This window comes from Varroa destructor, unplaced genomic scaffold (assembly GCF_002443255.2).
Source record: "Varroa destructor unplaced genomic scaffold, Vdes_3.0 BEIS01000001.1, whole genome shotgun sequence".
Lineage (NCBI taxonomy): Eukaryota > Metazoa > Arthropoda > Arachnida > Mesostigmata > Varroidae > Varroa > Varroa destructor.
The window spans coordinates 28,686,605-28,830,783 of NW_019211454.1; the positions used below are offsets into that span (position 1 = coordinate 28,686,605).

General features: G+C 41.4%; 1 protein-coding gene and 2 long non-coding RNA genes across 14 annotated transcripts in view; 2 read left to right on the forward strand and 1 right to left on the reverse strand.

The window, feature by feature from the left end:
* Positions 1-606: 606 nt before the first annotated feature.
* On the reverse strand, positions 607-76,572 carry LOC111243157 (uncharacterized). 3 transcript variants are annotated; one of them, XR_015329148.1, is made up of 7 exons: positions 76,337-76,572; positions 72,668-75,773; positions 67,470-67,547; positions 65,414-65,552; positions 61,967-62,139; positions 12,599-13,578; positions 607-6,025 (listed from the first exon to the last, which is right to left on the reverse strand). It is a non-coding gene; the product is annotated as an uncharacterized LOC111243157 (long non-coding RNA). The 3 variants fall into 3 exon arrangements; XR_015329149.1 differs by lacking the exon at positions 607-6,025 and having other exon boundaries at positions 6,701-13,578; positions 65,838-67,547; XR_002670339.2 differs by lacking the exons at positions 607-6,025; positions 12,599-13,578; positions 61,967-62,139 and adding an exon at positions 62,909-65,099.
* Positions 76,573-118,127: 41,555 nt separating this feature from the next.
* Positions 118,128-127,922, forward strand: LOC147758476 (uncharacterized). Of its 2 annotated transcripts, none has more exons than XR_015318901.1 (5): positions 118,128-118,217; positions 124,025-124,291; positions 124,945-125,125; positions 125,630-125,682; positions 126,240-127,922. It is a non-coding gene; the product is annotated as an uncharacterized LOC147758476 (long non-coding RNA). The 2 variants fall into 2 exon arrangements; XR_015318902.1 differs by having other exon boundaries at positions 124,963-125,125.
* A 9,934-nt stretch (positions 127,923-137,856) lies between these two features.
* The window catches only part of LOC147758477 (uncharacterized), a 12,734-nt gene continuing 6,411 nt past the window's right edge, over positions 137,857-144,179 (forward strand). For 5 of the 9 annotated variants that reach the window (XR_015318480.1, XR_015318478.1, XR_015318479.1 and 2 more), the window contains exon 1: positions 137,863-138,258. Coding sequence is in view for 2 of the 9 variants with exons in the window: in XM_086976672.1 (XP_086832798.1) it covers positions 137,911-137,973; positions 138,154-138,258; positions 142,689-142,886 (366 nt within the window). In the remaining 7 variants the exon portion in view is untranslated. Of the gene's footprint in view, positions 138,259-138,529; positions 142,188-142,688 lie in introns of those variants that run through there. The other 4 variants (XR_015318483.1, XR_015318482.1, XM_086976672.1 and 1 more) reach the window with 3 other exon arrangements.

A 144,179-nucleotide genomic window follows, 5' to 3' on the forward strand; every position in this document is an offset into this window, starting at 1 on the left:
GGACGATGGTGGCTGGACCATCTGGATACGTTATGACAAGCGTTTCCCTGAAATGTACATCTAAAGAAGAAATGTTTATCTAATGGCTTCCGTAACAATAGACCTCATCTCCAACAGCCTGTAATTTATGCTTAAGAATCACAAGGGTGGACCTAAACAAAGTCCTGTATCTGAGGCCACTATGTCGTTGCCAAACAATATTCGGTTGTTGCATGTCGTAGTCCTATGCAGTGTTGATCTTCTCCAACCACTAGACACTTTCGACGGCCATTGAAGAACAATCTGCATCTGAATTTGTCTTCACTCGTGTTTCTCAAGTGACAATAGAGCAAGCTGCATCGTGCTATCGACTGACGTTGATAAATAATAAGGACAATAACAAAGAACTGTTTTTATATTTATAAAACGTTATGTATGCCAGCCGTACTGTTCTTAAATTGAGAAAAACAAAAAAGTTTATTAATCAGCTGCTGCAATCTGCTGGTGGATTGCAGTTAAGCGGTATTTGAAATTGGTATACGTTGATGGACATGTATTACGACGTTCAGCCAACGCCACCAGTATAGCTATATAGAACTAGTTCTGCATAAAGTGAACATTAATGGCTTTAGTTTTAGCAGGTTCTACGCGGGCACGCTATCTACTGTGTATACGGAGGTAAGTATTTTTCTTTTGCCACCCGTGTTTCCGCTGGGTTGGCAAGTAATAAAGATCACTGATACGTAATTACACGTTCATACATTAACAGATACGTGTTTGAAATGATGAATCAATTCGTTCTTTCGATAAACTTCTCAGACCAGCACCCGTACTGCTTATATTTATTACACATAGATACCTTCCATATAAGCAGTTCACGACCTGATTCATCCAATTTCGGTTAATTAAGCATAACAACTCATCTATTATATGAATGTATATTGAATACTTTTTCAATAGATATAGGCTCTACCAATACATTCTCAGATCATATAGAACGGCAATTAAATACATTTCAGGTAATTTCTTAATATGGAAATGTTTAGATAATGACTCACAAGCATACATAGTTGCCTAGGCTCCCCTTATGCTGAACTGTGTGCGATACGCGGCTCGATCAATTCCCGAAACACCATAGGCGACAACGTTTACTGCACGCCGCTTAACCGAAGGGATCATAAAAATATACGCAAAATTTCAATTCCCACAGCCCCTGTCTTTTATTTCACGGTTCTCTATGTTAAAATAATGAGAAAAATTAATGTCATACGCATACCTTATATCAAGCGGCTTTCTCGTAATTGACAACCTTATTTGCTTCTCCTTCAGACCATGCGGCCCAACGTGATGCTTAGATCTTCGGCCCGATCCAACAGTAAAATCTAGCTTCTTGGCGCTCATTCAGCGTCTATGAGTGTACTATAATGGTTTCGCACTCACTACAACGGGCGTAGAGGACAGACGTTTAGGGTAATTAATGACATTATAATTAGGCCATAAATGTGGCAGTACAGGAACTGGGTGGAATGTGCCAAAACCAAAGAAGGATTGGATAAATCTATAGAAAGGAAAGGACGAAACTGGGTAACCCGAATCATCTGTGTGCGAGTGTAGGTAGCGCGAAATAATTACGTTCTATAAGCTAAATTCCCGAATCGAAATGATTAGCGAGAACGTTTCGATAAGGCATGATGCAGGAAGAGAGAATGCGATGCTAGATAGAGTGCTTTGACGACTGCGTGTGGGCTCGGTATACACTGTTGTAAAATAAGCATCTATACGCAAGGAGTGTGGAAGACGCGGGTTGTTGGAAAGACGATTCGTCAGTTGAACCCGTAGAGCGTCTTGTTCCTGTTGTGTATTACAAGGACCCTGCTTTGACCATACACGCTAGTTGTCATAAGCCCAAATTCACCACACACATTCATAGACCAGTATTACTTGAAACGAACTATGAGAACAACGGTTTCCGTTGATTATTTATTTGAAAAATCGCGATGAATAAAACGATTATGAAAATAAAATGAATCCTGTTTCCCCATCCAGTCGAATAGCTGGATGTAGCAATATGTATGCTGTGCGGAATTCACTGCCAAAATAGCCTTAGCTTCATAGATTTATTCAGTACTACAACTGCAGCGCTTGATAGTAAACTTTAGGGCTCGTTAAGCGAGCGTCGAGGAAAATAATCGTTGTAAAAATCTCTCATGAAGCGCACTTTACCTTAACTTGTACGAATGGATTTTCCCGAATTAGTCGGACGTCGGTTTGTTTCCAGTTCTCAGTATTTGATCGGACGTACGCAGACGATTTTGGTAGCATTCAGCGCTCTTCGGTTACATGAAGCGCTGTAAGTATAAGTCAATTGCCACTCTTAAGTTCGAATGAGAAGTAGGGATGAAAAGTAATTGTACATGTACAACAGCACAGCCAAATCAGCTCAGCGTCTTAAACGTCAAATTATCGCTGATATCTTTGTAAGGTCCCAATCTGGCGATAATGCACCAACATACCTCTCATACCAGGTGTCATTTATTTACTTTGCTGCCATCCATGCTACTTAAACCTTTACATGATAAAAAAAAAAAGTGTTCCAGTGATTCTTCTCGCCCGCTCGTTGCGTACGCACGACGGGATCTAAGAACGGTCTCAGATTCTAGGGAATGCTCACTCCACGTGTGTGCTTCCACATATCGTGCATCGAATCTTAGCATGTCGATGACACGAACCTTGACGGCAGCATTGCACATGGCTTTAATGGGGTATGATTCAAAGAAATACTTTGTTCGACGATATACACTCGATATCATAAGGTCCTATCAATAGTATCAAGGTGAATATATCCCATATAGTTGTGGTAGCATTGCGGCAAAATTACTACTTGCGCATGGTTACGTCATATGTGGGCTTCCGGAGTGCCGGAAGGATGCTTAATGAAAGGAAGCTTTTTCAACATAAAGTTTGCTGCGAAAAGGCCCAAGATCGGGTTATAAGAACAAGAAAGGCTAATGGTGTACAAATTTCACACAGATAGGTCGTCGGTGTAATTAAGGAAACAGATTGAATACACCGAGACTTGTGCCAACGGGTCATTTCCGATCAGGTGTGATATTATACAGTGTCAGTATATATATTTGAGTAGACGAATCGATGCTGTCCTATTGAACTTGTTGGTTTTTGCCCGTTCATGCTCCATGCGTGATAATTCAGCGAATTTAAGTTTGGTCAGTACGACGGCCATACGTACTCGTTTCAGAATGTGTTCATGTGTTCAAGCAGTTAGTCCCGTATTAGCTGACTGAGTCACTTTACCAGCTTGCTAGAGGGCTTATGCTTTCCCCGTTAGACACTTTAGCTAACATAACGATTTGTGGGATATACAAAGTAAGTTTTCTGTTGATACGTTTCCCTTTTGAAAGAAGTGGAAATGCTGGAATGATGTCTTTTTCACTAGAACCCACACTCAGACCGCGGAAATCGGCCGAAATATATTCATTCTCTAGATTATGAGCGAGGCAGCGATCATTTTTGTAGATGACTTACAGCCCATTTCCGTATCGATTAGGTATTTATTTATCATAGAGAAATCAAAGACAGGCTGCTTTTTCATGCTTGAGAGAACTGAGGAGCAAAATACATCGAACGAATGTCTTTCTTAGTTCTAAAATCCTCGGTAAGCATCCGCCTGACCGTTAGAACATACGATGCGTGCCTTGAGGTCTTCGTGAACCAAGCATGATAAAAAATGTTGCTACATACATCGAACTTTCTCTCTAACAACTTAATAAAAGCAGCATGATCGTCAAAAATGCACGTTTCGAGAACGTCGATTAACCTTCAGATCCACATTGTTATTCCTCTGTCAGTTTGGATTTGTCGCCATTCCGTGCTGGAACCTGCTTCCACTCCTTCTGCAATTGTATGCTAATTTACAACACTGCAAACAATTGAGTAGAAATAATCTAAAGAGTTGATTATCTTAGTAAAGATTGGTCTGGCACGAACAGTTAGGTAATAGCTGGTTTTCGCTCAAATTGCAAAAATAAGGAGCTGCCTTCTGCCGTTGTGAGTTTGCAGTTCCGTTACACAACTCGTAATCCCCTAGTGCCAGCAGTAACAGGTGTCAGCTATGATAAACGGCACCATTCGAGCAGGCCTTAAATCCCTAGGATCACCCTGTATTTCTGTGGTATTTTATTTTAGGAAAGTAGCTTTCTCGATTATACAGTAGTTTTCTTGCTTACATAAAATACACCGATTGATAACACTGTTTTTGCTTTGATTCCTACGAAGTTCGATAGCTGTGATGGCATTAACAACATCTACTGTCAATTTTAAATCGCTTATGTATGCATTTGCACAGTAAGTGAAATAGGCATATGGTACCCGTAAAATAGGTCCCAAGGGAACACCTATCAGACAGTAACATGATGGGCGTGGACGTTTTTTCTGTGTTCTAGTAATCTCAATTAGCAGGATACTAGATCCACAGATTATACGAGCTTGATAAATTTGGCCAAGTAACGCCCAATTTCTACATACTAGTTTATCTAAACGTCCTGTCGCCGACTTGGGCAACGAGCGGTCATCATTGTTGCAATTTTTATTGTCACGGCTCCGTACGTGTTGACCACGTCGCCTAGTTCTCTATTGAGGGTCGTCGGACGAGGGACAAGAAACCTGTACCTCGTGTGCATATTTCGTTAGACGTATTAGAAAACGGTACAGGGAATGCCACATTAAATAAGAGCCTTTCGTTGTAAAGATAATAGCATGTACAACGTATATCTAATCTTTAGCTATCTATATATTTAACAATAGACTAATGCAATTCTTTAATCAGGCCAGTAACCTATGCAGTGTTCTTGAGGTTGGTAGTTAACTAAGGTGTATAGAACAATTACTAAATATTATATATGCAAATGGTGTGTACATCACTTAAATTTCAAATAACTAACGAACCGGAATTACCGGATACTGTGGAAGAAGCTGAACTTCTTAAATGAACCAGCCAATGCCTTATCTGACAAATACCGGCATAATTGCATAGCAACCCTGATCATTTCACATTACTTCTCTCCGCAGGGCTATCAATTTCAAGCCCTGATACTTAATATATAATCGCGCTCTATTTAAATAATTTTAACTTAGAATTCTCATATACTACTTAAGTTCGTTACAACGGTTGTATTCGATTTAGTACTCTCAGATGCGCCACGTAACAAGCACAAACAGAAATGTACTATATAGAAACAATCAGAGTGAGCACCTATATACTGTAGTGGGGGGGCATAATATCATTCACGTGAATTGATGCCACTGCCATTCTGGCGTAACATGCTTTCCTTGAAAGTTTCCATAAAAGTCGTTCGGCATGAGAGCACTTACGCGGTATCTGATGGCTCTATTCTTGTAATGTTATCGATTCCAAATCAAGATTGTAGGATATAACGCTGGCCTATTTGCCTGATTGTCGCTCTGACTGCTTTTGCCGTCACGCACAATGGTCCTACTCTCGACTTATGACTTTTAGCTCATCGTAATTGATGTAGCCGGTAGCAGTAGTCTTCTCGTCTTTTTTGTCTCGTTAATGTAGCAGGGGGTGTTCCTTTCCTTAAAGCCTCTATGCTTTTCGACAAGATAAGGAAAGGATCGTCAGTTCTACCGTGGCCTTGTACATTTCTAGACTAGTGCCTTCGTTCGTCATTCTGCTGCTTTTGTCTCGCGCTTTCTCGTTTCGTCAGTCTCAGCCTCCACTCAGGCGGAATCCGTTGAATTTTGTATCTTCCTGCTGTTGTAGCGAGGGACGACATTAAATTTTTAAACGTCAACTTCAATAAAGCTTGACATTTTTTGAGGGCCGGAACGGGCAAGGAATCCTTCAGCGATACAAGCACAAGACAGGAAGGAATACAAGTCGCAAAGACGCCCATGCTCTTGCTACAACCAATACACATGTGCCTTGCTCACGCATCCCTGAAAGATTTCGGTATTGCCTTTTTCTTAAGTGCACCACTTCTTCGGACAAGCAGATTGATAAATTGTCCTGTAAAGGCAGTGTACGAAATTAGTAGTAGTTTGTCGAGTGCCAATCAACGGTTCAGTTTAAGCTTAAATCTTCATTTTGCAGTAGACACTCTACCCAACGGATATATCATGAAATCTTTTTTTCTATTGCAGTACCTCAGTTTGGCAATTCGAAATTGTCAAAGCTGTGTAGCAATATACAGCAAATTAAAGTTTTCTCTAATATAGGTATACTAAGATCATTTCTAGTTCTAAAAATCGGGAGTACCAATAACGATTCTCTACAGAAGGATTAATAGGTGCATATTCCTGCATCGAATAGACATACAGTAGCCGGATGTATATACATAAATAGCGAATTTCCTGTAATATTATGTTATGCACACCGTGCAGCGTATAAAATCAATACGGTGTATTTAGAAAATGCAATTAACAACTGTTTAACCATCTCATCGAAGGTATCCCACAACCACGCTTTACAATCAAAGAATATAATTAAGTAAGTTGATAGTAATTTTCCGAAATGGACAACTAGTCTAATTGAAACTTACGCTCTGTAGGTAAGAGAAAGTTACCGCCGGAAAAATCATCCAATTACTTCCATCTCAAACGCAGGGTAAAAGCAGTTGTAGCAAGTTAAAAAATCAGTTTACGAGGCAATTACAGACAAAAGTCTCTTTTTATTAATATATATATATATATATATGACAAATTGGTAATGGGCTGCTTCGGTAACAAAGGTAACTTATGTACTTCCTGCTACATTGAAAAATCTAAAATCACAACCCCTAACTGTGAAGAGACTCTCTTCATAAATCTCACAAATATATCATTTTACCTCTTGTATCACGATTCGATTGTTGACCTTATTCTCCTGGCTATAACGTTTTGCAGCGCAGTAGCACTAGCATTTATGCCGATGCCGGTGTCGACAATAACAGCAGCACCGTATGCAATGGTCCTTTCCTCTTCTTTTGCTAAACTCCTTTGACTATAGACCTGCCTGATAATATACTGTCGGCTGCCCTGGTAATAATTTATCAATCACGCGTATTCTACTGCTATAGCGATTCCCAATACTGTTTCATTCGATCGTTACCCTTCTCCCCCTTGCTCATCAAACACACGTATGAAATTAACGCTAGGCCAAGCCAGACAACTTTCATATCGACATGATGTAATTCTTTCTCGCTTGCATCTGGCGGATTAACTTTGGGAACGAGAACAGGGAGGAAAAGCAACTAGAAATAGTACAGGCAGGCCAACCAGGCCAGATACAAAGTTGTCGAGTTGCACTCTGAACGTTAACTTTGCTTAACAACGTTAACACTCACATGCACACACACAGACACACAGATGAAGAATCACAGACATGAATTAGGCCTTGTAGAAAGACACGTACACACAGATGACTCCCTTTTTTTTGTACAACTACGTACATAGGTACCGTGAGAATAGAAACCCGCAGTACTACAAGGCCTTAAAATGATGCAGCGTTGGCCTTTACAATGTGCACACGCACAACAATGTGGCCAAACCCACGTTTGTATAAAAATCCACCGTTTATTTTAGTTTTCGGTAGGCTGAAGCCAGTAACAGATGTCCCTCAATAGGCTGAGTTAGACAGAAGAAAGTTAGCAACAAATTTACCTGACGCAGTATCTGGAATTATTAAGAGTCGTCACTTGCAGAGGATAGCGTTAGCTATTTCGTGTGCAGTTTCTTTATTTCTTTCCTGTTTAGTGTGAGGACTACTTCGTCTTTTCATATCAGAAAGGGAACTCATAGTGGATCTGGATTTTCTCATATAAAATACGCACTTTCGGTATTAATAGCCATTAGGAAGAGATTTTTAAGTCATATTTTACGCTTATGAAGTTTGTCCTGCCGTAGGAAATACATAATCTTTTAGGATTGAATCAATCAATGTCTTCCCTCAACTTACCCAACACTCGTGCGAGCAGATGGATCGTGGAGTTAAAAACTGAGAAATCTATCAGTGTAATATGTAGCCTATTTCGGACTTGTTTGTTTTGAGCTTCCACTGCCAACAGAGAAACAAGTTCTACTCGCTTGTAACGTAAGGTCTTACTCCTTAAGCATTTGCCAGCGCACATTGGGTAAAGCAATATCTATAACGTATGGAAGTTGCTTACTTCCACATGATATCTTTCCGGCTTTCCACTTAAAAACGTCGAAATTACATGTCTTCTAAGATTGCGATAACATTATGGTAAAGCACCCATTACTAGCGTGATTACGTTCACTTCGTTAACATATAAAGGTCGTCTGTGCGGAGAATCTATAAATCAGTTATAAAAGATTATGGTCAAGAATCTACATGTGTAAACACTCATTTAGCTATCAACTAATGTTATGAGTAAACATGTCCGATAACATGTATCTGTTATTATTAAAGCGGTAGAATTTCGAAATATTTTGTTCATAGAAGATTATATCGAAGTTTCTTTACTGTTATAGTTCACCTAGCGGTTGTTTTCGCTTGGTCAGCTTAGAATATGACAAAATGCTTTTTTTCGAGCTATTAAACCACTGTACTTCTTGGCTTGAATAATATTTTAATTGTTGCCTTTAAAAGGGTTAGCTCAGGGCGGTAAGGCCTAACTAAATAGGACTAGTCCTACGAAAAAAAGCAGAGCATGTCACGCTTGCTTAGAGGGAAACAGACAAACAGCAAACATTGAACTATGGACGATCGGGCGAAAGAGAACACAGAAGTTGTTAGAGACTGGTAAGTCTAGGACGTGATACGCGATATGCAACGCTCACTATTTTTCCTAAGTTTTGATAGATTGGTGATAGCCAAACTGACTCATAAGGTTTAAGGACTTGTGTCATTGCTACTGTCGTACCGTAACCAAATTATAGACCATAGCTGGCTGTCACGGTCGGTGCTACCCTACGATAGCATTATATCAGCCATGAAAAGCCAAGCAAGCTTATCATTTCAGCATTCGTGTATTTTGAATGTATGTTTCTAACTCAAAATGGCATTTGCTTGGTAATTCGTCGCCCTTCCTATGCTATAGAGCTACTCTTATCTATTCACGAATTTAACTGTTCTCTCGGGCATATGCTTGCTGGCTTTCTTTTTCTTGTTGGTCGTCGTATTGCAAGACGACTGCGCCAAAAAAAAAAGAAGGGACCACAAACATCTGTTCATGGTAGGTGGTAAGACACAGAAGTGCCGGTAGTGGTGAACCATAGGGGCAAATTTGGACAGTTGCGAGAAGGAATGGTAGTCTATGGAGCCGACGTAACGCCAAAGCGCGACTTGGCTTGTTTAAGCGTGAGTTATGGTGACGACGTGACTTCGCGCAAGTTGCTGTCATAACCGTCGGGTCCGTGGGCGCCAACGGAGGCTGTAGTCGACATCAACCTCAGATCCCGAAATTGCTGCTATGTGTCTGTGTTCCTATATGTGTTCTGTCGTACGGATGTGGAACACGCCACAATTTTCAGAACTGGCGCTGATATGCCACAAAACCCCGGTCGGATTTGTACCCGTCCTTTAAACCTTGAAGCATTGAACAAGTAAAAGGCTAAATGTCCGTAACTACGAGACATTAACGACACAGCTGATATTTGCTGCTCGGAGACGAAAACCGTTTCGACTGGGCATTTCAGTTAAGTCACGTGCCGTCATCATGCGTGATGTCGGGTATCATCCGAGACGACTTCCCGCACTTCATGTCACTTTAATCCATCGTCTAATCGTTTTGTGGCCGCCCAGGTGGAAGAGATGATGGCTAGTTTCTATCTGTGTGGTCTGAAAGCAAACATTTAATTATTTAAAAAAAATGCATTGTGCCAAGAGAACATCTCAGTCCCTTTGCTTCATCCTGCCAGCTGAATGGGTATCAGAGCACAATTGAAACCCGTCCCATCGGTGCATATGTCTGCTTGAGTGACTGAGTGGCACTATATACAGACGTACATATCCGGCAACGGAACGTACTAGGTACGTCTTCATAACGATATACAGTTGCCCAATTGAATTGGATCGATATCAGTGATGCAAATTGGTACAATTAGATCAACGGCTCACTAGGTATAGTTAGATATGTTGTAGAGTATGGCTTAATGGCGATAGTTGAGTTTACTCGAAGGGTCTGTAGACTGTTAAATAGAGTGAACAAAAGTGTGATGGCTTTGCTAGACTCCCTATGGTTAGTGTGAAGCAAAGATTTGATTTTTCCTTTTATGTGAAAATTGCGTGAAGGCCCACCAAAATGGAGAATATGAAAGATGTTGAAAGACGGCTGCACTTACAAGATTAATGATAAAACTTTACCCTGGAAAACTCGATTATCTCATAATGAGAAAAGCTCACGCTTTGCATGTTTAATATACATGCATTTTAAGCAGCCTATAATAATGCTAGTGAAATTCTGAGATCATTGAGAAATATCTGACCATATTCTTAATTATTACAAAAGCAAATATTTTTTGAGAGATTGACAAATGACTCTTCAAATAGTAAACTATTCGCCGTAATTAATGAGCCATTATTTCTTTGAACTTCCTATATATTTTTTTACTTCAAACGGATAACTGAGAATGATGCTCTGCTTTGCTTCAAGTTTCCCATTGTTGCCTTCCGAAGCCATTACCAAATTTGAGCGTTCGCGCGCGTGAATCGCCAAAGACGCATTTTATCTTTTTTGCCGACACAATCGCCCCCTCAATGGAATCTCGCAGGCCCCCTCACTTTCTCCTGCTCCGTGTGTATGCATGTGTGTGTGTGAAACTGTCTCCCTCATTCACTCGTCTATCTTCTTGCTTTTTCCATGCTTTTCACTCGTATCAAAATTGGTATCGTTCGGTCTACCCCATCTTTCCATTTTTATCTCTTTATATGGTAGAGTAGAACATCGAGAGCGGGCAAATTTCCCTGTTCTCACCGCCATCGCCGCTAGCGTGATTATCGTCGCCCAACATTCGCCCTCTGATAGCAAGCTCTCTCTTCTTTCCCGAGTTCCCTTTCCTCCTTTTCCCTTTCTTTCCTCTGTTGATTCAAATTGTCGCGCAACTTCGACATTCCCCTCGTCGACGTGTCAAGCCCTGTCTTCAAGTATTTTTTTTTCTTTCGTTGCTCTTTTTTCGGCTTTCACCGGGCAGTCCTGTACTGCCGTTGCTGCAATGAGGGCCACACAACTAGCTCTCTGGCGACACGTGGTAAACCTAGAAGAAGAAGGCGAGTTCGTACGAAAAGACCACGTAGAAAGGAAATGGCGAGAGTAAAGCCAGCAACCGCAAAGAGTGGTTGGGTGAACGGCGATCTCACGGGGGGTGAAGCGCAGCGTTTAAGAAGCCATCGTAGTATCATTAAGTCGGATGTCGGCGTGGGCTCCGTCGTTGTAAACCGCTTTGAATCCACGGACCACTGTCACCACTACTACGAACCTAAGGCCGGACGTAACCCGCCGAATAAGGCGGCTCTAGCTACTATTGGCAGTATCGAGCAAGCGTAAGAGCTCCCTGTCGGAAAAAACTTTTAGACTTGAAAAGGAGACGCTTACCAGGCCGGCCGCAGATACTGCCAATCAGTCGGCTAGATCCAGCGCACTTAGAGTCTACTTGCCTAGTCAAATGAAGCTATCGTATACTGCGCCCGCCGCCAACCAGTCTTCGTGTTTTCTCGAAATTCGTATTCATCGGCGCTCTTCGCTAGACAAATCGGATAGGCTCACAAAAAGGCACACAGTTAAGTTGCAGTACGATTGAAATTAGGGTTCGGCTGGCTTCGGTGACGTTACCTTCAGCTGGCTTCTAGTTGACTGCCGTATATAGAGTGAACGTATATATAGGAACGATATATAAACGATAAAGGGAAGCTCAGCTGGAGTCAGCCAAGTAGAGAATATGGTATTATCTGATATATGGTCCCAATTGTAAAAAAGAATATTGCTTCAACATTGCTTTAGCTTGAGGGTCCGCTTATTCATAATAACATCCTACTCCTGCGTACAATGTGGTACGCTTATGTGTTAGCACATGAGTCCGTATTGTTATTCCGCATAATTTGCTTAAATCGTTAGTGTCGCCATTTTCAGGGACTACTGGATAGCATGTCAACGTATAGAGCTCGTGGTACTGTGACTAGTTATAAGCTAATTATTAATACAGGCTATACTTATGACTGTCTTTATTATATCCAGGTTTTATTTTAATGAAAGCTGTTCATGTGTGGGTTCTTCTACAGCTTATGCCTACACTCCAGAGTAGAAATTTGCAAATTTCTCAGTTTTAAACATACCTTCTAAATTAATTCTTTAAGGGCTTTCTAAGAAAAAAGTTCAGCTTAGCTAAACTATTCTAGGTTCAGTTAAATTTTGATTTTTAAAATATTTTTTCTTGCCTCAAAGTATTACTCATACACTTCATTTATTTTAAATCCGTCCGAACCGAACGATTAACGGTCTGCAACTTGTGTTGTCCGCAACCAAGGTGCTTCTTTCTGTCTGTGTTGTGGCTGCCATTGGCTTTTATATATTAATAGGAAAATAAAAAAGGAAGCAAAATGTTAACTGCATTCTCGTTACTACGTCCCCGCTGATTTCTTCCTTACCTCATTCGACAACGACGTAATCATCTTGTTCCGGGCTCTGCATATGAATGACGTTTTACGGCGCGAGCTTCGCATGAGCTAAACTGCTCATAAGTTTGTCCATGCTTGTTAGGTCCTGATGTGGTTCCTTCCTTTCCGGTCCTTCCTAGTTTGCTCTATATCTTCTGGCCTGTGCGACTCGCTTGCGGCTCCTCATTTTCACCGATCACGCCATACCGCTGTCCTAAATGGTTGCTCTTTCCCCTAAACTCCCACCGCCTGCGTAGGGGAACGGTGGCAGTTGGAACTGGCTCGTGGAATGCGGTGCTACTTTCCATTAATACACAACAAGACACGCTGCGTTGGCCCAGAGTGGCGACGCCTCTGCTTTCGTAGCTATTAGCATTGGTGCTGCTGCGGTATTTGCGGAGGTTAATTCGGCCGTGTGGTAGTGGGTTAGAATCGTTGTCGTTGCCGTTAGCAACAGACGGTGCACTGACGAAACCGATAAACGGAGACCCATAGTCACCAATTGACCGCGACATCTATTCACTGCATTACAATCGTAGCTCGCTTCTATTGACTGATTCTATTCGTCGTTTAGTTTGTCGACTGCTTAATCAGTGTCCATGCTGATGACTAGGGCCGATTTGGCCTGTGAGAAGTATAAGCTGCACTGAGAGCGACCTGTTGAAAGTGAGTCGATTTTCTTTGTCCAGTTGCGTCTAAGATGACACCGTTGCTGTATATGTGTAACCACCGTCTCAGCCATAACAAACACCGGCGATGCAACAGTAACGTCACTTGTGTACCCTATATTTCTGCGTCTTTCCACGTCATAAGCCCCCATAACTACCCTTCTAGAGCTGAGGTCATGGCACTATTTCCCCAGAGCTAGCTGCAATATCTGTCGTACGCGGCGCAGACATTTTACACTCACAGAGCCTATTCGAAACAGTTTTTCTTCCCCAATTTCGTTTCTTATTCTCCTCGTTATAACTCTGTATACACACAAACAACAACAACAACGACAAAAAGATTATTACAGATATAGGGGGTTTTGCGCTAGAAACTTATTTGTGTGAAGAATCATTTTGTGTATTTGTATATGTCACCTTCAATGTAGGACGAGAAAGCCTGAGAGAAATCAGCTAGCTCCGACTTGATTTGATCTTTTTGCTGGAGACTGCAAGGTCGCTTTAATTACTTAGCATTTTTTTGCGTACATATGTAAATAAATGTATACATTCGTGATTTAATGATCTTCAATTGTATAATCTTCGTAATAAAACGCAAATAGATTCTATTTTTGCAGATGTGTATATTTGAAACGTAAGTGCATAACCTTAAAGGATTTTACACAGAATGTTATTATGTTGGGAAGTGTTATTTTTTTTTATCAAATTGGGAAACAAACGGTGAGCGGTATCCTTACTCTAGGATTGATATCTGGATAGATAAACACATGTAAAAAAAAATGAAATCCTAATTAACTTATAAGTAGCCAGGTAACGGTAAAGTGTATGAACCATTTTAAGTAACACTGCAGGCCTAATGTAAGGAAATTTTCTATCAACAAGGTATGTTTGAAAATACATTAACATAAAAAACACAAATACGTATTCAGTATTTTCATGTTTGATTCAATTGTTTGATGCTATGAAGCGACAAACCATGTCTACCAACTCTTTTGGCAATTTTGATCGATTTTGAAGATAATCTTGAATCACTCTAGATAGACAAGGCAGTAAAGTAGTCGCTTATAGCTCATTGCTTGCCCGTGATACAGACTTCTAGACCTGTCAAGCCTCGGATTAATTATAAATAGAAGCAAAAAACAGACCCAGCATAAAATATCGATGAACGCAGGGTACGGGTGCATCGAGTGGAAAGCGACGAAATAAGCTGATCCATTAAGTGAAGCCAAAATAATATTAAACTCAAGAAAATAACAACAACAGCGTCAGTTACAAGTGGATTGAATCGATTATAAGGTTCTATATGGTAGCTATAGTGGTTTACATCTCTGCTCGGAGAGCGCCTTCGCCACATTTTGCGTTTTCCATTGCTTCAGTCGGTTAAAGTTCATTAATAGTCACAGCATTATATATAACATATATTTTCCTAGTGTGAAATAAGACACATGTATATGGTAATGTCCCGCTGGTGTACGTATGGGGTTTCCAATACGTGCGGGGGGGGGGGGGGGATTATCTGTATAAGTGCTGCGCTGTCGATCGATTCATTAGCTTTATATTTAGCCACGTAGATCCACGAGAATCATCTCACTGCATACGATCTTTGACATGAGTTTCAAGAGTCAAGAGTTAACAACCTTGTTTCAAAATTTGTCTTCTCTCTGAAGTGTGCTAAGTCGTATAGACTCGATTGCCATACCACATGGAGGACATCGAGAGAAATAAAAAAGGTGTATTGAGCTACTAAGACGTAAAAAGACTAGATGAAAATCATGTAGTTGTCATGCTGCACCCCTAAGTATGGCCTCTCTGCTTTTCGACTTCCTGTCCTTCGTGTTTTGCAGAGTTCTTGACTGTCCCTAGCCTCGCTTTTGGTTCTAAAACGCCAGGGGACAAGATGCAAACTGGTTTTTTGCTTGTCCCAGGACTACGCCTTTACAGTACGCAGAACTACAATGGCAACAGTAGCAGCAAAAGTGGTCATGGCAGCAGCGCAGGAAATGCTAGTTCGTGACTGTGAGTGGAGGTTTGCCTTTTCGTTTTCGTTGCATCGGTCTCCTTCTCTGTCTTTGCTTTCTTTTTGTCCCAATGCCTCGAATTGGAGAATCGACCAGGTCACCCATCTAGGCCTCGTCCATCCACTTTTCCTGTCAGCCGCCAGTGAAGCAGGCAGACGCGCCTTTTATCCGTCCCAACTACGACAGCACAAGCAGAACGAGACCTGCTATTGCTGCTGCCCTCGAGAATAGGAAAGTTGGGACAAGCTTGCTCTGTTTGGTTCTCCGCCAGCAGCACCACTGTCGACGGTGGAAAGGAGCACTGGGAAGGACTATGACAAAACGCGAAGGCTACTGTCTAACGGTACGGGAATGGACGGGACAGGGAATGGCAACAAGCAGGCAGCTAGCAGCAAAAAGTTCGCGGGTTCGCGACGCGAACTCGATGAAGCGGGGCTGTGCTTCGACGCTATGCGTGACTTAGTGAGAAAATAAACGACTACCGTCACGACACACGGGCAAAGAAACATTTTGGATAATTTACATTGGCTTTTCAATGGAGCTGGCCGCTACCAATGGGTTTCAAAACCGAAGAAAAAATGAGGACGGGTGAGGCGGCGGGGGAAATGGACGAATAGAAAAGGAAGTATAACCACCTTGACCTGTTCGCGCTCTATACATACATTCTGATGGCCACAGGGCAGTGTGGCCGAGCAGGGCAAGAATATTGTAGAAAGGTAGACAATACTGTCATCACTGCCGACGACAAGATCAGCTACATAATATAAAAAGCAGCAACATAACGACATCCACATAGACACACACTTAACGGCAGGAACTGGCGTACCATGTAAAAATGAATGAAAGCTATCACAGATGCAACATAGAAATAATTTGCAATAATTTTTGCCTCTACGCCAATAGCCTGTTATGGCGATTCTATTTTCACCAATGCGGCTTTTCATATACACAACGGCGACGAGCAATAACATCGGCTCATCCTGACGGGCAAACTGCTCCTTTTACATATAAATTACGTAGATAGAGAGCATAGGGATGATGGAAGACTATGCATATCACGCAGTGGATACAAGACGTGCTCAATATGTTCACACTGGATAACTGAAGTCAAGTTCTCGTTCGTTTCTAATTGTCTATTGTTTTTACTCTTGAGAAGATTAATATGATATATTATACTACTAATCTAATCTGGTTGAGCACGTGCCAATTGATGTAGTACTTTACCTTCAAACCTGTAAATAAAACAAATTATTACATATCTTTGTACAAACGTTATTATAATATTACAATGCATAGGGTTGGATCAGTATACTAGTATATACAACATTATTATTTTTATTATTATACGCCTACACGTGCATATGTGCGCTACTAATGCACGTCCTGCCGAGGCAAAAATAGCTTTGACTTTGCCTCACTATTGGAAAACAAAGATAACCTCCAACACGAAAATTCCATGCACGCAGACCAAAGATCTATTGTAGCTATGAAAAACGAACGTCATTTGTTTTCCTATAAAATACAGTTTTACGAAGCTACTAGTCATAATATAGTTCCCCAGACATTGGAAAAGATGTTCCGTTGCTCTCTGCTCCGTAGCCCCGCGGCGGTCCTCGCTGCCGAAATCTAATTTGAGATCTTTTCTCAGCTCTTTCTTTCTCTCCTTTTTCATTGTAGCGATATTACCTTGACTTTGCTTGCCATTCGACTATCCGGTGGATTCTGCCCGTATGCTGAGCTGATGCAGTGGGCTTTTCAGAAGGCAATAACTACAGCACAGACGATGGATGTGCTTGCCGGTTTTTGATGTTGTGGGCACATCGCCTTGTAACGGCTGCTGCAAAGTACACTGTAAGCCTTGTGGCGTGAAACAGGGAGGTACAACGCCACAATTGAAGAACACAACAGACGACACTCGAGAAAATTCGTAACCGAGGCGGTGGCCATCCGCGGCTACCCATATACGCCCGATGTGGTCGAGTCCCTTGACTTTCTTCCTTCTGCTTCATTTCACGGCTTTTTCAGCAGCTCAAGAAACGCTATTTGAGAGTAGTTGCGTACCGAAGACCACCGCTAACAGCGGATTGGAAGCTACGTTTAGGAAGATAAGAGAGGACATTATCATGTCGTTAGCCAATTAAGCACAGGACAGGCAAATGGCCGGCGGGTCTTTCATTTCTATGTGTCAAAATTTTAAAAGAAGCCGGACAAACACCGAAGACTAGAAATTCTTCATCTGAAGATAAGCACGAGACTCCATCTAGGGGTCTTAAACATAAGGGTTGCGGCATGATGAAACCATGTACATTCATATGATATAGAACCATATAAATGTACACATTCTGAAACGCGAAGAGATAATTTTGTATAAGAAATATCGGCGGATAATTGCATGCGGTATCAAGCTAAGATGTTAGCATAGTGTAATATGTAAGCCTATCAGAAGGTAGAGAACCCGTTTAACGCGGTGACCTGCATCTCCGTGACCCAGATCTCTGATACTACGCGGGCTTTTATCAAATATGACTGCTTTCAAGTCAGCCATGTATTTTCTCATTTTTTTTTTCTTCTAGATAACACTGCGATGTAAATGTTTAAGAACGTATACTGCTCCACATGACTACATACCACTGCACTGCTGCGTAGATTTATCAAACGTTTGATTTCGTCCAACCACTGAAAAGTTTATTGTGCCACCTCTTCTACATTCTCGTTTGATTGCCGGTCTACAAATTGAGGTCAAAAGTGTTCCATCTATCTGGCGTAGAGAGTACGATAAATATAACGAATTGTCTGAACGATTAAAAAGACCTTTCAGAGGAACAATATATCGTGCATCCAATTCCATTGTCCCCTAGGTCGCAACCAACGTTGTTCTGGGGGTAGCTGTTGTAACGATCATCCAGGGAAGAGACGACTGTCTTGTATCCTAGAGCTCCACGGCCGCCAATTCAAATGACAATCGTATCCTACTTCCGGCCCAGCCTTTTAATGACGGAAATTGCAACACCATGACCCATTCCCCTTTATGAGGCACCCGGCCATCATTCTTCTCCTCCTCAACCGCCCATACCTAAATCAGCAGATGCATTTATCATGAATCGTGTAAACTCGTGCTTGGTGGGTCAGGTCATACGTCGTTAGTCACAGTAATGGTCGCAGCACCCACATTATGACAATGCTAGTTCTTAAATCTTTTTGTTTTATAAACGCATCTAACAGCAACATCTAGAACAACAAAGCTTACACGTGACATTACACTGTCGCAATTAGACTTTGTCTCTTGTTTACAACAATCGAGATGAATGAACACTCGTGGTGAAAGGATGTGTGCAATGAGTCCAAGCGATAGTGCTACCAAAAATGAGAAGCACGCGACAGCGGGACTTCTATACGGACTTTAGTGAAGTTTTAGGTACATGCAAAACTAAATACGGGCTGAATGAAGCCAGAAAACATTTGTTCAGAGATCGAATATACAATAGTAGATATTCAAACGTATATAATATTTTATTATATATTAATTCTGCATGTTGCCTGGATCGCAATCGTTGTCCCTTATTACCAGTCATAAATTAGTGATCGTTGTAGCGGCCTGCTGCTAAGAAAGCTACCGAATCATTGACGTAAAAATAAGTACGGCCAAACAACAGGCCGAGGATTTCCCATGTAATGGTAAATTTTTTAAACTAACCACCCGTCTTTTCTAAAATGTGAGTCGTCTGAGCCCTCTCATAAACTCGAATCAACCAATTCCTTCCTTTTAAATCCTTGCTAGCTTTTCCTGGCTTACAGTCTTTTTCTCTACCATTAAAAGAGGACTAAGCATTGTTGAGTAAACTAAAAACTTAACAGAATTAACCTTATCCAGAACCCATAAGATCACAGTCGAAACAGGAAGCTTTCTAATTAAAAGCATTGGATTTACTACCAGACGGGCAGGACCTTACCTGAATGTCTCAAGGATCCACATTCAGAGCTAGTATCGTTCTTAGGATTCTGCGTTGCTGTTTACCATTCCATAATAATTGACCGAATATTTAAGTCAATTTTCCTTAAGTCGTTTTAATACTTATGGCGCCGCTCACTTTCGATAAAATATTGAACGTAGTATAATTTACCCTTCTGACACAAGAAAACTGGTTGCCTATAAAACCTCTTTTCAAAACTTTTTTCCTAGTAGTAGCTTAACACTCTAATTAGTTCAACTAATTCAGTGACATGACTACTGCGATAGAAATATCTTGCCTGTAGTGCTCTTGAGGGGTTTACTTGTGTATATACATTAAGTGATGGCTAATTATAATGGATTGTTGCTCTTTTCGTCCCGAGTATGGCAACCGAACGGTTTTCCTCAGTTGCCATACTCGGCAATTGAGGAAATACCCGAGCGATCAGACAGAGTGCGGTATTTTCTCTTGGATGGTGACAGCGCGTTCTCACTGTGTGAGAACTCACTCAGTGAGAGTAGCACTTCGGTTTTGCTCGGCTGCCTTCGTTTGCGCAACCGACCTAAGCAAGCTTAGAAACGTTAGCAATGGTAGTTATGCTAATAAGAACGACAGCAGTGAAGAAAGAAGACCGATCGCTACGTTTGACAAGGGCTCGCTACCGAAGTCGCGTAGGTCCAACAGTTCCTCGCTGCATGGCCACCTTGTCTTAGTCCTCTCAAATTTTCTGGAACTGGCACAACGCTTATTAACTTCCTTCCGTAAAGGACAACCTTCGTTCCACTGAAGGCAGCGTAGGAGGAGAAGACGCGAAGAATAGATCAAAATAAAACAAGGTTGTGAAATGGTGAACGCGGACAAAATGATAAGGGAGGGGGGTAATGACAATACTGTTGAGGGGAAGGGCAATGTAAGCAAAAGAATCACTGGATCTTGGCTGACCCTCGATGTCTTGTCGACGATCATCAGAATTAACCATGAAGTATGTTAAGATAGCCACTCACAGCTTGTGCATTCCACTTAGTTGTATAGGTAGACCTTCTTGGGTTTCAAATAATAGGCTCCAGGTCAAAACGTAGAGGATTAATATATTTTGCATTTTTCAATATTTTTATTGCAGGGTGGCAACCGTATACACAAAGGTCTTACTGTACAATTTTCTCAAAGCTTCTGAGTTCCTTCGCAGCATTCAGACATAATGAATATTGTAATTATCATAGATAAGTATCCTTGTATGTAAATTATTGCTTTGATTCTGTTGCTATAGTGAAAAGTTCATACCGATTCCTTCGCTATCCTTTTTCGGCGCTTATTTACCCTAAAAATTATACCTCAAATAACACATATAGTTATCGATCGGTCTGAGGTAACTCCTTTAACGTACTTTTATCTTCTCAGCTTTTTATCCACGCTCATTGTCGTCGTCATCACATCAGAAGAATACATCATTTTTTCCGGGAATTATTTGCGTTCGCCCTATTCAAGCATCCATTTCTGCGTCTTTTCGCAAGCTACTCTTTGTCCTTCTCGATAAGTCGCAGCCGGCCATTTTCAACTACCCCAGTTACCAGTGGAAGAAATTTCCCATACACCACAATGTATCACTATCCGTCCGTATGGAGAATGCCTAGCGGTTTTCGTGCTGGAATAGCTCAAGGTGGCAGGGTGAATGCCAGCCCTCTTGGCTGAATGTAGGTGTAGCTGGAGCAGCAGCATTCATTGATTTCAATGAACGACGTCCGACAATCCCCATTTTTCCATAGTCCCGTCGCCTGCTGGCTTTCGGCCATCATCAAAAGGACAGTGACGATACTCTCCGCGAATAGCGGAAGAAAGCGAGAGGAAAACCGAGCTTGATGGCTCCGTTCGTCTCCAAGGCTATGAGCAGTTTTGTGACCTTAAGCTGCTGGTAGTGTCAGATTCTACAGCTCCTGCTTCCGTTCTTACCATGTTACTGACGTGATGGTCCGTGCCGAAGGACTCAAAGAAGAACCGAGCCTTTGATATTATCGCTGGTACACCAAGCGGGTCTGTTAGCGTACCGGTTCTGACGCTTCTGCTTGCGACAGCAGCTAAAGACTTACACTTCGGCGTTCTACTGAGGGTCCGACAACTGTTAAGCCAATTAATTATCGGAGAATCAATTAATCCTATACTTGCCTTTTGCCTTGTCGCGTTTACTGCTGCCTGCTGCTACTGCCATTAGTCAGTCAAGACGGCTGCTACGGCTACTACTGCTGCTACCGGGGTGAACAAAAACGCGCACTCGAACGAAGTAGCAGAGGCACCGCTACATTGACACTGGTGGTTCGATAGCCCCATTGTCCGGTATTGATATCTTTCGATGAAGCCCTCTAATAATTATGTTCTTCAACTAGCAACATTGCTGAACGGAGACGTAGCAAAGGACTTCAACAGGACGAGGGCGAATATTCGAAAATAGCGAAGGAAAGGTGGTTAATAGGACGCCGTATGTACTGTAGAGGAGAGACGAAAAGGAAGCAATACGACTCAAGCGTCGTTTTTTACCCGTCCAAAACCGCAAATGCTAAGCACCGTATCCTAAAATGTATATAATGTTAGTATGACAATCTCTGGCCATTGTCCACCAGCCTTTGATTTAAAGTCTTCCATTTTCTAAACCTCACCTGTGTCAATTTCGCGCTTCGCTCGTTTTGCTATTTCATTTTGATTTCTAAACTGCCGATTGCTATTTTTTTTTAAATTTAAGTCGAAGTTCGTTTTCAAGTGCTCAAAAATAAGCGATTTTCACGCTTAACCTGATATAGTTCATAGGTACGTGAATCGTAAGTGACTAACGTTGTTCTGAGTCGAACCATTAGAACAGCTATAACAGTGATAATTTGCTTAACATAGAGGCTCGTTATAGTAAATAATACTTGCAAACCCGCTGTTTTACAATTATTGCAATAAAAACTTACAAAAAAACTTAAAAAAAGAGGTTACCTCTTCAAGTTAGCCAGTAAAGGTAGTTTAGCGATATAACCATGAGCTGGCTTCTCAATTATAACTATAGCAGGGTAGCGTTGAAACGCAATAGAAAAAATCAAGTGCAATTATCTATATGGATTCCAACTGTCTGAAACACCGCACGTTACGTTGAAAGAGATTTTTCACTCTACTGCAAGAAGTATATTTTTCGCTGGGCCATTTACAGTAAAACCTGGGTAAAATTTGGAAGGCCGGCATCGTTCATCAGACCGGGAAGGTAAGGTTTATGACCCTTTAATTGTAGTCGTTTTTTTCCATAAAAGTCTCAGCAGGAAACCCGGAAATAAGTACTTATGGCAGACGTTATTTATTATTTGCTCTCTGAGAAAGCGTCAGAGGTCAGAAAAACACGAAAGATTATTAGAGAAGAAGAGCAAAAGAAAACCAAGTATACAATATTCAAGCTTGTTAAGCACGTGGCCCAACGGCGACTCACAATAGAGGATAGCGATAATCATAAGGAATGGGGATATATTGGAGCATTAATACTGCATAAGTTCTTAAATGTATTATAAAATGACCACCTGCTTGACGCCTGACGCAAGATCTACTTGTGTACTGGTTCCAACACTTACAAACAGACTGATAAAAGCATGGTTAAGTAATATTTCTTTCTCGCTTTCTAATTTACTCTTTCTGTCTTTCTTTTTTTACAGAAGAAAGCCACAACCACGTTTCTACTAAAGTTTGGATTCGGGACGACGGATTTCCTCAATTTGGAAGAATTCTACCATTCTAAGGGGATTATCGCCATCACTGCTCCGATCGGTTGTTTCGGTTGAAACGGTAACTCTGCTTCAGTTTGTTCGCTTGACGCCAGCCGGCATCTATTGAAGAGGCATAGCTACTACAGACTAAGAAATGACCTGCCGCTAACGCCCCAAGCCATTCTTTCTAACCAATAGTTGGCACGAAAGGTGGAGAGCGCGTAAACCTTTAGCCCTGGGTAGGAGTCGTAGCAGCCGGACAGGTGTTGAGAGTCTTGCAGAGGGGGACCAACAGTAGCACATGGCGGCCGTTTCGAAGACTCAAAACGTATTGGCGACATCGCCACCTCAGTAGCAGGAGGAGAAACGTCAAATAGCGTTTTGGGATCTCGACGGCCTTTGCAACGGCTAAAGAGCTATCTGCTTTTTCGCTGCCTTTCTTAATAGATGCTTGCAGTATCGCTTTCTTTTGCGCTGGCTCCATCTCTTTCTTTGCGCCTATCAAGGAAGGTGCACAGGGAAGATTGGAAAAGTAAAAGAGGCCAATCCAATAAACGCGCTCCGGAATAAGCACTGTTTTCCAAATCGTCGCTTGCCAATTCAGTCCAATAAATATACCAATTCACATATGCGTGTCCTGCGTCAAAAAGCCGGCTTTTCCTGCATGAAAGGCAAACGGCTTCGTCTCGTAGGTAGGATGTGTTGGATAATACAATTCAGTTTTTTGTACGCTCATTTGTGGTTGGTGCCTGTTCTCCTGTTATCACTGACCGTCTCGCAAATAAAAGGGTAAAAGCCGACTGAGGAAAACCGAAATTAAGGGAGGTAGCGCTGCGAAGGAACATACATATACATGTATACTTTAGATAGACACATATGTAGACGAAAACAAAGTGGTATAGGAGCCATGAGGAATCCAGGGCAAGGAAATCGAAGATAAACGGCGGGTAGGATGGGATAAGGAAAAAGAAGAAGCCGAGAAGAGCTACTCGCCTTTTCTGTTACGATGAACAAAGATAGAGTAACAAAGACAGCAGCAGCAGCAGCGGAGTTACCAGCATGGTGAGTAGTCAGCAAAGAAATGGACGACGATTTACCCGACAAGAAAGAAGAACGAAGAGAAGTGGGAGAAGCTGTTGGTGAAGAAGCCACTGAGTGGTTTCGATTTGCTACTGGGCGCCCTTACCGCCACAGTCGCTGCTCCTGTGTCTCCGTGGTGGCGGTAGTGCCACAGGCCAGCCGTGGGCGACGGGCCCAGTCGAGGCGTCGCTCCGTCGATTTGGGATGGCAGAAACGAGCGCCAGCCAAACTTCCCAACGATGGCTTCAGTGGCGGTGAACGCTACGACAGCCCAATGCCCAAGGGCTGTAGTGTCCATCGCTACTTGTCTGCTATCGATGCTGCTATTGACGATGACGCTGATGGGGCGGGCGCCGAGAAAGCCAAATGCTAAAGAAAAGAAAAAGGCATTGCTGCTCAGGCGTCGTCTTTAGCAGTCTGAAGGATTCCCACAGGACACTATCTATGTATCTATGTTTCGTCCTGGAAAGCAGAAAGAAGCTCTGCTACAAAAAGGGAAGTGACTAAAGGGGACGAAAGAACGGAGCGGATAGATAGTAGTGAGTGGAATTGTTCTGCAAAGCGCCAGGCCCTGCCGCAGAATGTCTCCCTTCTGAAGGCATAGAACCTCTTAGAGCAGTCGGACAAGAACAAGATGGCAATTGAAGCAATTGATAGCACTCACGCACTTCGCTTCATTTCCATCCATACCGTTTGTGCCATTACATCCCTAAGGAACTTTTGACCACTCTATTACCCTGTTGTATCCACACATTGTTTATTTGTATTTATAGTCTGGACAGCAGCAGCCATATGGGTCTTTGAATACTGATGCGGACTTTTGCTTTCTGCTGCCTATTAGCTACCTTAGCCGTAACGCAATGGTCAAATCAGATGCATTTAGTGGGATGTACATGTATTCGTAAAATGCGATAATAATTACAATAGTATTAACAGCAGAAAAATTATGGGCCGAAATCGGCTGATGTACTTCATTCTTTCTAATGCCTAAGTGTTTATACGTGTGTATGTATGTATATGCCGATCACCTTGGAAACGGCTCTAATGATCTTCGTCTTTTTTGGTATAATTAAAAATCATTTAATCAAAAAACGAGACGTTTAGAAAAAATAACTATTTTCTCTATTCTAGTTGACCCCGACAAACACTTTCAAATGTTGGCATTTTCACACTTAATATTTCATTGAGTAATATTTTTAAAGCATTTTGCTGATATTGAGATATGGTATCAAAGTATCTGTATCAGGTGTTACACATGCGCGCTGCTGCTCGCTACTACACAAATAGCTAGGAGACGACATCGACTCGATTCCGAACATAATCAGATGCTTTCTTCCAAGATTCACGAGTATGGAACAAGATAATATGAGACACAGACGTGTAAAAAGAACACAAAGAACCAAAGTAAGTACCACTACTTTGTCGTAAATATAAAAATCTATCGAAAACAAGAAAAAACAACATTATTTATGCCTCTAAACCGGCTAATCATTGCTTACGTGAACATATAGTTGATTCAATCACTTGCCATAAACTCAACTATTCGGATTAAACATTCGCTTTCAGGCTACTGTTTTTCATCAATTTTAACGTATTCAATTTCTTCTAAATCTGAAGTCCTACGATACAGAGTGCATTACTAAGTGCCTATATAATAGCGTAGTGCGATTCCGCGTAAGGATATTTAAATCTGTTCCGACAGTTTCAACATGTTTCCGTAAACGCGGCCACCGCATTGGCCAATAATAAAGATAAAACAATACCTTGATAAACTTTTCTAAACGTTTGGCTATGACGTTAGTAAGTGGAGTGTCGAACAGTAAGATAGCGGTCTTTGCGATGCGGATTTTAAAAAATGCGGTTACAGGTCGTAGCCAGTCTAATATCGCAGGTTGATTAAGCGATCTAAATTTCTTTGTTTTTATAAGTATCAATAAGAAACATTATCAACTTACTGGGGAGCCAAATAATAAACACGGTCGATCACACAAATGGAAAGGACCGAAGGAATAACGAAAATAAAATACATGCAAAAAGTATTCTACGGGTTCCTCTTTGAAATTTGGTATAACTGAATCTCCAATCAATGCGTCCCCACGAATAGGAAGATATGATTACTCGTGCACGTTTACTTCTTCATTCAAATACTATCTGATTTCACGTTTTTCGGCTAAACATCGACTGCTCAGATTATCATGAGCTATGCCGTGCTTATGATACAACTTAAGGTTCAACTTATTTAACATATTTTCAAAAACGCACTATTATAAGGGAAAATGCCTGACCTGTGCGAAATATATTTAGACACCGGGAATACTCTATTTATGAGATAAAGTACTATTGTTTGAGGTATGTATCTGCTAGATATCATCCCCATGTGCCTCTATGGTGCACAAAATAAAATTGAGTTTTCTAAAAAATGTTAATGGTGAATTATACTCCATGTTACATCCGTATCTTGTCCGTATGAAAGAAACGGGTAAAAAAAGGAGATTGGAAAGAAGCCTGTTTCTGCGGCCGAATATTTGAACGTTAGACTTATTTAAATAGGCTCCTTCGCAGGCTTTACGCGCAGAGAAGACTAGCCCTGTGGAGTGTTAGCGGTTTCTAAAATCCTGCCCGACGATACAAGCACAAGCGGAGGAGGAGTATCATGGATAGCCGAGGCCGCTGTGAGATTGATCACACGGACCACTAGGCAACGCCCGGAATTCTCACCAAATGTATATATTAGTCCTTAATAAAACCTCGCTCAGATCCGAAACCACCTCGCCAATCATTTTTCAGGGGATTAAGCAAGAATTTGCCTAAAGTTTCTTTTCAACTGGCCGGACAGTCGAGACGTGGGTTAGACGTTCCGACTTTTAGAGCGATTGATACCGAAAATTAAAAAGATATGGAGATGAGGGGGCGGAGAAACAGGATATTTTGTAAATTTTAAAAAATGAAATGAGATGCGTCACATACCAGATAAAACACGGGGCCATTCGTGATTATGATGGGTGTATATGATGAATGTATGAAGGGTATAGACTGATATAGTGCCGAGTGACGGACGTATATCGCGAAACGTTTCGTATTTAGTAATAAGAATGGCACATCTAGAGCAAAAGTAACCGCATGATCTCCGAGCACAGGAACGTATTTTCGTAAATTCATTTATTTATAGATTCTGATTTACTTGCCCATGTATGTCTGAAGCCGTTCTATTGAATTGAGATTTTCCGTTAGTCTGTAATAATTTATACAACAAATTAATGTTTTTTTTTCTCCTCAGTCAGTCCAGGCGCGCAATCTTTGGTTGGCAAACCGGGCTTGAGAATGGATAAAGATATTTTTGTCTCGTAATGATCGTGCTATTAACATACAAAAGTAAGCTTCGCCAATGTATTTCCTCAGCTTGCATACATTATTTACTTGGCCGGATATAATTTTAGAATACAATTAAAAAAATCTAACTCACTGACGAGTTATAAGGTCTGTGCCTCAGAGTTCTGTTCGAGACCGCTTATATTCCTGTTGTACATACATCATGTCCAATCATATCTTGCTTCTAGTTTCCTCTTGCGAGCATTCTGTTCAGCTAATGATCTGAAGTTCAATATTGTTTCGTTCTCTGTGCTAAAAGGGGTTAAAATCATAGGTTACCTAGCATAACTATATAATCTGGTCCATCTGGCGAAACATCCACAATCACTAGAAAAAGTTACGTATCACATAAGCATTTGTATGGGCGAAATCGCTTACTTAGGGTATATGTATGATACTAAATACAACAAAAAATTAGTTGCATAAATTTAAGGGCCAGATCCTCGCGTGCACACGTCCATTACTAACGTAAACTCGCCCAGCCCTCGTATCTGCTGTGCCATAGTATGTCATTCAGGTGATGCCGGTTGAACAAATAGATTGCGAATACGTCGTGACATTCCTGAAAGGTGAGATCGCAACTAAAACCAGGCCCAGGTGTTGCGTAGGATTCACCTTACTTTCCATAACCATGAGTAGTAGCGTCTAGACAGCGTTGGGGAAGATTGCCCTGAAAGGGGTTTTGCGCACAGGCAGCCGACGCCGGTTTTCAGGCCCAAACGCGGTTGATGGAAGTAGTGATGTCAACAGCAACGCCAGCCACAGTAATAACGGCAATAACAGCCACAAAGCAAACAACAAAAAATAATTTATTTTTCACTGCTGCGGAATTGTTTCATGATGCGGCACAAACAGCGGATCCTACTCGTCTGCCGCTGTGATCGCACCCTAGATGTTCGCGTCCGGTCACGGTATTCTAACAGTGACTGCCCTGGTTGCCTGGATGGCTGGTGGAGCAACACGTCTTCGCATCGCCCATGGTGATCCAGTGCGAGATGGGCTAACGCGAAAACGGAACAGAAGCGGTCGAAACAGCGCTGGAGTTTTCAGAGCTCTGTGCATGTCTACCTCCAGACCGACGAAAAGAATCTGTGGCTGCGGCATTCGCAACCACCAGTCGCTAGGCAAACCACCAGCTAATCGGTCGGCCATGCCGTGCTCCCTTGCACACTTCGCTACGAGTAACAGCAATCAACATCAACAACAAAAGCAGCTACAACGATAGTGGCGGAGGCCAAAGCTTTAGCTATGCTCACAGTTACGGCGGCAACCGCAACAATAGCAATACTAAGCACAAAGGGCAGCGAGAGGAGATTAATAAATCAACAAAGAATGGCCCGGCTAGCGGGCAAGAGGGCGGCTTCGGCCCCCCAGGCCAGAGGCCTCGCAAGACTTTACGCGGAGAGAGCAAAAGCATGTGAGCAAAAGCCGTGACGTGTCAAAAGCACCACATACGCAGTAGCGGGCACTGGTGCATCTATACACAACAGAGACACATATAACGCACTTCTTTCCTTCTGGAATGGTAGCAGAAAAGCGTAGATAGGAAAAGAACGAAGCGAGCAGGACGGGCAAGAATGAACATTGGAGTGATCCGGCCAGAATAGCAGCTGTTACAAGCGTTATTCCTTGCCGATGTTGCTTGTGTTTGCCGCTTGCTTCTCTTGGATAACGTTATGTAGCAGGAAACGGACGACACGTTAGAGAAAACGAGCGATTCACTCAGTCACGCTTTGTTTCGGATTCTATTCATGCTATGTAGAAACAAACATTTCAAACGGCTCTGTGTTCTATGGTAGCGCGAGCCGCATATCAGGAGAAAGACTAGAAAGGAAAACAGAAAGCCTTAGCCGGCAGGCAAAAGCAGGTTAATGCGGAACAGCTGGGCGATGTGGGAAACGGTTTCCGGAACGAAGGACAAAACAAAAGAAAGGATCCGATCTGGATGAGTCTCGCCGAATTCAAACTTCACGCCTTATGTCTCCATGTCTTGCCTCGGTACGTGGAATGAGAAAAAAGGAGGGCAAGCCGTGCGGGAGAAGCGACGCATGGAAATCTATATATACCAACTACAGCAATACAACTTACAAAGTTCAACTCCAATCATCATATTGTTGCCAGTTGATATGATATGATATGACTAGGATTTAGCGACTTTCACGGCCAGCGGAAACTGCGCAGCGTGCCCCAGCGGAATAAAAAATATGTAGGGACTTTTTGATGTTAAAAGTTGGATGTATGACGGAAACAGGCCAAGGTAATCGTAAGAAAGCTCGTAAAAAAGAGACGAAGGCTAAAGCATGACACTTTGCAGTCTAACATATCTGGAAAAATACGTGGACATTCGTAGTGAATGAACATAGTGACCGGTCAGTCTTGAGAAACTGCCATTGCTGCGCGCCTATTCAAAGGTCTCTGCGGCTTTCTTTCAATCCTATATAATATTTTGTTAGTCTGCTTCATTGCACCTCAACAGCGAATAATATTATACTTAGTATAAATCATACCTTCATTAAGTACATGGACATCGCGATTCGCTGTTGAATTTAAGCTCGAGAACGGCTTTTGCACTTGACCGCTAACCCTAAAGTCGCACAAGTAGATAGCAACGATACACATTCTAAAGAAATGTATTTGAACAGTCACGAGACGACAAAAGTTGGCTGAAGGAGCTTGCTTCGATTTGATCTAGTGCTGGGATTTATGTTTCCAAGAAAACCTAACCGTTGCGTTTTCTTTATATCGTGAGTCAGCGACCAACAGCAGTAACTTTTCATAGAAACACAAATGATCCTCCTTTAATTACTTTCATTACACTATCGACTATCATGTCTGGACAAAAAAAAACGAGGAACCTAATACCTGGAGTAGGTCTTATATTATCAAGCAGCTATACAGGATAATCTAAAACTTATCATCTTATTGCACATAGACGCCGTACGATACCGCAATAATGCGAGAATCATTGTTTAGTTACATCTTCTGCTACTTTGGTCATACCTATAAGTACATAGTGAATCTCTGCACGCTATAACCGGGCTGAAAAAGTAGACAGGGATCTCGCCCTTAACCAGCTTGGCACGAGTTCTTCAAGGTAAATAATCCCGTCATGGACAGCTCAGACAGGACGTTGTACAGGAGATTACATCGCGTTAAAATTTCATTCATTTATTGTCATGCACGACACAGAAAAGCAGCTTCTCGCTTGTCCTTTCCACAAGAGCTCTGGTTTGAGCCTCATCCTTCAAGCGGTCCTCAAGAGATTCGGATACAATTAATTCCTTTGGCTGCCAGTGCCATGATCAAGACGGTGTGGTTCGAGTTGTATTCCGGCGTTTTTACGAAAAAAAAATCTATTCGTACTGCTTTTGCTCCCCGTCGTTCATTGTGCGGCAGAAAAATGGAGCACGCCTGAAACTCTGCCACGACTAGAGAGTGTACATATACGCTGTTATATTCAGACCAATGTTATTCTCATTTAACGTTTGGAATTGGCGATGCAATAACAATATTTGACACGTTGTTTAACAAAAGGATACGATACCTACCAGACAAAACCGGCTCTGCAACATCACGCTACACTTTGTTGTTACACACGCAAACACCGTTGTTTCGAATGATTCGAACTTTCAGCAGAATCAACGTTCACCTAACAGTTCCTCATCTCCGCACGCAAGACGTTTAACAATGACAAAGGCCAATTTGAGCTCATAACGCACTTTACGCATGAACAATTAGATCCATCCAGACACGCATAGGGCATACAAGTTCTGCCAGCAAATTATAGAAGCCGTCACCGATAAGCACTTGAATCACTGGCATTTTTTTCCAATTTATAGCTTTGGGTATGAAAATTAAAGTTCTGCAAGGGTTTTTGTATCCATATATATTTTCAGGATGTTTAGTTTAAAGGCAGAATACGAGGTCGTTGTGAGGCTCACGTAGGTGGGTTCATACACAACATAACAAAATAATCTTAGATATGCTTCTTGCGCTCCGGCACGACAAAAAAGAACTAGTGCAGCCAAATGAAATGCTGCTACCTTCTTCCACTTATCAGCTTCTTTGTACAGCAATGAGCAGTAGATAAGACCCTTCATTACTGAGCACCAGCAAGAATGCATAAATAATGCAAACTGACAATCGCACAGAGGACATTGACTTAACTGTGTTTCACGCTAACATTTTAAATATGAGCCACCTATAACAGTAACTGTGCATAAAAGGGCTTTTTGCGGCTTGATCTTCAATCATGTATATTTCTTCTGTCTATTCATGTATTTTATCTTGGACTTAAACGCGATCGTTAGGTGGTCGATCTATCTAAATCAACTAACAGGCCTAATTCGGACTATTTTTACGGGGTAGGCTAACGATTACATGATAGCATAGAATTATGTAATGTAGAGGCTGAATACAAAGCACGTATCATCGTACAGAATGTATTCCTTGAAAGAACTATTTTTCACAAAAAGCTTGTGGCGCGATCTACAATTCGTCATCTTCGTAGACGTGAGTTGTTCTACTGTTAGATAACTGACTAACTAACTTTACCAGACCAGTATAGCAGGTTTTATCCGACGCTAGTATCAGAAAGCGCTACTTTGAGCTGATTAACGCACTGCCTATATAAATACGTTAATTTCACAAAATTTCATATGATTTCCTAGGAATCATTCCACTCAGGGTAAAAACCAGACGGCAAATACTGCTGATCTAGCTGGGCGAACGTTGCACACAATGTTGTTTTTCTCATTCGGAAATTATGTTATTCAAATGTTCCTTCATTATTCCCACGCATCGGTTAGTCGCGGTAGAATGTAAAGTTGATTTTACAACAGTGAAAGCATTCACCGCTTTACCCGCACGCTCTCCGTGACATAAAAACGAAAGACATATGGAACTATCCCCGAAAGGAGAATATATATTTACTATGCGTTCTCCTCGCAATATAGCTTTATTTGTATAAGGTCATTCTCATGAGTAATAAGTGCAGTTATTAGTGATATTTAGAATCTGTACGGTTTGAAACACGCATACTTTATATACAAAATATTGGACATGTAAAATGCTGGTAGGAAATGGCAATTACGCAGGGGCCCGTTATGAAAAAAATGTTTGTAATAGGCGCAAATAGCACAGACATATAAGAACCTATTCAAATAAAAGGATGCATAATAAAACGGTGTATTACAATGTAATAGACGGAACGTACACCCCCTGGATACACAACACCGAGACCATCATGGCGCGCAAACGTTTTACGAAAATAACTAGGCCGTCACCTGCACCCTGCATGCCGTCTCCAAGGGCTACTTACAAAATAACGGTGTGTTTTTTTGCCAGACATAATTCACTCTACATAGATAACATTGCTAAAAGCAGGACCGATTTACGCCTAGCTATGATCGCACCGAGGCCTTTTGAATGCAGAGGATACTTTTGCCCTACTACTTGAACCGAATGAGAATTTGCACTACGTGTGGCAGCAATACTTCGTGGCTACATCGTACATATGACCCACGTTTGCCCTCCTTGAGGTTTTTTATTCGATTGGCGAAAAAAGAAGTCACCAAAAGACATTTCTGTTGAATACTAAGCTTGCTGTAAGGTAGCGATTAGCTAATTCTTTAGCATAACCAATTACGTGTAGATCCACGCGTGAACGTGACCAACTCGGCGTCCACATAGATTCGTAACTTTCTGCGTTGAAAGCTTCTAACCGTTATTCTTGGAAAGCTATAGGAAGACCCTCTCATGATCACAAAATCCTACAGAACTTATCTGTTATTGAGAATTACGACTTTTTCTATTTTTTCTACGTATTGGCCCACCTAAGTTATTGGAGCCCTATGAGAACACCAAGAAGCCATCAAATAACAAGGGTCCACTTCGATTTCTTCTAAACTGTGCCTTAAATTGTCACACTTTACGAGACTAGGTTTCTGATCTCAGCTTGGTACCTTATGTTAAAAATGTTATATAACCTGGAAATATTGAATTCTTCTTTCCAAGCAAATGTTTAGATAGACTAGCTAGACCCTCATTTTGACCTCTAACAAAACAATATCGCTTGACACATCTACATTATAACTGAATCATAGTTAACATGATGTCTTACATACTCGTTGATAGAAATGGGATACTTTAAGTCTTTTCGTCTAAACTCGTCCAGTGATCTGTAAACGAGTCGTATTAATGCAAACAGGTCGTAAACGATCTGATCCTAGACTTATTACTTGCTTCGTAATGCTATAACTCTATTGCAATAGTTCGTAAATTAATGATTGTCGTGCCCAACTTTGCCTCGTACGTATGTCATCTTTGACTTTACGTTTTAATTAACGCTTCAGGATTTTTATAGACTTAGGTAAATTGGGAAGCACCTTTTCTAGGACGTGATCGAACCGCCGTCCGATTGCAAAGCGTACCTTTTCAGCACTGAATTAGCCTCTATTTCGAAAGCAGCATTGCTTGCTTGCAATGGAAAGTGCAAGTCTGAATGAAAAGAAAGGGTTTCCAGGCGTGCACTGTCTATAGCCCAAGTTTATTTGCTACAGAGTTTGAAGATTTAATCGTAGTCAAAAATAGGTGTTGCAATCTTAAGTGTTTGGACAATTCGATGGAACCCAAACTCTAACGCAATCATAGAAAACAGCAAAAATTATAAAAAAGATATATGCACGCTTACTTACATTACGACAAAGTACGCACCTATGATGAGGCGTCCGAAACAAATTCGACAGTGAACCTTTTAATATGTCACATTTTTAACCTATTATGCACGTACAGGTTTTTGCTCGAAGTAATTTTTCAGTGTCAGCCAAAACGAATCTAAAAAACTAGGCATATCAACCCTTATCGAATGAATCGCTTGTTCCGACAACTACCTGTACGCTTAACTATGAATATTCTATTCCAGGTACCCCGCTAGAAGAAAAAAAACTGTCACATTTTTACTATAATTCAGCCGCCATTGGTTTTAGGATTAATGTTTTTGGCATCTGTGTTCGAGGCTATTCGATGCCTTTTGCTCTAGTAAGTGAGACAAGTAATGCAAAACATGGAACGATTTTTAATGCTTACTTATTTAGACGCTGTATTGTGCACAATCGGTAAGAGCTCTTTTTCGCGACGGCAAAACTCTTTATTTGTTTATAGAACTGATCTCTGGTTCAGGAGCATGATTCCATCTGTTAGGCTGACATAATTTTGTTTCCAGTAAACTATATAAAATGTCATAGGCTTGTGGTTTTCCGGGCTTGACCGACGCGGTACATTCATACGCATCTCGGTCGAAGCTCGCGATAACATTAATGTACAATTAACTAAAAAATGCGTTACGTTATAACAGGTTACGTCTTAATGGCCATATTTAGACTCGAGATAAGTATATTGGATTGATTACTGCGTATATCTATATGGAACACGACCAGCACCGGGAAGCAATCCCACTGGCATGATTGCATGTCGGCGGTAAATTTCCGTCGATTGCAAAAGTGTTTATGAGCCATTCTTCACTTTAAACATTAGTTACTGATAATTAAAACAGTTACTCATAATTGGTGTGAGTTTATTTGATTTCAATCTCAACTATTAAGCTTAAACAATTCTGTAATGACATCGTGTGGGTGTTTGTACTCACGCTGTACAGGACAAGCCAGACGAAAGGTAAAGCTTAAAATAGAGAAGTGAAAACGTCAACGATTTGCCTTGACTTATTAACGTGCCATTATGGGTGCCAGAGGTAACTTTAGTTTATCCAAACCCTATGTGTTAACATGCATCCGCATCTCGGTCGAAGCTCGCGACATAGTTAGCTAATGAGATCATAGACACAGACATCTTTTTGAATTTGTTTGGGAAATTTAAGTGGGACACATCAAGCAAATAACAGCCTGTAACGATGGTCAGATCTTTGTGATTGAAATCTATAGTATGTTCTCATTGCAGCATTTGCTTTAGATTTCCATCCAGTTCACAAAACACGTTATGCCCTTGATTGTTTGGGCTTCTGTAGGACAGAGTTTAATTTAATGGATTTGGAAATTATTAAAGGTAGCGTGCTAACATCATAAATGCTTCATCGAAGTCTGTAGCTACTCAATTAAAACGTATCCTGTACATTGTCAATTACAATAAGCTATGACAGGAAGAAGCGGTGATTTATGTAGGAAAGAAAAATCGATCGTGGAAAATCAGCATAACTCAACTTAGATAACGACTGAACAGCGTTTAGAGGCTGATTTATTAATGACACAAAAAGATCCCAAGATAGTTGAAACTGAAACAAAAAAGTCTGCTTGTCTGTCTATTTCAAAGATAAATCAGAGATGAATAACCACTTAGAAATACTGACTGAGAAGCTCTCTGTTGTACTTTTAAGAACATTGTAAGGTAACCTCACTAGTCAATAACATTAGACGAGCGTTCATTCTAAAGCTACAAAGCATTTATTTGTCTTCGCAACGATAGGTTGTTATCGGAACAATGAGAAAGAAAACCTAAGGCTCGTCCTTAACAAATATTCTTTGTTTGGAATTGTATTCGTCCTCCAAAGTACCGAATCTGAGCAAAATTGATCTCATAAATAGCTAGAACGCCACTCATGTCGTTGCTCAGTAGCTCTCGTGTATATGGGCTCAAAGAATATGGGGAAAAGTAACCGAACGGTTTGGCAATATCACGAAGAAGGATACGATACGTTTATATAGTACAAGTTAATTTCTATTCTAAAAAGTCGCATTAGTGAGTAGTGATGCAATGGGACAGTAATTGTGAAAAATGCTTTTTCAAAAGCCTCGAACGGAAGCACGTTATTTCAACAGCACGGTGAGAAGAAGACTTACATTTCCAACCCTTGCATTTGGAAGTCCAATCTACAAAAGAACTTACACTCAGAAGGGGAAGTGAAGGCAAAATAGATAAGTTAAAAATAAGTACAGTCACTAAGGTCAAATGTTCAATTTAATTAGCTTAGGTGGCCTCTGTAATTTACTAGAAGACTTCCATATACCTCAGCGACCTGGCTAGCATTGATTAGCAGAACTAAAATGGAAGACGTGTAAAAGTAGGAAAAAGCTTTGGCGTAAAGAGCATTATTAGATGAAGAAAAGTTAGATTTGATGACAGATAAATTGAGAACAAACTGGTAAATCATTTGGCACAACACCCTGTAACATTAGTAACAGCGGTATACACGTTACCGCTATCGTTAACATACGAAGAAAAAAATCTTCACTTTCGTCCTGGATTCGGTATCGGAAATAAGCTTTTGAGCCTAGGTCAAGTTATTTACGACGATGTTCCAGGTCAGGCATCCGCCATAAGTCTTTATAGTTACCAGAAGGATCGTTTGGGGCCAGCAGAAAAAGTGAAAGGCAGAGATCCACAATTGTAGAGGAAAAGATATGGACTGCTTGGTCTGACGTGGTTGAGTCATAAATACCAATCCAAGACCCTTCCTTCACGGAGTCGAGGTTGAAGAATTAAGAGGTTACCATAGTTCAATGCGTTAAATATTCAGTACGATGCGGAGTCGGAGCCGCATTAGAAGAGGTTGCTAGTTCAAGTTGTCCATTAAGCAAAGCTTATATTACCGTAAAAGGTTGTGGTCAGCGAAGTTAGGTCTAACGTAAACTCTACGGGTGGCGTTAATGTCGCATCCTCGGGCCCAAATATGATCTGGGCCGGTTTTGCAAACAGAATATGTAACAAGCACAATGGGAAAATAAAATCTTTGACTAGCTAAACCTTATCTTGCTACGTTGTGTACTCACCTGAACTGAAATATTTGAACTTAGATCACCAAGTTAGAATACAGGACATATTTTAAAAAAAAAGATGTTATTAGGTTTTTACTTAATTAAAGAGGTATACCAGCATTATGTTTACACTTTAACTAGGCTACAGTCATAGTAGAGGAGTGTTTGACTTGCAGGCTTACTGTAATATCTATATAGCTTCATTTGTGAACGATGAAGAAGAGCAAATACGGCATTTTTGTGCGCCACTTCGCAGTCACGTTGAGACTTTCCACTGTGCTGAACCGCATTATAATCGTCAGTGCCAGAATGCAGCCACGAATGTTTCGAGGGTCACATCAATATAAGTTTGCTGCCCCCAAGCCTATTGGCTTTCAAGTAAGTCAAGTAAGTCAAATCAAATAATAGAGAGCTGAAGAATTCTTCAAAGTTTTTCTATATAAAAAATCTACAAGAGCCTAGTAATGATCCAAGCTCAAAACCATCTACTGTCTTTCCACGTAAGCAGATCCGTAGAAGAGTCCTGTTGACATCCTGCAAACGCCCAAAAGAGGAGCGCACAAGGTTTGAACGGGCTAAGAATTTTCTAATCCACAGTATAGCGTCTTAACCTGCTGAACACATTAATTCATTAAAATAAGTTGAGGTTTAGGACTTTCGAATGCATACTTAACAATAAACAGTAGGAAAAAAGGTACATCGCAGCTGCTGTACTTTTAAATGAACCATTCCACAAAGTGGAAGGTAAGTCTGCTCATTAACCAATAAGATGTCTCTCTGTATGATGTATTTATATCAATACTGTTAATAAAAAACGTATCGCAATCGCTAATGTTTGCAATGCTGCAGTTGTTGCCAATATTGATGCTGTTGCCACTATCGGTTTTGTCGCATTGGTGGTAACGGCGACAAGTAAACGGTCGTCATTGCTATTGTTGATGATGGCTCCTTTTCCACCTTTATCGCCGCCGAAGGTTCGTGCTACCATTTTATTGTAGATGGTACCCTTTCTAGTTGGCTTTAGCGCTAGGATAAGAATACTTTTCGGCAGTTGCAGCTATGGCTGCGTGACTATTCCAGCGGCCATGGCATTAACAGCAGTAACGCTGCCAGTGTCAGTGACAGGGCAGTAGTAATACTACGGGTACCCCTGGGAACGTATACGCCGCAGATCCAGGAGCTGCAGCAGAAGCCGCGAAGGTTGTCCTTCAACATAACTGCCTATGTAAGCGTTTCAGCCAGCGTGGGCGTCGGCTTCGACGGCAGCTGCTGATGCCGAGGTGGCTTGACGCTTTCCAATTTACGGGCAAACTTATCAGTAGACCAGGCGGAACGTATTGTTTCCACAAAGAAGACGGTCCGATCCAAACATTTGCGATGCCAATGAGGGCGAGAAACAAAGAAAACGATTCAGAGGTTTTCGTCAGCTCCCATTTAGACAATAACTGAGCCGAATCCGCCCAGCCATCTATGTTATTTAGCCGCGTCAAATACTGTAGCTGTGATAGCTAACAAGCAACTTATCAAAACAGAATACATAATATGCCTCATATAAGCGTATCTATAGGCATTCATTCATACTATAGCGGGATGTTTAGCCTCTTCAATTGTTTCTGCTAACTTCTGAAAATCAATAATTGCCCATTCCTTTACACGATCTCAGCCGGAAAAAGCTAGAACTAGATAGATCTTGCTATATAATGTGAGGCTAATATTTATTAGTTTATTAACATTTATTTGATTAACAGTCGTATCAAGTGATATCCTGAGGTTGTAATTAACTTATCTGTATTGCTAATAAGTTGTATAACAGGCGCAGGCCTTATTTCTAAACCCTCTGCATTAGCTTCATCTGTGTAGAAATAGACTACACTGCATAAACATAGGTGAAGTGACGTGATGATCAAAGTTTTTTGTAAAACTATGATATTGTGTAGGACATACTATTACTTTGTTTGTTCTTACTATTATATTGCACCTTTATTATGCGTTTAGATGGAGTCTATTACTGTGCCGTGCTGGCCTGAGCGGCCACATCGGTCCGGCCTTTTCTCTCTTATTCTGGTAGTGTTTTTCTCTCTCTCTCTTTTTCTCTGGTTTAGTGCGTTTGCGTGTAGTGTTGTAGTATGTAGGGTATAGAAAGTTGCTTATGCAAGACAAACTTTACTGGGTGCTGTCTCCCTCTTTCTGCTGTCCTGACATGAGTGACCTAACTCACCCGACTTAGCTAGGACAAGTCACGTTTGTGCATAGCAACCGAAACCGCCCTTTGCGCTCTGTAGCCCACGAGCTTCAAGGCCCGGTCGATGGAATCTGTTGTTAGCGGATTTTTGTTAGAACAATCAGCGCAGGCTGCAGGTCGCGATCACGACAACTAAACTGACTAGAATTCCAGCCTTCACTCACAGACAACGAGATATGATACATTGTCCAAGAGACCGGGACCGCCCAACAAATGTCTCTCTATAATAGTTAGCCTTTTACCCTCTTCGCCAAGTCGTCGATCGAAATGCTTAGGCAAACACACGCCGTCTCAATAACGAACCACGCTCAATCGTCCGATTCGAAGACGTTGTGGGCAAGGGTAAATGCTCCATAGGACATAGACTTGCATCGACATAGCCACAGGAGGCACTGTCATGAAGACGTGCAAAGAGAGCATACTGATCCCCCTTTCTCTTTACCGCTCTCCTTTTTCGCACAGGGCACGATCAACGAATACGATAAATATGTAAGCAAGCTTTTCTGGCATTTGATTCTCGGTATGTAAATTGGCAACGACAACACATGGGTTAAGCTAATTGCAGAAATAACACCATCAAAGGGCTTCTACTCTGCTAAAAATACTTTGATAATGTCGTATTCATAATTATAACAAATCATGTATCGGATTGAATTAATGTGCCTAAATGCAATGTATGTATCAGACGTAGAGGTGTGTGCGGATCTATTTTCCACATATAACATGTCCGTGTCTCATAATGCTCCTGTTTCCCTGAAATTCTATAGCTAGAAGCCACGGCCGAGGGGGGTAAGCATGAATCGATAACAGCGAAAACAGTACTAACAAAATCGTCATAAGATTATCATAAATAATGTAACATAAAATAATATAACAGGTTTTACAGCCTAAGCATCGCGAAAAACTTTTTGGGCGGGACAACGTATAACCGTATTATATGGTGCCCTAGATATGAGGTGTTTTTTTTTCTGTACTAACCTTCCACGATCAAGTAATACATTTTGAAAGGCGTAGAGGAAAAAATAAACATGCCTAACGTGATTTCCAATGAGGACTGTTTAAAAGAACTGCTTGTACAAAAATAGATGCCCCTTCAGCCCCAGGTCAAAGGTCTATCGGCGGCCCTCCGGACTTTAAAATAGGTAGAGATACTCGATTAAACTGCTTGGCCGGTACTCAAACTGCCAATAGGCTCAAGATCCTTCATCAAATTCTGATGAAACGAGCTCGTTCTGTGGACCTAACTTTCTGTCCTCTAAAGCTATCACAGATGGGACTTCAATCTGCTCCTTGTTTACAGTGCCCCAGCGATTGTACACATATTAAACACAATGGGAGTTTTTAAGCTGTACATAATCAGATTGTAATCTTATCATGGTGGCACACAGATACACAGATCATATCCTTTGCAAGTTCAGAGCTATATTGCCACCTTTGTAGAATTTGTTGATTCTACTGCGATCAATACTGGCGTTGCGCTCGAGCTCAGTTTTCACAGATCTACGCCGCACATAATAAAATCGTTCCTATTATAGGCTTCCTAACCCCATTAGGCATCTCCGATAGGCCTGTTGTCGCATAATGCAAGCTAGCTAACAAAGGCAGACATTTGTTCTCAACCATTGTCAAGCACTTAAGATATTACACGAACTATCCTACTAAACATATACGATAAAATGCAACATGCGTATACGTCCGCTATACATTTCAAGAGCTATAGATTAGTTTCACGATACTGTCAGTATGTACCAGGGTCGTCCACTACTTACATTACTTTCTTTAGTTTTCAAATAAGCATTTCATGTCGATAGGCTGACGACGCCATTCGGCTAGTATAAACACGTGTTTATGAGGCTATGCGTTCACTTCTGTTGTCTCTCCAATAGATGTTGGTATTAATTGACACTTCACGACAGAACCACACGACTCTCCAAGTAAGTCCCTTTTCAAAGCGGTCCTTTGACTGAAATCACAACCCCGAAGAAAGAGTATGGCGACATTTGGAGCTTAGCTCTCTCTATCCGTGTAGAAGCAGCTTAGTTTCCGCAAGACGACGTGTGCCAATTTGTACCAGTCTACGCAAACAATAATGTATATATGAATTGCTTTCTATATGACGGACCACGAACTGCAGTTATCATGCCCGTTTTCGCAGCAGTAAAGCACGTGAATGTGTACTCAGGATGTAATAGTAAAAAAAAAATTTCGCTTGGTGGCCCATTTCCTCATTTTTTCGACCAAGCATAATATGGTCGTTTCCGTACTGCGTTCTGTCAAGAGCAATATATTCTTACCTAAGTAAATGAGATCCTTAAAGCAGATTAGCGTTATAGGTATCCCCATTATTTCCCCAGAGTACGGCTGCCGATAAGCCTGTCCTATACGGCTCTTTGATATTTTCCAGCGGTTACATTTGATAGCCAAACATTATGCTTGAATTGAGCTACAATTTTACTAGGTTTTTCTCTTGGGTCATTATTTTATGCTAATGGCATTAAAAACAATCGCGTGTTTATTAGAAGACTTGCATTACACCTTACTTACTATCGAATATGGCGTGTAGCAAAAAAACATTAGGCATCATTAATTGAATTCAAGATATTATATTTTTGGCAAGGGTTTTAATGTCAAGAGACCTTAACGCAATGCATTTTTAACAAAAGAGACAGATTATGTTGGTACATAAAAAGTCCGTTATCTCACAGCGATCAATTTCATGTGTGTTCCCATATCTAATACTCATTTAGCAAAGGGAGTTCTTATAAAGGGAGCAGGAAGCACACTTCAATCTACAGCGGTCTTTGACTTTTGATACTATTTTCATGTCGTTTCGAGTTACAAGTAAGTTTGGCTACTGGCATCGCTCATATTTGACGAACATCCATCTTTACGATCTCGTATTCCACTTAGAACTACTACTTGTTAACGTTATTGAGGTTCGTTCAAACTTTGACGCTATTTCTGATACTCTGTCAGCGAAGTTACGGAGCCAGTGAAGGCATCTTTAGTGAGGTGCGAGTTTAAGGTGATACGGCGATCTATCGCTAATGGATTTCGATGGCGTCGTACAAGTCACTTTGATCGAGCTCAAGATTTTAATGGCTGTGAGGTAAACTCGACTAATGTCTTCATGTTAAGCGCGAAGAAACATGCTACTGACTCAAATCCTGGACGATCTTCCGCAAACAAACTCGATGAAATGTGCAGAGAACGGTAAAAGCTTATGAATTAACTATTGTATCTAGCAAATAACGAAGTTTGTTCTTTTTTTGTTCCCTTCTGAAACATTCTCTTGAGAAACACTTTTTTTTCTTAATCCTCTTATATATATATATATATATATATATATATATATATATATATATATATATCGTTTTTGCTGTGTGGTCTTTGGTCACAGGTGTTATATACGCTTTATAAATTTTTCAGTAGACCTTTAAATGCTACATATAATTTCTAAACAGAGTTAAGTCGACGCAGTAAAACGTTAAACATGGGTAAAACATTATTAAAATGAGCACAAAACTGTAACAAAATTCTTGATTAATCCGAACACTCGAAAATGAAGTTTAAGCCGATCAAATTCAAATTAATTATTATTATGGACACTTTAAGCAACAGGGTTGAATTTTCTGCTACGTTACGATGCGCTATTAAAGAAAGAAGCCTTAGCATTTAAAAAGGAATCAATAGATGATGAATTTGTCTATCAAGGACTACAGATGTTCCCATCTCAGAAGAACCATTTCGTTTCAGGCAGTGTATTGTGAAGCTTAAACATACAAAGAGAAATATAATTCTTATGATTTACGAACACCTATGAAAACAATTTCCCTTAGGATTTTAGTTCATTTAGATAATGATGTTTGGTCCACATGTCTAAACTCGCAAGTCAGTCGTTGATAATCAGGCAAAAGTTTCCTAAGCACTAAGACATTTCTACATATAGCTACATACATATCTACATACATACATACATAGCTATATATTCAGAGAACGTATTAGATTTATCAGCACTCACCCACTATATCTGGTCTGTTCAACTTATTGGGTCGACCTTTGAAAGACTATGCCTGGACAAACGAAACAAATGTTACGAGAGCAACGACATCGATTCGAAATCGGAACGGTTATTTGGCCAAGCCGATCCTACGATGGGTATCGTTGTCCTGTGAGTCACATCATACTTCTCTTTTTAGTTAGGAGACGTCTCAAAAATGCAAGTCTCTAGAACGTCCAAACACGCTCGTATCTTATACAAAAAGCATCTAAATAGAAAGAAAGATGGTTGGTTAGTTATCTCGCTAGAAATAGAAAGGCCCCTCTGACCAGCAGCGACCACTGATTTTGCAAGAAGCACACGAACATAGAACGAGCAGCGTATGAGATGGAGGTGGAAAAGTCAGAGTAAGGTTGGAACTACTGTGCGGTGGGTGATGAACAGTAAACGAGTACAAGGGGCAAAAGAGGGAGTCAAAAAAGACGGAGACAGCCAACGACAACAACGACGCTCGCTATCTTTGTCGACCATCCTTGGTCATTCATCCACTGGCACTAGCAGCAATACCACCGCACTTGTCCTATCTATCGACGGCCACACGTACACGGTCGTTCGAACAGAGGTCCCATGAACCTCTTGAACATTCCCCAATGGGGTTCAGTTCGCGTTAGACGACCGCCATCACTGACTACTATATTTTAGTGGCCTGCTCCCCTACGGTTGCTTGCCTGCTCGTCCGGTTGTGCCCTACCAGTCACAACCGCGTCTCTATTGCTGTCCCCGATTGTCCGGTGTCGCATCCACGAGGAACCTTTTCAGTGAAGCCCTGTTCTCGACTTCGGTTAGAGGTGCGTGGAATGCCCTTTCGGCCAATGGTGATCGTCTTGAAGGCCTTTACGCCAACATAAACGGCACCTGCCCTCATGCTATAGCGTAGCACGTTTCTTTGTTTTTTATTTTAGCGTTTGCCTATCCCTCTTTTCTACTTAACGATGGCCTCTGTGTCGTCCCATCTACAGCCGAGGCTGCCTGAACCGAGCATCCCTAAGAGGCGATGGCACAAAGCAGATGTATCAAACCCAAAAGGTTCTGTAAACATATATATCGAATTTGCGTCGAAGGGGTCAAAAACAAGACAATGCACTACAACAGAGTGCATTTGTAGCTTTTATCTCTAGGTGACTTTCTTAATACTTGAAATGTTTAAGCTACGGCTAAATTTCAGATGAAGACGGGATGCTGTTCACAAGGACCGACTGATAGTGACATCTTATCGGAAACTTAAATAGGACGATTAAACTTATTGATTTCTTTAGAAAAAAAGTCGTCCAAAGGTTTAATGTTTACTATTATATCGTACGCTACACTTTGAAGGCGTTACAATTGGAACTGAGGGAATGTTGGAAAATTCATACGTCTCAGTTCTTCGCTACTCGCAACCGTCAGACCTGTCCTACATTTCCTGTCCTCTAGGGTACTATGTTGCATGTAGTGCATGGAAGTCTCGGTGTTCAGTGCTATAAGGTTTAGCTAGTCTTAGAACTCATACCTACAGACCGTTTGCTGCATGGTTCGAACAGCATTTGCAATAAGATCCCAATTTTGTATCAAAGGTTTCAGTTTATCTCTACTTTAACAGAATTGGAATGGTAAACATACCCAACTGCATATAGACATGCGAGAATCCCCACGCCATTTGTAGACAATGATTTTTTGGAACAAAAGTAGCCGTTTAATGTTAACTCTAAGAAAAAAGAGCCATTGGATCATTTTCCGTTAAACTGCCCATGGGTCTTGTTACAAAGATGTCTTAAAATATTTTTTGTGGACGAAATTTGATTGGATTAGATTGAGGACATTGGACTTTTACTGCAAGTTTTTGAAACTCTATAGAGCATTAGGTTTTCAACTGTTAGGAAGCTGTGATGTGAAATTTTACCACAAAAATGCTGCGATTAATTTTTTGTTTGTAAAATCTTTTGTAGGTGGTTCTCTAAATGACATAATACTTAAGAGAAAAAAAATTACACCAGGTATTGATCTTTGATTGAGGATCTTGATAGATATCTTTCACATTTGCCTGCAGACCATACTTTGAGAAGTCGTGACTCACTAAACCTAAATTCGGAAATAACCATAAAGAATCAGAATTCAAGGCTTTTACTATTACAAACACTTCTATTTTGAGTCACAGCTCGTTGCACGTTTCGCACGACAGAGTTATTATTTATCATCGGCTGAATACAAAATGATATGAATTAATTTTTTTTTTTCGACATTTTTGCGCTTCGAGGACGTTTGGCCATTTTACAAATACATCCTCAAGCTTTATACATTAGATTCGAGTCAGCTTCCTCTGAGTTCACAACTGAGGATGCAGCGCAAAAGGGAAATGGAGCGGGGGTTTGGGGCTGCTTGGGGAACGCAATATCGATATAGGCGCATTAGCATCAATAGAAGAAAAAGTGAGTTTTCTATCGACGCTTGACATGCTATGCTAAAAGTATCACAAAGTATGCAAAGTTTTTTCTGTACGCGTTGGTAGGTGGGTTCCATAGAAATTGCATTGCCCGCACTTTGTGTGGTAACGTTAGAACTATTTTTGACTCTATATCTCATAGAATATATACGATCATAACGCGATTAGTAGTCTATTCAGAAAGGGTAGTTTGCAGATCCACTCATATATTTATATAGAATAACCTTCGACATGGACAAGTATAACGCTATAGATTCTCTGCTCAATACTTGTGGCACATACGTTAATCGTTATTTGTCAGTGCCAACATGAATAGTACTCGCACTTAGATCTGGCAATGCTATCGTATCTACATACGCTCATAGTCGTAGGAATATAGTTGAAAAGCCAGTCTACTGACTAGGCCGTCGTGATTGGTTCGTTGTGGGTCTGCCCGGCCCCTGTTATTGGCTGATGCGTAAGGGAAGATTCGTGGCTAAGGCGGAACCCCTTTTTCGCCTTTTGACCCATGCACCAACGTGATGTTGATGGGTAGAAGATAACGTATTGGGTCATGGAGGTGAATGCATCGGTTCGGACGATTTGGACTCGGATAATGTAGAAACGGGAAGACTATTGCAAGAAGGGGCGAGGTGGTTCGGGGTATGGTTGGGGAGTGCTACGATGATTACACATTTGCATTGCAGCATTCGATGGCAGCCAACGGCGAAATGCACCGCGATCCGTTGCATTGTAATGACGATGCATCCTTGCAGAGATAGAAATACTAGAACGAGAAGGAGGAGAAGGCAACAGGAGCAGGCCAATGAGGTACAGGACCACGAGTCGCCACCAAAAAAAAAGAGAAACTATTACGGGAAATTGCATGGTTTGGCTACAGGAAAACGCATGGTAGTAGCGGCGGCAGCTGAGGCTGCCGAAGCACTAGCACTGGTGGCCCAGTATCGAAAATAAGAAGAAATAGCAACGATTCGCTAAAGGAATAGCTAAGAGGGATAGCCGATGAAGACTGTAAGAAACGGAAGGATTGAGGAGAGTCGCTTTGAAGAGCTTCGACAAGTGGGAAAATCAAAGTAAATTTCGCAAAGTCCGCCTCCCTCCTGCCTTCCCTCTCTTTTTCTACCCGCTACTCTCCCAGGCAATAGAATGCGTCGCTGCTTTGTGGATTGCCCCAGCTTCTTATCGCAAACGAGCGCTGAAGGGAACTGCTATTGAGAGCTTGGAGAAATCCCAGCAGGGACTAATATCTTTCCAATCGGATGATAGGCGCAATTTCCACAATGGGGACAGGCGTCTAGCATATGCACAGACTGTGCTCGAGTGCGTCGCGCAGCGTACGCCGATGGGCTGTGCACGGATTATAGATCGCAATCCGTCACAATTCTTTTAGTAATTTGGCTTGCGGTCTTGTCGAACATTTTAGCTGTCCCCTGTAGTGGTTGTCATTGCATATACGTGTGTTACATGGTCTGATATTATTTCTTGTTGCTGGACTGCTACAATGCTAATGCATAAAGGATTTTTTTACTCTGGATTACTAGGACGAGCTTTTATTTCAGCCAGCGAGCGGTCAATTCACCGCAGGCGGATAAATTTGCTGTTTAAGAAACCGCGACAGCATTTTATCGATTGCTTGAACCACTGAACGATCGTTATCGTCAGATACTAATCTATAGCGTTATACGCATATCCTTGTATTATATAAAGTAACAAATGGGGTTGCGCCTATTTTCACCTAACGTTGTGTTACTGAATTTTATATTAAATAACACTATTTATACGAATGGAGTACATTGCATATGAAGAAAGTTATTGCGTGCTACACATTATACACGTGAAGTAAGGACGCGTGTAGGTTCACTTTAGCACAGGTACTTCAAAGGCGATGGGGTGGCATCGATTGCGAATATTACTAGCCTTACACTAGTAATAAGTGATAGGCGATGGGATCATACATGTACAGAACGTGCGAAGAAATGCTCTTTATGTAAACATTATTTAAACGTAACGCAGGCATGATCCACTAGCCGAAGTGACATATGCACTAGAGTAAACTAGTTTCTGTAGAAAAAAATCATCCAAACGAAAAAATAAGTAAGTCTACAACTGGTTCTTGCCAATGCTTGCTTTCTTGGTAGCCTTTGTCTCTGCAGTTAAAGTCATGCCTTCTATTCGCTTAGTGGCGGCACGATCAATAATAAGATTTCTTGACGTTAGTTCACATACAAAATCAGTTGTGTCATAACTTATCATTTCGACATCATCGCGCCAAACGTTGCGATCAGACCATGACAAGGTCTCGTTCTATGCGGCAGGCGCCCGAGCGTACTCTGAGTCAAAAGGCAAGACTCACCTCCTGCCAAGCCCCGTCCCACATATGGCCCGACGAAGAAACATAACCATTATTTCGTCCTGCGCCGCCTTTCTGCATCTCTATACGCCTGCTGCGTGCTTGCTCTAGCTGTTGTTATTATTGTCCATCACTGCTCACACCGATCTTATCCGCCAGATACTTCGTGATGTTTTTGTTTTTTATAACTACATCTTTCATCAGTGGCGATTCGCGTGTCTTATCAAGTGATCACGGCCACCGCCAGCTGGAAGTCACCTGTAGCTAAACTAGTAGCTAGATCCATGAATACTTGATTATCGAGTTATCGATTGATAGTCGAGGGCAATCAGTCACATAATTGTAGTAGAGTCAATCAGTTCCCATTTTTTTCTTATTTCCTTATTTTGATCGTCTATGCCTACGTATGTACGTGGCAACTATGAACGATTATACATTTTAAATAGAAGAGATTTTACCTGATGTAGAAAAATGGGTTCTAATTAGAGCAAATACTGCTATATTGGTCAGCCAGTTTCGTACACTGCATATATACCTATTTTTTTTTTTATATAAACGTCTCCTTTTGTTGTATATATCCTGTATATGTATTGGTATTATATTATAGTCTGGTTTACCTGATTATTTAGTCAATAGCGTTTGCTTCCTACGCAGTACAAGTTAGAAGTCATATTACCTGCTCAAATTTCCTTATCACGTTAACAAGATACTGATTAGATAACATTTAGTTTTGACGACACCATGTTAGCGGTATGCTTACTCCAAACTCCGTTCCATTACACACAACACACGCTCATAGTTCAACAATACTTGTTTGTATTATCAAATATCTTACGAGCTTATGAGCCAGCAAAATACTGTATCGTGATGTAGAATTTAATACAAAGCTCTAACTAGCGTACTAGCCAGCCAAATTTGGGGCACATGGTAGTCTAGGAGAGGAACCATTCCTAGACAGCCTTCGTTTCGTGCTTCAAGGAGCTGGCCATCTAAGGTAATGCCGAACTGCTCGGGCACCGGACGTAATACATGCAAAAGCCTACCCAGAAACTGAAACATGTTTGCTGCATTTATTGGCGCCCTACTCTACCTTTTCCAACAACTATTTGTTGTTTTCGCGAAGTTTCAGATACAAACATCAGCCGTTCATCAGACCACTTACGGGACAAAATGCACGTTCTCCTTCGGCGCCCTTAAACTGGGATTGCAAGTCATAGCCCTAAAACTGTCACATTAATCATATAAGCAACAAAAAAAAAGGTTGTACGGATAAATGTATGCAGGTCATGCACTTGAAAATAAAGTTCACTGCCAACAAGCCTATTCGTGAGTTTTGGGGATAAAATTTGGCTAAAAGACAAATTTATTTCACCTTCACATTGTGCCCAATTAAGCAAATCAATGCACGCAATCGAATGAAAGTATAACCCCGATACAGTTATGCTCCGAATCTACCTAGAAAGCATGTAACGGGGTATAGGACAGTCTATTTATTGTTTGTGGCATCAAACATTTTCACTATTGCTTATAGGAATGCGTAGGGACGTAACGAACTTAATTTAGTCATGGCCGTTATTGCAGACATATGACCAATTAGCGCCAAGGGGTAACGCTTAAATTGGAGCTGCTTTGCAAATCTATATATTTCTGCTTACTTGACCCGACCGAGTAACTTGGCATGATCCCCAGTCCAAGTACACCCTACAGACTACGTGTTGTTTCTATTTCTTTATAAGAAGCTGACGGTATTGAGGAAATGCTCAGAGCTCTACCATACAATAAGCCTACCAGATGTTAGATATAAACATACTAATCATGTCAGAGTTGAAACAGTGATATCAGCAGATCATCCTATGTATCCCTTAAAAGTGTAATTAGTTGATTGCAATTGTTAAGTATTTTCCGACATTTAAGTTCTTGAAGTTGCGATGCAGCATAGTTTTTCTATACTGTACATAAGACAGCCATTATCTCACTTCAAACTTATTTTAGTATATGTTTAAATTCCTTAGTCCATACAAACAAGCACAATTCAATGTTTGATAAAGTAAAGAATTTAATTCCGGTTGTGAAGAGAGGGGCATTTAATCTTGTTTGTTCAAACTTCACGAGAAGATAGGTGACATGAAAAACAAACGACTCTGTGTGTTGGTTTTTCAGGTCACCAAATTGCTTTAATCGAATGTCGTGTTTGTAACCCATTTGCAGATTCCTCAAGTTCGCAGCAACAACTCTTTTAATGTCGGGCACAGGTGTCAAAAAAAAGGATTCTGTTACAGTCTTCTGAAAATCGTAGGTTTACGCTAGAGTGTGAGAGAGATAGCTTTGCTTGTTGGATCCAAAAGTATCTGAACTCTACATTATATTTTACATTTGCTAGGTGTTTTTACCATGACATCTCAATATTTACTATAATATCTAGGCGCATGGAAAATGCGCGATTATTAAGTACAGCAGCCATTAGTAATACGTCCGCGAAAGGAGAAAGGCTTACAACATTTCGAACCTCCTTAGGGAGTCGGATGTAAAAACTTGGTGAACAGAGGTACGGTGCACTCAATTAAGGAAGTCTAGGAAGCCAAATCATTTCAGGTGCATTTGGTCCTACTGCATTGATAGGTACGCTTGTCAGAGTACACCATTAGCTATAATGAAAACGAACACCTGATCAAAAACACAGTGAAATATACCACGGCCGTTTCCGTTTAGTACGTCAAGATCAGATATGTGATAAATCTTCAAATGCTTCAAGCCTTCACGACGCGCGTTCCATTTCCGGCTTCGCCTCTAACTTTTCCTCTGAGAGAGAAACGCAGTATCTGCTTGCTGTGCTCTGCCCTGTCGCTAAAGGTAGTTTTTCCTAAGGTGCCCAAATGCCAGTTGAGCAAAACTCCCACGAATTTCTTCCTCTATCTGTATATGTGTGAACAAATAGTTGGATGCCATTCCCGACGGCCCAAGAGTTAGGACTCGGAACTTGGCTTCACATCCAACCTTGGGTCCTAGCATTATCCTTTAGAGTGTTGCTCTAGGTGGTTTGGCATTTCTCACATGCACATATAAGACCCACTCGCATAGACAGTACTCCGAACATTGTGGGGTACTTGGCTCAATGTACGCTGTATAGGCATGCGTGCGTGACGAGCTAGTGGATTTTCGTAGTTTTCGCCGTAAGGTGCATCTTCATTAGTACTTATTCGTCGACCCACGAGGACGAGCAATCTGGTGTCGAGACGTAAGGTGGAGGGCTCGAAATGTTTAGGGCAAACAAGACAGCTACACTTAAGCCATATAAAGATATAATGCGGAACCGAGGATAGCTGGCCGTCGAAAAGCCACGACCATACCGCCCAAGTCGAGACCACTGGAAGAAAAACGGAGCAAAAAAGCAAATGTACTTCTTGTGTTGCCGTTGTTGCCATTCCAAGTTAGCCCCGTTTGGCCTGGTTTCCTAGTCGGCTAGCAGGCAAAACACACGGTAAAAAGCAACCGAGGGGTTCGACCAGCGTAGGCGAAGAAGGTTGACAGAGAAAGATGAACCGCAATACAAAAACAAAAGGCGATCCCGGTATACCAACAGCAGTGCCTACACTGTGAAGGCTAACAGGTAGGGGTAAACAGCCTTGGTGTTAGACTTCTTTAAGAGAAAGCTGGTCCTGTTTGCATATTCTGGATACAAGAAGGTTTACATGCAGGACGCCTGGTTATTTTCCGTATTAGCATTTTATAGGAAAGTATTGGCCACGTTCTGTCTGACCTAGCGCAATATTAGCCGTTTACAACTTCGTACCTACATTGTGTCATTAGCTGTGTCCGTTGATGCTGCAAGAATGTAGCAAAAAAAAAAACACGAAACTTTACGAAGCTGTTAATTTTGAATTGTCACTCGTACAACCGTTGTGTAGCTTCCTTATTGAAAGCGCTATTCATAATTCCTTAAATTCCTCAATCTTACACACGTTGCCATATTACGACATGGTTGTTTCTTGTTGCCCGCTACTAATTTTAATGTTCATACTGTCTTTGTGCAACACGCCAGCTAGTTGAATTCCACCCAAGGGGTTGATAAATGATTTGAAGTCTGGCTGACCGTTGCCTTTCGAGAGCATGTAGTTACAGCTTTTTCTGGCGGTGCCCTAAGGAATTAACATTCATCTGTGCACGTAGAGGTTTATTATGATGAGCAGCCGATAGGCCAACGATGTTATTATATGGAATTGGATCAGGTGCATAAGCTATAGCTCCTCTCCCAAACAAAAGACTTAACTCGAGTCTCTAGGTGGCCGCAACTTATATGGGACGGCGCGGGCTTGAGCGTTCTTTATGATGAAGTGGGCTTGTTTTGGGCGACGCTAGTTGTCCCTTCCCGTATGATAAATAGCCTAAGCCACGAAACATGGACGATGAAAGTCTTATTAAGTATTTGCTTTTGCTTTTTTTCTTACTATGGTTCGAATCGCCCTGGAAAGGGATATACCGCAAGAAAATGCTAAAATGCAAAGTCATATATTTCAACACAAAACCCTTCTATATTGTATAAAGGGTTCAGCATGACATCAGCATGCACGTTTGTAGTGGATACGCGTTGTTTATTGGTGTCAATATGTTGGAATCGTTAAACATTACGATTCCTAAACATGTCTGTGTGTAAATACGATAAGTTTGTCTTTTGGTCAACAAAAAATAGTTGAGCCTTGGTGGAGCATCGATAGTACATTTCACCCTTGAACATATTATTGAATTGTGGGTTTATACGGTACTGAAGCGTTATTTACAGGCAGGTGTAATTTATGTTAAGCATGCTATAGATATAGGTATAGTCTGCGAAGACCGTTGATTAATGCAGCCGTTTTTGGGTTCATCATCCGGCAAGCCGCCACTGCCGTCGCACTGTTGTCTCTGTTGTTTATATCCTAACGTCATTTTCGTCGCGCGCGCTATGCTCGCACGTGGCACACTCGCATGCACTCGCCTTATGTGCTCTTAGCACTAAAGGGTCAGGGTTGAGAAAACAGGCAACGCCATACGAAGGAGAAATGAGAAACAGAGAAGGTGATAGGAAGAAAGGAGGATGGAAAAAAACGGATTGGACTCTCTGGGAATCCTATGTCGGCAACAGATGAAGAACACTCATCAGCAATGAGTATTTCTATCTGCTCCCGTTCAGCACACGTTTTCCTCTATCCTGTCTCTTATTTCGCTTTCAGCGAAAGGATCCCACCCAGTGGTCATTTTGGCCCAGTGGCTCAGGCCCTTCCAGAGCTCCTACTTCTGGCAGAACGCGAGAGCTCTTGGCCATCGCCCGCCTATGATTAAGTTGGGGACGTCGCCGGACGATTCACTCATACTGAACAATGGAGGCTGAAACTCGTACATGTAGTCGAGAAGATCTAGAATCGACAATTACATCACCAGCGACAGCGAGAACTCTTAACGTTCCTTTCCCCTGCACTGACATTAATTTTCGACAACAGAAACATTTGATCCGACATGTGTTTAATTGCACACGGCTATGTAAGTGTATAGCCTCCTATTGGAAATACTCTTTATGGTACGGCATTGAAGCCTCTATGTTTCGAGTTTGACGTTCCATATCGCCGTTAGGCATTCTATCAAACGACTGGCCCCCAGCAGGAAACGAAGTCTGTTTATACCCTGTTCGAACCTAGTCCACAACGTGACTCCAAGATTGGTAGGCAAATACGTTATTCATTAAGCTATCACGGGGCATCGAAATCTAATTTCACGCAGTCTTATTACCCAAACATGGTTTTAGGTACTAAAAAAGAGAAGAAGATATTTTCGAGAAATCGATTTGTGCGTTCAAGGTTTTTTCAAGATTCACGATTTTTATTATTAGCTTAGGTCTCTCGATTATCATCTACGAGAGACAAGATCTTGGTAAAGGAAAGGACATTACTTGGTATTAAATAAGTTACTTTCTTGAAAGATTCGTCAAAAACTTAACTTTAGATCGTACATCTGTGTGTATAATTTTGAAGTTATGTCGCGTCGAGCTACTCTCACACACGATACTTGAATTATGAACTATGAAAGCTTTGCTCAATCGCTGAGTTTTGAAACGCGATACAGATAATAAATTTCATCTACTTCCTATACACTCGTTTTATCTCCTTAAATCAGGAAATCCCATTAATTTGAAAGGTTGTACGGCAACAGCGGGAGCTGCCGCTGTCGTAATGTTACGATTGTCCCTTAAATGAGCTTAAGGCCGGATTTCTGCCCTGTTATTGCTGCTATCCTTAATTTTTCTGTGACGTGGAATGATAGTGACCAATAAGATATGAACAAAAAAATAAGACAAAAAGTGAGCTGTGGTCGACATAAAGACATGATAGATTTTAAATTGTAGCGAAGCGGCAATGGAAGGTTCCTTATGAGTCCTACCTTGTCCTTGCTACAGCCTCACTCCTAAGTGTACCGATTTGTATATAATAAGTGTATATTGAACGTACTACTGATTTTTGTCTAGGTGGCCAGTTAGAGGACGAGATGAGTGGATTAGGTTCATATGTAAGCATACCTGCCATCCGTAAAAGAGCACATGTACATGCAGGAAATCAGCTAGGCCAAGTTCTAACCGAAAAATTCTAGTAGAGTTACTTTCTTGAGTTTTTTTGTTTTTCAAGTATATACGTATGCACTCCAATGACTTGAGCATTCGTGTTATTCACATTCTCATAACAAACATTAATATGCAGGCAGTATTTCATAAGGGCACAACGAATGAGATAGACATCTGCCCCTAATTAGAAAGTGAGTGAGGCCGGATGTGCCTCTAGCTTCAGAATAGATTCAATGGCGATTGTTTTCTAGAGGGTTATCAAGAGCTCGACTTTGTCTCTAATACTGAACAATGTGAAGGTTCAATCCAATAAAAAAAAAAAAAAAAAAAAACTTCAAAATACATTCGCGAGCATCTTCTAAATACAAACAATATTTATCAAATTTCGGGAATATGTCGATCAAGCACACTAACTGACACGTGTGATAAAAATTATGATGTATTCTATACAAAGAATATCTATGAAGGTCATCTTTAGACATCCGTGCATTGGTGTCTTTCGTACGTGCGCGTCCATAAGCATAGATGAGATTACCAGTACAATCATTCACTAGACAACCCTTGATCTCTAGCTTTGTGCTTCCCCGACTGTCGACGAAGTAATCATTTTGCCTAAGTATTATATAGATGGGAGATTGGCGAAAAGCTTATAGATATTGCGCCTGCAGTTTGTCATAAAGCAGACCCATTTCTGTTTTTCTGCTAAACTACTCTATGAACACATCTGAGCGTAAATAACAATAACAGTCACTACACTTATAATCAGGAGTAGTTAAACTGGCTCTGATGATTTTGATGCGCCTTCACGTACCTATTTTACCTGAAAAACATTCACCATCACCATCTTTCATTTTTAGTTCTAGGAAGATAAGCTATCGCAGCGCAAATGATCAGAAAAATAAACAAATACATTTTTGAAGATCAAAGCAATAACCTGTATTGTTGTTTTCTGTGATTAATATATTACGTTATTTTATAAGATATAAATCGTGCCTCAAGAGAAAAGAGGATGTTGGGGAATAAACGCATAATCATAACAGCTGAAACGGGTACCGTGCCGAGTACGGCGTTGAACTCAAAGTCGTGAGCTCTCGGGCTCGATCCCCAGCTAGACTGAACGATGAACTGAAATTATATTTAAGTTCTTTATTGCAGCTCATTATGAAGATGTCATTACGCTTACCACCTGTTACACTACTGAGATATTGACGCCTTACAAAGAAATTAGCGCTGCGTCTTTCTAGTGCTAAATCATCCGAAGCATTGCTCAAAGTACTCCTTGTTATGCGCATGGCACTACTGCTACAGCTGTCGATTTCGCTTCGTTTGTACTGTTAGCAACAAAAGGGACACCGACAGAAGAAAAAATTCTGCTAACAAAAAGAAATACGTGCACATAGTGCAACATGGTACTACTGTTTTCGAATTGTGCAAAAGCCGTCGAATTTGTAGGAACAATAGCGGCAGTGCTGCTGCCCGGGAAGTGAGGGGTCTGCTTCAGAGCGGCGATTGCTGGCTGGGGGGTCACACTGCCGGTCGGGCTGTCAGTACTTGACGCTTTGCCATCGGCCTCGCGAAGCGAGGCTAGTTTGCTTCCATTGAAAGTCGATTTTATCGACTGGTTAAGAAACTTCCATTAAGCGCTACCTAGAGAAAAGAGAAGAATCATCGGCGGTTGTTGATGCCAAAGGACCATCAGAATAGCAAATGTGTCGTAACGATGGCTGATTAAAATGATTCGAAAATCGAGAGCCACTAATCTTCTACTAGCTGCCCGCGGTACGTTTCAGAGGTAATAATGTCGACCTAGGTACTAGGAGTTGTGATAGCAATAATCATCCTTTGTTGTGCCATGAAGAAAGGGAGGGTAACACGGTTGTCTCAAAACATGAGGAACGTTTCGCTAGTTTGTATAATCGGATCCCACGAAGTACAAACGAAGATTTTTATTTTTTATGCAGATTGCATCAACCAACGAATTTCGACTGTGGTACGCACCGAATGTCGGCGGTGTTGAGTCTCACTCTAATATTGTCGCTAAACAGGCACATGATCGTGATCATTCCATTGAAGCGTATACGTAAACCCGGGACGTACACTGGGGGTATGTATTAGATACGAGGTGTAGATATTGGGTGCGTAGGAAGTTAATGACCGATTTTCTTTTGCTTCCGCTGTATCTGTAAAGGGATCGCAGGCTGCCGAGCGATAAATATACTAGGATTTGCGGTTTGCGACAACCAAACGCCGTTGTCTGAAACAGCATTTGTTTTTCGTGAAAATTTACTGTCAAACTAAAACGTCGATTACAATCACACTCCCCAAGTGTCGCTGAGAATACCGACGACGCTTTACATGCATAAAACCTTGAAGCAATTGATGAAGAAATTCGGATTGGCTGCCTTATTTGAAGATAAAGTGACGCCAGGAAGAACACAAATACAAGCAACAATGGCAATATCATTCTCGCAAAACATTCTGCTCAAAAAGTCTGCCTATCGACAAGTACTTGCGACTCATTTTGAAGTAGAAGTTGCAACTTCATCCATAAAAACACAGTTGACTCAACCATTAGGGAACTAGGACCGAGACAAGCTTCGTTTATTTACATGCTGAAAGCAATGCAGTGCGGACGAGTTTTTGTTTGTTCTATCTGCCTTGATGAAGCCCATTTTGATGAAGCCATAACCATTTTCTAAATGATTACGCGAATTAACAAAGTTGTCGCATCGGGGGCTCAGAGAATTCAAGGATGGGTCTTTGGCAGTATTTTACTTATAAAAAATCATTGTGTGTCCCTTGTGAAGCGAAGGTATCATTGGGTCATTTTTCGTCAAGAATGACTATAGAACGATATCGTTAGTCGATCGTGAGCCCTATAGTCATGTAACGTATCGCTAGCCGTCTCGTGGCCCAAAACGAAAACGTTGAATACAAATAACTTTCGATTTCAGGAAGATAGAGCAACTTGCCACATATTGCGGGAAACAATCAACACACTTGAAGTCATGTTTTCAGGTCGGCTAACTTTGGTGCATCGCGACCCAGGTCCTATGGTTTAACTTCCCTTGACTCTTTTTTTTATAAGGCAAACTATAAGATAGAAGCTATGAAACGGCACCAAAAATAATTCGTGACCTGAAGTACTGTGAATTTTGAAGCATTGCATAGTGTTTGCAAAATGATGCGATGTTAAACTATGCAGAGTTGTAATTCAAAATTGCGTGAAAAAAACTGAATTAGACAGGCAGTCCGTGAAACGACATTTGGCTGACATTGTACTGGCGCGTCGGCGCTGAGACTGGCATAATGTTAAAGAATGCATGAAGTCGTACAGAAAGTTTTTGCTTTTCGTTCCGAAAGCATTTAAAGTTGCCGGAAATTTTTTAATCTATTTTTAAAGAAACTGCAAGCAGCACGTGTGTGTCTAAAAGGCCTGTTCCGATTTGCAATACCTCATCAATACGTATACGCGCCATTTTTTTTACGTTAGGAATGTAAAAGGCGCTAAGTTTGAGTTTTACAGGATCTATTTTATTTTACACATAGATAGAGCAATCGAAGTGCAAAGCTGTTGTCGACCTTATTCGTTCTAGTTACTTAAATCGTTCCCAGAAGTGAACGGCTGTAGCGGCGTCTGAGATTTTTTTTTCGTAGCTAGCAGAACGGCTGTCAGCCTCGAAATAATTTACGTCGAAGACAACAAACGAGAGGCAAGAAGCACCTTCCGTGAAGAGCTACATAAATAGAAATACTGACTCAGCAACTACTTCATTCTTATTTTGATGTTGAATATTTTCCACCGCAAGCGAAAAAAACGCATGCGATACCTTAGTTGACTACCAGGTCGACTAGCCAGGATGGTCGCCTGAACTGCGTAGTGAAAATACATTGAACACTTCACCAAAATAATATCTATATAGATAAGCCGGGCTTCATTATTATGTAAATAGAGGTCAAGGATTATTTATCGATGTTATTTGCTTGTGCCCCTGTTGTTCTCTATATGTGTTCAACATTGTCTTAGGTGTGCACATGATGCGTTTGTGGCAACATGGAAGTAAGTCTAATGCAGATTTCTCAGCTGGCTATCGTACTTGAGTCTGCCTTCACAAAACACGAAGACAAGGCCATCTTAAATCATCGAGAGTCCCAGTTATGAGCTTTTGTTCGATTAGGCCAAAATTCTCGAAGAGTATACGTATAGGATGTGCAGAAAGATGCCCTAAGCATACCATACATAATATGACATATTCGAGTAGGAAAAAAACTATCCTGGCTAGCTTTAAACTACTGAATGCACCTATAAAATATGATGCACCGTAGGCTTAAAGAAAAAGAACAAATAAGAAACTTAGAGTATGCGCTGATTGAATAGACTGGAAGCATAGCACCAGTGAGCTTTTTGTTATTTCTATTTCAATTGGTTGACATTAAGCAAGTTCTATGGTGATAACAGATTTTGGCTTCAGAGCACAACTCAAAGGACCGTTTACGCTTTAGTCCTAATGTATGATGCACAATAGAAATAAACCTTTCGCTACTGCGACATTTCGTTTGCATCTTACACGTTGAAGTAGATAGTTGAGGCATGCGCGTTACACGACAGCTATATGATTGTTGCAGGTAATATCCATGTTCTAAGCAATATGGCATCAACTTTAACTTTATGGTCACTCAGCTTAAATATGCAGGCAAGAAACAGCGCGACAGTTAGCTACTTTTGTTACGTGGGCAGGTAAATTTATTCAAGTGGAATTTAATTATCGTCATGTTGCGTATGACTCAGAAACGTAAGGTATTATTATAGTGCGTGGCAACTCAGACCGAATGCGTTTATTCTCGGGCATTGGGTTTATTGTCATTGTCATCAAGTGATCTGGGACCTTCGCCCCTTTCATAAGCATTTTCCTTCCAGTACGAATTGGATTTTCATTCGTTGTTACCATCTCTCTAGCTTCCTTCTTAATAAGCAGCTAAAGAGCAATATAGGATGCGTATACTTGATGTCCTCGACTAGCGGGAGAAGTATGTCTCAGCACTGAGGGAAAATGATGGGTGTTAGACTAGAGCTTCAACGAGCTGCTTCCTTTCAGTTCGAGTATCCAAAGACCATTTCTTGGTGCGTTTCTGGTCAGCCTCAATCAGCATGCAAATGCAAAGCTGATGGAACACTAGGCCTGGGATCGGCTGGCAAAGTTGTTCGGTTATGCTCCTGCTGTTGCACAGTGCTCCCCCTTTCATTCCAAAAAAGACCAAGAGTGCAGTACATACGTCTAGGACATTCGCGTGCCGGAATTAGCCAACAGGGCCAGGTTGTGGTTGCTGCAATAGTCCAGTTCTGCGTTCAGGCGTGCCTGCTACCATGTCCTATAAAGACCTATTATCTCCGAGAATGACAAAGAGGTAGAGGCATTGATGGAGAAAGAAGGACAAGGTTAAAGAGAAAGGAGCAGGACCATAGAGCAAAAGGGACCGACAAAGTGACGTTTTCTTGATGTGTTGGCCTGCTGGCGCTACACCAGGCAACCACGAACGTCAGTTGATTGCTCAGTCGTCTCCTTAGTGTTATTGGCTCGGCAACTTTTGTGCTTCCCGCTTGCCTGCTGTGTACGGTAGCTGCCGGCGACGACAGCATCCAGCTCTACCAACAGCCCTACGTCGCCTGAGATTCCGTCGTTTCGTCAGGTCGTTTCCCTGTTCCGCATACCCGCCACCGCTACTGTACTAGGTGCTAAGAAGGATGCGGTGTAAGCCCTCCTTATACCCTGTCTCCCCCATTCTCGCTTCCACTTGCTTAGCCGGCCGTCATTTGCTATAAGTCCCGACAACGACGTTCTTCTTCAATCCTTTACTATGCAGGTTCTTTGTGCTGGCGTCTGCTTACTAATAGGCCTCCGTGTCAGCTGGCTGTCTTATTCAGCATCTCACTTTCGCTGGGTAGTAATATTTAATCTTGTCAAGAACACCGTGGAAACAGACTTTATGTAGGTTCAAATTATTCCCAAAATGAAACTGGTTTTGCTACTCAATTGTCTTAAATCTATGAAACTGTACTTATTCTACCTTGAATCATTCCTCAGCTATTAGAAGTTGCCGCTGGCGATACTGCTTAGTATGAGGAAGAACATAGTATTTTTAGGCCAGAACCAAGAAGGCAAGTCAGAAAAAAACAGGCTAAATATAGGATCGACAAATTGTGGAAATCTGCCTGACCCACATGATTGATGTGACTCTATCTAAGTTTAGAATCGAGATACCATAATTACTATCGTATTCCGGACAGATATAAGATGAGGTGTCTTTGATGGGGTGCTAATCACCAGGGTTAGCAGTCCTGTGAGAACTGTGGATTGGCCGGCAGAATGATAGCCACGCGGCGGTGTTTATGTGCGAGGAAGGAAAAAAATAGTTTACTTGTGCCATGTACTTCTTATTCTTATCGGTGATCGTTAGACATATAATTATGTCAGATCCATTCGAATCGTATATGCTAAGACCAATCATTGTAATATTCTGGATTAATTCATTCACGTTTCATCTATTTCCTACACAAACTACCGCTTTTCAGGTCAAGAGAACTGCTGTGTATTTCTCTTCAAAATATCTCTAACCACTCTTAAGTCGTACTACATTGAGCTTCCATTAGGAAAATGCCTTTCTGTCATGTATATCCATACCGGCAAAATCAGAGTCCAAGTGACAGTCAGTTGCATAATTAAGATGATTGGTATATTTTCTTGGAATACCATCAAAGAAGAGGTGGAGAATCGTAATAGCCTCTGAGAATGGAAGATGAACAGGCATTGGATAAGTCGGCCTGGGCGTTTGGAAATATTGGCCGAGTGCCAGGATACATAACCTTCCGCTCAGCCTCCATCGCCTTGCTTAGCTCTTGAACCATCATGGTCAAAGGCCACACAAGGATGTAAGAAGGGATATATAGACCTCAGATATAACATTACCATATAGGATTGGATAAAAGGAAAGAACATCTCTCAGGTCTTTTTTTACTTCGGCCACTTGGCCACTGATTATGCTTGAGTGTAGCTGTTTCTCGCTTCGATAATTTGTAGTGTTTAACTTGGAAAGAGCACAGAAAGCCTTTGTTGCTCAAGGAAAAGGATCACCTACCTGGTAGGAACAGCAGATTTAAGCACACAAGAAGCACTGAGCAGCCGTCGAATGGCACCAGTGGAGTCGTTCGCTTAGGTCTCAATCACTGAAGAAGTCATTTACGTAGCAAACAAAAGCCACATTTTCACTGTACCATTGTAGAGGCCTATGCTGAAGATGAGAAAAGGAAGCTTAAGAAACAAGATAACAAAGAAAAAATGTATCCTTTACTCCATCGAACCTTTTTCTCGGTTTTGCCTTGATCCCACATCAGTGAAAAAAAAAAGTTTTTTTATTGCGCAGGAACAAGGATAAGCACAAGCGAAACAGTGCAGTAGGCTAAGCATGAATACAAGTATAGGGCACTTATACGCTAAGAATCCTAACCCAAGCCAACTCACTTAACATTGGTACTATATTATACCGTAACTTGGCCTCAATATGGGGAATATATGTCAAGCAAAGAGATTCATTTATGGGCAGCTTCATATAAAATATAACTTTACTTTATATTATAAAAGCAAATGTTCTTGATATAGATTTTGTACAATGCGACTTAATTCTATAAATATCGTGAGTGATTGGATTATTATAGAAGTCCAATTAATTCGAATTCATCGGTCATCCCTTTGCCTTTTTGCAATCATATACTTGTTGTTGCCAACTGGCCTAACTCTTTTTGTAGGTAGGAGCGTTGCATAACCATTCATTCCCCTTAATACCCAAACAGTCTAACACGCCACTCAGCAACTTCTAAATGGGGCAAACTTTTTTCTCGACAAAGCCATAACTTCATCGAATCGACTGAATCACTGTCATTCTGCAGTAAATAAGCTGTAGGTGTGTTCAACGTTTAATATCCCATTGCGGCAATCCAATCATAATGGTATACATGTGCCAAAAGATTCGCGAATTAAATGACTTCTGACTGATAAAGGAGAAGTAAAAAAAAGACGGGAAAATCGAAAAGCACTACGAAGTGACTACAGGGGGTTGTTTTGAAAAATAAACAGTGAAGTAATATAAGGCAAAATAGGTGCTGATTACCAAGCCCAACGGCAGTTTATTGCACTGCGGCTTAGCTGAACTGAGAAAAACGAGCTCTGCACGTACATGCAGGCCATTTGTTTAAGTTTTTTCGGTTTTTTACACGTCTCTCAAGTTCGAGAGATCTCCAACGTTTCCGACATCTTTCCGCGTTTGATGTTGGTTAAATCATTCGTCGCCTCGTTTTAACGCTTGTTTCCTTGCCACTGCTTCGTATTCCCTCTCAAAGCTGGCATTCAATCTTAACTGAGGTCGCTTTACGAATGTTGCCACGACCGTCCTTGCCACCCAACATTCTGCTAATCACTTGTTTTGCGGTAGAACACTACCGACTGGGTTCGGCTTTCTTTTACGAGATCAGTGAAAGAACGGAGCTAGTCCTACAAAGGCGCAGACCATCAAGCGATGCTGCCGCCGCTTGTTTTCTGTCTGAGAGAGCGTCTGTATTGGATTACGTCATTCGATTCCATCACTTCGCCTTGTTCCACTTCCCTCACTCTTCGCGCCTTTTTTACGAAGTAAACCCCCGTCTTTGCTGAGTGTTTCAGGCGATTAAAATTACTCCCCCTGCAACCGTTCCCGCGCATTTAGGTGCTAATGCTAATTCTCAAAGAGCTGTTTTTTTTTCTTGCTGCATAACGCCAAACAGAGTGGACGACGACAAATAATACGGCGCTGCCTCTTGAATGGGTAATCTTTATTTCCAAACATCGATCGACACCCCTTGTTTCGAGGAAGATCGAACCTAATTGGTGGCTTTTTTCTTCTTGCTTCGTTTGTTTAGCTGCGATTCGTTGCTCTTATCGAGCAAGTCCTTTTTACGCTCTACCTGGCTAATCGGGCGACCTCGAAAGGCTACCGTAACGACGGAAGACTGTAGTTACGAGTAAACCCGAGCACATAGGATTCGTAGGATACGGGAGCTGCAGGCAAATCTGAGAACGGTCTTGACTGATGAGCGCTAGTGCCTTTGACTAGTAGTTGGAAAATGACTTACCAGTGATTGGGATAGCCCTTTGCTACTAAAATTTAATTAAGGCTGCTAGTACTTCGTCCCTCATTACTACTACTGCTGCAGGGCTTCGTCATATTAACGACCCGTTACGTGTCCGATAGAATTAGGCTTTTGGACTCGCCTGGTTGAGGTTAACATCGTAGCTGGATGAAGGAAGGACCACACGAGACCGGATATTTTAAGAACGTTTAGTTCGATGACTTTCGCATTAGTAAAAGCCCATTCGTTGTTTGTAACCACCATGACATGAAGGGAGAAGAAAAATATTGCACGCGGCTATCTACACACATGGATACACATAAACGTATACTGACAAAGCAGATGTCAGTCTCCAGTCGCACGAAGGATTCGGTAGTTGAGAGGCGAGAAATATAGACGTATAAGCTTGTTTTTAGGACAAAAAGGTTAAAACCATGTGATATAAAAAATGATAGCCAACAGGCTGCTTCACGAAGAATTTATGCTCTATGTAGTTCGTTTTACGAAGTCTCTTTCATCATTTCTTCATTAGTTGCGACCAATTACTATTCGATTCTGGACAGCTGCATTTCGTATCATATAAAACTAGCGGACGGATCAGTTGATGTACAATAATACCCGTATTCGTAACCAACTTTATTTATTAACATGAAGCCTCTCTAGCTCCCATCTGTTTGCTTTTAACAAGCTAACAAAAGTTTATGACTCTTTTAGTCTCTTTTTACGCCATCCCAGTAAAAAAGGATCTACCAGTTTAAAGAGGAGCTATCAAGCTTTATCAGCTACATTTCTGTAGCGCCAGTGTAATCTATCTGGCCCTCCCTAAATTTGTGTTACGTGTTTACTTCTGAAGACGTCCCGAATACTAAGTTGGTTATAAGTTATGGTGTAGAATGGAATCCCAAACTTAAGTCCCGGATCGAGACTCAACGTAAACAATCTCCTCGAACGGAGAAATCCAGAGTCTATTTTCCCGAGAGATTAAAGGTGATACCTTGTTATGAAGGCGGCTTGGACAAATATCGAACTCCGTTTGTGGAAACAACAGATCCGAGCGCTACTTCTAGAGCACACGTACTCGCACCAAAGGGACGTCTGTGTAGTATATTTCTGCGCACGAGAACGCAATGTATTTTGTCAATGCCCTAGTTATATCATGTTCATAAAGTGCGCAAATATGCTTTGCGTATATTTTGGTTATAACGGTTATAATATACATTGGCATATAGTTTTTATGCTCGGCTCTAGCCTATCGTCCACAGGAGTTCTCTCTTGGGCAATCAGCTTGAAGATAAATTGGTAAAAGAACTAATACAGCGAAGGAATCTTAATCTAATAATTAGGAAGCTGTCGTTATGGCTAGAAGCAGGTCATTAGATAATGCAGCTATTCCACAGCCGCTATTATATCGCAGTCTCCTTTACCTTTCTATATTGCCATAGCACTGGCCCAGCGTCGTCCATACATTTATGCGATTTAGCCGAGAGCACGATCGTAATAAACGCACGTGCCCAGGGTCACCACGCGGATAGGAGTATATCAGCATGGCTTACATGGTCGCACCTGTCATAAAATAGATGTTGACGGTTAGTGGTCTCCAAATGGATTTAACATAGTGTGCACTATCGGTGCACGTGTTGCAGCTAAACAAACCCGGCAAGTCAATTGCTATATTCAACATATAGCAAAAATTATAGTTTATTATATATATATATGTGTGTATATTATACGCAGACAAATTGTCATAATGTTCGCAGTTCATAGTATAATTGTTGGAGGGTATGCAGTAAAAAATGCCAAAAGAAAACACTCGGAGAGTACTAGAATGATTAAATGCTCAGTACGAACATGACACTTGCTTGAACTCCTTATAAGCTGAGTAAAAAGTTGACGTTGGACGGCGGCAGGGTCGAATCGGCTGATTGTATCGGGCCGAAATTTCACAGAATGGTTGATCTGATTGTTGGGCGAGTGTTCTGTTGTTTTCATTTAACTATCTCGCTATAGGTAGTGACTCGGTGCATTCAGTCATAAAGCTAGAAAATGTGCATATCTGAGCTTATTTCTCCACTGTTTTCGGACTGAAAAAATACTGTTGAGACGGAAAGCATTGTTTGAGAAGCTATAGGTAAACGTCCAGTAAGCGTTACCACTTGCGAGTTTTGATCGCTTTAGAGTCGGAGGTTTGAACTTAAACGATAAACTATGCCCTTTTTAAGCAAAATGCGATTTTACTCTAAACTTAAGATTTTACCCAAGCGGCCTTTGCGCAGCAAATGATAACACGGATAACTGTCGTCGATCTCCTGAATGCGCAAAAAATGCCAAAAGGAAAAGCTGCGCCCCCCATGAACTCAGTGCAAAAAAAAAGTCATCTGACAGTATGCTTTTCGTTGCATTATCAAAAAGGCAGTTTCTATACAAGGTCGTTACCGGCGATGAAACATCGATTTTCGACGATATTTCTAAACACGAGTCAAAACTGTTAGACATCTCCAGCTCGACACCACGAAGAAATATTTGCGATTAAGGAAAAACGATCGACTCATTTGCTGTCAACCCGGCAATTGACAAAAGTAGGCCCTGGATTGATAAAGGGCAATGCCACGTAATAGTATTGTATAATTTAGCTATACAAGTACTGCTTTAGTGATCCAGCGAGCGTTCACGAAATTCTACTAAAAAATTCTGCACCACCTGACCAAAGCAAACTCTTCAAAACAGAGACAAGCCAAAAACGTGTCAACAAATGGATCGCTTTTAAGGATGAAACTATTGTACTTTGCCAATTACATCAGCTACCGGAAAGATGGGCAAGGGTTGTGGTTGATACTACGTTGACTAGGATGTGTTCACTCGTTCTAGAGCTGCAATAAATTAAAGCGACTAAAACCAACCCTTTTTCAGTTTAATAAATATCATCAAATTTACGTTTTGGCACGTCGTTTCCTAGGTTACACGTATTTCCTCGTTCCACCTCAAATTTTAAATAAGTATTATAATGGTATCGGATCTACATAAACTTTTCTCTTCCATTCACTAACTAGGGTCTCCAAGAAGGGTCGTTAAGAAAGATAGCCCAGCAAATTTTTCTAATATGACTGCTGTTATACTTTGTGATAAACAGCTAGGCGTTACAGCACCAGACGTGGTCCGCTACCACATTGGCAAGCATCTGGTAAAACTGACGGTCAAAAAGAATCCCATTACATAACCATAATGAATAGGTTACGAGAATACCACGCACTCGCATAGGTTCTTTTCCTTTTCAAATGACAAAATACAGTAAGTATATTTTCAGTTTGAACTTCCTTTCAGGACTATCACGTCGTTAGATAGACGGTAAGTTAGTGATTTTCATTACTTTAAATTTTTTAACTGATGACATGTCACTGCCTATATTTAGCGTCGCTACATACTAACAAAGTTCTTATTGCAACACCACCTTATGATCATTTGCATATAAGAGTACTTCATTACTTGGGAATCGCAAGAGCTCCGGTTAATTGACGATGTCGGCTGCCGCAACCAATTTCTAGCGAACGTTATTAAGCTTACCTGGAATAAAATTAAACACAGAGAATTGTTAGTATCACATTTGAAGATGCCGTATATATTTCACAGGACCTTCGAAACGGGTCCGCTCTTATACATTTATGTCTTTCAAACCAAATATAAGCTATATACAAGCTATAAGCTAACGGGTCGAAAAAGTTTTGTGCTTCCTATACACTCATTATATACGAATCTTTACGAAGTAATGTTAATGCCAAGTCGAAATAGTTTGTGTTATCCGTAGTACCGCCTGGCTTCCAGAACATTATAAAATTATTATTGGATTACGATGACAGATTACATTGTGAAATTAAGATCATCATTAAACTACCTGATGTACTTTTAGGTTCTTCACTAAGGATAAGGATTTTTCAAAAGCGCGTGTCGATCATTTTGATTGTGTTACCTAGTCAGTTAAGAAACCTTAACGGAACTTCAAAAGACCAGGTCTGTGACCTTTTATAGGAGATATAGTGGCTCTATGAGAACTCCATGCCGACACCAAACGATAAACCTAAGTAAATATTACTTGTGCCCTGCCTAATAAACGGATGTGCGTATACTACATAGCTTCATATTAAACATAATTTGAGTTTATTAGAAGCGAGCTTACTGCCCGGCCCGAATTTCTTGGATGGTTCAGGTAAGCTGTACCTTACGGAGGACATCTGGACGTTGACGTTACGCTTATCTAAATCAAGTACGAACCACTCGCTAATCTATCGTTTAATCCCGGCGGTTTCTCTACAGAGGAGCCTCTATGTAGACGGACCCTGCTGGGTGCTCCCTAGTTAGCTCGGGGCCTTCGGTGACGGTTCTCCTCCCCCTACTGTTCCTTACTTGCCAGCACGCTTCAACGCCCAATGCATGTGGCGGCTCCCAGCTAGCCGGAGACTACCAGGGCCTAGACGAGCCTTTCCAGGCAGGCTGCGGAGGTTAATGGTGGCCGACCTTAATGGACTTATGCTGTCTTCACATAGTGAACATCCACGCGCTGACGTGGAAACCGAAGAAGCTCGCTTGTAACGAAGGTACCAAATAAGTACTTTCTTTGTAGAACTCACTGCCTTTTCCCTTATTCTTTCTGTCTGTATCTTTCAGTAAATCCCTTTAGTCTTCGCCGTTTTCCACGTTTAGAAGCCCTGCCTTGACCATATGACCAATGCGATACGTGCTCTTGCGACCACCTGACTATGCAGGCAATTTATATGTGATTATACTTGCCTGACTGCTAGTAGGTAGCGTTGTAGGGTATGTCCATTTTGAAACCAACTGACCATTATTAACATTACCAACAGGTCGCTATAAGAGCTTCTTACGTCCTCCTGGGCAATGAGTCAGAACCTCAAGGTGAATTTGCATTCATCCCCGCTCATAATGAAGGGTACCAACAACTTATAAAAAAAGGGTGAATAAGGAGTTCCTGCTACATATACTGAAAATAACAGCGCTAAAAACACCCAAAATATTTTTGATTCGAAAAGCAAAGGTGAACGATAAAGGTATTAAGCTGTTCAGAGCTATTCAGCGCGTTGAAGAAGTTGATTCGCATTACTATTTTTAATATCATTATTGGTGGCTTGTTTAAACGCTACGCCGCCAATGGCGCGATTGAAGGCACGGGAGCAGCAATTACATGGACTTGAATCTAAAGAATATGCGGCGTCCGATTCCGTTCTCCTTCTTCCAGGTCGCTGTCGTTTGCTTCGCCATGTATCCATGAAACTATTCAGAACTCGAAGTTATCTTTTCTGGTAGTGTCTCATAATAGTAAATGCTCATGAAATCTACTGCAAGTACATAGATTAGCTTGTGTCCAGACTTATTTAGTAGTATCATTGAAGTTGCCTTTTTTGTTACTCGGCGCCATTCTCTCGCCTAATCCTTACCTAGTAGGCTCTGCAGATAGATTCATATCTCATCTGTGGTCTTCGGTTGCTCGAAGCGGATTTTTTTTTACTAACAGTACCGTAAATGGTCTCTGAAGAGGATCAATTTGTTCTGGGCTCAATTCATAACGATTGTATTTTTTACGTTTCTGTTTAAGAATTTCGGAATATGTACTACAATTGCGTGTTCAGCAGCGTGTTGTCTATCCCCTGTTTTGTTCCGAGGTTGCTTCGATGGCACAAAATCGATTTTTCATTCGCGATCGCCTCCTCTGTGGTCTTCCATCACACACACATTTCGTTCGTTCTTATAGTAATTACAACAGCAGAGGCAGTAGCAAACCGTTTCTCAAACGTCCTATGTCCACCAGAGCTAAAATAGATGACCCCTAGTTTGTAACAATGAACGGTGCTAGTATCTGATCGCACTCAAATAACCAGGCACTTACTGTATATATTCACCAAATTTAAAAATGGTATAACACCATTAAACTCGACAAAAGGCCCCGCATAGGGTGACATGTTCGATTTCTTAATATATTAGTAGAGCATTCGTGGCAACATAAACTCAGTGACATTGTCTCAGAGAAGCCCGCGAAAATCAGATCGTAATTGGGCTAACAACTCCTTTATCCAACCTGCCCAGTATCGAACATTTTGCTCTCAAAACTGAGTTGAGAGCTAACCTTTCCCGCATTTTATACAAACGTTTACTGGGACGAGCAATGAAAGACGGTACGATCTGCCAACGCGACTGTGAGACAACAGGTAAAGGCATGATTAGATGCCAGGTCCCTACGCGGTGTTTTTTGCTTGCTTAACAGAAGCGGTAGCGGGTAATAGATAACAGAAAGAGTTGCGCGATGGCAAAAGGAAAGAGAACGCAAGATCAAAGTCGACCGGTTGGTCGGCGTTTAGTAGAAGGGGTCTGGCCTGAAGCGCATGACAAAGTACGCCAAATAGTTAGAACAAAGACGAAACAGGGAATGACAAAAGTGCCTGTAAATCGTACATTGGGGGGGCAAGTAGCGAACACCAACAACTTAAACGAACTATGCCGCGTCAACTGTGCACTGTTACTCGATACATTTTGGTGGAAAACGAGGGTTATTCATAGTTACGAACATAGTTATGAAAACAAGGGGCAGCCAGTTGGCTTTTGAAGTAACTTGCTGCAAACCAGCTCAGATAATCCTGGACTACATAAGAACTTGGCAGCCAATGACAAAAAGGGTATGATATGGGAAGATATTTGCCGAGTGTCCGATCGGGTTATTTCGAGACGACTGCTTGACACTACCGACGGCAGATTTACCCAAGTGGAAAAACATGGAACAAAAACGAACCGATTATTAGGGCATATTACTGGCCGATTGCCTTGCCAGCAACAAGCAAGGACTTGAAACGACCTTTTTTTTTTAATTCTGTTTCCTGTTCCTCTTTTTTTTTCTTTATCCTAGTCCTTTATTTTTATCAGTACTTTACCGTTCTCAAGAAGCTTTATTGTCAATGTCTGCATCACCACGAATGGATCCGAGAGTGTAATCGAAGTATAAGTAGACGCTTTTTGCAATTAGATCAGAGTCAGTCCTTCTTTAAGACTCATTTAAGTGAAATGTCCTGGTGCCTGCTTAAATCCTTTCTAATATAAACATATGCAAAACTGTTCGCTGATAATTTTTTGTATATGTGCTAGTACTTACAAAATAGAAATGAAAACAGTTATAGTCGTAGGGTTTTTTCCAGCGCAAATTTATGGAGCATCATTTTTGGAGCGGAACAGCTCACTAACCGTCCTGCATAGTGGATAAAATGAAGGTGGTTTGAAATCTTCGCATATATATATATATATATATATATATGAGCCAAAGGTGTTTAGATCGCCAGAAGTCTTTATTTTACAGTTGTTCGAGTAGCAGAAAGAACGCAACTTATTGCAAAAAGTAGCCGATTTAACTGTGCAACATGTTTGTAACAGAGACATACCGGACCCACTGTTTATTATATTACCTTCGTGCATTGTCACCGCTATAAAATATCTACCGCTACAAAAATACTAACAGTTAATAACAGCAGTATAAACATTATAGTTGTGCATGTCAGAAGTCCAATTTAACGAATCGATAACCACCTGCATGTTGCCACTGAAGATTTATGGCACAAAATTTAAACTGTCCTATTTAGTGATTGATTAATTACTTATTACTAATGCTTTAACATTTTAACAGAACTTAGAAGGATCGTATTGGAGTGTTTCTGTTAGAACAGTTAAAGTTGTTCTGTATTGTGCCTATTTCCTGCTACTTTACAAACATAAAATGAAGACTCCAACTATCCGAAAGCTTTCGGCCCGACCTGTCAACGTATATACTTATATCATATAGAAGTTCCGGAGGCTGTTTTACATAAAGATCTCTATGGCGCATGAACATTAACACCATTTATAGATTCATCGAATCAAACAGAAGCACATTTTTTCCTTTTGAACGAAAAGCAAAAAAAAACTTTCGTAAAGAATTGAAAAGTAATATATAATAAAAGCACATAATTTGTTTTTAAATCTTGCCAATTGTGCTTAATTATATAATTCTAAGTGTTTATGTAGTCAGTCGCCTGCTTTTCCAAAGGGTAAATCAAACGTTGTAGGTAAAATCTTTCAAAGTAGCACAATGTGTTTCAATGCGAAATATTTGATGTTTTACTATGTATGCCGTACATGACTATATCAGGACAAATTTCCAAGAAATCGACATATATATATATATATAGTATTGGCTTAATGCTCTGTAAACAATACAAATGGTACACATTCGATTTTAGTAAATACTAACAGAAACTTAATTTAAATAATTATAATCTCGCTGTACAAGCAGAAAATGATTTCAGCCGATTACATAATTGCATTGGTAGCGCAGCAGAGGTTTAACTGATGCGAAGAAACAAAGCATTACGTGGGGGTTTTCTTGAGTTCTGCATATTCATCCATCTGAACGCTTGCGTAGCATACAATCTCAAGTGTATATTCCATCTAAGGACGCCCTTAAACCGGCATGATTACACACTAGTCAACTTTAGCTGGAGCTTAGTATTGAGAGCCTAGTGTTAGTAGCGGACGCCCCCCTATCTCTCAGACGTGATACGAATGATAAACTGAGAATCTAAGTTAAGATCTTAAATGGAACATAATGCCTCTTAACAGTTAAACATTGTATCATCTCTTTTTGCATCGCTTACCTCTTCTTCAACCTCTCCTGCACGTTGAATGCTCTTGAAGAAGCCGCATCTTCGGATACAGACCCATATCATTTTCAAATGCGTCAGTGGTATGGCTCAGCTCACAGCCTCTCGTCATACGAAAAAGCCGACATGCCATGGGCACTCATCGTTTCTAACTCGAAATCGCTCTGCGTAAGCAGTTATACTATTTAACTGCTTCTACTACGTTGTGGGCTTTCAGTGATCTGACAATAATCAGGAGTATGCGATACTGATCAATGGAGTATTCCCTTTTTTTTTTTAGAATATTTGCGACGGTGAGTGTTTTCGAAAACGCCTTAAGTTGGTAACGTCATAACCATAACATTTTCATCTAAGGAAGGCAAAATCCCATTACAGGATAATAAAACTGCGTCAGAAGCGGCTATAGCATATTTCAAAACTAGACAATTTCGGTGGACTCAAGTAAGAAGAGTCGACCCAGGGTCTCCAATACAAAGAGGAAACCAATTAAAAGATAATTGATTTTTGCTTGATATATATGATGTTGAAATAATCGAGCGCTTGAAATTTCTATTTTCACAATTGTTATGGCACTTGCAAACAGTTCAATATTGGCTGTGTAGTACACGACATGGCACTGAGTCGTGACGAAGCGAGGCTGTTACGTTCTGTAAAGTCATTGGTTTCTGAAAAGCTCATTTAAGATTAGTGCTTAATATTTGGCTGCAGCTAGCGCTTTGAGATAAGCTATCCATAACCAAAGACACCCGTACATTTCTCGGATGCTTTTAGTCGACGTTCTAGTAGGTATAACTTGAATTGTCTCAATATTTAAGCCGCCGTGTTGTAGCATTTCGATTATTCAAAGGCTTGGGGTAAAGCTTTTTTTCTACTGTCTTCTTCTACCTCCTTGTTAATATAATGCGTCTTGTTCACTACAAATTAAGCCACCATCTGACTTGTCTCTACCTCTTTTCATCTTGATTTGGGATGCTCTATTTACCACGGTATCCGCATACGGCACACGCTGCACTATATCCTTAGGGCGTCAAGGCCGACTTGCCGTAGTCAATAAGCTCACTCGTGGCAAAGCAAAGCAAAGCAGTAGCTCTTTTCCTAATTTTCGGCAGTCCTTCATCTTCTTTACTTTGCCTCTTCGACATCCACACCTCTGCAAGTACCGCCCGACCGTTTTTAGTGAAAGCGACGCTTAGCGCTGAATTGCGTCATCAGGTCCTCAAGCAACGTAGTCAAGTGATCGATATCTTTTCGACTACTAGGAAGAACCAGGAACGTAATCGTGGTTTCTTTGCCTGCTTCGTTCTCTCCTCACTTTGGCCACTTACCTGCCCACTACACACCGGGCGCATTTCGCATTCCCAGTGTCGACACTGCCAAATCATGATTGACTACTAACCGATGACAACAACAGTGTAGGCGGCAACTACGATCACCATGCTCTCAGACCTTAAGGTGTAGCAGAAAAATAATAGCCAAGAACGCCTTGCTATAAAAAAACGTTGAAACGCTGTTGACCCATGCCAGGCCCAAGCAATGGCAAGCTTCCTAAAGTGCCCCGCATGTTAGACTTTACACACGTTTCCTTTTAGGATGGCATGTGGCATCAATGCAATGCAATGCAGGTTAGACAAGGCTCTAAAAGAGCTAAGATGAATGGTTGTATATTAGGGGAAGGAAAGCAAACAGTATGGAAGTGAAAGAAGGATAAGAAAGAGGATGGCCGATTCGTACGCGTTTGACTGCCCACAAAGTGGCGGTAGGCCGGCTAGACATAGACGAAATGTAAATTATAAAAGCAAAATCCCGTTCATCAAAAATGCAACAAGCATTCACTAAGCGTAAATGAATGTAGGATTACTGGGTAGCAGTAACCCTACATCCATTTAATCAAAGGGCGATTACAAAAATGTGTCCTGTTTTTGGGAAACACTGGCCTAATATCCAATGTTTTTTACAAAAAATCTCCAGTAGCATATCAACGTCGATGTTTGAATGCATCTTTATGCCAAGCTTAGTTTAAAGTATTGGAACAATTATGAGGCTTAGGAATACAAAAAAAAGGTCAGGCGAAGTTAGTCAATTTTCCTATGTTCTGCGTTTTTATCACTTTCGTTTATTTATTAGTTTAGTTAGCCTTAAATCACTATACATCGGTCGATTTATAACTGAGATGAAAAATACGTTACTCAAAACATTGTCAAAGGGCCGAGAGAAAGTATTGCTAATACGTTGAAAACTTAGAAATTCGTGTAATCGCAACTCACTTAGTCATTTGTATAAACCAGTCTAAAAAAAAAACCCGAGTCAGAGCACAGCTTTAAACCTGTTAATAAATTCTAGCCCAAATTTTGTTTTTATTAAACAAGGCCTTACTTTAATAGCAAAGAAAGATTATAGTTGTCCCGCTTGATTGAAGTCAATTAAATAAATCGCATGATTTGGCAATAAACACTGATTTCATGTTTCCAAACCATACCTGTTATCTTCCTTCTTTGTACATAACGTTATTACGGTTTTGGTTCATCCGTGCTTTGTGCAGCTTGCCGATTATAACTTTAATATTTAAATATAAAAGGCATGACCGCGCGTTTCGTGGCTCTATCATTCCTGGTCGCCTCGGAGTTGACTGCAACTCTTCATGTCATCACTGTGGTCGCAATCAAGACTTCACCGTTGCCCTATTTAGTCCATGTAGCATATTTACTTGTTCACAAGCCCATTCATCTTCCAACTGCGGATAGCTAAACGTTATCGTCTGAGGAACATTTGCATCGTAAAGGGCTGTGCGCAAGACAGAACGAAGCGGCTGAGGGCTGCAAACCGGTTTGCGATTGTGTCTCGCTACGTTACCAATGACGCAGCTGTAGCAGTGGCAAGAGGAAGGGCAATTGGTAAAACGCAAAGTGAAGAGAAAGAAAACGAAACAGAAGAACCAGGGACGCTTACTCGCATACTCCTGACATTGATGAAGCCATTTGTGAAGAGGCAGGCGTTTACGGGATCTACTACGGCTGGAGCCGGCGCGGCTGCCTTCGCTACATTCGAAGAACAAAAGTCCTTCACCCATAGTTTAGTGCATACAGGACAACGCTGACTGGGACTAGAACGGATCAGAAGAAAGAAAAGTAGTAATAAAAAATGGTAAAATGTCGAGAAAAAGCGCGAAAGAAATACGAAGGTAGCACTAACAGTCAACCATCTCGATTGAAGGTGTAGACTAATGCTGTCAGCGTGAAAGTGTCATTCGCAGAAAACGCGATAAGAAGTTAGTCGTAATAAGCGAGAGGTAGCTGGGTTAAGAAATACGCTTGTAGAGATGTATGCTGCCGAAAGCCACATTAACGCTTTGTCGGGGTTGAAGAGGTAATACAATTGAATTCTGTACAACATATGCACCGGATGGTTACCCACACGCAATTGTAACCATAGTAATAATAACTGGCAACAAAACATCAACTAATGATTATTTACAAAAAAAAATACAGCTTTTACGTAGTTATATATTTATTCTTCCATTCCTATATATTTTGGTTGGAGTGACTAATTGATAACAAAATAGACAGGCTGATTGACTAATAAAATTACTGAATAGATACAATTAATCAATACAAACAGGGTCATGGTAATTCTCAACTGACAATAAACAATCTTAACTTTACTTACAGCTCTCGCAGCCGCTTGACAATCGTATACAGTCCGCGAATTTGAAGACGTTAGGAATGGCCAGGACACGAAAGGCTACATGCTTTTCTCGTTGTTCGCAACTAATTCGTTCTTTTTGTTTGTTTTTTGGATGCCTAAACAACATCGGTGTGTCCTCTGTTCGCTCTCAGTCTAACTTTTTATATCGTCGTCGCTGTCGCTGCCTTGTCGGACTAAGGGCAAGAGTATTACTGTCTAACTGCCAACTATTGACCAATAGCAAAGCATGCGAATGCTAAAGGGTCTATATTATTTTCCCTCTCACTTTTCCTCGTCTATCTTTCCCTTTTTTGATTCTCTTTTCTTTCCACGCCCCATCGGCGTGGCAGTGCTATCAAAACTGACTGGCTGATAGGACGGTCGTTTACTTTGAATATATAATTCCTATTCAAATATTTTATGCCTGGCTCTATGATGGTGTTTGCAGCAAGCTCATTGGGTTTTTTGGCTGCAAAACCATTGCCTACAACGGAATTCTTCGTTATTACAAAAGGCAGCTTGAAAAGGAAAAAAGAAGAATAGTCTGCAAGGCCGATGAGGCATTCGAGCTGTGTTGGGTTATGCGCAGCCAGCTTAACCCGGAACACGAACTAGCTAGAGGAAGGAAAGGAGGTGTGGTTCTGGTCGTGAGTCTATATCTGTTTTACTAATTTTTCTATGAACAGAAAACAACGTTCGGCAGAATCCCTGGGCATGCTGAAAAAATGCGGGTGTCGACGGGGGTAAAATGATGCTGACTCGGCTGGGTACGATAACAGTGAAATGCACGTGAAAAGCACGATAGGTGAATGAGTGCGTGCTGCTGCTTCTGCTACGGAAAGGTAAAGACAGACAGAAGAGGCGCGGCGACAGCTAATTCAATTTTACGGCGAACAGGCCGAGAACAGGAAGTTAGGCATGCCAGTTCGCTGTCAGCTACGGAAAGAAAGCAGCGGCCACGATCACGTTAGGGCAGCAAGAATATAATCTGACATGTAGGACAGTTGGAGGAAGGAACAAATTAAAGGGATCTATTCTAGAGCTAGGAAAGTCGGAAAAACTAAAATAGAGTCTTCGCAGTACAAGAGCCAGCTCCCTCTCCAGCCCTTTTGAATCCCCGCATCATTACAAGGTTATAGTTCCTACGTACGCGTGCAGTGTGCGTCATTTCGACCGTCCTGAGCCTCAGTGACACGTAAGAAATCCTGAAAGCTCTTTTTTCTCCTTTTTGCTACTAATTACTGCATTTTCGCAAAAAGAGGATAAATTCTCTGGTACACTTATCCCTTGTTATGCATCACTGCCATTGCAGGTCAACCACAACAGGATGCAGAATCGCGGAACAAGCAGAAGAAGACTATGAGAAATGAAAAAAAATTAATAACTAAGGGCCTAAAGACGCCTCAGGGAGACACTGGATTGTTTGCACAGTTATATTAAAAATCCATGCAGAAATATTGTGAATATAATTTATATCATGGAGATTATAAAATCGATGAACGTTCTTATCTCACGACGCGTGCAAAATAGTCAAACAAAAGGAAATGCATTTGGCTGGCAAGAGAAGCGCCGCCGCAGAGGACGACGGTTCATGCGGATCTAGCCATTTAGAGTGGTGTCTGGGTAATCATAGCTGTTCGCTACTGTGTAACTTTGTGTTCGAGAGAGCTAAAGAAAGAACAAAGAAACAAAATAAAAAGTGTATAGAAACAGAAGTAAAGGCAGAGGACTAGAAATAGGGAGCCGGAAAAAATATAAGTTTTCAAACGTTGAGCTGGTGAAAACAAGCATACAGGACGTGTAGTATACTTATAGTGGCTTTGCCGAAGATCGCAAGGCTTCCCTTCTACAAAGTAGAACTTTTTCTCGTTTCATAGCCTGCTAGCATCGCTTTTGCTGTGGCAGATCCACAGGCGCCTAATAAACACATGGACACAGATGAACAGAGAGAGAGAGAGAGAGAGAGAGAGAGAGAGAATAAACTCTCACCAGCCGCGGGTGTCGGGAACGCCGGGTCCGAGCTCGAGCACACATTTCATGCCTATGTCAAGCGATACCCATCAACTAAGAATCGAGACGGCGTCGTGAACTTTTCGGTGCACCAAGCCACGAAAAAGGAGGCAGACCCCGGAAAAGCTTACCAATAGCAGTTTCAGCAGCCAACGCTAGCCCAGTGGTGCTTGTTTTCGTATTTCCATGGTACAAACGCTGCATTTACTCCTGCCTATGTTTAGGCGCCCATCCACGTGCGCAGAATATTCAACTCATTCTTCCATAGAGGGCCGTTATTTGAACAATAAATTATACATTGTCGCGCAAGATGAATTGCCGTTGGCTAGTATTACATAAATACGTATAGAAAAGTTAGCGAGAGAAGTAAGCGACAATACCTGACATCGACTCTTTGTACTGGTTGCGCTCGGCGGAGCTATGCAAATCGAAGTATTTGCATATCTTGCTTGCTTGACTTCAAAAACTACTCCCGGTTTGTGTGCAGGGAATTGTCGGATAGGTAAACCACATATACTCTATGTAAAAACAATATAATGGGAAGAGTGTTAGCTGCAGAACTCGGTCTTCCATCACAGTTCGTTGTAATCGTCGCTTTAGTTGCAGCATTATTCACAGCACGTGTTTATTTCGACACTTTTAAAGGCTTAAAAGCTCATATACTCAAAGGCTTTCATATGTGTTCGCTTTTATGGATAGAAACAATGATCGTCGCACCTTTGACAATTTCATAGCTATAAACACATAAAAGCAATATTATTCCGTGCCTAGAGTTGCCCTCGCTGTAGATATACTTAAAAAAAATGTGTTTTGTTACTTGCTTTTCGACAAAAACAACAACTTCATTTTTTGTAAAAAGTATACATTCAAATTATATATATAAGTTAAAAAATGTAAAATAACTGTTTAGTTGTAAACATATTCACCGGGAGGGAGATTTTCAGAACTAAACCAATCCTGCTTGGTCGGTTCTGTCTCTATTATAACTGTGATTCGCCAATGCGACTTGCAACGTCCAAGAAGGATTTTGACAAGCTAAAGCCGCTGACAAGTAACTACAGCTTTTGTAGATCCTTTTTTCTTAGGAAAGGATCTATGAGCAACACTTCATCTATCACACACATTGTCTAAAGTCCCCTCTTAAATCTACCCTTCGATTCTCGACAGACTTGAACTATTTTCTTGGACATTCAATACTCCGTGTAGCACCCCTGTCAAAATTATTTTCGCCCATGATGAAAACGCTTTACTTCTGGAATTGACTGATTTTCATCGAAAAGCTGACGCGTCCCTATTAGTGGCTTGAAGTGAACGCAATCCTTTCTAATGTAATCAGCTAACAGATCCGAACGCTACTAAGGGTAAATACCTAAATATTTATCCTTAGTGGCGTAAAATATTAAATATTGCCAAAAAAAAGGAAAAAGTAAATATATAGAACGTCACTCTGTTACACTACGGATGACATAATGTGCCTTAGTCTACACATCTAAATAGATCAGTCTTACGTACGATGCCGTTCCGAATTTTTCCGTTAAGGCTAGGCCAGCTACGTCGAACAGAAACCCAGTTTCTAAATTGTATAAGTAGATGAGGCAGTAAACTGTTTTCTCATATAAATATTGTCTCATCTTGACTCGTTGAAATACTATAATATTTTCGTCTCTCTTCGAAATACGTAGCGTTTTGGAGCGGAAAGGCAGAGTCTGAACGTAATACGTTCTTCCGCCAAATTACGAAGGCGGTTGTCAAACTTTATCTACGAAAATTACACTTCTGATACCTTCTAAACATTTCGTTTAATCACCAAGCTGACCTGATTGTGCCATTGGGTAAATGGAAGTATAATGAGAAAACTCGTTTTAAAATTACTTCATTCTTCTTAAATTAAAGTAGATCCGGTTTGAGGGAACGTGTCACGTCGCATAAAGTAATTGACTATTAAAAGGAAATATCCTTAAAAGTGACGAAGCATATATATACACATAGTGCTCACGAAAAAAGTGTCAACTATCGACAAGAAGTTATAAGCGGATAACGAGGTGGAGTAAGATCATAAAGACCCTAATAACTAGCGTCTACGAGACACAAAGGCCGTAATCTATGAAAAATATTATGATGATAGTGGTCGCCACACATTTGGCGGATAGTGGATTACCCCAGCTGTGGCGCAAACCAAGAATTGGTTAAACAAATAGCTTTATTGGCTGATTGAGGGTTTATACATCGAAATGCAATAAACATCGATAGATGGAAAGATCATGACGATATACTATTACGATACAAATAAAATGGTTAAAACCAAGGCTCTGACACTTGATATATCATAAAGAAACATACAAAATCATTGAGAATGCAAGATATTTTTATACATATAGCACGTCAGGTAATAGTTTAATAATAGCTGCATAATTTTTACTGGGCTTTTTCTATTGGGGCAAGAGGCACATGTTGGCATCGTGTCGGCTTAATGCCACATCCGCACTCATTTGCATACGAATAATAATAATATTGTATATGCGTCTAAATTTGTTCATACTTCACACTGTTAAATATAGATACATCAAATGGGGAAGGAAAAGTGTTTTGCAAAAACTCCTAAATTTTTCATATTTAACACATTTTCCTCACCGTCTGCTTCTCTAGTATGATACTTCGTTTTAAAGTTATTCAAGGAACCTCGAGAACAACTAAAGTTAGCCTTTTTATGCATATTATAATAATAATAGCTTTGAAAATTCGTCCGCATCCGAAGGCCCATGAAACTATGGGATAAGATTACGCGGAAAAACATTGTTAAGATGTGTTCACTCGGAAGAAAAATTCAACTCTAATTACTAACTCTAAGACCGATCTGCTATTTTGTCACTCATCAGACGGCCAAACTTCCATGATGTACTAGGAACGTAACATAATTTGATAATTCTTCTTGATTTCATACAGTCCGTCTGTATATTACAGTGTGCATAGTCGATTCCGATCTGAAACGTAGGACAATGCCCTTCCCCTCTGACGTCAGTCTTTCATATTATTTCAAATGTGAATGAAGGCTTTTAAAATAAGTTTTGACTAAAGCCAAGAAGTTTAGCTAGGGATGTGGCCATGGATGCCCGTTTTTGTATTGGAAGAGGATTGTAAATTGGTCATTGGTGCCGTTTCTTCATGTTTCGTTCTCACCTGCGTATTATCCCGATTCGGATCGGAACGGCCGCTGAAGGAGCCGAGACATCGACCTAAAGGACCCCGTAGGGCCTACAACGACAACTTGGTCGCTACGAAATCCAGTGTGAGCCTAAGTGAATAATCCTAGTTGTATCCTTGCCCGTCGACGCTCTACCTCTCTGCCTATGTGTCTCTGATTAAGATACCCTGTACTGTTTCGAAAGAGCTTATCGTAACTTCTTAGCCATCAACCTAATTAGTAAATAAGTAAACAGCATAGAAGAGCTAAATTTAAAGGAGGACCTTCTACTAGAGTGTTTTGGGATATACACGGGAGACTCATTTGCGCTATGCAGATTTCTGGGATAAGCCGATAGCCAACTTATACTATTACCAAGAGGTGTCTGTCACGCGTGTTTTTTGTGCTCCTTTATGATTACCGTAAACACACTCTGTAGCTAAACCTCGAACGTCCGTACCGAGGACCTATCGTATAGGTCTGCGACCCACAAGGACTTTGGGAACAGTACATTCGTGGTACCCGACGAATATCAACAGGTTGTAGCATTGATATGTTTATACTAAGCGATCATACTCCATTGATTCAAACTGCATGCATGGCGCAATCTTTTTATGCTGGCCTAAGCCGGCCGGCCGGATAAATACACAGACTTAATAACAAGAATTCAATTCACGCAACAGCATAATTCTACATAATAATTTATGAAGAAATAAAAGAGAGCTTGAAAAATGATTACGGTTTAATGCCACGCTTGCCATATTATTCTCTGTCGTACTTCGTTTTAAAGCGGGTCTTTTTTCATTATACTTCATATCTTCCCTTTCAGCTCCCGTTTCTGCTTCATGAATTTTTAATAAAGGATCGATGCTCCATTAATGTTCCAGCGTAGTAAAGATTAGTTAGCAGGTAGCGTCGATTTCGCTTTAAACAATGTGTCTTACGATACTGTGAAGAAAAGTTAGACATTACTGCTATCTCATAACATCGCAAGGCTACCTCACTTCTATACACTTTAACGCACTCCGATGTTTGGACGTAACGTAAGTTATGGCTGATTTCAATAATTCCTTTGGCGGAATCTGGGTAGAGAGGATGTTACGGGCGTTAGCAGCTAAATGCGTTGAATGGTAGCAGGAGTCCTAAAAATTGGGAAAACGGATTTTATAGTCGTAGTATTGTTATAGCCAATAATATCGTGACATGTCAATGTGCAGACACATTTCTCAAAGTGTACTATACTGCTGTGCCCCACTGCTGTGGCCACTTCGTTTTTCTTTTCTCTTTCTCGTACATGTTTAGTATTTTTGTCACGATGTCAACTCGTCGTGCAGCGAAATTATACGTGTGAAACGTACACCAGACATGTTGAAATGAGTAAATAAAATAAACGGATAAGGAGATATAAACAGTTTTAAAAAAGTGACAGTAATGGTTGCAGCAGTCGGGATAGTAATTAGGCTTTTGCTTCGTTCTGCATCGTCGTCAATTACTCAGCATAACAGCGTTGTATGATACGGGAGAGAAGCACGGTCACATATTATGGGGAGAGCAAGTGGGAAACAAACAACCCAGCGAAGGCGCTCAATAGCTCGATCCATAAAATGGCGACGCCTGCTATGAAGACAACAAGCATATTCCTTTGTCGGTTTGTTCGTACGCTAGCGGCCCACTTTTCGCAAAACAACATATACTGGTGCCTGTCTTAACTTCGACGCTTTACGATTCCTGACGCTCCTGAGGTTTCCGAAACGAATGCAGGAAATCAGCAGCAGCGTCAGGGCCTCTTCTTCAAACACGCGGCCGTACACTTGTGTCATTATTGTGTACGTGTATGTGCATGCATATGCACTCAAAATGAAATTTAACCCATAGGTGTATTATAGTTTTTAGCTTCACGGTTCTAGTTCCTACTTTTCTCCTTTTCCAATCAAGTTTCCTTTAAGACGCTGACTCGAGATCAGTTGGTTAATAGTAAATGAAAGTACACGAGCTACGCAATAACATTAGGCAGAATTAAATGTGTCCGCAAAAAAGGCTACAAATATGACATCTTTCACCTTAGCTGCGTATTAACGGCTGTTGTATAAGATACCGCCACGTGCTTTGGGATCTGCACAATACAGATGCGCAACTGTTTTTTGTGACATAGCAAATAAACACAAGCTATACCAATACTATTAGAATTAGAACTTGTTTCTAGGGCAATCAACTTTATTCACAGGCAAAATGCAGTCGAAATCAGTTACACCCCTGGAAGTATATCTGGAGGGTGATACACGAACGACGAGAGAGTTCTGTGAACTAACCGTTAACGCAACTGGTTTTGCATTAACAACCAGCCGTTTGAAGCAATGCTCAATGGTAGTGTTGTACACGAAATTCGAAATATTCGTAATTATAATTTCGCTGTAGTCTGGACGAAAGTTCTGGATGTTGAATCTTGCATAGTTGCTGTTCAGCGAACGCAAGAACGCTGCACTATTCGTGCGGCTATAACGAGGCTTCAAGCGCAGGTAAATCCTTGGGGAGATTTCGCGGTACTGAACCAGTGAGTAATAACTTATATTTCACCCACCTTTGCCTGTGTCCCATACGGCAGCGGAGAGGTCTGCTCTTTGGTTTGGTTTAGTCACCACCTTGAAGAAGATGGTAGTCCTTGATGAAAAAAAATAACCCTCTCCAATCCCAGTGCTCACCCTCGTACTTCTTCCCCCTCTGCAACTAAAAACTGAGCTAACGTCATTTTTATGTGAAACTTGCCATTCAAGCTGCTTGAAGTTGAATGGGGTTAAAGAATCACGATTCAGTTCTTTTACGCTAGGTAAATATGTTTATTGTATATACATGTGTATCAATAGTGTTTACAAGGAGAGCCCCTTCAAACGTCAAACACTTTCGAACATCTATCTTGCAGTTCATGCACGTTTCGTAATACAGTTTAGATCTGGTATTTTTTTGATAAAAAAGATAGATCTGGTCTTACCCCTTAACGATATTAATGCAATGAATTATATCTCCGCCGTCTTAGTATCTATAATTTAATCCGTTATACTGTTCTTTGCTGTTGCTGAAACACTGCACAATTAATAAAATTCCGTTATTTTCGGCGTCACTTATGTGGAATCCTGGAATTTTTTTTACCTAAAATTCTATTACCGTAAAACACGAAATACACATTGATAAAGCGTTAAGACAACGAAGTAAATCTTTTAATGATGTAATTTCCAGCTACCACCTAACTTCGCGAACAGCCTTCAGAACCCCGGCGGGCGTTCGGATCCATGTCGATTCTATTCGCAAGCTCATCCATGTCTATCTATGTCAGAGACACTGAAATACTGGCACATTAAGGCGCAGAGAAGTTCGGAATATGAAGAAAACGTGACTACCATTCCGGGTGACACGGCTCTTGCCCTCCGTTAGCGGAATCCAGCCAAGAGGAGCTAATGATATGCGACATCACTATGGAAAAACATACTACCCATCTTTCTCATTGTTTCAATTAAACTTATCACCCTCCCTATCATTGAACAATCCAGAAAGTATGAACACAAAGACCTCACATTGAAGTAAATAATAAATCTGCCAAAGCAGACTAAGACAGTCAAAATTTGAATTCAAGCGCCATACAAGTAGTCGGATAAGATGTGCAACAATATTTTACGACATGTCCTAATACATCCATATAATATCGTAAAGGGTGCAACGGGCCAGTAATAGTAAATGTTCTTTCCTTTTTTAAAAATCTTTTTTCGAGACTACCATAAAAATTATTGTCATTTTTGATTACTAGTGCGGTGAAACACAGGTCAAAGACCGCTTTCGTTTAATGGTATATTTTTGCACTTTTTAAGCCAACGCATTACTCCAGCAAGAGACAGATATCTACCACAGATTTAGTTTCAAATAGAGCGTAGATTTTTTTGCCTACTAGGGCTTCCTCTTGGAAAAACGTTTAGCTTTCCGCGCGTAAGGTAGATGCACAAAGAGACAAAGCCACCTACCTGATGCCGGGAATTTAGTTTAGTCAACTCTGAGTAAACCCTATTGTCTTGCCTTTGGTCGCTATGGTCGCAATTCCATCGGGTAGCCATGTGTGATTGCCCACTAATTGCGTGCGAAGAGGACAGCGTGCTTTTAATTATTTCAAATCTATAGCGTACCTACAATATTGTAATGTAAAACAATAAATTCGTATGTGTGCCTGTATATCGGTCGCTCAGCGGTTTATTATGTTTACTGTATATTTCATAGCATTCGCCCAGCAAAGCCTCTTCTACCATGCTTTTTTCGTTTTTTTTTTTATGTAGCCTGTATAGTTGCTAAGAGTCTGGTGCAACGGGTTCCGTCGAAGTTGATCAGATATGATCATATGCGCATTATTTCTAGTGTCGAACCTATAGTTGTGGCAGTGGAATGCCAACGCTCATAGGTTTCAAATGAGTTCAAAGGTCTCCAAGGGCTATATTACCGAATTTTCCTTCCGTTACTGAGCATCACTGGACCCTCCATACATCTAACACACGGCAAAAAATCAAACAAATCATTACATGATTTGGAATCGTAATAATTACATTATTATATGATAAGTAAGATTAATGCAGATCAAATATACTAAACATTAGTTGATTTTACTTTTGCGGTCTGCAAGGAACGCTCTTGGTGTGATTGTGGGCAAAGTCTGCTAGAAGACGGATGCCATTCATAGCACGTGCGCGTGCACCAATGCAGCCCCTCATGTTATTACCGAGTTTCACTCTTCTTTGCGCTCTTACTATGTCTAAAAAGAGGCAGGCTCACACCGTTCGATTTTTCATCGGCTGCTTATGAAAGGACCGCGGTAGCTGTTGTAATCAAGCTGCTACTGGTACAATACAGGCAGCAGCGCACCGTGTGGTTAGAGAATAGCGTATTTTTGAATCACGCTCTGCTAATAGGGGTTGTTAACAGAATGACAGATATATACATATAGAATGTACTACATGAACCTAGAACATGTGGAAGACCCCAGCGGCCTTGCCCGACGAAGAACTCTTTAGTAAGCACCAAAATGGGACAGAAAGCGAACGGTGTCTGTGACAAGAAGAAACAGATGGCAGACGGAACTTCCCCGAAGTATATTTTCTACTTGCTTACAATCTTTTTAGACGACTCATCAAAGACGAAAGAGTTTCTGCACGTAGTGTTTTTTCTTAAACGGCGGGCTTCAGGGAGTCGTTTAAAACTAGTTAAGAACAGCATGTCTATAACACGCTCTGAGACGCGACGAATACACAAGAAGTCTATACAGGCATTTTCTACCCGTAAACCGGTTCCAGAACCCTTATTTAAGTAGCTGACCAAACGGAGCGCGGTCCTTAAAAAGAGAGTCACTATTTAAGCCGAAGCATAGCCCACTCTGATTACTACCATAAAAGCGATTTACGTTCCTTTCTAACACGCCGCACCAAAGTTGATGAGACAACAACGTCGCTGTATAGACGCTGCAGTTGACGGAAAGAACAATGATAAAAAAAAAACCAACGCCCTGTCAGTCTCGCAGTTGTCTTGAGGCAAGTCTGCACCGATCAAGAGAAAGTTGGTCCGTTTGCCCTAAATCTATGCCGCCCCTATGTTTGCCTAATTAATGGTACATGTGGGTTAATTGAGATTACATTTTTTCTCGAGCTGCCGCAGACGCCATTCAACGACATCTTAACATGCTGCTCAACCAATGCTAAGTTATGAAAAAAAAATGAGGTTGGAGAGTGATTACTTCGTTGAAATGTGCCCATGTCCGTACGCTAGAAGACTGCCGTACGTTGCTAGCAGACGGTTCTTCAAATTCCCGTACCAATAAAGTACACGTAGTAAATGGCACCTGTCCCCTAACGTCGTATGTCAGTTCTCATCCATGTTTTGTGTCTTCATAGAAATAGCCTAACGAATGAAATTTTAGATGAACAATATTTATATAAACAATGAAAGAAATACTGCAATCCTAATCCCATTGTCGCTGTTCGATATTTCGATTATTAGAATTATTTCTTTCATTAAGGTTGGCCGATCTGTTTTGACGTTTTGTCAATTCAGCCTAAATAGTCTACCAGCTTGAGTACGTCTTAGTAGTTGATTCTAGCAAATTGTCTCGTGTTACGGTGATCATAACTTAATGCATGATATCCTACAGGCGTTCATAGTTTTGTCGAAGATCGTGATCGGACGATGCTTACATGGTATACTGAGCGTCAGGTCAGGCGATACAATGTGGACGTGAAACTTTCACAAACGGCAAAACTTCAACCTTGCTACCTACCTACCTACCTAGACACACAGAAATACTAGCGGGCTTTCGGCAGCAACACCTCGTACGTAATCCATCTGGCGGCGCAAAACCTAATGTAGTAAATTATTCGTATAGTGCTTTGCACGTAGCTCTACGTGCAAAGCGCTATTAAGCAATTGTCCGCTTTTTGATAACGCTTGGAACGGCACTGGAAGCAATTATTTTCTTGAGTAGGTTCGTATTGTGCTCTGAGTTAAATTAGTAGATTGCGCAAGTTATATACGCATTTGGTAAGTTCAGGAAGTCGGACGCGTAACTGATGGCACGATAATAAGCAGTGATAATTTCCTTTGTTAAGCTACACAATATCCCATGATATCACAGGCTATTCTCCTTGGGAATTTTTCTGATTACTACTCTTACCTACAACGTAAAATAATCTCATTGACATTGAAATATATAGCTTATTTCTGGGCGGATTATTGCCGTGGAATGGTTTAATAGGCTCACTTGAGATAACAGGGTTTTGGGTCGCAGTAATGCTCTACAATAGACACATGGTCTATAGTAGAATATATTCACTACGCTCTCATTATGAGTTAATTTTTAGCGGATATTTGCACGTTATAGAATCTTGGGCCAATTTTGATGTACACTGGTTATTTTAGCTAACTTATTATTTGATTATCGGGTGCGTTATAAAGCAGTAACTAGCTACAACCCAAGCAGGCACGCCGATAGAACTAATGACGGCGATCTGTTGTCTGGCTGATAGCGTACGTTGCGGGCTTAAGAAGATATCGTGCGGAAGCGCTAATCACTGACAGCATCAGCACACTGTTTCTCATGTATCACGTATTTTTTACCCGATATAGTTGTGGAAAGTGGTACGATTGAAGGTTTCAATACCCTAGTCTTTGATGTCCCACTCAGCCACTCCGGCTTAATGGAACAGCGCTAAATTTGCCGAAATATATGTTTTAGACCGTAGATGCCGATATAGCCATTTACACCGTTATAGCAGCCGTCAGTCTTATATAAGTAACTAGAATTATTGATTTAATAAATCAATAATAAGGAGGATGCTATTAGTTTCAAGAACATTTCTGCCGCCAAGAGATTCCAGCGGCTACTAGCTTCTATTTTCCGGATACCCGGCACCGACCTAAAACTCAGAGTAGTCTTTCTACCAGTAGCAGTTCCGAACACTGCTCGAAACACAGCTCTGAAATCGTCCTTGAGAAATTTGCTCGTATTATTGCCGTTAGACATTAGTTGTACTGAAGTAAGCCAATTATTCCTAGAATAGCGACGCACGTTATGGTTTAGCCCACACCGAATATCACCGCGTACGGTCTCTGTCACACACAGGGACCAGCAGTGATACAATGTCTTCGACCAGGTTAAGTTAAAGCGGCCTGTAGTATATCATGTTGTTTTCATGGTATGCCTTTTGGCCACGCCAAAAACACTTGTACCGTTTTATGAATAGTCTGTACGGCTGGCCACCGCTGAAAGGCTCGAAATATCACTAGCTATGCATTTGGCATTGAGTCATCGCGAAGCGTCATTTTTGCTTCAGACACAACGGCGCAAGCGCAAGACTCAGCTAATCAAAGAATCCCTCAGGAGAGAGCTGCTTCATCTGAGAGGTGTCAATGGCGATTATGAATCTGGACATGCGACGTTACGCAAACCAGAGATAGAAAATAGCCACATAATTACTCGATGCTGACAGAATCAGCAACGGTAGGAACGAGCACGATAGCGGCAATTGGCAAAACAGCAGCGCACATCTAGGCAGGCAGCGGGAACAAGGGTACGGAAAAGACACATACACGTAGCTTGGAGGGTACGAATAATAATACCGAAAAAAAGGCCAACAGCAAATATCTGTCGACACTATTAGAACCATTAGACATTTTCCTAAGTCTTCATGTACAATTCATTATGTACATATGCATTAAATGGCAAATTACGACACGGACATTCATGCAAGCGATAAGCTAAACTAGACCGATTACCGTTGCCACCTCGTAGTAGTGTTTGTATTTTTAATCTTGACTTAAATCTTCTAAAACACAAGGCCGTTCACAGGCACGTTGGTAAATAACACGTAATTGTGGTGGCATGTCTATGTCAATTCACAATCGTATTCCTCTTGAACGAGGTGAAACGTTATCGACCCGTGATGAAACTATCCAATTCGTTCAGATCTGCATAGCACTGACAAACACGAACGTTTTTTTTTTTTTTTTATTTCAACTGCATAGAGCTGTTGAAAAGAGCGACTCTTCGATTTTATTGCAATATGTAAGCATGCCTTAGCTAGCATGCAAGGGCTTTTTAGTACCTGTCGTTGGGACCTTGATGTTCATCGGCTGCCTGTGTTGCATGCCCTCTATGACAAAGACACCGTCCAATCGAGACACGACCTCCAGCATCAACTATAGCGTAAGATGACTGGTGATATGGTGCAGGTATCGGGGAAGGCTTACCCGTGGAGGAGTACAACACCGATACAAAGCGGTTTTTTTTTGGTTTTCGATCTACATGTCAGCTGAGATGTACCCTTCCTTAGGGATAGGCTATAAGTTAAGTTCCGGTATAAACAGCGCGTAAGACGAAAGCAGACTATAAAAATGCCTTTAGCTCAATGGATGTTTCCCTAGGCTAAGCCCTTTTTGGTTTATACTGTACGAAAATTTTCTTATTCGTACAAGTTGTGTAGTATACGTTTTTTTGATAGTTTTGATTGAAGTGTTCTATTCGGCCTAGCGTACCCGCCGCTAAACTTGTTGTTTTCGGGTCAGTTTGAACTAGTGATGGCGAAGTTGTTCTGTATAATCTACGTCTAACTCTTATTTCCTCAGCACTTGTTTTGGTCCTTGCTTAAAACGGACGGGGCTGGCTGTTCAAGGTACATCCGCTTTCGCCATGCTAGTATTTCTATGCATCTGGCTGTATGTATCCCTGTCGTGCCTTTGCTTAACCTTTATTAGGCTGCCGTCTGGAGTGTATAAAAATCAAGAATCTGTAAGCGACGCAAATTAAGCTACATCTAGTTTTTGTTAGTTGAGCTCAGCTCGAAGGCTCGCTCCCAGGACAAAATCCTCATTATCTCCAGTCGATTTGGGTACCGAGCGTTAACTAAGATCTTCAAATAGTCTCCTGGGAAGCTACCGGTTGGCCCTGTGATTTCCAACCTTATATGTAGTTGAAACCCTGGACGAGACTTGGCTATTTTTGGAGCTAAAACCGTGTTTACACAACATGGTCCAAAAAGGCAGCCGCAATAGCGTAAAACAACTTTTTGGCGTCAGTTCAAAGTTCCCACCATCTCGCTGAATTCGAAATTGACGTTAAGGTCTACTACGTGAAACTGTGCTGAACCTGTAAACTAAAGGTACAAATACTGGCCTGTTCCTTTCCAGTATAAATGGAATAAAAATGAAGTTTAGGCTTGAAGATAACGTGAATGTACAGTTTTCAAGAAAATAGGCTTCTATAAAGAAAAGTAGGTTAGACTTACAAGTAACATTGCCTTTAGTGTGCGTCGCCTGTCTTACCTTACATTAAGGTAGATAAATGGCTGAACACCAGATTCGTTCAAAGCGACAGAGAAAATAACAACCTGATTTCATACCCCAGTTCTGATGTCGCGTTCTTCAGTTATCACTCAGAGAATTGATAAGCTTGAACGCTAGTAGTGGAATCATTTTCGTCCGAACTGATCCGATTAGAAACCTGCAAGGTCCAGATCAAAAATTATGTCCCTTCTCACCGTATTTTCGGTTCCCGGGAAGTTGTGTACAACGAACTCTTGCCGAGTAATTCTGTGGTTGCTGAGAGGTATTACCATTCACAATGTTGTCGCATTAGTCGCAGCGAGTATATATACGCCACCAACAGTAATAAGCGAATAAATAGCACTTCTGAATTTTCAAATAACTGTGTACTGACACATTTTTATTATGTCTGTAATTATCTATAGCACTTCATACGAGTGCGCGTCGGATCTGAGAGCTGGACCTTGCTAAATCTAGCTCCCCTTCTGCTCCTCATTCTTTTCTCGAGCACGCTATTTGAGTAAATTAAACTATTTCGCGATGAAACGTATGCGACCAGAAGTTGTTTCTCTCAAAATGTAACTTGTTCTCCCCTTGGAAATGGTTGATTTTTTACTCTGTCACTGGACCGGTTTCTTTTCCTATACGTCTGAAGAACTATTCTGCTTCGAATGGAACCCTACTAAATGCAGCACAGATTCTGGTCGCCTTGCCTTCATATTCCATTCAGGCTCTGCTTCGGGCGGTAGGAAAGCTTGAATAGAATGTAAAAGCAATAGCACGCAATCAGTAGCAGAAGTAGCTAGCGGCTGGTGCAGGCTGGCTGGCTGGCTGGCTGGCTCATTCGAATGTCGTCAGCTAGTAAGAGTAAGCAGGGAGTAAGCAGGCATCAACACTAATATGCAGCCGCTTGAGGAGCAAGCTGACAAACTCAGCTTAAAGCGTCCAGCCCAAGTGCACAAGCAGGCGACATTGTAGCGTCAAAAGAACAAATAACATAGAGCAAGCGCAAAAACTTTTTTCACAGTAATCCGTAGTCAATGCCGCTTGATAGTTGAGAGCCGGAGTTCGTACTGCTTCAATCTTCGCCTTCTCTGCGGATCAAGTAGAACATCGTTTTGAAACCCATGCTTAGACTCAGTCCTCTGCATATTAGCCACCGCATTATTACATTTATGCAAGCAGCGTAGATGATGAAAACGCAACTCATTGACTGGAGCTGCATAGCCAAACGCAAAACGCAGAGAATGAAGAGAACGAGAGATTTGGTGAACACAAGGCGTCTTTGTCGCCAACCAACAAGGTCCCCCACATTGAAAAACGAAGTTTGTACAAAGGACGTCAGTTTTCGACCCTCACACAATCCGCTGCTACGCAGCACCGTCCTGGCCAATAAGGAGCCCACGTTGACGAAGGGACGCTTTAGCAAGGAGGTTGACCTAGTGACTGCGCCCTTTGTCTCCGAACTACCGAGCTGAAACATAACAGCAGAAAGCAAAATTGCTGCAGACCCACTATGATAGACGCTACATCTGTGCTTTGTTGCTGAAAGGTTTTGGCCGGTTTTCTGAGCTGGACGATATGAAGCTGAAGCAGCAGATAATTTCCTGCTACTGTCCGAACGAAAAGCATGTTGGACTTTGGGCGATTGTTCTTTGATCAAAAGCTTGCTCTTCGGGGTAATGATGCGAAAGGAAGGCGGTGGACGATCAACTTCGACCGTTATGCCGTCATTGACAGTTGTATTGTACAGATCACACATTTTGCCCACACAGGACGCTGTAGGCCTAACCCCCCGTTTTTGCTGTCCTTTCGTCATTGCTTTATTGCAATTCTCACTGCCCTATGTTCACAGCCTTTAGCGGGGAAAATAACGTCATGATGATCTCTGCTGAAACCACAATTTTCGGCCAAATGAGCTGTCCTCATCATTGCATGCTACAACAGTTTTTTACGATAGCTAGCTGTGCTTTCCTGATCGGTCGTTTGGCCTGCCAGGGACAGTTGCTTCAGCTGCACTTCTCGGTGTCATTTCTTCTAGTTAGGATCTTTTCTCCTCTTTATTTCTTCCTCGTCCAGCCAGGTAAGTGAGTTAAGCTTTACGCGCTTTGGATGTCCAACAACATCGCCTCCTCGACTTTCTTTCTGTCTGTCGCTCATTTGGGTTGCCTTTAGCATTGTAATGCAATATACCAAATAAGGTAGAGTCACATGGCTAGGGACTTTACTGAACGATGAGGCCGTGTATGAGATTGTCCGGCCGGAGCGCGAGACTACTACAAAGAAAAAGACACATTGCCATCTGGCGAAGATGTCTGTGATAGCCAGCCATTTGTGACGTACAAATGCATGCTCATTCTTATCCTTTGTTTCTTTGTCTACGTACCGCTATCACGTACGACACGAGGACTTGTTTATGAATATCCCGTGGCTGTGGCTTTCAGCAAAACCCACCTGCATTGTATCGTTTTAACTCACCACCTGATAAGAGATTTTTTTTTGCACCCAAAAAAGCTGCAGTGTCTATCGTCGTGTTTGCTTGAGCTAAAAGGTTGCTAGTTGAAGCTGCTGTCTCCGTCGTCCCGAAAATATTTTACTAGTAGCTAACTAGTAGAAGCTAACTAAGGCAACTGTAATTGATGGTAAACTTTCTATTTGTATAAATGTATAGCGAAAAAGTTACGAATTACGGTTGGACGCCGCTGTCGGCTGGTACAGAAACGTTCACTTATGCTTGCATGAACAGCACAAGCGATACGCGTAGTAATTCTGCTGAAAACACCACCAGCCTTCGTCGAGCTCCATCTTTTGTGATAAAACCAACTTCGGTAGCAATGGACAGGAGGGAGAAGAGGCCAACAAAAATTGCCACACATCACGAATACAATTTGTTACGGCAGTTAGTCTTTTTCTACCGTTACTACCGCTAATACGACATGCTACTTTTTTTTGTTTCGCCCGCAGGAATGGAGAAATGCGACAAAAGTAGTTGCTGCACTCGCAATGAAACAGTTGGGGCTATGTCGAGAAAGTTATATGAGACACTTTGGTTTTTGCACACAAATAAGTTATATGGGTTCAAACGATTAGTTAGTTTGTCAAAAACATTTTTTATTGAACCGTAACTCAGCACGGAAATATCTGCGTAGAGCAAAGTTCTGTTGTGCTCTGTTAACTCGCTTCGAATTGGTATAGAACGTCGTATTTGAAGCAGCACTGGAGCTCACCGTATTGACGCGCACGAAGAGTTATATAATCGGACAAGCAGAAGAAGCACGCACTATTACTACCTAAAAAAAAAAAGTGGGATAAATATACCCTTTTGTCAGTAGTGGGGAAAAGAGGAAAGCTAACAATCTCGCAAATGGCTTGCGACCGTCTCGTTGATTGCCCTCTTATGCAGATTATGCCCTGTGCACAATAGGGTGCACCCTTCGCGAATAAACAGTTGTTTCAATATTGCTCTCGTCAATGGCTCAAATTCGAGATGAAACACTTGGCGTATCCATATCCCTCACATGGTTGGTAAATATAATGCGCATATACGACGTCTGTGTTAGAAGGCTGTTTCAAGGCGTACCAACTTTTTCACTAACGTTCGTTCGTACGACTGAATGCACTCACAGTATATGACGTGCTTGCATTTGCACAAAGGGGAGAGACTTATAGGCGGCTGCCTTCTATGCAATCTTTTGTTCGGCATAGCAATAGTTGTTGTCACGCCATGCGATATAGGTGAGCAGCAGGTTCGACAGTGTTCCCTCGAGTATGGGTAAACCACTGACTGCTGTATACGTTACGTCTCCACAAAGCGAGAACGCGGCCGGGAACGGTGACCGTTGCGCTGGTCTATTCAGTAAGACCGCGCTGATGCACATGATCACACGAAAATTCTGACCAAAGGCTCTTTTTCTGTTACCGTCAGAAAATTAGGAAGGAGGGGACTCAACAACGAAGTCGTTCTGTGAGTTGACAAGCTATCCGTACCATATTTTGCCAAGCCCCTCTTCGTACACGAAGATATACTTTAAATGTAGTATTTGTTTCAATTAAAAGTGCAAAATAAAACGTGAGGAGGTTTTTACGAGGGATCCTTGCACTCAGCCTCATGAAGTTACCGACTTGCTACTTCATCACGGAATAGGCAGATATCGTTTTGTACTGAGAACCAGCCGTTTAAACTAACACCTAACAACCTAAGTAACGCAGGTGCAACATGAAAAGCATACATTATATAACAGGATAAATCGACATTTACCTTAGAAGTAATCATGTTGAGGCAACGAACATGAAATTTTAGAAGAAAAATGTACAACACAACTTTTCTATTAAAACAAATGTTCCTTAAAATTCACTGGAGAGATAAGAGCTGCTACAATACCGAAGCAGATATAACATTTCCCGTCCTTACTGCGTACTCTAAACTTAGGCCAAGGTATGCTATAAATTTTCGTTGCATGACCGATAGACTGCTATCCATATACAGAACATATATTTCCCATAAATCTGATAATAAGTCGTATCGGCTCACTGTCTGCATATTGCATTCTCAGATGGTTCACTGTGTTAAGCCTTCAAACTGCCGCGTTGATACATCGCTGTCACAATGAACCAAAATCGTTATTCTTCATTTGCCCACTTTGACAAGTGGTGGGCCGTTAAATCGGATGGCAATAGTTGTGTTAATGTGGCCACTCGTATATGCAGCAGTTTTGTTTCGCCCTAACCCTTCTCCTCCTGGTTCTTTCATGTACTGTCCTGTACGTTATTTCAGATTTGTCTACCCATCTAAAATCTACGCATCCAGCTTCCACGCATCTTTCGCGTCTAATGATGCTAGTTTGAGTTCAAAAAATCAGATTACGAGATTAGGGCTCCGTAGGAATCGATCATTATTGAGAGCCAAACATGTTGACACTAGTTTGCCTGTTGCGTGGGAGCTAGAATAAATCGAACAAAGACTTTTTAATTGACAAAGACAGAGATTATATCTTAGTTGTGGTACTGTGCCAGTTTTTGTCTCACAATCCGGAAAGATGTCATGAGGATACATAAAACGCTGTATATGTATGTATATATATCTATATCTTAACTAACAAGCAAGTCTTATTTGCGCCTCGAGGCGTTATATTTGAGCGAGGAGCGAAATTGCAGCTGCCCCAACGGTCAGCCCGCCATCGCCAATGCGTTTTTTGTTTCTCCTTATTCAGCAATTGACTCTGGCTTTGCCTGACTGTCGTCAATATTAATAGTGGCAATAGGAAAACCAGTCGACGTCGCTGGTAGAGCTTAGGGTAGAGAAAGTTCTGGTAGTGCTGGTTAATAGTCTGTATGAGTATTTTTACTAGGCATAAGATTTGGGCTAAGTGTAAACTATTTCTGTTACGCATAGTAACTATTAACGCTCTGTGCTGGCTTGCAGCCGGAAATGCAGGCATCGTATAGTAAATAACAGGTATCTTAAAAGTCAATTCCAACATTTCAACAGGAACTCTATCCTTCTTCCCCATAGTGTTTTATTGTCGTTTATTGCCTGTGACTGTAGGTCGTCCATAGTCCAAAATAACGAATTCTACGCTACCACGTCTACGGTAGAGGGAGGCACATTGAAAATACGCTCTAACAATCATTGTACAAATCACTATTATGAGTTACGAGGCATCGCGTGCAGACTATCGCTGTTAGCAGCACGTATCCCCTAATAGTCATGGTCAGGAGCTTGCGCTACGGACTGGCTACAACGGAGCTTGAGCGGCAAAGAAACTTGGATCAACTTAGAACCCATTCTTATTCCTGGATAAACGCTATGCCGAGTTCAGTTCAGCCAGCCTATGTTGTTCGATGGCGGATCCGAACATAGGGTTGGATCTGAAGTAGACCCACTGCTTTTACATTCATTTTAAAATTGTCCATACAAGTGAGATTATTTTGATCCTGTGAACGTCAATGTTCCAACAAAACGAGGTGTGAAATTGAAAAACAGAATATTATCGAACAAGTTACATTGGTACAAATGGGCATAGTAGATCTACTGTGTTTCAACTTCTTCTAGACACAACTTCATAAACAGGGCAATGTGGCACGTCGCTGTTTATACGATAGTAGAGCTTATTGAAAAATTTCCATGATTCCTTAAATCATTATAAAATCTCGAGGTAATAAGCTTTCGCTAGATGTCATCACATGGCTAGGAGTAATGCTCGCCATGTTTTTGGACGTTAACAATCAGTACGCTAAGTAGTGAGATAATAAGTAAGTGACATGAGTGAAAACAAAGATCATCACATATTTACTGAACGGCTGTTTTGTAGAGCTGAGCTCGAATTTCTGTCGCTCAGTAGTAGAATAAACCATTGGCAGCAAACAGTCGGGGCCTGAACGGCTTCAAATGCTGACCGAAGGGGGTCATTTGCGCTAGCAGCCGCCGACCGTTCCCTTGTTTGCTCAGAACAATGGTGCCGTCTTACAAACCATAGCGCGTCTATTGGATTGGACTTACTGAGGGCAAGATGGCCCCGACGGAACGATCAAGGATTGGTTCCAGTGTTCGTGCGAAGCTGTGCAGGTCAGGTCAGGTCAGGTCAGGTCAGTATCTGCGAAGGAGATAGCACTAGCGAAGCTAAGTAATCCAACGGCGTCCAACCGACTTTCGTCGTATTCGATTGCACTCTTATTTGATCTTGTAGAAAAACTAGTAGTTGCAGTAGAAACAGTAGTAAGGTGCTTTTAATTAATATTTGCTCTTCAGTATTATATCCGAATGTCTCTTAGAGGAACACCATCGTCCCATTAACCTTACGAACTATGGAAAAAACCTCTAATCTAATACTTAAATAGGACGTTTTACAACGTTCTAATGTAATAAGTAACGATTACAAAAAGATGTAACTAATATGTTGTTTTTTTTTCTTCTACGAAGCATGTTCATGTCTTATTAGAGAACTGTAGGTCATAGTCGTTCAAAGCTAGGCATTACTCGGAAGACTCAAGTTAACCGGTTTACGCGCCGCTACTTGGCGTAGAAGGCGTGGATATCAGACAGTTCAGCTACTACAAGCGACAATACGATGATTACTCTCAAGTTGCATGTAAAAAATTATTATCAAATTTTTGTACTATTTCATATTCTGCACGCTATAGCCGAACGCAAGCCCAGTTCTAGGTCGCAGCTTAGACAGAGACTCAATGCGGCCCGGTGCACTTCGTACCATGCCACGGTGTTTCCTAGCAGCACCTGTACGCAACGATAATTACGACGACATTTGTTTTTAAATTCTGCACTTATACTCAGGTACTTACTTATAAGCGACATTCTGATTTGTGTTATGCATTCTACTGAAGTCCAGCTAAAGGGTACGCATCAACTAAGGAAAATAGTCTACGGTCGCGCTCACTAATCGGATTGTGTATATATTTGTCATCATTATAAACGAACTATAGGTCCGTGACGCATCACCTCGTCTAGCTGCTCCCTCGCAAGTTGATCTGCACAATTTTCAACTGTATATTACAGCCCGATAGAAAAAATTGAGCTCTTCGTTGCGCGTGTTCCTTTCCTTTTTAGCTTTTTCATTGACTGTTCATTAATCTATTATTTTCCAAAATCGTAATACTACTGCTTATAATAAAGGATGTTAACAATGATTAATGTCATCACTGGCAGCTTGAATACACAAACTGATGATTCTTTTCTTTCGTCAATTGTCATGCTGAGGTTCCACGACCCCACTCTTTTATCTATATCCTTTTCTTTCCACTTCTCTTCATCGGGCAACTCGCGTTTTAGCCTCCCCGCCAGTCTTGCTAAGCATTCGGCGTTATCTAAAAGCAATAGCATTAATCCAATTATTACCTATCAATGGTAATATCTATAATTATCGCGAACAACAATAACCAACCATGTCAGGGTTACGATCATTCTCAATCATCATAGCCACCGGGAGGAGGTATTACAATCTATCCTAATCGTTTGCAGTCGCCAGCAGCCATTGCAGAAGCATCGAAATGGGCGATACGACTGTTCGGTTAGCTGCCGGCTAGACGTGTCCCAAATAGTTGATCTCTCCTCTGAGTACATCTTTGCCACGAACAACGACAATAGCAATGGGTAACAGCTTCGTACATACCGGCAGCTGCCTCTTGTTAGTACAGTTGCGTCTTCTGTCGCGTCTGCGGTCTTTACCGTTAAGCTGCTGATGCCGCCGTCGTATCCAACACCGTCTCATCGTGATGTCACCGGCGTACGTTTCTTTTCCACTTCGTCCTTTTCCGCAACCCTTCCGTTCGTAGAAGATCGCTGTGTGGCCAGGTAGCAAAGGTAGCCAATGGAGTGGTTGACAACGTCAAATAGGGAATGTTTGTTACATAATACTGGTATTATCAGGTGCTATCATTATTCGTGGGTCGTTGATGAGGCGCCGGGGTTCCTGGTCTTCGTGAGACTTCGAACCGATGGCAGCATAAACTATGCCAGCAGCTCATGAGTGCTGTGGACGCACAGATGTAAATATAAGTGCGTATGTATCAATAGATGCCTCACTGCGATGGGCATGTGTGGTAAGAGGATGTGATTCTCAGGTGCCAGATACCCCTGTATTTTATCTTCTATCTACGGTGCTTGATTGGTGTATTGTTTAGTGGGTAACGCGATGCAAAGCAGACGTTTGCGGTACACCCGCTCGTTCAGCTGCACGATATGATGCAGATCGCGATTTTGTAGCTACCCAACTTTGGTGTGTAATGAATTGTAATGATATGTAATGGTTTGTTTGTGAAACGTCCTTTGAAACTTTCTCTCCATAATGGTTACTTTTTCCTGTTGCAGGATGATTCACCTGATCTGTTCCATAGAACCTGGTTACAATGGCAAAAATTCACTGTCTCAGAGCGGTAATAGGTGGATGAAGTATGCCGACCACTCTACTAAAAGTCAACATAAATACCTTCTTTGACGCTTTTCGTTCATCTTCGTTTAAAAAGGCTCCCTAAAAGATCCGGAAATGTTTTCAATAAATTTAGACGGACAGGTCTCACACGGATCGAAAGTAAACGACTGCAGTCAGATATGTCGTAAAATTTGATTACGCGGTGTATCACAGTTCAGTGTTGTCAGCGTAAAGCAGCTTTTTCAACGAACGGCACTACTCCACATTCGTGTTAGTTTCATGCTTCTATGAAGAAAACAGCCGGTGTCGCGACTCTCGATGTTAAGACGAAGAATAAGTGGAACAGTACTTTGGCTGACCTTGAGAAGTATCGCACTTGCCGAAAAAAAACGCAGGTATCGAGTCTCGACCGAGTTAAAAGCCACCGCTTAGCAAAGATCGTCAAAAAGAGTTCGGATGGCATTTAAACGTCAGAATACGGCGCAATGGAAGAAAAAAATTGTCTTCAGTATGACAATGACTATTTTAACTGCATTCGACGAGCCTCAACTCCCTGGCGGTCCGTGCATCCCAGCTCGCAGTCGTTTTGGACTCACTGCAGCATCCTTATACCGTATCTCTTTCGCTTCTTCGGATTCTTAAGCAAAGCCGTCTTTCCTCTCTTGGACACCTGTCCTTTTTCTGTCTATCACAGTTTTGGTCACCTAACCAACGAGCGAGCGCGTGGGCGAACCATCGAGTGAGAAGTCTTTTCTCGGAGTTGATCGGAGGTTGCTTCCTGTCGCCGTCTTCTGTTTTAGAGTGGACGAAGGTCGAGAGGAAGGTAGGATCAATTGGGGGATTCAGGTTGAATTGGTAGACTTGGACCACAGCAGCAGTGGCATACCCCTCGACCAAATTCTCCAATGCTTTTTCTTAAAAGCGCGGCATAGAGAAAGCCCGCAGTGGTCAGTCGTAGTTCTGTCCGACCTATGCTCTAGCTATTTGTAAGGGTTCAGGCTACTGTTGCCGTTGCTATTGCTACTAGCGGTATAGCAAAAGTAGCTGTAGCAAGTGTGTGTAACGACTTTAAGCGCGCAAAGGATAAGGACACGGAAATGCGCGATTCGTGCGCAAACTAACGCAGAGGATAAAGGGTCGCCTACATCCAACGGCTCTCACAGTGTAGGAGAAATGAAGTAAGGCAACAGCGTCAGGATGTTGGACAGCTAGCAATCAAAATTCAGACGAAAAGACACAGTAAAAGTTATAGTTAGCTAGAGAACGAAGCGCGAAAAGCAGAAGTTGAATCGGGAGAAAATAGAGCCTTATCATACAGGTTAACGTCGAAAAACTACGATTTGAGTAAGGTGCTGCCGTTGCTATCGTTAAGGCAGGAAAATCTAGAAGGGTCGCAAAAGGTAGCACGACCTGAAAGACGGAAATGCAGCAAACAAGTTTGTCCGTGACACCCTACTATTGGACCGACCGCTTGGTTCTTGGGAAAAAGATCATTGACAGAGGAACCGCTGAAGAACGAAAAAAGGCCAGAAGGCAAACCAGAACGTTAAAAAAAGAGCCAGTGGCTACTAAGACGTCTGCCCGCATTCTCACGTGTCTTTGCCCAGGGCGCGTGAGTCGATGCCAGCTCAAGACGGCTAAAGTGGGACGGATGAGTGGGAGATGCTGTGCGCAGTAGCGCATCAAGTGATCCTACAGATCCTTGAAATCGAGTCCAGGAGAAGGATAACAGAACGAATTGCTGGCTAATGGTGACAACAAAATGGGGCAAGAACGCATCTCGTCTTCGTAAACGACCATGAAGCATTGCGTTCGCATGCTTTGCCTTACTCTCTTTGTTGCTCTGATGCTTTTTCTCTCTGAAGATGCCTTAACTCAACTTAGCGAGCCGCACTTGAGCGCGAAAGTACGCGCGTTTATTTTGCAATGCCTTTGAGAGTCACCCACATCTGTGAGATGTGGTACAAAGGCACGCGACTCGCCAGATGACACCGAGGAGCTATGAGCGCTGACGACAGTGCAACGAACACATAATCGACAATAACGCGAATCCTCGTGGTGTGTTGATGCAGCCATACTTAGAAAAATGACATCGCCAAAAGCAGATAAATACAGGATGAGTGCAAATAGGATAAACAACTCAAAGAAGTCAGGAAAAGAAAAAATATCGAGGAAGGAATCCAAGCAACGAAAGGATCGGCATTCGATTTCCCTAACACAGGCCGATTACTTGAGAATTACAATGCATTGTATTGCTGCTTCATTGTGTTGTGTCACATTCTTGTTGGGTGCATGATCTGCTTTTGTCTCGAAGGGTGGATGAATCATCGAGGCCCCTCAATGCCCGATTCATTTAGACTTTCGGATGCTTTTTCTTAGTTTTGAAACCTCTCTGCCAGTGATTATTATGTGCGTTTAGAGAAAAGAGTATCTAGCGACTGGTCATTTTTGAGGTGGGCCTTAGCACCTTCTAACGCAATGAAGAAATCAGCTAGCTCAAATTCCTTGCGACGCATCCACTAGCCCTATTGATTCGTAAAGTAATTTTGTTTTCTGGGTCATCCATACGCTTGCAAAGTTCTGTTATTATGGCAACATCGTAATGAAGATTTTTCTCCACCGAAACCTTATGCTCTACAAAAAAAAAGTTTTGACAGAAAAACAAATAGTTGTATCTTTTTCTAACCTACATATTTTCTCCCTTTTATAGGTAGTAGTGGAGACGGAATTACACGGTTGTTTATGCTGTCGCTCGCGGCATCGTCGCATCATTATCGGTGGACGTTCACCCGCCAACCGCTCTGTTGAAACTCAACAATGACATAAGCCTTTCATTGCCAGTATCTCAGTCCATTCAATATAGACACTTTATTGTGGTAGACATAAATATAAAAGTTTCTATCAGCATTCTCCTCACACTTATTCACCGTGCGATAGATACACGATCACTATGCGCATAATAAGCACTAGTGCACCCGGAAGATACCACCTACGCAGCGAGGCTCGGTGTTTGTGCCTAAACACAGGCGAAATCTGTATTTTCGCTGGACTTGGATGCGCTAGGTCCATCTTAAGGATTCGTTGTACAAAAGCAATTTTAGCCTTTTTAGCAATTAACAGCGCTGGTGATAATGTGGAAAAGCACAAACTACAAATGTTAGTTAGTTTTCACTTCAACCGTTCACAAAAAAGAAACAATTGCAAAGGAGTACGCACTTTCTGTGTAGATACATTGTCCTAGGAATGTAAGGGGGTTTCATGCTTGAAATATGATAACATGTTGGAAAAATAGATAGAATCGTACGTTATCGTTATGTTCTGCTGACTACATATTTGTTTGTGTGAATCATCCATTTTTTTATAATTAATATTATTAATGCAGGGCGCGAACTTGGAAAACTACACTCTACAAATAGATCTCACCTGCAATATCGCTAGGACGAGTTCTAAATGTCGAGCATACCGGGAAAGGCTTCTTGGTTAATTGAGAATTAAGGCGCCGTTTCCAACGGTTACCATGGCCCTCTACACCATCAATAGGCCTGTAAAAACCTACTGCCGAACTTGCACATTATCCTTCTCTTGGCTGTTAGTAGTGTAGGCAGTTAATTTAACGAAAGTTTGCTAACTCTTACGACAACACGCCTGTCGATCGTCGGTAGTCCGCTTCATGGTTTACTGTGGTTGTGTGCCTCAAGCCGAGACAACGAGATCCAGGCCGGTCAGCCCCTAGCTCCTTAATCTCAAGCCCCTATACGATACAGGATAGCTTCCTACACGAAGAAGGCAGGCAAACAACGTTGTTAAGCAATGAGCGTGGAGCCAGCGCACGTGAAAATCCGACAGGTTTGCGAGCCATTACGAAATACTAGTACGGTACATGGTAAGACAGTAGGATGATAGCGGGTGGCGGCATGTGTTGTCGCAGAGCGTAAACAATTAAGCAATAAACGTAAAAACACTGCCTTTCCATAAGCAGGTCGGGTTGTTCTTATCATCAGATATGGGCGGGCGAACCAACGACTAGCCACTATGAGTTGCTTAATAAAACTATTGAAAATATCGGAACTGCGGAGTGTACAACATTTTTGAAGTTTATCTTCTAAGAATATTTTCTAAGTTTATATTGGGCTATGAATAAGGCGGTGTGAGATTAAAAGTAAAGTATGATATTAACTATGACATAACTAGATATTTGTGCTGCTATTCTTAGGGCCTGTGTCAGCAACATAGTTAGTCCTGCTATTTCCGTATATGGTCGAGGTATAGAGTCACTACAACAGATAACAGCAAAAAGAACGCGAAGCCGAGTTGTCAACAAATCAGTTTAATGGGGATGGACGAAGTCGTCGGTCAGGCCACGTTGCTAACAGTCATCTTGGAGCGTTTGATAAAGCGTGAAGGTAGTCGCACTGTCGCCGAATCTATAATTTCTTGAACGATGGGCTAGGATATTAGAAACAGCGAGGAGCGTCTGCAAGTGGTCGCATAAGTACCTGTTCGGGCTTGCATAGGAGCTTCTAGCCGAATACTGATTTGACTGCATTGTGAATATCGATGACACGAGGAAAGAAGCTAAAACTCGTCTGTTCGAATGGTTTCTATGGTAACCGCCATCCTACATGTCAGAAGATCAAGGCCAGGTGTAAAAAGGTAATGAAGATCTGTACGTGTTTGCCTAGGATAAGCGGTTTGTATTGAAGCGCGTCGGGCTGCCGTTTGAGTTTAAGGTATATATAAAAAAAAATATCAAACTATTCTATAAGTGTGATGACCTCATGAACTAGCTTGTAGGAACGTCGCCGTCTAATGTCACCGTGCTGGTGAAGCTTGCACAAAACTATTGAATCCATTTCTATAAAATCGAAGCGGATCCGTCAGCAAGAGAAGGAAACAATGGCGCCGATGGACTCGGTCCCCTAGACAAACAGACGACAAACAAATAATTTTGTTTTCTTCATAGGAAGTTTAATGTGAGACGCTGCGGCACGCACTCTCAGCGTTAGGCATTCCATCAGACGGCTGGTTTTCACCACGAAACGAACTGCCCGGATACGAGCCTGGGCCACTACGTGTTCTTACTTTTAGCAGCCAAATACGTTGCTCTCTAAACTATCACGGATCCAGTGCTGGTATAGCCACTTTGCCGTTTCTAGTCTGCACTTCGGTGCGCTGTACGGTGGTTGTGCCGACTGCCGTAGCTAAGCACACAAGGCTAGTGGCTTCCGTGCTGCAACCATAACACACAATGGAAGAGAATGGAAAAAAGCGCTGCTGTTACGGTCGAGCTGTCAGTAGTAGGCGTGTTGGTAGAATAGGCGTGACGTGTTCAGACACTGATGAAACCTAGAGCCAATAAACGACTTTCGTACCTTGACAAAGCTTTGAGATTACCGAAGAGCTACTCATACTCTCTATTTTCCCAACGTCGTCGCTGGCGCCGTAGTGGCGACGCCGTGGTCATAGCTATAGCAGCGGGACAGCAGTGGCAACAGAATGAATAGCAACGCTGTACAGTTATCAGGACAACAACGAAAAGCCACACGCTTATACACAGAACACTGTGGCAGGTTAGACAGAAAATAGTATACAGTGGCATACACAGACACCCAGACCCAGACAGCCGACTGAAACTGGCTTCTTTCCCTCTGACTCTTCCGCTGTGATCTCCTGGTCGTTTGTCATCTCTTTTCACGCCCCCTCGAAATCTATTCCTATTGGTGAGACGCATCGCCTCGGCTAGATCTTAGAAAGTAAAACGGAAAGGTGCCTGAACATTGCTCCTGAGGGGCGCTGTTAGGACGCTCTTGTATATTTTAAGTGCACCACCATTGCTGGCTCTTCACCGCAAGCACTCATAGACAAGTACGCCGAATTGTGTCGCTGCCCCATGTTGCTATTATTGATTTTCGGAACCTATTCAATGCTACGCTTTTCCAACAAAGCACGTCAGTGGTTTGTTTATATAAGACTTTTATGTGCGCAATTTACCGTCTAAGCAAGTCTGTTAGGGAGTATGGACAGCTGTCGGAAAAGAGAACGGTAGTCAGAAACGTGTTTCGATTTCTTCCGTTCGTGGGGTTCATTTGCGGGTAGTGGTATAAAGGGTAATACTAAATGTTACTTGAGCTGAGAAAAATAGATAAAACGTTAGTCTCATTGACAAGAAGTAAAGGAACAGCCAGCAGCACCTCCTCTAGGCGTACTGAAGACGAACACTGTCGAGGTAATGCGCGTGATTTGATGCATAGTGACACTTTGAAATATCATCAAAAAACTTAAAATAGTTCGTTTAGCCATCAATGGCTACCGTTTTCCCTTCTGTGCAACCTATCTCACGCCCCCTCGATGAAGCCTCACCGTCAAACGCCCCATCCCTGGAAGCGCCTTTAACCTCAAAGAGTTGCGGCCTCGACCACTGCTGGATCGTATTGCACACACATAGACTTATAGGAAGCCGACACGTGCTTGCTGGCCGAAAATTCGCAAACACGATCTAAAGCCTTTACACACATTCATACGTACGTACGCACCTCTACAAGCAAGCAACTTCGTCGCCATAGCGAACCTTAACTTGTGTCCCTCGCCCTTGTCTCAGCCTCATGTACAGGATTCATGGCGTAGCTGATACCTGAATACTGGTGGCCAACTAGGGCGAGTTGCAATCAAGCTGCAAATCGGCTGACGACACCTAAATTTAGCCAGCGAAAAGTTGCGTCACAAAGGAAGTCTATGAGCTGTACAGGTCAGTCACCTCCTGAGCAGCTTGCCGACATCATCGCTAACAGCAGCTAGATCACAATCATCAACATCCTCAGTCCTAGATTTCTCTGCTTCCCTCCAGAACTTTAGTTGACAAAGGTGGGTCACACCTGCCAGCCCTTACCAGCAGCCTTATCTAGGGAACCCTGAGTAGCAGGGCACCGGTCCAATCGGCTATACTATAGTCCTACTTGTAACTGTCTACTATGTCAGGAAGCAAAGCCAACCACTGAGGTATTCATGTAGCTTCATTTGTCTCCTCTTTTGAAACCACCGATAAAGCTAGTGATCCAACGGCCAGAGCTCGCCTGAGAGTCAAAGCTTATTTCAAGAAAAAGACGTATGGGCACGTAGCAAAATGCAAAACCGGCGCTAAAGGACCGTAGTATAGCGTCTACAGCGTGTAGAGCGAATGTGACTAACAGATTCATGGGGCTTCATTACTCGTTAGTGGAGGTACCTAACAAGTTTAAGCTTAAAAATAAAAGGGCAAAAAACAAAAGTCTTATTTTATGTCAGACAAATATAAAAAAAAGTTGGCCAAAAAACTTGTTTGCTGGACAAAAAAACGCCAGGAATTGCTGGACAAGAACAGAAAACTTAACGCGTCTTGAGCTCGTATAAAAATATAGACTTATGTTTTGGCTAGGTTTGACAATGCATGGAGCTATTCATTTTAACCTATTAAAATCAAACGATAAATTCTTAAATTTATTTTTAATAATTATTAATTTATTATTAAATTATCGTATAAATTCACGCGTCGTATAGATAACATCCTAATGTAAATGTCGGAAGCAGCAGAAAAAATGAAATATTGTAGCCTTTCTTCGAAATTTTCTTCGGTTTGCTGATATTGTAGTGAAATGACTTGTTGCTGCATCAATTAAATGCTTCCAACATCTCTCAGTGGTTTTAGTGGGCCACAAAAAGACAGACTAAACAAATGCACAATATTTACGTAAATAGTACATTTAAATCGAAAAATGCGATGTTCCTAAGGAAAAGCACTACTAATTGGGTTTGAACGGAAGTGTCCGCTTTACTGGTTGATTACTTAATTAAGAACACGGTAGCAAAAGTGGACGTATTATCATTGCGTGGCACCAATCACGCATTGTTTACAATTGCGCTTCAGCTTACCTGTAAACAAGGAAAGGGTACACACCAAAATTATCATTATTTTCACTGGAAACTTTCGTTAGGACTGGTAATCCAGAGGTTTAATATAATCGGAGTTGATGCTGTTTTTATTCAAGAGAAATCCGCGCAGTTCAATCTGTATCCGCCGCGGTCGGGGAAGCGTGTGAACTTCAGTGAAACATTTCCGACTATATCTCATAACGCAGCACTGTGCTAGCATATAGTCGCACTCTGCCAACCCTGTAGAATGTATCCGCGAAACATTGGACAGCATTACCGAGATAAGCAGAGTGTGAACGACTTGCGACTCGCGATTGTATTCAAGAAGTCGTCGACGATCAGGCCGATGCCCTACCGCCTGCTTCCCCTCTATCGCGCAAGCTGATGCCCCACCATATGACGAAACAACTCTAGTATAACAACGTGTGAGCATGGCTAACCAGAGCGTAACACTAAAACCAATGGCCTCTTAACTTCGGACATGTTCCCTCGGTAAATTGAACTCAACGAGATTCCTACTATAGACCCAGTCACTGTGCCGAGATACCCATCGTAACGATAAACGATATGTAATGCTGTCCTTCTTGTATTGATTTTACATTATGCGAAAATTAACTCGAAGTTGATCACTGTCGGTCTACGTCGTATCGCGGTTTGAGTATCGTATCTGTATGGCGGCTGGACTAGCTAGACGATGATAAGCAAAATTTACAATGTGCCGTTATCGCAGCATAGATCCAAGGTGCGTGTGCGGCATGCCAGTGAAACTTATGTAGAGAAAGGTGGACTTGATTGTAGCCATACCTTTCGTCTCATTCAGGTTACGCGATCACCGCTCGTTAGACGTTTTTCGTAATTATTCCTTAGTTCTAACATCTCAAGCTGCCGCAGACATAGAGGCGCGAACCCCCCGATGGAAACATTAGTGATGTAATAAGGGACAGCTCTGACCCTTGTAGCATAAGCTAGATATGCGTATCTTTAGCTAAAGTCGAAAGACATCATGACAATTTAGAACGAATCTTTGGTGTCCTTCACTAGATGCCCAAGTTTCGTTGTACAAAAACCTGCCATGGCTATGAATTACCAACTTTATCAGTCAACAACGAGGTCTCTCAGGACAACACATTGTCTTTGTACGTGTTGTGGGTTCCTCGAAGATCTTTAGCGCTGTACTATACAAGGAATGACTATATGATCTTTATGTTAGCACTATTGCGTAGCGTGGCTCAGAATCGTGTTTTGTAATTCGTAAACTCCTTGTTCAAAGCATTTAGCTCCGACGCGAATTTGTTGCGCGAATTAATGGCCTTCTATATGTCATCAAGTCTATGATAGCATAATGCCGTGGAGAAAGTAAGGCACGGAAATTTCTTTGTTAAAAGATTTGTATCACATCAAACTATGCACTGTTTAATCCCCTGTTGTTTGCCCGACGCTTTTCTTGGTTTTCAAATCCGGATTTCAGTACGGACGACTTCTTATAGCACGAATGCCGACAATGATGATTTAGGCAACCGGGGTCCGGTTCCGCAGCTGTTAGATAGTGCTATCGGTTGTAGCTCGTTGTAAAGCGCGACCACTGACTGTAAAAAGTCAACCAATCTGTCTCACTAAAGTCCTAAGTATATCACGTTTCAACAGCCCGTCTCCACTCAGCAAAACTATAAAGTTTTTCTATCTCCCCTGCATTCGTGTCCCACCGCCATTGCCTACACGATTCTTTGTTGGACACAGCTATATAGCGCGCGTGGGCGATCATATCGTACGTCCGTCATATAACAGCACGTCAAGGCTGCCTCCAACCCCTGTTTATTCGTATCATATTCTGTCGACGGGGGTTTATCATGAGCACACACCCTCCCATGTGCGAGCGAATTCCTATATCATTGATAGTCTTCACCACATCTTTTTTATCCGCCAGTTATCATAACTGGCAACTGTCTGCTGGTTTCACCTTACTATGGCTTATCAATACTGCGTCTACCTTCATACCTGAGCCGATACCACGTTGTTACAAGTTCAAACAAAACCAATCAAATCGCATTTCACTTGCTTTCTAATTTCATATACAAAGAGACACCACATTCATCTTCTTATTTCTATAACTAAGGTAGGCCACATTACGACTGATTCGGTGGGTCGGGGGTCACCGTACTTGAGCGGGCACGAAGTTGAGGTGAGACAGATCCGAGAACGTTGTGCGATAATGACTCCCCGAGGGAGTACTGAAGAAAGTAAACCAAACAATTCATAACGGCTCGGATCATGCATCGACCGTATCTGCCACGCTATACCAGCCAGGGTATTCGTTTTAAATATCCAATGGTGTGTCTTCAAAGCCTAAAAATGTATTCTTGCTGAAAAAATATGATGGTTATTGAGACCCTATACAAAATATACAGTGTTTTCCCCATAGAAATAAAAACAACGAGAGTGGATTTTCTAATTTAATCTACAAGAAGTATAATATCAGAGGCTGCTTATAAAATATTATCTCTACATGCAAGACTATACAGAGTATAGATATGCCAATTAAGTAGGAAACTCATCTTCACAATGCAAGCATCACGAAATTTATAAAACGATTATGTTTTCATTGCGACCTTTATCGCCCACCATAAATAAACTTAATATTTACTTATTAAGTGCTTACTGTTTTCATCAGTCTTGATAATTCTTCCTTTAATCAAAAGCCAAATATTGAAACATGCTCCCATTGGGTTGGCATTTTCTCACCTCGTCCAAAGCCGTCCCTACACTGAGCTTTACCTTCCTACCATACAGTTTATTATTCAAAAGTATCATGTACAGGCGCCATATCTTGACTGCGATCAGCTCTTTGTTAGTGAAGGGGATGCCACGGGAGTATCGGCTAGGGCCGCCACCGCCGTCTGCAGCATCGCTCCGTCATACGCCGCTGACAAAACAGCATTGCAAGTGAGTCACTTGCTGTTCCAAATACCTTAGGTAGTTCGTCTTTTTCTGTATGCACCTGCCTGCTGACTAATCCAGTTTTCTAACGATGCAGGCAAAGTACTCGTTTGCAAGGGGACAGCAGTAAAAGCAGCTGTACGGCCGTTTTCTCCATCTGGCGGAAGTTCTGCCTCTCATCCGTCATCAAATGCTGGTCAGGCATCGTACTAATTTCATGCATGGTTATCTAATTGGCTCGCTGTGCAGTCAGGTTGTTAGATTTTGGCCTTTCGTAAAAACTAAGAAAGCAGCTGGCTGCTGATATAGTGTTAGACGTTAACTGCTTAATGCTGTTATTCAGGCTTCTGTTGTAGTTACACGGCAACTCTTCATTTGCTGTAGTATCATTGGGACATCATTGTTGGATCTGGTCGTAACAGACCCGGTTGTCGATGGCGGGTTACCTTGGTGCTCCAAGAAGTGGTGATGCTATTTTTTTGCGTAATGAGAAAGGGCAGCGTGTAAATAAGGATGCGTCGATAGAGAAGAATAACCTGACGGGGAAGCCGCAGGGGCATGATCAAACAGTTTTGATGAGAGGTGGAAACAACGATACGAAGCCCACTAGTACTACTTACTGTTGGTATTACGCTATTAGCACGATTACCTTTACTAGCCCTTTATGTATATAACCTTCGATGATTACGCCGCTGATCTATATAGCCGCCTTATTTAGACTGATCCTCCGCTGCCGCTGCTGCTTCCTTAGCTCGTTAGTGTTAACTACTGCACCGAATATTATTTTTGTCGACAAAAAGTGCGACCCAAATTCGACAAGATACAAATTAGATTAGGAGCCTCAGAGCGATCGTGACAAAGTTCTAATCATGGTCAGAACGATATAAGTCGAACGAAACGGTAAACGAATGCATTGATCCGAAAGTAACGTGTGACGAGAACGATACAGACGCCACGTTAAAGGGTAATACAGCTTTGGGAACCGCGCATTAAAAAAAACACTGGGTTTCAACTGTTGACCGAACGCAAGGCCCCATGGTTGTGAGTTCGACGTCCTATCTTGTCCGATGCAACAGCATTTACTGAGATTCAACAATTCGATTTCTAAGCACATATACACTTAGTCACTACGCCTAGTTAAGCTCAAACCTATAGAACGATATAAAAAAGAAAGCTTAGGAATAAGAAAAGGACTCCCTGATACAGAGTAAGCCTTCCGCGCACTAACGACGATGATCCGGGTCTCATTCACAGTATAAACTTTATCGACTTCCAACATGCGACATAAAGGACGTGCGAAGGGATTGGGGAAAACTTGATAATTAAGCAAAATTATGATGGGTAGTCTCGCAAACTAGTAAGTAGACATATATGTACACAGACATAGATCAGAACTGAACGATCTCGACTTTCGTAAAGCGCTTCATTCTTTTTTTAGGTCTGCTTCTGTTACGACGTCACTGGTACCTAGCGAGTTAAACAGGACAGACAAAACCGCAGCTGCTAAAAGTTTAGGACATCCATAAAGGCATAACTGACCCTTTCTTTCTTGAAAATATGCTTCACGAGTCAATCCTGTCGATATACCCATCATATGTACAGTTATTGATCAGTCAAATTAGGTCACCTAGAAATTTGATCAAGGATATTTCTACGTATATCTAGGTTTGGTAAAACTACCTTAGCTGCTTTTAAATGAGAGTAAATGTGATGGTGCAGTTTCTAAAGAAACAACTTTAAACAGCTATGGAACGAAAGTGTGGCGCAATGGCTGTTGGTCAGGCCCTGTATGAAATTCGGGTCCTTGTGCACAGTTCAGATATTCGATTTTATCTTTTTCCGTTCATGGAGAAAGATAGATAACCTGAGATGTAGTACGGCCAGTTGATGACAGCAACGCTGTCAGGCAATCTTGAAGCGAATTTTGATGATTTTTTTACTTTTCAACTCGTAATCAGTCTATGAAAAAACCTCAAAGAAAGGCAGCAAACTTAAATAGCCAAAGTCATGCATGAAAGGTGATCGCGAATAAAAATCTGCTGAGTGGATCAAAACATCGAATTGTAGCTCAGAAGCTGAACGATAAAGTGTCTTTGTTGTCAAGAAAAAGAACAAACAAAAACTTGAAGCGGTGTATGGGACAGCGAGGAAACCGGGCCATTCTAATTGAGCTACAATAAGTCCAATCTGTAACTAGTTTTCAATTGCTTCAGAGGGTCGCAAAGCGCGGAGTTGTTGTATCCATAAGGACTATCCGTCGTCGTATCGAAATGAATGCTGTTAGCTATCATAAAATAGCCAAAAAGCGTCGGTTGTGCACCGTTTCATTCCTGGGCTAAAAACTGCGAAATTGAATAGTTGAAGGCTAAAAAAGGATCTGTTTCCTAAATCAATCGTAGGTAGGCGCACAGGGAAGTATTTGATAAATTCGATGTTGTCCACTAGGTGAAGCATCTAAGCAAATTGGTTAGTGGACCGCAATTTTCACCCAGGATGCCTTACATTTTGACAGCAAAATTAATGAAAAAATGGCAATGAAGTGAATAATTCAGAGGAAGGATGCTCCCAAGGTACTAGAACAACGTCCGAATAGGGGGTATGTCAGTGACTATATATAATTGACACAAAGTCTTGAACGGCTAAGTCTCACTAACTGCGTATATTACACAACCTACCATAGACGACGAAGTATATATATAATGCGTCTATCAATCAAATACGAGCAATACACTAAACTGAAAAGTACTACGGTTAGCCGTTATCTATCAATTAGAGATTAATACAATTGTAGAACGATAGGCTAACAGTTCGTACGTCTGAGGATTTTTGAGCGAGTGACGTTTACTGCAAAGAACTACACCTAGTTGGATAGGAATTGATGATAAAGCGAAGAAACAAAGATCTGATTTGTGCAGACTCAGCCGTTCTTGCTTAGCGCTCCTACCCTTTGGCCGGCTTGCCTAAGATTCCTGACCGTCCCAAGGGCGAAACCCGTCGCTTTCATACGCTCCCCTTATATCCCGTAAGCCAATGCCAGCTGGACAGAATGGTAGCCGGAACACTATCCAATGCCTTCTGAATGGTCTTGGATTGGCCGCGAGATCGGGTGTCTGCTCAAGCGTTGATGTTACCAAGCTGGAAAGCATGGTTTGGCAATGGCAGGCGCAACCTCGCAACTGGGGCGTACTATAAAAGCCTGCTCACAAAATTTAGCCTGCTCGAGTCTGATAGGTTCCGTCTTGGACGCAATGCGAACCGCTAGAACCTTCAAACCGGTAGGGCTCTGTTCGGGGCATTACTTCTCAACTAGAAGATGTCGCTGTTGTAGCTAAGCGTAATGCGTCAAACAACCAATCGATATGGTTCGATGACAAAGATGCTCTTGTCCACAAATCAGAAAAGGCGTAGTAAGACTGTGAAGACATCCTCAATTGGGTATTCCTGTGTACAATTTTTCGCTGTGAGCTTATCTTGTACTGCTATTTCTCATAGAAAAACGACCGAGTTTTTAAAAAAGATTCAGTCAGAATGTTGGATCATATAAACAGCTATTTGCAGTCAATCGGAAACGCCTTTGATTAGGTTGAAGAGGTAAAAGTAATAAGAGGTGCGTTTTACATAGGCATTCGTGATGAAATTAGTGACGTTGAAAAAATCAAGCTCCAAATTTACTTCGAATTCTCCGATCTCTGAATGGCTAATAACTTATCAAAGCCGATCTTTCAAATCTATTTATAGCTTAGGAGAGGTCTAACGTGTACGATGCGGATTTTGTAGCTGGCTAGTCAAAAGGCGCTTGTTAAGATCGGAAATGTTCAAGCTTTTAACTCCGACGACATCGCCTTGCACCAATTTCAAAGAATTGTTATTAGGTTGGCTTATATCTGTCTGAGCTATAAAATTCTGACCGTATGAGGACCGAATTACCTGAGCTTCTACAGCTTTTTGACATCGGCCAAACAACTTTCTCAAATTCACTTCTTTTTAAAGCCATATACACATCTCCAGAGCCCAACCTAAAGTTCAAATTTTAGTAGTCAAACAAAACAATGATACTAGTCTTGTAAACCGAACTCACGTATAACGTATGACTATAAAGTAGTAAAAAGAAATAGAAAAAGCAAGAAATAAGGAAACATTACGGCTGCTTTCTTAACAATTGAATCATAGAATGCACGCGTTACGCTTATTGTCTTATGTCTCATATATGATTTTACGATACAGCAAAATCAATAAACAAGATCAGACTCAATAGCCATGTGGATCAAACAACCTCCAGACAGAAAATCAGGGAAAAAGAGCGCAATCCCGAACAAAAACGCAGAAAAAAAGGCCTAAACCCAGACGAGTTCGTCGGTAGACGGTATAAGGATGATGTCACGCTTGACTTGACCGTGAACGAAGGAATCGTGCGGTTATCTCACTTCCCCATCGTTGAACGCATTGTAGGCCAAACGAATGTATTTGACCATCTATTTTGCCGTTCCTTCAGCTACTACTAACGCTTTACATTCGGATTCCACACTCTGCTGCTAACTGCTTCCCTGATTTTTCTCCGAACTCCTTGAACTTGGACTGCTCACTCGCCCAGCTCATTCATCCCTTCGATAAATCCAGGGGCTCTTCCGGCCATTTGCCTACTGATCGGATTGGATACCCTTCATATTCCTTTGCATTGATTGCCACTTTACGTCCGGCTCACCATGAGAACGCCAATCCACCACTTGGCCAATCTGTCCAACGTGTTCGCAGTTTGTTGACTGACGAAGCCCGTTTATAGCACACTTGACTCCTTTTTGCTTCTGTTTCGAGATCCTGGCCGTTGGGAGAATAGACGAGGCAGAAAGGAGCGAATGGCCATCAGAGCTAGTTGGAAAACAAAAATCATCGCTAAACTCCTTGTTCTACAAATGAGACAAATATACAAAAGCTCGAGGAAAATTCGTAAAGTGTTTTATTGTTCATCCGCTACCAGTTCCTTTATGCTAAGACCGGTTCGGTAAGCCATGTCGAAGTTTTGCTCAAAAATAGGACTTGCGACGGGGTAGCTACCATGGAGCTTCATGATTGCTGCTTATCTCAGACAAAGCGGATCATATAGAGGAATAAACGTTGGGTTTTATGCTGGCTTATGGCTTATTCATATATATATATATATATATATATATATATATGCATGCTCTTCAAGTACTTTTCTGCAAATGTGAATAGAGTTAGCCTGCATAAATAACGGCCTACAACGTTTACAATGCTAGTTATAGTTTTGTGTGCCCTCTTGCCATTTCAACTAACATTTATATTTATTTATTTATTTATTTAGATATTTTCAGTTTTAACGAATGCTCCGTTTAACCAATTTATTGTTTCCTCAATATAACGGAACGTTATATAACACACTAGGTTTTTTTATAGGCTAAGAAGCCTTTTTAGTTTACTTCAGCCGTAGAACTTATTACTGGTTTGAGTATCGCCGTGAGTCCTCTAGCTGCCTGACGAAGTCCCACCGCATGACATTATAATATGACTGCTATCGCGTTTGGAAAAATCTTTTTTTGTATCGCCAGCAGTCGTATGACAAAAAGACTTTTTTATGTAAAACTGCTCATCTATCAGCAACGTGTTTAAGATTTTTTGATGCCATGTACCTTTTTTTGAGTTATTATTGCTTTACGATAAGCTAATTTTTCACCGTCCAGAGCTAAAATAATAAGTTTGCTACTTTTGATATAAATAATGTGTACTATCGTTTTTATTAAACTTAGCTTATTAAAATGGGTGTATAATATATAAAATATGACAAAGAAAGTTTGTGGTTTCAGTGGGCACAACTTAGAACTAAAAGACCTCCAAGCCCTACCTACTACATGCACAGTTACCCATGTATTACTTAGATAGCTTAAGAGGAAAGGCTATCATATTAAATACAAACGAAAGACTATATATAATACTAGATGTGAACCATTTCATGAGGAATCTTTTGCCTAGCAAAAGTCAACACCCATATTAGAGATGAAATAGTACAGGCTGATAGTAACGAAAAGGTAAGGAAAATGAAGCTAACATACTGGTGACTTTCTGGTGGGATCTCAGGAAAATTAGAATGAGAGAGGCAACCTTTAAAATCGTCTACACAGAGAAGAAGAGTAATATAGTTATTAGACTTATGTTTACATGGAACAGAAAAGGCTGGCTGCCTAAATAACACTAACTAGAGCCGCTTCTCTCATACGATGGCATTCATGCGGAGGTGGTGGAAAATGCCAATGATTAATATTTGGGAACTACCATGGACCCTTTTGTTAGAAGTCGCCGCTACTAATCTAAACGAATACGGCATACCGTGCTCCTGTGCCATGAGACACTCTCAGAATATAGTTTTCAGATCCACAAATAAGCTGTCGACCATATGAGTCAATATAAACAAAAGACAAATCTCCACAAAAGTGCAACGTGGCTAATTACGTTCCTTAATGATACGGAAAAATATATTGACCAAGTGCACAATGCATAAGATATTTGAACGTTCTGGAAAAACGAAAAGACAAGACCGTCCCAGGACTGTTGATTGAGTAGAAGTTGTAAGACTTTATTCAGTCAAACGGATGTCGTAGAAGATTATTCGCATAGAATGAATATATATATATATATATATATCGATTGCTAGGCACAGTCAGGACATGCTTCGTTAATTAATTTATAGACATAGTTGATTCATCCTAAGTCAGCAAACAGCTCTCAGGGCGGACACAGCAAAGAAAGAATACGGATACATTATGTTTCAGGATCGGTTGAGCCCCTGTTGCTTCTATTATTATAATGCACTGCTTTTTATGTGTCTGCCGATGACAACGACGATAAATAGGGCATGCCGAAGGTTTTTTTTGGGGGGAGGGAAGCAAATTTTCCTAAAGGATGATAATGCAATGAGGTTCGTATGTACATACATATCGCATAACACGTACACATGTGAAACGTGCGCCCAACCTGAAGCATACTGACCACTACACATCTGATGGGTTTGCGGACAAATATCGCCGGTCGAGGCAAGTGAACTCGACGTCTTTTATTGTACAAGTTTGGATAAGCTGGCTGTGGACATCTATCTCGCAAGGTACGATTCAAGAACACGACCTTCAGCAGACCATTATATTCAATTAAGTTCGAGCATTTACGTTTTTACTTTTCCATCCGAAATACGTGTGCTTCTAGCACAAAAACGTTTTGTTTGTTGGCATCATATTGAATCCTCTACCACTGAAAAGGAAACAAATTCGATTATTATTAACGGTATCTTTGTAGATGCTTTTTGGCGAAGGACAATTCGTTTTATGCTAGCTTGACGTTGCACTACTGAATGAACTGGTCCTGCCTTTTTGCTCAGACAAATAAACTGTATAAGGACGCGAACTGAATATTCCGTTTAAATAGCAATCTTATTACAAAGGGAACAAAAAAGTAGTCAAATTGTTATTTGTTCGATATAAACAACAAACGCCCATAGAAACGCTGGACGCAATTCTGAACACTAACATAGGATAGGTCTTCAGTGAATATTTTAGATCCTTATCGTGTTTACGCATCTAAGATAAAAGGTTTCAATGTTCATTTCAAGTGAGTAATAAAGAATGGCAGATACGCCTATAGAGGCGGAATGGCAGACGGCTTTGTTACTATAGGACAGATTAGTAACAAATGAAAACGGGTCGACGTAACGTAAATTGATTACGTTTGCTTCAACAGCGTAGAAAATGGCTCTATCACGCAGAGATTCTCAAACTAGGTATTCGTTTAACCTCGTATCTAGGTCGAGTAAATCCTACCTTATGTAAAAATCTAATGATGATGATGCTAGCGGCGATAAACAGTTAGCTCCATTTTCCCTGTTCTGGATTGTGCGGCTGTGAGGTGGCAGGTGGTGTACAGGTAAAAACCGTCGGGAACGATAGAATTTATATCGACACACGTCTGACAGCTGTCGCAGTGATTGTTCTGCTGATGTACGACAAATCGCACTGCTTTTACATTTCTTACTTATGTTCGAAGTAGTAAGCAATGGCTCTACTGCAGTATATTGCAAAAAAAAAAAAAAAAAAAAGGAGATCCTTGAAACGTTGGCGCAGAATACGTCTCGATAGGTTATGGTAATGTTTCCCATTGTGCCTGCTTAAGTAAAAGCGGAAATATATGGATTATCTCTATCTTCAATTGAATGATCCCATTCTACAAATTTTACTTATATCTCGAAAATTCGCTCGTGAGCTGTGAGCAAAGCGACGCTAAAAGCAGTAAATGAAAGACCCTTTTTTACGCAGATAATATATGCTTTGGGCGTTATAGAAAAAGCATCCACTGCGAACAGACGAGTGCTGTGTCAGTCTCGTGATATTGTCGTTCACCCTTGTTCTATTATTTGGAAAATCTTCCAAGAAAACTTATATAAGTAAGAACACTTTCCTTAGGCGTGCTTCATGATCTCGTCGAGCGGGTTGTTGCAGTCAGGCGTTATTGGTTGTTTTGATTTGCTGGCACTGTTTGGCGTGCCTACAATAAGCACTGTAGTTGCACGGCTATTCTTGCTGGTCTTCTAACAGTTAGTATCAGTTGTAGAAAAAAGAAAAAACAAACGATTTGCTGATAAAAAGGGGAAAGTATGAGGGAAAAAAGAAGTGTGCCTCACGTACTGTATAAGAATCTAACACTGTTCGACCCAATACGATTCTAAAAAGCGGCTGGACAACTGAACGAGAAACTGCTATGTAACCGATATAGACAACCAGGCCAGGCACAACCTTTCACAGTTCAGCAGTGGCCATGGCCCCATCTTCACCAGCAACGGTGCGTTCATCAGCATTTCCGTTGCTGCAGCCGAACTCCTGGTACCATTAGTGTAACGTTCGTGTCTACTAGTGGCAGTAAAGTTATAGTATCACCATATAGCAACAAAAACACATCTGAACGCTGCCTGATCGGTCGGCCGGATTGCTATACTGTTGTCGTATTACTAGCCACCGCAGAACCTTGAGGCCTCAATCTACCCTCGACCCGCACCAGTCATCGGGAAAGGGACGGTTTTTCGTTCTTCGAAAAGCCTCCGTGTTCTTTTTAATGGCCGTTGGAGGGCGAGTGAAGAAGAGGGATTCGGAAGAAGCCTCTCTAAAACCTTCTGTAACAGCAAAGATGGTTGCTTGAGCTCTGTTTCTACATGCTGGTTTAATATTGCGCTATTCGTATATAGAGGAGCCACGAAACTTATCCGGGGCAACGTTAACAACAACAAAGAAAAGTCAGACGACAGCAGCAGCAGGAGGAACCGGGCTGTAGATGGCCGCAGTTTCGTCAGCTATTGGAGCTTTGTGTAATTTGACGAAACACTTTTTTTATTTTTTGGAGAGGCACTATTATGAGAACTAAAATCGTCAGAGGGAGCTAGATAGCGTGGATGATGGGCCCTACATGGAAAAAGCTATCGGAAAGGCAACTGATTGGTAGTGGCAGCCTAACGAGAACGGTTATCTGTAAAAAAGCAAATCAGTCTTGACCTTCATATTGTTGAAGGTTTGAGTGAACGTCGTATAAACCAACGCGGCAATGTAAACACTTACAATCTGCGCAATTTTTTATAATCCGTATTGGTAAATAAAACAATAAGCCGGATTTCAATAGTATCCATTGAAATACGGTTTATTGTTTTCAATCAACCGGAAAACTAGAATGGCAAATTTCACACAGGTACTGGCTTAAGTTGTACCTAAATACCCATGGTACATGATGATTAGGAATTTATGCAGTGCTCCTCGCTTATTTAGACATGTCAAGGTTATTTTCTGCTAACAGTTATATACAAATCGTTAGCTCGTTCAATCGCTGGAAAAACTGCTACTTATTGGTATCACCTTAAAAGCCGAAAAGCTGATCTATTCTCTAAGAGAAGGCTGCCGGCCAATAATGGCGATCAATCGCTTAAAAAAGGAACTGTCCAAATCCATTGACTTATAAGTCACAGTCGAGTGCCAGTGTATAGTCTCTGAACGATGATTGAGTGCCGTAGGGCTGGAGGATCAAAAATTGATCCTTTAAGATTAGTTCAACAAAGTTGTTCTGCGTCTTTTCGATCGTACTGTGACCGGCACTTAAGATTCTTGGTGGGAAATTCGCTCGTAAATAATGAATTATTCGTTTGTATGTTATAACTAAAAGATCCGAAGTACTTAGGTCGACCGCTACTTCATATTGATCGCGCCGAGCAGACTACCCATAGACCAACTCTAATCATAAAACACGCTATCAATAGATGATTTTTTAATAACAAATATTATTATATAAAATGTAAAACACACAAATTTTTAAGTGTTCTGGATTTTCCCATAAATAGTGCGTTGTTTAAAAAGAAGCGGGGGCCATAAAAGTAAACAGGAAGCAATTTTGACGGTTAGTGACTTGATGCTATACACAAGAGTACAAAACAAGGAAAATGCTCGTTTACGTTGGGCTTGACAGCAGACTTATAGAGCCGTTCGTCTGGCCGCTACGTACGTATGCAAAGGACATTTCCATTCTGTTATGGTTGTTTGATATGTGCTGTTGCGCAATTTGCAAATATCTTCACGGAACTTTTTGGCATTCTTATAAGGCTTCAAAGAGCGTCATTTTGTTTATTATCGTTCTACTCTAACCGAAAGACGCGTCATCTCGTTGCCTAGTTAGGTTTGACCCGCATAGATAACATGCAATTTTTGAAATGTTTTTAAAAAACAAAATCAAACCAGTGAAGTTCCTGCCCATCTTTTCATCAATAAAAATGAAGTTTCACAACTCATCGAAGTTACCGAATCGAAGGACAAACTTTGCAATGTTATACGCACGAGAAGGGCGATGTTGAGACATAGCAGTGTCTTAAATTATTTACGTTTCAGTTTGCGTAGCGTTTTCGTATTTCATTGGCGCTATCGATTCAGCTTTTTGCATTATCCACAATAAGCGGCTATTCAGTAACCCATTTTTCAAAATTACTTTCGTTCTTTCCATACACATCTTATAACTGGCATAACTTAACGAGACATTTATTACTCATGTGTCATGTATTTGGATAAAGTGCATAAACGAAGCAGTATAGGCAATAATTCATATCCAACGAACACTGATCGTTCGATCCAAACGTAGTCTACTTCTACCAATTGGGACATCAGTTATAGCAACTCTAGTTCGTAATTAAAATAAATGCAGAAGCTCAAAAGTTTTTTTTTTTTAGATTATGGTTGAATGTAAAAATTAAAAAGAATTTGTCATCAGCTTGTCCCGTCCTATCGATCACTCCCGTTGACTCTGGGGAGAAGATGAAAGACGTCAAAAATTTTATTTCTGGCATATCTTTTCTGTTCTATCCTAAAATGAGCAGTATTTATTACCGCTGTGTTTTGACGAGGGGCGTTCGTTGTAAATGGTATGCGTAAAGCTTTCAGCTTGGGAAAACGATTCGTTCCGCAATTGGGCTAGTATGAGAGGAAAGAACTGTGGCAGAAGAAGTTAGAAGGTGAAACGGAACAGCGATGAAAAACGAAGTTTCGCATCTGGAGATTGGCTTGATGACCTTCTATACGTCGTCGCCTGGGCCTCAGCCAAAAGAGAGGCACGAGAAAAATTCGCTCATACGACAGAAACTTACCATTCTGCCACGCCTCGTCGAAGTTGCACTTCGATTATTACCAGTGCATATTGATGTTGAGGTAGTATTTGACTTGAGGTGACCTTTCGGTGGCGTCGTCATCGTTGCCGTTTTAACCTTTGAAAGCTCGCTGCCGATGCTCATAAGGCGCTGCTGGTTAATAGCATCATCAGCAGCTTCGGTGACAGTCACGACGATAACAACGGCAGCAACAAAAACGTTAGTATCCACAGCGGATGCAACTACGGCTAGCTTTACTACTGGTAGTCTTGTTGTTATGGGCCTCAGTCGTAGGTAAAGGCCAAGGATCTCGGTGTGTCTATTCTGCGCTAGACATACCTACAAGGAAATGCTGCTGACAAAATCGGTCAGCAACGTAGTACTTCGCTTTGCCTTTCAGGGTCCACCAACCTCGTCGCATTCCGCACATACATCCACGTCTATGTGTGAGAGACAGAAACACAGTCGTCTGCAAATACGTTCTGACATGAAGATCTATACACATGTAAATGCCTATATTCATCGTAAAAAAACAGGCGACACTTCTATCTCGATTATCTCTAGCCCTTTTCAAGGACGTACAGCCCGCAGCTCAGAGCCCACAGGTGACTTCAAAATCCGGGACACGCTTGCATCCTACAAACATTAGGTCAAATTTACTCCCATAACTCGTACGGCAAAGATTCCACTTTCCCATGTCCGCGGCTTGCCATTGCGCTCGCCTTCTGGATGTGCGTGTCTCAGCCTTCTACGAAATGGAACGTGGTCTTCGGCTAGCGCCGTGGCGTTATAAGCCCTCCTTCGAGAAAAAAAAACGACTATTATGCAAAATTTTAACTATCCAAGAGTTATTGTCACTTCAATTGCTGTTTTTGGCTCCCATTACAAACAGATAGACAAACGGGTCACACAAGCACACTTGCACGGGTTACACTTGCAACGCTGGAGCAGAGCGCGATGAAAGCGGGAAATTACGAATGCCACTTGTTTTCATCTTTGTGAGAGAAAATGCGACAAATGGTGGCTATTGTTACTACGGTTGCAGTCCTACGGTTCGTTTTGTTACTTGACCTCCAGTGATTTCTTTCTTTGATCTTTCGGTAATACTGCTTTATGCCCAATGCAACTTTTCGGTCTGCAACTCATGGCTTCACCCGTACAATCATCCCGTCCGTTATAGATTCGAAATTAGTCTTTCATTGTTGTTGTACGCGTACGCGAATCTTATTATCGCTCTCCTTTTTGATTTTTTCCAGTCAGCTTCGTAGCTGCCCGGCACATACCCGTGGTTTTCAGCACCAAGTGACCCCTTTTCGTTCATGGAACAGCGTAGCGGCAGCAGTAGCAACGGTCTTAGAAGCAGCACGACACCCTACTATTCCTGAACTACAACGACACACCATTCTATCGTTGGATGGTCATGTGAGGCACTGTCGGGGAGGTAAATGATCCGTGAAAAGTGAAGATTGACCGTCTATCCCTAACAGTGACGGCAACGAACGAGCCTTTGGCCTCTTTCCCCGGTAGGTCCTTTTTATCCTGCTATTCCTTTCTCCAAGTTTCTAGCTCGTTATTCTCCCGCCACCTTTTCTCATTCTCTCCTGCGTCGTTACCTTCCGACTACAGGCCGTTTTCGCAACCGCGCTAGGCGTCAATGTGCGGTAGACGGCCGGACACGGCTGCGTGACGGCCGCCATATCAATGCTTGCCAGCGATAGCAGACGCACTGGCATTGCGGAATCCATGTTGTATTATGTTAATGTCTTATGCTTGCAAACACTAATTTACTACCGATATCACTGCCATAAACAAACAGGTGCACGCTTTTAATCTCGGCAACTACCATGCAGGTAGCATACATGTATACACTAGCGGGCAACTATCTATATCTGAGCAGGACAGCTACGACATTCGCATTATCTATAGAGCTTAATCTAAAAAGTTAATTACTTAAGTATCAGCAAATGAGCCTCAACAATTTTTCCAGCCATACGCGATATTGAGCCCGGCCCGCCAAACTGGTCATCGGCCGGTATACGACTTGTCATGTCCGAGAGCTTTGTTGTTGCGCATCGGCCTGTTACCCAATTCCTAACTGTTTATGTTGAATATTTGGAACTAGCTCAGCGATAATATTCCTACTAGCTTTATAACGAAAATAATATATTTGCTACAGGATTATTATGTTGAACAGGATATACGACTGCGTCGCGTTGTCAAACCGGTCGAGGTTTCAAGCGTCTCACCGCTTAATTTTTCAACATTCCCAATCATCAACAGTATTTGGAAGAATAATTCCTACTAACTGATGTGGGTCTCAGACATGGATGCGTGCGGTTACCCAAATCTTGATTCAGGTAATTTAGTCAGTCTACAGTAGCTGAGATATTTTATCGTCGTGATAGAACGCTTTTGCCAATACGAGCTTACACAATCCATTGAAGATTTTAGCTCTTGAAGGTTAAAATCCAGCTAAACTAAGCTGGTACCGTTCCGACTGGGTGTGATGCGACGAACATTATATAACCCTTCGGATTACAGTTTCTAATTAGCACGGAAGAAAATTATTTAAGTTCCTATGTTACTGACGCTGTTGAGGCAACGGCTTAGACTATTTTTCTAAGTTGAAAGCTCACAAATTTTACATACTGAACGCTATATAGAGACAAAAGGAAAATTATGCAAACCTGACCGCCGGTTACGTGGTCTACTCTATTTACAGCTTGCGACACAAACCATTGCTGCGGTACCTGACTATGCTAGCGGCGTAGCTGGTGAGCTACGTATATTTCTGCATGCATATGACGACTTGCAGAAGGCCATTTAGACCTTTGGTTTACTATTAAAACTACTCTTTTCAGATAAGATGAAAAGTACTAACAGGAGACTTCGTCTCAAGCTTCGAGTAACGAAGGTAAATATAGATTCGTTTGGTAAAGACAGGGGCATGTCTCTCGTTCGATGTGTTTCACCCCTCGAAGTTATTCGATTTCAAAATTATGTCATATCACAAAAACTCTTATGACCCTTTGAAAGCAACAGTCATAAATGATGATTAAGTCATATATTTAGATCGCTGAACGCTCTTGCTTAGGTTTATACGAAAGCTGAGCCGGTACAATACCTATATATATTTCACTGGTGTGCACAACGTAGCAAGCTCAGTCAATATACACTACATATGTTAATCCGTGTAAGCTAGCTTCAACGACATTTACTTTTTCCTGCTTCATACGACTCAGCAAATTGCTGCTATATCGTTTCGATTGATCCCTAATACCTGGAGGCGCGAAATGCTTTCTACGAAATGAAGTAACTGCTAATTGATATTTGATGGCTGCCAAAACAAAAGGTGATGATTTATATCAGGTGGCCCATAGTATATTGCAATTGATTTGACTAAATGTTAGGTGTTGGTGGGTTCTATTGTCTTGACAAAATACTGTCAGAAGTTACTTTCTTGCCGATAAGTTCCAGATAGCTGTCATATGTATACCGCAACTGTACGCATGCTCTACGTAAGTCATTTAGCAGACGCCTGCTTGCACTACTTGATCACAAGCATTCATCAGGATGCGGACAATCCTCAGAGTGAGAAAAATTTTCGACAGTCGGCCTTTCACCATATTGCATAGCTGATATGTAAAACTGCAACAAAGTCACGCTATGCCGTATCGACAGTCTCTGCTACGCTTGATTGCGCTGAACTCCCTGAAACGGCTGTCAGCCATATTTATCGACAGGTGATGCAAATACATGCACCCCAAAAAGTTCTTAGATGACACCGTGTCGAAAAAGTAATGCGGCTACATTCGTCGACAGGAAACAAGAAATACTTAGAAAATATAGAAAACAGTTAGACAGAAATACGATGGAAACGAGGCACAGACCTACAACTCGCCCACGCGCTCTGTCCTGTTCTGTTGTTACGGCTCTGCCGTTAGAGACGCGACTGCTTGAGCAGTCCTAGAACTTTCAACGGGAATTTGTTAACTATAAATATGCGTATTCTTGCACATGCGTGTAATTGGAACTTGTTCCATCGTTGGAGTCATGTACGGTCACAGTTCCCAGCAGCTTCTGCTACTAGCGCTATGTAGATCCGCCATTCCGGGCATGGCGTACGCCTGCCACGGTCACAACGACTCAAATTAGATTACGCTGTTTGCTCAAGCAAGAAAGGAAACAGAAAGAAGAACGACGAAATGAGAAAAGCAGAAAATCAAAAAGAAATTCGGGCGTGGTCACAACTAACAAAAACGCTAAAATGAAGCTATTTTCCGTAGGGAAAAGAAAAGCACGTCCACAGAAGTAAGTACATGCGTCGGTTGTTTCATGTACCTAGTAGGCACACACCACATGCTGCATTGCTACATGTATATAAGATGCACTCGAACAAAATAGATGCTTTCTCAGTTCACCCTGATCGTGGGTGTAATCTAATGGCAATCCATATTAAAAGTTGCAATGCTTATGATGTGTAAGCTCGATCGAACATCTACAAACAGAGGCAAAGTTTACCTATAGTATCCAACTTAAACTGGGCTGTGCCTCTAAACGGCCTATTTTTTTACGTTCTACTTTTTAAGTTATCTAACAGCCTTCCGTAATATGGTTTTAACCAGCATTCTTTACTATAATCGAGTAAATATCTTTTTTTTTAAATAGACTATACGTATTTCTGTCCTAGAGATACTTGCCGTCTCCTCCAGTCGGCGAGAAATAGGCTAAGTGCTTAATTATACCATCGATACTCCTACGCCAACTGGAATGATCCGGCCATGCGATGGTACAACGAAGAACGGCGAAGCTAACAAATAGATCTAGTATTTGCTACTAATGGCAGGGCAGAAAATGATCATAAAATAAGGGACCGCTGGCCTAAGCCTTTCTATATGGCATCTAAGATATGGGCCAAATATTTCATATTTGTGTACCCCGATGTAGGTGCTTAAGTATATGCAAAAAAAGATGTGAGCCGTAGTATTTACGCAAGTATGTATATCATTAAAGAGTTTCAATAATGCTGATATGATGCCGTAAGCAACTGTGCGGATTCAAAAAAAAAGTTATAAGATTTAAAAAAAGCAAACTAAATTATTACGATTATTAATTGTAACAATTTAGTTTGCTTTTATAAACAAATAAAAAACTGCCACTGTAAAACGCGTCTTATTAGTAAAGTACCTATATATATATATATATATTGGTTCAGTTTCTTTACGCTGTACCCGTAAGAAGAAAATAACTTATGGTGATTGGCGTGATAACATTCGCCATTTGTTATTTAGTCCATGGAACTTATCTACGTTCAAATGAGTTTACAACTAAATTTTCGAATAGGCATGTACACTCGAATTCCCCATCGGCTCCACTCGACTGCTCAAATACAACAAACGTAGTCCCAAAAGTGCAGAATCTTTTAATGAAAAAGAGGGCAGAGTAGTCAAAATAGCCGTGTACACAACAGCAAACAAAGTCGTGCAACTCTGGTAAACTTTGCTCTTCCAGAGCGATAATCATCATGGCACAATATATTATAAGAGCACACATTCGAATAGACGAAAGTCGGAGAGCGCCTAGACAGTTAGCTAAGTTACTAGTTACAAGTTATCTCTCTCTCTCTCTCTCAATATCTTTCGTTTTCTTTCTCTTTCCTGTTGTGGCTTAAAAATATCTGTTTTGTTCAGTCTCAACCGTCCCATTTAGTAAAATGTTTTTCGCACAACTAATAAACTTCCAAGGGTGCATGATGTCCCCAATAGCCAATGGAGAGGCGAATAAAAAAACGATAAGTCAGGCAGCGAGAAAGAGTTGTATAGTGCTCGATAACTTTTTTTTTTGCCAAACGCCTTAAAGCATTCACACATGCCGATCTTTTTCGATGGTCTCCACACTTCACGGTGAGTAATTATCATAAATTAAGTAACGTTTATGGTGAACCGTCCATTGATCTTAAGATTAGTTTCTGCTGCGGGTTTGTTGGCCAATTATATGACCCGGACGTTGAATGTAAATATAATCTTAGTATCCTTATCTACTCGTTTCTCTCTCACTAGTTCCCTTTTCTCAAGGCATTTTCGTGCCCATTTTTATCTGTCCGTTCCCACGTGCGCAAATCGTGCATATTTTCCGTTTGTCGATATCTGACTATTTGATTTCTAATTTAGCTGCCGTATCTTTGTTACTGCTCAATTCGTCCCGTCCAACCAATCGTCTATTAAGCCTGATCCCTTTTCACGTATCACGCAACCTTCTTTTATTTCTCGGCGTTCATCCTCTCGCGTTCAAGCTTTCGCTGGAACCTATTCCTATCCCACCCGTTGCATTAACATGAAGCGAATGAAATCTGTATTCTATCGTTCTTCCTTTCTGTTATTGTATATCTTCGTTTTTTTTTACTAAGGCATGAGCACACCTCCAGAACGCAATCGCGCAAGCAATTAACTTGTGAATTCCAATCGATAAACTCCGACGAGACGGCTATACGCGCAGCGATCTGATGTTTCTATGTTCAGACTGTGTTTCGGTTCGCTGCAATGTAGTACAAGGTCGAAATGATCCTAACAATCGACTCGTGGAGTTTGGCTACCCTAGAATCTTTTCGCCGGCATAGCCTATAGCCTTACTTCTACCCTAGGCTGACGAGTGGGCTGACAAGAGGGCAGACTGAGCAGTGATCGATGGGTGGATGGGCGGTGAGCCAAAAACGAATCAGCGAACGCCTTCTCTTTACCACCGAAAACCCTAGCCGTTCTCCTGACCTCTATTCGGCCCGAGTTTGTCTTCTTATCTATTCTTCGTCCAACCTTGAGAAGAGCTGGCTTTCCGTCTAAAACCCTAAGTACCCGTCTGAAAGGGGCCAGTCATGCTTGATTCGTGTTCGGAGCTCCAAGCGGCCTGAAGCCGAAGCGGTGACTTCAACTGCCAGAGCGATTCAGATTCCTCATTATTCTTTATCCTCTTGGTCCGCCCGTACCATCTGTCCCCCGACTCCTTACTCCTTTCTATTGCCTATTCTGCTGTTTTCATAGCTCCTGCTTTATCGTCGTCGTGGTCGTTTCCTCTCCTTTTTTCGTCCGCTTCGGTCTGTACTCCGTTGCTTCACTGCTTCCCGTTTATCATTTCTCTGAACAAACCGAACCAATCTCATCCTTTGTGCTGTACGGGCGACTGTAGTCGAAAACAACGACGGCCACGCCGCGATACGCAGTCAGCCAGCCATAGCCATTCGCGCAAAACCCACCGCAGTTTACATTCTTTCTTCCGCCCTGAGTCTTCATCCACGTCTGCCACGATCACCACTACTATTAGGCCACCACCAGCGCAAATATTATACCTTCTTTCCCATTCCACCGCTGATACTTAACTCTAGCCGGTATCCTCTACTTACCATCAACTTGCCCGAACAACAGTAGTACAGACGATGACGACAACGGCAATGACGGTAACAACAAACAACAAAGGTCACAGCGGCAGTAGTAGCAACAGCGACAACACCGGCGATGGATTTAGTCAAGAAGAAGGCCAATACAATTGATGTACCAGTTGTTGAATGAATAGCACTTCGATGCCTGTGATCAAAGAAGAATTTGTACTGAAGAAGGGCAGAGGAAGGCGAAGATGCTGGCAAGAAGACATCAAATGGTTAACGCTGTGAATATGGCCATGTACTGCAGAGATAGCATGCGCTTAGGCGAAAATACATAGCGATAGATATATATGTATGGAGCTGTCCACATATGAAAGCGATAGGACGACTAGCGTACTATAGAGGTGAGTAGAGGGGTAGCAAGGCTCAGGCAGAAAGATTTAGCCTGTACGTCAGACTAATAGTACAACCTCGATTGCAATGGCGATCATAAATGACAATTTCGGTTGAGTTTAGTGCAGAAAATTTCATGGTGTGCTCCTATATATGTATCCCAGTTTAGTCCTTAGCGGCCTATGCTCGGACGCTTGAACTCAGAGATCAGTTACTTTCTGGGAAACGTTTGCGGTTTTTGCCGCCGACGACATTGAATGCTACCTATTATTTACAGGCCATTTAAACGTCTTTCCAAAAGCCATAGAACATGATTTATTTTTAATTGTAAATTAAAAGCCAAGGGTGGGCCTCATGTCGCTACGCGTAGCGGATTTGACGCGAATTAACTTAGGCCTTTCGGCTCTATAGTTAGCACGACTAATACTTTTTGTTTTGTCCATTGGTAATTGATGAAGATAATCTTCACTTTTGAACTGTAGTTACGGTTGTTAAACCATACCTCGATCGACTGCTCTTAAATAAAGCTCCTTTTGAATATTGCGGGCCAGCGACGGTGCTGCCATAAATCATTGAAATGGAGTACTCCGGCGATCCCAAACGAATCAACTGTTCATGTAACGATCATGCGCGAAATGTCTTTACATAAATTTAGCTCTATGGAAAAACCTGGTGCCCTAGATGCCATCGATTTTTATGGCATACTGAACAACATAGAAGCCATATCTTTTTGTGAAACTAACTTTGAACCAATCGGTCGACCGTATTAGCTTATCTAAGGGCGCAATTTTCGTATGTTCCATAGTGGCGTCTGTAATTTTTTATTATATTACATATTATAACTAATATTTTATAAAACTTTATTAAGTTTGGTATATAATCAACTTAGCCTTCAATTATTCACAGTCATTGTTTTCTTACGCAACTATCTCTTTAATGGGACTTAAGTCTGTTTCTGTCCGAGCATCGTTACGTCTAGCCTCGACTCATTCGAATCTAGACAAAACCACCAAATCTAAAATGATGCCTCACAGTTTAAACAGTGGACTACTCCTGTCGCAAAACAACCACACGGACGCGTCGTCATCTACGAATGTAGCACTATATGGTCGCAAGTATTATAGTTCCAATAGGTTTACACACTTCATTTAATTGACAGTATCCAAGCTAATAAACCCAAATTAATAGCTTGCCCCATACTAGGTGCCGCTAATTTTCTGCAGAAGTATTTATCAAATTGGGTTCTCATACATCTTATAACGATGGTCTGCCCCTTTATATCTTCGCCAGTTGTCGTCTCCAATTTGCAAAACGGTTGTAGATATTACCTTATGTGTATATAGTTCAAACAAGCGTGGGCTGGCTGGTCGTGGTAACGTACAGGCCCGGCTTACATATTCCATATGATATATATTATGATACAGGATGCTAAAGTTCTAGTAAGTTGCACTAGTAAAAACACTGTAGTTCCACCCGTCTCAAATCTCATAAAAAAAATAAGAATTTATTCGATCTTTTCTAGCACGATCTTCTTGCTTGTCGTTCTGTCTGCACTCAATTATTATAAACTAGCTTTCGATTAGATTATTATAAACTAGTAAATTTCGATGAAATTTTGTCATTGTACTTACTTACTTACTTACTTGGATTATATATCATAACTCACTCCTGTAAAGGATACGAAAGTTAAGCATCCACCGTTGCGTAGCAAAATGGTTCGGTGTTCATCCTACTGCATGACTGTTTCGAGCAAAGGAATGATCCAAGCCATTTTCCCCTGCTCTGCAGGGGAACAACTGTTAATATTAAAGATCTTGGATAAGTCAATAATTTAACAATGTACTGTTCCATTGACAAACCCAGTTGGTATGAAGGTAGTTGACAAGGTTTTTCATGACTGCGATAAGAATGCAAGTAAGCCTTAAAGGATGGTGATCTTATAAAAAAAACAAGCGTATATAGTTGTGTATGTAAGTGACTTATATTATTCAAAGCTATGCATAATTCCTAAATGTGCGAGGCTTAATTTCGAAGACAAAGTTATTAGAAATGTATCAAATAAGCTTCTGTAAAACCTTCCACGGCACTTATTTTTACACGCTCATGCTGTGCTTAATGCATTCTATAGCTTCACTTCTGTAAGGTTGGACTTTTCGGCCGCTGGGCCAACTGTAAAAGGCAAAACTTATTAAAAATATGGTCGCAATAAACAAGACAGTCTGAGGCGTGGATTCTAGCTGATTCTTAAAGTTATTGCGAGAACTGAACTCATCAGCGGTATCTTCGTATAGCGTACGAGCAGCTGGATTTAGAAGTGCCGTTCCCCTCAGAATCTTTCGTGCAGTATGCAGGTGTAGATAATTATACTTTCATGAAAATTTTATAAATAACTTAAGCAATGATATATACATGCCTTTTTGTGTGTACATTAAAAGCAAGACAGTAACCTTTTTAATTCAATGCAATCGTCACCGAAGCATTATGTATGCTTAACTATTGTTACACAGGTTTTTGCAAGGATAGGCAATTAGTGACTAGAGATCCAACCTATGCGACTCTAGTGAAGCACGCCTATACAGTAACTCAACGTAATCCTGGTTCACAGTCCTGGTTCATGGGTATCTTACCTGCAAGACATGCTTTCGCACCTTTTTATACTGCCATTACCACTGCAACGCTGACCAAAATGCTACTGAGGCATTGACTGAGCCACACGCCTCACCTTGTGGCGTAAAATATCGACACAAAAGTCGGAGTAATTTCTTCTCTTCTATGAGTTGCCCTTATCAGCAGGAACCTGATCTGACAATGTTATGCGTTCATCCTAAGGGTAACTAAGCCATAAACATAAATATTGTTGCTAGAATTTTTCATTCGGAAACAAATCGGATTTAGCCTTCGACTCTTCTTTGTTCTGTCAATGCGTACGACTTTTTTTCCTCTCTGCTAATTTTCAGTTTTTTTGATGCGTATCAATAAGTGCGTGCTCATATGTATAGGTGTGCATGTGTCCTTATAAACTGTGTAAAGGACTTGTCTGCCTAGACGCGCTGTGATTACGATGGTTTTCAGGTGCCAAAGCGCTGAACGCATTCGCTTCAGAGACGCAGAACGGCCACAGTTAGCAGACAATACGTTAGACAAACAAGGTACCGTTTGAGGCTTACGTTAAGCGCGTCCACCGTGCACTTCCTAGCTTCCTAGCAGTGACCCAAATCTCTTCAAGCATGATCTGTCGCGGCTGCCCCTCCTCTGTAGGGGCGCTAACTGCGGCCGCTGGCTATGTAGCCGAATTCCGCTAATAGCTGCAGGCTTTACGGAACTGCAGTGGTACGTATTTGTATAAAGCGTATGAAAAACAAACATGAAGCGGCAGTCATTGGTTTTCGGGTGTCGATCGATTTACCTGAAAAAGAAACGAGTCAGACTCGTTAATGGTTAACAACGTCACTAGAGGTACGAGTTTTTCTTCATAAATCCATGCTTCGATTAAGAAAAGAAAGAACGTGATCTAAAATACATGATACACAAATGCAAACAAATAGATTCTAATTTGCCTCAGATCTCATTGATATAATCTGCAACCGTTTTTATAAGATCATGGTCTTTCTATTTCTCTATTAAATATAACAGTAAGTTAATAAAACAACTACAGAACAAGTACGACGTACCGAACGTTTACGCAATAAATAGACGAACAAAAGTGCTCACAACATTATACATATGCCGAACACATTTACTTTACGCTACTGAAAGCTTACCATGAAGTTCCCAGCCTGAGAACCTTTGAGCCTGAACGATTTAAATGTACGTGTTTATTATTCAAACAGTCTGCACTGAAACTTAAGAAATATGGAGGTATCTTTAACTTTTTAGGATTATCCGTAGGACAAAGGGTAAGTAAATTTAGATTGATTCAAATTTCAATAGGCGAACAAAACGAGCCGATATGCTCGATCTTGCGGCAACAGGAAACGTGTTCGGTACTCTAAAAAAATCTACCCAGCAGGAGCGAAAAGACAGAGTTTCTATGGCTGCTTAAAACAAACAGGTAGCGAAACAAAAAAATTCTGGCGCTTGTTGACTTCTTCCTTATAACTATCGCTTGCTTGAATCATTGAAATTTTATCATATGCTCAGACCTACTCATGAGATACTATTTAATCAAACGGCAGCTATTTGGATTCGAATGATTTAATATGAGAGAGTTTTTGGGAAAGTTTCGATGGGCTTCGTAAAAGTTACAGCGTCGATGACTTCCTTAAATAAATCCATGTTAAGATTCTGCGCCTATTTTTAATATATTTTGGCTGTTTTACAAGTCATTAATAACATTTAAGAGGTGTAAACCAGCAACTTACTAATGTAACTGTGTTATCAAGCAGTATAGAAGAATTTAACTCTAGCTGGGTTTAAGGACACAGGATTCAGTGTGTATTAACTCCACTAAACGCCACTTCATAAAATAAAATATTCTTCGCATTAACTCGTAATGGTTGTTGACCTGGTAATAGCTGAACGATAACCTTTTTGTAACTAAAGCGGTGGAAGGCTAACGCCCGTATAGTCTAGAGTTTTAGAGTTGCCCCTGGGGTTTATTTTTGTGCCTTCGAAAGAGGAGTACTTGTCTTGGCATGAGTATCCCGAGCGCAGCGAATCTTCACTGCCACAATATATCGATATATAATACATATACAGTCTAGTTTTTTGCCTGTCCATTAATAACTTACATCTAGTTAATAGATAGATACCTGCATCTCGCATTTTAAATCACTACTATGTATTCAGTATATAATTAATGGAACATGCGTAGCATTAAGTAATATTGAACCGCTCGGAGAAGCTTCGGCAAAGAACGTATATTCGCTGGGACGTTAGGTCGCCGATCGTCAGCGCCTGCTATGTACCGGACGCAATGTAGTGGCTGTTCTATACTGCGGTAAGTAACTGCTCGAGGCACGCATGCCTTTTTATTCGACTCCCAGTCGCTCATATACTGGTTCTGCCGTTACCCCGGTCTTGGTCATTATGCCTGTCATATTCGAAAGAAGAACACGATACGTGCAGCTACTACTACTTCTACTGGTATAGTGTGATTACTGCCATTACTACTATGACTGCTGACGCTGCACTGGCTACTATTTGTTACTGTTACTGAAGGATCATAATGTTTTACAACTTCCGTGCGCGAGTTCAGCAGCAGAAGAAGCAAGTCTTTGCTAGCGTCCAGCCCGTCTGTCTGCCACCACTAGGAGCACCGTCGAGGAATGAGCCAACGAACGGGCCTGCCAAGCGGCCCACGCATTGCTGGCGGAAGATCCAGTCAATATAGGGTACTGGTAGAATCAGATCTTTTTTCTCCCTTTTTATCCCGTCTCTCACATTGCTTGTCTGCCAATGTACGGCTTTGAAATCGTAAAGTGATCCCTAAGAGGATATATCCAAATAAAAGTCCTTTGAGGTAGACCCGAGCAGGGTCTTATTTTTTCGTTGGATTTTTGTCTATACTCGTCGGCCCTCCACCCTAGATAGGGCTCCCCTCAGTCATTTAGATGGGGCAGCTGAGGACCGGTACACATATTCATCTCAATGGTGTCTAGTGCGTCCCGTTCACTGGCGATGTATAATAATATAGACCCCTAGTGTATTTGTCAGACTTTTGCCTTCGCTCGTCAGTTTCGGACACTATCCATTATGACACCTATTGTGAGCATTTATCTTAAAAGTATGAAAAAAGAGGTGCATTTTATATCAGTAGTGGCGCTAGGTGGGGCATTCAAAAGCAGACAAACGTTGGATGGCTGTTTATCGGAGCAGACATGGGTTCATCTGCTCTTTTTGAACCCAAAAAAGAGCCAACATTTTCTAACACGAAACACAAATTCATTGCAGCGAAGAACGGTGCGTTGTTTTGGGAAATAAAGCCAATATTAGCCATTATCTTATCTTTCCACGCTGGGTGAATTCCCACCAAGAGTAACAATTCCTTTTTTGCGCACGATACACTGTCTATGTTTCTGCTATATTTTATGGAGCTTCGGGAAAATCAAGGAAAGACCTTCGTGAGGCAAAGCGCAAGATTCTCAATAGCATTTAATTCAAAGGGCTACGAAATTCATAAAAGTGACCTAAAAGGCCAGTTTCATACTAGAAGGCTAGATTCATACTGCAAAAATTAATGACCGTTTTAGAGAAAGAAATAAATTAGCCAGTAGAGTCACCGTTAGTCCTTTCGCGTTCTTTTACGCCTTTTTTTTTTTGTTTTGAACTTTTACATTTTTAGGGGTTTCGGCCCACTACAAACACAAAATAAAATTCTATTAAAATTTGTTATGTGTAGCATATTTAAACGACACATTTAAATCCAGCGATATCACTTAACGCAACGTTGCTATTAAAAAGGAATATTTCGAAGATGGCTAGTTAATAAGTGAAGTCTTTGAAGCTTTAATGGTGGTGAGTTGTGGTTGTGTGAAGTGTTAGGAATGACACTTTTAACACATGCTAACTAATTCGTTCAAATATTTAGATTTTTATTTAGAACGGTCTCGAAAACAACAAAGGGGTATGGATATGGGTCCTTGTCGGTCACACTTTGGGAACTCGCATAGTATTGTAATACAGGCAACAATACGGCCAAGTTTTACGAAAACAATAACTTCCGTCTCGTTAGCTAAAAATTATATTTTTATTAAGCCAAAAAATTGCGTCCAAAGCACTAACAGACCCAGTGTTGAAGATACGTTACTGGACGTAGAATTTGAAATATGGAGAGGTACTTAACAAGAAAAAATGGTTGTTGGCATTTCAAAATTGCAGTTGTTAGGCAAGTGATAGGTTGACTGAGTCTAGCAAAACAAACATGATACATTAGAAACCTGAAGTCCGATATAAAGTAAACAGAATCTGATAGGGCCCGTCCCTCTTTCTAGTTTTATTATAAGCGTACGTCCATGCATAGGTGTAAAATATATCGGTTATCATAATATTAATCAAATATGCTCGTCGCTAATGGCTTAGCTTCCGCCCAAAATAAATAGTGAAGACGAGCTAAATTTAAGATAAAGTTATCTTAAATTTGTCAGAAAACGTCTCCCAATACGACCTCATATGCACTTACAAGTCTCTTTCCAATAACTAGCAATAGCAAAGAGAAGAGGCAAAGACAACTGAAAACAACGAGAAAAATTCTACGAAACGTGTGCGCCTATTTGTGCTTGCATCTCTGTATGTAAACACATGCATACATGCGCATATACGCCTAATTTTGTTCTATATTACAGAGAGAGGGAGAGAGAGAGAGATAAATATGAAGAGGGTACAGAGAAAGCTGTTTGCGCTCTCAAGCTACGAAGTGACGCATCTCCAGATCGTAGAATGTTTGCTTTCGTAGTTAGGGCCTACGCTCCATCTCCAATTTTTTCGGAATTTATAGAAAATGTACATACCTATAATGCTTTGTGGGAAAATATGTTTTTAGTTCTAAATGAGCACATATGAAACTCATGTGTCGGTTACAATATCAAGTGATCCAGTTGTTAATGTGGAAAGTTCAACTTTTCGATACCAAAGGCTAAATGTTTCGAGTTTTTCGTACGGTACTGCCGGTGATCATTCCAGCAGACGGGATGCATCGCGTACAAGGCGAAATGTTCATGCTTGGATTCGAATCCAGACAACCACGTGTCGTCGTTGATGGTACCTATAAGTAGCACCCCATACCAGGTGAGTTACCAGCTTATGGTGAGCTGATCCAATACTGGGTGGTGAGCACACGAATGCACTTAAGTTGAAGTCGTCATTTTCCATTTAGGTGATAAATCGAAATGCTTACTTAATAAAAACACATTGTACGAATTTAATATTGGTAATACAAGAGACAACAAGCGCAACAAACAGGAAATCCTATCCGATAACACTGGTAGTAATCGATGCGCGTCAAGAGACTTTTCTAGCTCTTTTTACGACGATGGTCATAATCTTACGTGTTTTTTAGCTCAAAATACCCCGGGCTGCTCAAAGGATGCACCTGGCAGTCTCATCTTTTCTCCTGTAGGGCGTCTGCGACTGTCGAAACGCAAGCTTGGCTTCTGTTGCAAAAATGCAAACTTGCAACACCTATAGGGACTTGCATATCAGTGATGTTGAGACTCGCAGGAACTTCTCAGGGACGTCAAGAACGTTATTGAAGGAAGGTATCATGGGACACGAAGCTATAGAGACGTCAATGCGTAACTGCTACGAGAAGAACAGCTGGCTCTTCCGCAGTGTAAAAGAGGCGATGTAATATACGTCCACTACAGACGATGCGGAATCACGAGAGCTAGACTAGGATTCGGTGTAGCAATCGTAAGCTTAGCTCGGATATGTTGTTTGACGACAGAGAGCCATCGTTTTGCCATACCAATAGCACGTCTATCTACCATTAGCCTTAGCTGGCTTGGTCGGTTAACCTTTTCGACCCGGACAGAATCTGATTGTTCGCGTCACCGGCCGCCCGGGACTCCTCTATGAGGCTCTTCCCTTCTTCGGTTGAGCGAAATCATCGCTATGTAACGCCTTGAACAGGGTCACATTACATACAAGTCACCTAGACCCACCCCGTGATAGCTCAGCTTTTTAGCCTGCCACATCACAGTAGTTAGAGGATAACGCTTCTGGATTGATAAATTACCTTACGATCCCACATGCCATATTTGTGTAGGATATACCTCCAGTTATGCAATATTTTTTTTCCCCTTAGTTTGTGATACCCTTCCATGTTACACACTGATAAGGTAATACAGTACTAGCCCAAAAGCATATTGGTAACACGCGTGCCTATTTCTTGGCCAACCCGTGATCGAATTTGCGACTTTACGTGCTCCAGCTAATCTAGAATCTACAAGCCAAATTTTGGCAGTGTTTTATACATTCTCTAGAACACTAAAATTTGCATTGCATTTTGCAAGATCTCTAAAATTGATATTATGCTATCGTGTTTAGTCTTTTAAAAAGCGGCAAACGGGAACTGAGAAACATCCATCGTGTGCTATGTTAAGAACAAGATCAGGCGCTTACAAGCGTTACTTCTGGAAAAGGCTCTTCGAGACGAGCTCATGAAAAAATCTCGAACGTGTGAGTTGCATTAACGGTCTCGGGACAGGTGCCGGAGCGTCCAGTATAACCTCTACGGCATGTCACAACTAGTTTGGATAACGATATGGAGATAACGCGAAAAGTTAAGCTGTAAAATAGCCGAACAACTTTCAAAGAGGCCGTAAGGGGATGAGTTACACATATCGCCTCGGACTGTTGCGAAAAGTCCTTTGGAAGCATGAAGACTGAAAGCGAAGATTTTACTTAAGAACCTGAAATTCGCTTCGTGATGATGATGGAATGAAGATCCTTCAACAACTGTTTTAGGAGAATTTACCACACTTGAAAAGAAGCCGAAAATGCTCTAAATAGATCAGATATAAGGGCATGGGTATGACGTGGCGACAAAAAGCTAAAGCTGAGTGTTCTTTGCAAGGCAAACCCAGACCGAAGAAAGCTTGAAGACCGGGGCTTCCTCTTACCACATTCTTTGACTGTCGCGTAGTTAGGTGTTAGAAATTCATGCCAAGTAGTGATGCTGCCGTTAATGTTTCTGTGCTTATCAGATATCGTGGGTTAGTCGTAAGCCAATGCTTAATAGCCGTACTATACGTTAAACCGGAAGCAATTTTTTATTTAGAAAGGGAAAACATCATAAGTGAACGAAAGGCCCAAAACTACCTGCCTCGTTTCTTATTAAGGTGAGCGTTATTCTTGTTTATATCTTTCTGAAATCGTTCAGTACGATCATCTGCCTATGTTGGCACACAAGCAACGCGTCGAGTTGACGTATACACGGAATGCGTTTAAAGACGCCTGTCTCTTGTTTGCAATGATACGGATATATTATCTCGAACATTTTGCGGTGACTAAGGCCACAACAATGCTTAGGCGGAGAGCTCTCTCAGATGGGTCCAGCTTGTTGCAGCATATTCGTGTTTGATTGGGTCTATTTTTCTGAGTACTATTTGATTGTCTCGACCCACAGTGTACATTATATATTCATATATTGTAATCAGATCGACGCCACTGCGATAAAGTGAACTTTATACTTATGTTCATGATCATTCTCATCAATCGTACGACATGCCGTGACTAACCTTCAAAAAACGCATACCATTTAATGGACAAGTAAAATGCCGTGCAACCTTTTTTCATTTTAAAATTTATCATAGTGTCTGGGATGCGTTCGATAAAGCCGGATTTCGAATATTCGCTTATGATATCACATGTGTGCCTCCTACTGGAAGAAGGTCGAATCTGTTAGGCCAAATTGGAAATCGATACTTAGGGCAAATCATGGTGTTTCCTTAATAGCTGCCCAGGGAACATGTTTCTGATTGATGCTGTAGAAACTGCCGGCAACAGCAGACAGCTTTCACAGTGGCATTTAGAATTAAGCTTAGACTGCTAAAAACAGCCTCTTCTCGAGTGCATGTTCTTTTCCAGTGAGGCTATTATCGATAGTATTGGCACGAGGGGCATTTCGACAACTTGAGAGTATAAATAACTTTTACAAACTTTTAACGACAAAGTACTTCAACGGCTTCACGTCGCGCTTACTGTTTGACACACACTATATGAAGCTGTTAAGCTATACGGACGTTGATAAGCTTAGTGCAGGATAAATCACGATTGATCCTATACTTCTTTGACAGGTTTACCACACAACTTACTAGTTTTTTTATAAGCAACTATATTTGTTGGATATAAATATATCATGAACCATACACGGGTCACTGACACTTTTTCTAATCGCCTATTTGAAATCACTGGTTGTACGAAACCGCGTCTTCAACTAGCTACAACATTTACTAGCTAACTAAGTCCACTATATCAGTCGCATCGATTTAACAAAGTGTGGCACTACTGTTTTTACTATCACGATTATGAATTATACTTGGATCCTGCATAGAAAAGGGGCAAGAAGGACGTCTTCAGAAGGACACAATCCGATGAAGATATACAACAACCTCTTTCTATTTCATATATCTATCAGTTTGCAATTTGCGAGAAGTGACCTGTTCCTTTTGAAGCTAGTTACGGCGTTTTCCCGTTTCCTATTTTAACCCCAATCAAAAATAGTTTTTGACTATTATCGCCTTGCCGTTTCGGCTCTCCTTAAGTTCCGAGCGGCCGGCGGTCGACTAGGCTTTGCAAAGTTACCGCGACGAGAGAATCAAACTGGGTCTAAAGGGATAAATGGAAAAAGAGGGGGCAATATTGTTTTCATTATTAATGTTGATCTTGACAATAGCGCCATCTGGAAAGGCCACTAAAGAGCGATCAGTCGTGGTTAATGGCATAATAAAGAAGCCACCTACCGGATTCCAACGCCACTGGCTCTAAATCTGTTCGCTTCCCCCAGATACATCCCACTCCCTGTTTTCCTCATCTTTCTTTGTACCCCGAATATACCCCATTGCTTGTTTTCTACGTCTTGCTTGGCACCCCCAACAATAACAGCAACAACAATAGCACTTCGCTGATTTTCGGCTCTGATCGACATTTTCCAATTTCTTCGTTGAATATCTATTACAGTTACTTACCAACATGTATTACCATGTAATTGCATCTTGTGGAATAGGCATATAACATTTGTAAATTCTAACAGAGGAATGATTGATACATCCTTATTCGTTATCGCAAATCCCTTACATGAAACATGCGCATGTACATACACACTTTCTCAGTTTATTATCTATGCGTTAGGGAAATTTGTAATTTTTCAGTCTCTGCTTGTCGGATATAGATATAATCCAGCTTAAATTATGTATTTCAATCATAGATGATATTATAGACTTTCAGAAAATACCATGTTAAATCAATACCAGCCACCCATCGTTGTTCTACCAACGTGTCACATGAACTTTTTTCCGCTTATAGAGCACGAAAATTTACATGCAAATAGATGTGTCCACCCCAGCCTTCGAGCTATAACGATACCGACAGTGCAGCGTCTTCTTCAAAACATAGAAAGACTAATACAGCCAATACCCTTATAAATATGCATTTACTCTAATGTACATTGTACTTGTGTTGTGCTCCAAATATAAACATAACACTTTATACTTCAGGACACATTGGGAAGCACGTTCTTCTATGCTAGCAGCAGCAGCAGCAGGAGGATCAGTCCCGATTGGCATCGGAATCTCGGAAATGCACGAGGTCTGCCGATTTTAAAAATGCAAACATTAGGATGTTACGCGAAAGACGTTCAAAACGTTTTCGGTAATCTGCTCGTTCTTGTGTTAGGACGATTCAAAGCAATGTAGCAATCCGTAACACAATTATCATAGTTAATTTCTTATTCTTGAGGTGATAATCAAATGCATATATCAACAAGTAGTTAAGGCAAAAAAGCAACTGCACTATAGCAAAGTTAAGTTTTTCTTTACTCCTTTACTTCTTGTTCTCCTGCTTGGAATGCCTCATAGCTTTTTGGTTTTGGAGTCCTTTGGGCACTATAATGGGAAGGTATCAAGTGCGCCTCATGGCCGCACAACTTTGATATATCTCAGAGAATTCCCATTCTCTCACTGTAAAACGTAACGAGTTCACATCTTCAGTATACGATCTATGCACTGCACTACGCGAACATAGTAGAAACGATCGTTCATCAATTATTCAGTAGAAGGTTACCTTTACAAAAAAAAATGCCAGCGTTAGCAGACAGAAAAAGCAGCTGCACACGACTTAGTGTACAGAAATATATATATATACTTTAACATAGTTATTTCTTCTGTTCCCTCAATTGATCCATCAATCCTTGTATGTTGCGCTCTTCAATGTAAATTATAAGTTTTTCGTCCCAAGTATAGGAAATCCGCTCCTTGCAATAAATCTTTTGTGTTATAGAATGCTTTAAATCGTGACGCCACGATAACGTGTTTGCTTAGGAATACTTGCTGAGAGCATCGTATCTTTTTTTAGATTTGCTGCGATTAGGACTATGGGGTTTTGTTATAACGGATGCACAAATAAAGGACCAAAATCCTCATGTTAGACGTTACTCTCCGTTCTTATATACGAAACACATAACACCGGTTTACATGCCTATCAAATGACTGCATATCAGCCTGTAAATCTAGCTAGTCATTGCCATAACGTGTATACCCACTTGCATCTTCGTCAACAAATCTCGCATAGAGAATGCGCTGCTGGGCCGATGGGCCCTGTAGCTGAAGTAGCAGATACTGGGCTTGCTGACTGACTAACAGAATCCGGTCCCTCGCCAATTGTCCACATTGTCGACGACAACGTTTTCTGTTATGGATTCGTCCTTAAAGTCGTCTGGAATGGGGTTCTACAGGTGCTATTGCTGTGTGAGTTTTACTAGTCGAAAAGACCGAAATTGGGGTCCCAAGGAAAAAGTCCAAAGCAAGTCAAGACCAGCACACACATAGGTTTCAAGTGTAGGGATCCGACACGCTTGAGCCACTGGTAGACTGCAAATCTGCTCTCGTGGGGCAACTAAAATGGAAGACGCTAGTGGCGAATCTGAGTTCAAGGGCAATCTGAAAGTTCCGACGTACTCGGTGGAGGGTTTCATCCGGTCGGTGCCGGCA